At 39.8% G+C, this 144,179-nt stretch overlaps 2 protein-coding genes and 1 long non-coding RNA gene across 5 annotated transcripts; 2 read left to right on the forward strand and 1 right to left on the reverse strand.

Moving 5' to 3' along the window:
* Positions 1 to 46,116: 46,116 nt before the first annotated feature.
* FBXL4 (F-box and leucine rich repeat protein 4) lies at positions 46,117 to 86,760 on the forward strand. Of its 3 annotated transcripts, none has more exons than XM_087718726.1 (8): positions 46,117 to 46,522; positions 55,736 to 56,321; positions 57,554 to 57,902; positions 65,780 to 66,024; positions 68,506 to 68,719; positions 74,071 to 74,142; positions 77,580 to 77,892; positions 84,249 to 86,760. In XM_087718726.1, exons 2-8 carry the CDS (start codon positions 55,813 to 55,815, stop codon positions 84,410 to 84,412), a joined length of 1,866 nt encoding a protein of 621 aa, XP_087574852.1. In that variant the 5' UTR covers positions 46,117 to 46,522; positions 55,736 to 55,812; the 3' UTR covers positions 84,413 to 86,760. The 3 variants fall into 3 exon arrangements, with proteins under 3 accessions (XP_087574852.1, XP_087574851.1, XP_087574853.1); XM_087718725.1 differs by having other exon boundaries at positions 46,117 to 46,358; XM_087718727.1 differs by lacking the exon at positions 46,117 to 46,522 and adding an exon at positions 55,385 to 55,623.
* A 1,414-nt stretch (positions 86,761 to 88,174) lies between these two features.
* LOC148045157 (uncharacterized) lies at positions 88,175 to 92,874 on the forward strand. The gene is made up of 2 exons (XR_015697080.1): positions 88,175 to 90,830; positions 90,894 to 92,874. It is a non-coding gene; the product is annotated as an uncharacterized LOC148045157 (long non-coding RNA).
* A 19,412-nt stretch (positions 92,875 to 112,286) lies between these two features.
* POU3F2 (POU class 3 homeobox 2) lies at positions 112,287 to 132,726 on the reverse strand. The gene is made up of 2 exons (XM_087718728.1): positions 131,404 to 132,726; positions 112,287 to 113,001 (listed from the first exon to the last, which is right to left on the reverse strand). The coding sequence occupies exons 1-2, from the start codon at positions 132,724 to 132,726 to the stop codon at positions 112,927 to 112,929; spliced, it is 1,398 nt and encodes a 465-aa protein (XP_087574854.1). The 3' UTR covers positions 112,287 to 112,926.
* Between the last annotated feature and the right edge of the window lie 11,453 nt (positions 132,727 to 144,179).

Here is a 144,179-nt window from a genome sequence, read left to right on the forward strand (position 1 = left end):
TCTGAGGTCAGTAAAACGAGGACTCAGATTGTAGGGGAAAATATGCTGACGTTGTAAAATGCTCAGAGAGTGCTGTAAAACACTATGGGGTAGTATATACTTAGTAAGTCTAAGTGCTATTGCTAAGAAGTAATTTAAGCCTAGCATAAGGACTGTCAGATGTAGCTAACATGATAAAATCACTCTCAATGATACATAGGTAAATTAAAATTACTAACAACAAACCAAGATCCCATGCACCCAGAAAATGAACAAGTCATGCAGAAAAGCTAGACAAACTAAACTTCTTCCCTCAATGTATTATGTAGAGCACAGGTGTCAAATGTGCCGCATCACATTGCTGTCATGTGATGTTTTGCTACATTTTCCCATTTGCAGAGCGAGGGTGGGTGTGGCCTGCGTATGACACATCTGGCCCATGGGTCGCCAGTTTGACACTCCCGATGTAGAGAGATGAATGACAATATGCACTCTGAATGTGTTTACCATCTTGTTGAGAAATGAAGCCTTCCTTAGAAACTGATTGGAAGTTTGAAGTTTACTGGTGGAGGATTTGGCCAGAGAAATAGAATTAACTGTTGGTATTTTTGATGCTCTTGGATCCAAGATCCAACATGATGCTTTGTGACTGTACATTATGAATTTCAGCCCTATGACTCTAAGTTCCTTGTAGACAAATACTGTTCAATTTAACAAGATGGTATTCCCAAGTAAGCATAGCATATTTTGATACAGTTCATTGAAAAAAAGAAAAAAAATCTTGGTGAAGACGAACGTCCAACTGATACCCATTTGAGATATGCTGGCCATTCATGTAGAGCTTTGTTCAACTTCACTGCTTGGCAATAAAAATGTTTAATTTGTTCACCTTAAGATATGTCACTGGGTAAATGGATGTCAGGGGAAAAGCAAGAAAAAGGAAATCTTCTCTATATAGGGTTGGAGCAGATCTCAAGAAATATTTTTTTACAATACATACAACAGAGAATGTAAAATTGGTACAGAAAATGAAATGAAATTAAAATAAATAAATAAATAAATAAAAATTAAAATTAAATGTATCTGAAGTGGAAATTACCACCAGTGGTGGGCTGCTCTAGGTTTGTCCAGGTTCGGGCAATCCTTTAGCCAAGATTCTGCAAGGTTTGGGGAACCTCCAAATCCCACTCCTGGCTGTCCCTGCCCATCCTGCCCCACCCCTCCCAGGAGTCTCCATGTGGCCTGTTTTGGATGCCAGCTAAGTGCAAGGCCCATGTGGAGGCTTAGGGAGGGTGAAAAACGGGCCTCTTGGAGGCTCTGGAAAGCTGAAAATGGGCCCATTTCTGGCCTCTGGGAAGCCTCTGGAGCATGGGGAAGGCCATTTTTGCCCTGCAGGAGGCTTAATGAAAGTTTCTGCAGTCCGGAGGGTGAAAATGGCCCCCACCTGCTGTGGTGCAGGAGGCCGACTAGGCCACACCCATCATGGCCACGGCCACCCAGCAACTGGGCAGAGACCCATTCCTAAAAAAATTTAAGCCCACCTCTGATTACCACCCCTAAACTCCACCCTACAAATCCATATCAATATATCAAGAGAGTAACTCCACAAACCAGGAATAGCATGCTTTGAATGGGCTAGCCAAATACATATATATTCTTGATATATAACACTGGCCTGTGCAAGACACAAAAAGTAGATTGAGTGGCAAGGACAGCAAAGAATAAATGGGGTTGATTCAGAATTGTATCTGCACCTATGGCAGTAAAACATATCTTCCTGAAAAGAATATACTATAAATTGAAACATTCCCACTGACAATCTATATATTCTCAGGTACGATCAGGGATAGATAAATCCCAGCACAGAAATCATAACATTTAATTATTGTTTGCTTGAATTTTATTCCACCTTTATTACTTTATAAGTAACTTAAGGCAGTGAACATAGCTAGCACTTGTTCCTCCTCCTATACCAACTTTGTGCGTGAAGTGGGCTGAAAAAGGGTGTCTGGCTCAGTCTTCCTTGCCTAAGGTGGGACTAGAACTCACCATCTCCTAGTTTCCAGGTCAGCATCTTAACCAATACAGTAATATCTTGTTCTCTTCCTGTCTTGTCAATTTTAAAATATAGTGGAAGGAAATTCATGGCACTCTTGGTAGGAAACTTGGTACAGACCATGGCCAAGGCTGGTTTACTACAAAAGGTGGAAAGCTATATAACCAAAACTTATTTTTTTTCAGCACTCTTTATCTATGGGCATATTCCAATTATCATTTAAGCTGTTGTTGTCCCCCCCCCCCTTGGTTTGACTCTCAGTTGGCATAATAAAATTCACCTGGATTGAGACAATCCAGCAACTATTTGTGGATTACTCAATCTGGACTGTTGGCTACCAAATATTCCTGTTGGACAGTTCCCCTACTTTTGTGCCCTCCCACTTTTCTGTATCAAGAAAGTCTTTTTCTTTTCACTGTTCTAAGTACATCTTCCTGGATATGTTTGTGTACATGACTACATGTGCATATTTATCTATAAAACATACATGCACACACAGATACACAAAGTTAAGGAAGGCTTATATTTCCAAGATTAAAGCATTACAATGCACATGTATGGAGGCATAAGGAAAAAAAATACTTTAATCTTTTCTCAGGACTATATTTGCTTCTAAGAGTTTTTGAAAAGCTGGTTCTTTCTTTGCAAGGTAACCAATGAATTGCTAAAATTATCCCACAGCCAACCAGCCCAAATAATCAGAAACTGCAGTGTAATTAGAAGTCTACACAGACAAGGAACATGATGGCTCAGTGGCTAAGATGCTGAGCTTGTTGATCAGAAAGGTTGGCAGTTCAGCGGTTTGAATCCCTAGTGCCGCATAATGGAGTGAGCTCCCGTTACTTGTCCCAGATTTTATCAACCTAGCAGTTCGAAAGCATGTAAAAATGCAAGTAGAAAAATAAGGACCAGCTTTGGTGGGAAAGTAACAGTGTTCCTTGCACCTTCAGCATTTAGTCATGCTGGCCACATGACCACGGAGATGTCTTCAGACAGCGCTGGCTCTTCGGCTTTGAAACGGAGATGAACACCTCCCGCTAGAGTCAGGTAGCACATATGTGCATGGGGAACCTTTATCTTTGCCTTACACAGACATTGAGTAAATTCTGGGGCAAATATTACAAAAGGACTTAGCTTTAAAATTGCAACTTTATAGATTTACAACATTGTAGTCATTAATGCATCATTATAGTAAAGACAGCAAGACTTTGGATTAAATATGTAGGATTAAATCATAGTTGGTGGAGTAAGGATTAAGTACTTCCTCTTATTCTTTTGCTCATACCAGTCACTGCCCCTCTCATCAGGTTCATGGTTTGTTTCCCAACCCAGGCAACTTCTCATTAAAAGTAAAGTCTATTGGGACTCCACAGCCTGCATGTGTGTGCAATGCCCTTAAATTGCACTGTCAGTTAACATTAGGGAGAGGCATTTAATTTCTGATCTACTACACCAGAATTAGCAGCACTGTATTATTTTCCTTTCTTTCAGTTCTCGAGATTTTAACAAATTTGTAGCCCACACCGATGCCTTCCTGCTTCAAAGTGCATCTTCACATAATTGCATTTTTTTATCTTTTCCTAAAAACTCACACAAGCCTTATTAGGAGCTGGATGGGAGATCTCCAAATTCTCAAGGAAGTTGGGGGGAAAAAACTTAGAAGGCTGCAATGCAAGTCATTACTGAAAGGAAGGAAAATGACACAGAGGTTCCAAGAAGTAATCAAGAATTGAGCTTCACTTCGAAGATTTGATTTTTCTTTAAGGTGTAGCTGATTATCAAAACTCAGTGTTAAGGGTATCTGTGTTGAAATTCAATACACTGATATCTTACAACCGACATAATCAGAAGCATTTTAATTAGTAAATGATGTGTCCATTCATTATGTTTCTCCTTTCAAATCTTAATAAACCATCCTAGGGATAATTAATGGCACTTTTGTGTTTATAGAAAATCAGCACTTGATAAATATCAAAATGTGCTATTATCTCACAGGTAGGCTAGAGTAATGTTCTGTAAATGCATAAATTTAATAATTACTTACAACTATTTGTTGTAAGGAAGACGCAGATAAATAAGAAAAATGTCAAGTACGATAATTACAACAGTTGTAGCAACAAAACTGTAACCTAAGGAATAGCTTAATAGTTATTTCTTGACATAGTACTGAGATTAAATATGGCAGAATCCTCCAGGGAAGCCCCTTTTACAAAGATAATTTTTCTTTTCTTATAAGAACAATTTATATGGTAAAACGTGAGCCTCTTTGGGTCAGTTGCTTAAGTTTTTCTGAGGTGACATGTAGAGGTACAGTTATATAGACGTCATATAAAATTTGCAGCACTTCAGTCTTCAGAATCAAAATCTTAAAAAGGATAAATTCCAAGTTGAGTCAAAAATTTCTAAGGCCCACTGATTCAAAAGTAAAATGAGGAAAATAATGATAGTTATAATTTTGGGGTTTTAGTTAGCCAGAGAAATCTGGTTCTATATGTACAATGGGTAGTCTTTGGCGCTCTTTCAGTTTGCTGGTTTTCTTGCAGACATTTCATTATCAAACTAGAAAACATCATCAGGGCACATGGATTTTATCTGCAAGAAACCCACAAGAGAGCACCAAAAACCCCACAGTTCAACCTTGACCTACAAATATTCTCTTTTATCGTGATGATGTAATATTGGGTGTCATACTGACAAGTGATAAGAGGTTTTTCCCCCAAGTAAAATGATGGTGCCAGCAATATGATTTTGGCTCAAGAAGGCTTCCTTTGCCTTGCAACTCAGATTCAATTTGGCTATACTAAGAGGGCACATGCTTTATATATACAATCTCTTTGGTTCCACATATTAGCACTAGCACTTAGACTTATATACCACTTCTTAGTGCCTTACAGCCCTCTCTAAGCAGTTTACAGAGTCAGCATATTGCTCCCAAGAAACAAAGGTCCTCATTTTATTGAGTCAACCTTGAGCTAATGAAGATCGAACTGCTGACAGAAGAATTAGCCTGCAATACTGCATTAATCACTGTGCCACCATGGGTCTTTTATTAATACCAGCAATTGCTTTGAGAATTGTGTATACAATGAGAGGAAAAAGCATAGAGCATAGTGTTTTACAGGATATTTCCTGAACAACTTGGTGTGTGTGTGTGTGTGTGTGTGTGTGTGTGTGTGTAAACAGAACAGTATCTTTTTGTCTTCCTGCTCCATCAGTATTTGTGAAACACACAAGTCATATCCTATTTGAAGAACTTTTGTACTACCTGAATTGCCTTTCCAAAGATCTGCATTACTTATAATTAATTCTCAATAATTTTGATTGGAAGAAAAAAATACCTCAGAATATTTGTTATTGAGCTACAATCCCCCAACTATTTCCTTATTAATTCCAGTGCTTGTATTGTTTAATCTTAATCCATTTAGCAACTTTTCTAAACACTTCCAAGAAAACTTTAAAATCATTATCTTTTTATCTCTATCCCATGTTTTTCCTTTTTGGTTACTGTTATATTCTTTTTATCATCAGTAATGCTGATAAAAATCCTCTATTTGTAGTTCACTGCAAACCTGTAATCTCGGGGGGGGGGGGACCCAGTGTGTGTGTGTCTGTGTGTGTGTGTATGTATTCATGTGTACATTTACAAATGTATTAAGGTCATGTTTAAAACAAGTCCACAGAGGAAAGAATCTGGGAGAAAAAAGTAGGCTTTCATTTGACTTTTACATTGGCAATAATCAATAATTTCCAGTTTAAGATTTAAGTGACATCAACTTCTAGAACAATTATTGGAATTAGTTGGAAATTGTTAAGTTATACGTTTGACTTTCCTTGGATCAAGCTAATAAATCCATCCCTATTGGCATTTATGAGGTCAGTAACATTTGTAGGGTGGGATTATCCCCACTGATTGCTGGTGAAAATAGCCACTGAATGAATCAGAGCAAGTGAGCAGGGAGAGTAAAATAAAGAATGTTGTATTTGAATTTAGAGGAAGAGATCAGGGGATTCGATGGTTTGTGCAGAAGATGAAAATTTTGGGGACAAAGTTTATTATCTGAAAAAAGTAATAAATGGTATATTGGAATGGATGAAGAGATAGACCCCATCCCTTTATCCTTAAAATATCTTCTTCTTACATATTAAAAAGAACACCGCGGGAGCAATTTGTGAAGATTTCCATGGAAAAAAAGCTCTCCTAAAAACCAGTCATGATTTATGGACTGCTCAAAAATGGAATGGCCTATGAGCTACAAGCTTCCTACCAGTCATATAAGAGGTTCTTCACTATAGAACACTAGTGTTTTCATATTATTTCCATTGGTGCATTACTCATATAGATTTATTTATAAAAGAGTGTTAGCATTTGGTTTCTGTATCTGGCAGATTTTTCAGTACCTATTTTTATTTCATAGCAAGTCTTTTAGACTGTAAACTTTCTCTTCTTCCTTATTTAATATTCCATTGATTAGTGGAAGTTAGGCAATGAATGAATGAATGAATGAATGAATGCTACTGATTCCGGGTAGATATTTCATATTTTTTCAGTTGGTTCATGCACTTCTTTTATAAGCATTACCATAAATGGGAATTGTCCTACAAAATCCAAGGGATGAAGACTGTTTTCTTTCATGAATAAAAGTGGGTTGCTTATGCCATTTGCTGGTCTTATAAATGGTACTATTCTCTACGTATATGTCTTCTCTGCCCTCATCCCTCCCAAGCATAAGCACACAGGATGGATCATTTATAGCTACTATTTAAAAAAAAGTCGTAGTACGGACTCTATCTATTGAATCCTAACAGAAATAGGTTGAAAAGATTTCGTGCTCCCAGTAACAATATTTTGCAGTCAATTTGACAGTTCTTACCTAAGCCAAGTGACAGCTTTAGGTGATACACAGTATGCTGACAACTTGTTACATAAAGTATCATAGTTGGCTGTCAAAAGCTTTCTTGGAATCCAGAAATATAGTCCAAGCCAATTTTATGGCAGTAGAAATGTGTTCAGTAATTTCTAGCAAAGCAGTTGGTAAGTGATGGAAAGTTATTTGGTAACAGAAGTTGTACACCAGCTAGAAGTCAGGTTTAGCCATATGCTTTTAAAATTCTAGCAGTGACTTAGACATTAGTACTTTGTCTAGCCAGTTCTTGAAGCCTCATGGGGACAAAGTAATGGTATGCTCAAGTGGAAACAGCAAACTCTCGGAAATTAAAAGTTTGTAACAGGAACAAGTTTTCTTAATCATATGAAGCTTTCAATCTCATGTGTCACTAACAGAGACAACACTGCAATTTTGTGGTGGTAATATTGCAGGAAAGCTAATGAGGCAGGGTGGTTTGTTTGTTTTTTACATTACTTGACTTTATTTCGTCAAAACACATTTCATAAGAAATACATTGGACTTTCTGATTTTTTTAAACTCCAAATGGCCAAGTCACAGCCTTAACAACATTTCAGAAATGAAGTAGAATTGAAGTTGGAATGAATATACTGTAACTTGGCTTTTCCATTCTGCAATCCTCCAGCTAAATTGGGATTGTATTCTTTTTTTCCCATAAAAAAACTTTTTATTTTCCATTTTCATAACATATAATCACATGTATACTATTACATAGACAATATCATGTTGTGTTATTAAGTAATTACATCAATTCATCTTACCATCAACTACCGAAAAAATAAAAATAAAAAGAAAGACCAATTATTGGCTCTTCTGCTCTCCATACACCATATTTATACCTTATCCAACACTTTCTTCCACCTCTCTCCTCCCTCTCCCTACCTCCTTTCTTCCCTCTATCATCATTTTCTACTCTACTTCCCCTTCCTTTCTCCTTCTCCTCTCTCCCCTTTCCACTCCTCCTTATACTCCTCATCTTCCCCCCTTTGCCCTCTCTCCTAGCCCTCTCTTCCTATCTTTCTTCTCTCCTCTGCTTCCCACTCTTCCTCTCATTCACTTGGTGTATTTCAGCTTCTGAGCAAGCTCCATTTTGTGTTGATGGTATTTATAATTCCATTTCAATATACATAACATATCTTTGTTTTTTTTAAAAAAACAAGGCATGGCAGTATACATGTACAATCATATTACTTTAAAACCCAACACCCCTCCTCAAGCATAGTATACTTCCCTCCCTCCCACCCTCCTCCCAACCCCCCACCCTCCCCTCCTGACTTCCCAGAACCAATACAAGGTATAGGTTTATAACAAAAACAGTCTAAAATATATTTGAAAAGAGAATAGAAAATTAGTAACGTCTTTAAATTAAGCTTAGCTCCTCCTAAGGATTGCATTCTTAAAACTTCTATTCAGATGAACCTGGAAAATTATGTGAATTTCAGTCCCTACAGATTTGGAACACATAAATATTTACAAATGTGTGAATCAAAGTATTCATGCCTCTCTTAAAATACAAATAATACTGATTCTGAATATCAAAACTAGCTTTCCCTCACAATTTTTCAAGTAGCGTGAATGGCTCATCCATACAAACCACAAGTCATAACCGAGGAAGCTTCTTGGATGAGAAGTGAAACACCTTCAAGGGAAAAAAGAAACAAATAAAGTCCAGTTGCCTTTTGAAAAACACCTTTGGGATAATGATGACCTGGATAACTGAGCATTTCCTTAGAAATGCAATCCACAAGTATCCAGAAGGAGGAGTTGGAAGAATAATGAAGTATTCTGAACAATTTCTCAGTAGCTGAGGGAGAAATGAATTTTCTACCCTTACAACTGCATTCTGATTTTGGAAACAAAATCATAAGCTGTGGAGTTTGCATCATGCCATTATGCTCATAAGATCACCAGCCCTTACATGCCTGCAACCTCTATGATACCATCTTTGATTTATGGAACCATAGTGGTCTCTAAGCTTGGCTGTTTTCTTGCAGATGTTTCATTACCTAACTAGGGAACATCATCAGTGTAGAAAAGTGTGGGTTATGTTCTCTCTTTATATATAAGTAACATGGCCTGGCCATGTTGGTGTTTAATACTAAATCAACAATCAAGCAGCAAACAATACTCCAATCAAGGAACTATCAACTCAGACAAAGAAACATTAAATAACAACTTAATCAAGGAATGAACCACCAAAAATACTCATATCAACACCTAGTTGGGTAATGAAATATCTGCAAGAAAACAACCATGCCCAGAGAGCATCAAGGACCCCACAGTACAACCCTGAGCATTTCTATTGAAATTTTTGACCTCTACTGATTATTTTGACATGGAAAACATTTAACATTACAGAAATAAGACCTCTGCCTTGGAAATCCCAAAGGTGCTTTTTCAGGAGGCAACTGGGCTTTCTTGTTTTTTCTTTTAAAGATGTTTTGCTTCTCATCCAAGAAACATCTTAAGCTCTGACGAGATAGTGGGGAATGGAAGGATTTATATTCCTTGTAGACAGCTGGTCATTTGCATCCTTTTAGAGGGCTGTTGAAGCACTTCGAGGTTTATCTGTGTCCTCAGGGTCACCTACAGACTACAGGAACTGGCAGCATTACTCATGAGACCTTGAGGACTATGACCAGGCCAGGCATGAACAACTGGGTGGGTGTGGTCAAATAGGTGGGCATGGCTAGCTTGAGGCCACTCCCCAAACTGCTGGTATGTTTTCTCTTCACACTGGGTAGACCAGGCCAAAGCCACACTGGCCCGATGTTTCCTCTTTACATTGGTTAGACCGAGCTGAAGCGATGCGGGCCAACCCCTTACATTTTCCAGGATGGGCCCACAGGCCACATCCAACCATATTGTGGGCTAAATCTGACCTGAGGGCCTTGTGTTGGACACCGCTGGGTTAGAGTATACTTACATATAAAGTACAAAAGAGAGAAAGAAACACCAAAAAGAGACATTCAAGGAAAACCCCAATAACATTTCTCAAGCTTTCATGTATGTATCAGGGGTTTCAACCGGTCCCTGCAAACCGGTTGGTCGGCGAACCCGGAAGTAAGTAACTTCCAGGAATGGCAAAGGGTGCGCCCGCCCACCCGCGGTCCTTACCCGGTTTTGACGAGTTCTGCGCTTCCACGCATGCGCAGGACGCATACAGCGCCTGCGCGATCCTCCAGGAGCAGCTGGAGCGTTGCACAGATGCTAGTACGCATGCGTGCACCGCGCGCGTGCACGAGGACACCGCCGACCCCGTTCCAACTGAACCGGTTGGAACGGGGCGAGAAACCCACCCCTGGTATATATGTATGTTCCATAAGCATAGGCTACATGAAGGCTCCCTTGAAAACAGTGGGAAAACGTTTCTGTAAAATTAGGAATTGAAAAAGAGATCTGAAAACCAATATCTATAGAACTAGTATAAAATAATCATAAACAAAAACCCAAGTATATTACACTACAGAACTTTAAAGCATCTTATATTATTTGGCAGTAAAAGTTGAATAAATGGATAATAAAGAAAGAATAAAAGAACTGCCTCACTACTCTACGAATCACCTGCGCCTGTTTTGACCCCACTCCAATAAGTTTTATCTTTGTATTTATTACCATCTATTATGTTTTGTTGTTTCAATTATTTAAAATAACACATTTTGGTAATACAGTTATTTCATAAAATATTTCTATCCTATCTTACCTCTAGGAGCTAGTACAGCATAAATGAGGGTTTGGCCTCATATGATCCTCGTGACAGCCCAGGGAAGAAGCTAATGACTAGCCAAAAGTCACTCAGTGAGATTGGGAGATTTCTAGTTCCAGACCAACAATTATGTCAGCAGTACAGAGGTTCTCTGAGATAAGGCATTTATTTAGAACTTGGAGAATGAAGAACTTAATACTTAATTGACATCTTTGTTGGGGAGCCATTCTGGGGAGCTAGAAGATATTTGAATATTGTGCTTTGTTTGTGCTTATTTAAAAATAAAACATGCTTTCTTATATCTTTTAAAAAATTGCACTTGCTTTATGAAATCTAAAGTTCTAAAATGGTCAAAAAGTCAGTTTCACATATGAATGATTTGCTTCATTTTGTCTCTTTCATGCATATCACCTGCTGTTTGACATATTCCAAAATTTTACTTGCTTTAATTAAGACCAAGAAGTTGGAGAGCTGGCTCTGGCTAAATAGAGATTGAATGGGAGATGTAACTTTAATGACCTGGATGGCATCCAGGAAGTCTGCAAAAGGCTAGCAAGCAGTTCTGACAGAGAATATATTTGATAGGAAAGAGCATTCCAGCCAATTAAACAACTGAGACAGAAATAATGATTTGCCAGTGAACGTGTAACTGAAGCCAATTGGTCCATATTAACCAATGACTTCCAATTTGTAAGTTAATGTAAAGGTAATTATGAACTCCCTCTAATGAGTAAACGATAATGTTAAATTAATTATGGAGACAATATATTTTTTGTATCCTGTATCACACATGGACATGCAACTTAAGATTTGCAAATCACTGAAAATTATATGGAATGAACCAAGCAAATTGCTCTAATAGCTGACTACCATAACTGTAAAATGGCTAAATAAAGATAGGACTAGAAATCAAGTAGGAAATAGATAAATACTTATTTCATTAAAGAAATATAGAAATCTTGTTCTTCTACTCATAATGTCACTATTGATCATGAGATGGACTAATACAAGAAAGATCCTCAGTGATAAATTTACAACTGATGCTGTTACTGCTCAAGAAAACCCAGAACATTAGACAAAAAGTCTATCAGTGAAAGAAAGAGTTTTGTATCATTATTACTCCTCCGCATCTGCTATTCAGAAGTTGACTGGCTTGGCATATGAAAGAGAATTTTAAAACCCATTTCATATACCTTTAAGATTGTTTTAATTATAAAAAAGCAGAACTAAAATCAAATCAAATCAAACCAAATCAATCAATCAAATTCAAGAATGATTTCGTTAATGATTTACTCCATTTTTTTTTCTTTCTGCTTCAATTCCTGTGAAGAACATTTATTCTTTATCCCTGGAAGCTGCACATTACAGGCAATTAGCTGCAGTATCTTTTGATTTCCCTTCTTTTCTATTTTCCTTCTCTCTCTCTTAAAATATATTGACGTTGTAATGCTAGTTCACAATCAATAGACCAATGTGAATGTGTCCTTTCCTATTTTCTTCTAAATTCACTTGTACATTCAACCCAACCCAATTTGGGTTTAACTTTTTATGGACATGCTTACAACAAAAAAATGAATCTCTGTTCACACGTTTGCAATTATGATAGATTATATTTCTGGTGGCTGCTCCTACACCATGTAACTATGATACTACTGATGCTTGCCCTGAAGTCAGAGATGGAAAAGACAGGCAATACTCAAAGGAGATAGGAAAGCCCAGCCCACCACTGAAGCCTCTCCTCTTCTTTGAAGCTTCTTCCCCCAAGGGATATGAATATGGGGGTGGCTCCTTAAAAGCTTCTGAGTCTTTGCCTACCCTCTGAGCAAGAATAAGTCTACCATATTATATGGCAGCAAGAAATACAAAACTCTTTAACTCTTGTTTCCATTTAATAGTAAAGTGGACTTTTCTGATGTGTGTACAAAAGGGACAGAAATAGTTGGCTGTCTGGATGCTCTGAAGTTCAAAGTTTTTTTTTGCCTTTCCCACAACCAATTCATCATAAAGTTCCCACTTCAATTACTCCTTACACCCAAGAGTAGTAACAGAAGAATGGCATACCAGTTTTCAATTATCCCAGAGTACAGGATCCAGAAAAAGTCTTTTAAGTCACAACAAATCCTGATTGAATATTGGCAAAAACACGCCAGTGATAAGCCACCTGACACTGAAATCCATTTTAAAGAAATACCGGGTAGCCCTTCACAGGATGTCTTCAAGCAGAAAATGGGCAGCCATTTGTCAAAGATGTTGGAAACTGCTAATTGTAGATGAGATGACAAGCCTCTATATTCCAATAGGACCAACGGTTGTGATCTAATTACTCTACTGAGTAGATAGGTTTAGTGGGAGCTCATTGAAGTAAACTCTGTTCAAATCCATCCTGGCTGTTATTACTATGAGTGTAATTGTGTAATCAGGTATCACTGAAAGTATTTTTAAAAAAATATACTGTATATAAAAAAGGCATTTTATTGACAAATGTCAATTATTGTTGTTTTGTGATTGTGATCATGATCATTGTCATTGTCTTCATTTAGTTATGGTTGTTTGTTCCAATTTTATATATACTATGAACATTTGTTTGGAAGTGCAAAATATTGGAGAAAAAGGATATTACATACAAGTTGCACCTCCATGCCTGAGCTGACCTCTCTTCTTTGGAGCTTCCCCCCTCTTATTTGTCATTCCATTTCTGCTTCTGGAGGAACCTCGGTCTTATTAAAGGCTGTGCAGTGAGACCGGCTACATCATTACACTCCCTCAGTCTGTTACTTGTGATCACCGGCACTTACACTGCCCATAATAACTGCCATTTAGGATTTGTAGACCTCTCCTTGGCACTGCTGTCAGTTTGTGCGCATGTGAGTGTGTGCCATCCCCTTACTTTTAGAATTTACATGTCTTCAGAGCAACTAAAATTCACAAGAACAAACTAATTAATGGATTGCAGTTTTGACAGCTACAAGAAGACAGATGAGAAAGTAGCATGATTCTGGCAGCATGTTATCAATTGGGAGGCAACAGTGCATCCCCTCTATGTGGTACACTGAGCTGGAACCGACATTGACAGATGACACAGCCCTTGACAGTGAAGGCAGTCCAAACTGACAGCTCTCCTTGCAGTCACTCAAGTCCATATTTTGCACTGGAAGGGAACCAACTTGATGTGCAGAATATGCTTGTCTGTGCCTTATTTTCCCCCCAAGGCCCACTTTAGGGAAAAGAGCACTGTTTTAGCATAATTTGCATTTAGCGCCATATCCTGTGAATGCATGGCACTACTTTTAAATAAAGCCATTAAAGGCATTAAGATATATTTCAAAATAAACACTCTGGATTCTCTAAAAATAAGGCTTGCATTCATCATTTCACCGTTTCACCCCTTCTACCTCAGATGCAATCACATTTTGTCCCTTTTTAAGAAGAGTGGAAAAGGGTTTGTTCTAAAGCCAAGTTTTGTGCAGGAATCCTAAAATAAATTGCATTCTCACCCAGACAGTTGGGTTACATCAATCAAAGACAGATCACTTTCAGAATGAAGGTCAAAAGAACCAGCCCTCAACCCACTCAGTCAGACACCTCTGGCCAAACACATCTTGAAACAAGGCGATGGGCAAGTGTTTGCTACTGTTGCAAACACTGATCAGTCAATCAACCTGACAATCACAGATCAGCATACGGAGAATGGAATACAAACAATAATTTAATAAAAACTAAAAAATAGACAAAACAAATGTTTCACCAGGTTAAAAGTTTTAAAAATACATTTTAAAAATTTTCACAGCACTGTCTTACACCTAAAGATATGTACCCATGTAGTAGGATTGTATTGCTATTATCCTTCTCATCTTCTCATCCTTCTCATCTTCTCATCTTCTCATCTTTCCTGGTACCTTATCCTATTGGTATCTTACGATTTATCACTTGTTGTTTGTATCATATGATTTATGATTGTATCTTATGATTTATGACTTTTAACTTTAACTCAATAGTAGTAACTGTGAGAGGGATCTTGGAATCCTAGTGGACAACCATTTAAATATGAGCCAGCAGTGTGCAGCAGCTGCCAAAAAAACCAACACTGTTCTAGGCTGCATAAACAGAGGGGCAGAATCAAGATCACGTGAAGTGTTAATACCATTTTATAATGCCTTGGTAAGGCCACACTTGGAATACTGCATTCAGTTTGGTCACCACGATGTAGAAAAGATGTGGAGATTCTAGAAAGAGTGCAGAGAAGAGCAACAAAGATGATTAGGAGACGGGAGGCTAAAACATATGAGGAACGGTTGCAGGAACTGGGTATGTCTAGTTTAAAGAAAAGAAGGACTAGGGGAGACATGCTAGCAGTGTTCCAATATCTCAGGGGTTGCCACAAAGAAGAGGGAGTCAAACTATTTTCCAAGGTACCTGAGGGTAGAACAAGAAGCAATGGGTGGAAACTAATCAAGGAGAGAAGCAACTTAGAATTGAGGAGAAATTTCCTGACAGTTAGAAGAATTAATCAGTGGAACAGCTTGCCTCCAGAAGTTGTGAATGCCCCAACACTGGAATTCTTTAAGAAGATGTTGGATAGCCATTTGTCTGAAATAGTATAGGGTTTCCTGCCTAGGCAGGGGGTTGGACTAGAAGACCTCCAAGGTCCCTTCCAACTCTGCTATTGTATTTGTATAACTTATTACTTTATTTTTTGTATGTACACTGAGAGTGTATGCATCAGAGACAAATTCCTTGTGTGTCCAATCACACTTAGCCAGTAAAGAATATTCCATTCCATTCCATTCCATTCCAACCTCTTAGCCTCGGTGATGCAGTGGTTAGAGTGCAGTACTTCAAGCTATGTCTGCTGCCTGCTTCCTGCTTACAATTGTAGTTCAAATCCCACCAGGCTCAAAGTTGACTCAGCCTTCCATCTTTCTGAAGTGGATAAAATGAGGACCCAGATTGTTGGGGGCAATATGGTGATTTGGTGAACAGCTTAGAGAGAGCTGTAAAGCACTGTAAAGTGGTATATAAGTCAAAGTGCTATTGCTATTCCATTCAATTCCATTCTATTCTATAAGCTAAAAGATATATATAAAATAAAGCTCTAAAATTTTATGAGTAAAAATACAAACATTAAATAAATGCACGAGGACATAAAAGTTAATGTGCTTAAGTAATCTATCACAATACAACTAAGGATGTCATGCTGAATGGTTAAATCCTTAGAAGAAAGTATGAAAGCCAAATTGGTTGCTTCTTCTGATTTCAGAATTCTCGAGTTATCTTTTCCAACCCATAATTCTGAACAACACAATCCAAAGAGTTTTTATACATGTGAAAAAAGAAATTGAATGAATTGTATAAACGTTTAGCAACAGTATAAAGTCCCATAAATAATTTGCTCTAAGTTTTATATTCTATTGCTTTGTTCACTGTTGTGCATTGTGTGGTTTCAGCTAGATCCATAATCTCATGTTTTTGGGAAACAACTCCATTGAACACAATGTTGTCTATACTTCTGCAAAAGCTCTAGATCACTTTTCCATAACCAGGTGATTTGTTTGTTACCTATCTGACTTTAATTCCAGATTCTCCAGGCAGCTTGGCCAAAGGGTAAGAAATGTAAAATTAAACTTAGCTCATCTGAAGGACATCAGGTTGAGAAAGCTTGCTCCATACATTGTTTTTATTGTTCCTGCATAAGTGTTTAAATTTTCTGTTCAGGCTGCATCTATGCTGCAGCCATTCTATATAGCACAGATTTTAAGACAGATATAATCAAATAATTTATTAAAAAAATAATTTATTTAAAAATAAATAAAATAAATTTTATTTATTTTTATAATTTGCATGGCATCCTTCAATTTTTTTCAGTGGTTTACAATACGTTAGAGAGCAGATATACATTCTTATTCTTGTTCTTGTTCTTGTTCTTGTTCTTGTTCTTGTTCTTGTTCTTGTTCTTGTTCTTGTTCTTGTTCTTGGTCTTACTCTTACTCTTATTCTTATTCTTATTCTTATTCGGTTAATCTTTGGTGAAATTCACAGCCTTTGGGGCTGGTTGGTAGATCAACGGCTGGAGTCCTAACCAAGGACCTAGGAACTGTTAAGGTAACGTTGGTGGATATAAGTTATTTCAAGTAGGGTGAATTTTGTAGAGTCAGAATGTTCAAGTCAGGTCGATTTAGAATTTTCAAATAGCAAGGTAGCCCTTTAGGTATTGCTCCAAGGGCTCCAATTACAATTGGGACAACACATGATTTCTTTTTCCACAGTTGTTCAACCTCAATTTGCAAGTCCCGATATTTTGCTGTTTATCTTCAATTTGTACATCAACAGGTAATGCAATGTCAATGAACCATATTTTTTTCTTTTCAATTATTGTTATGTCAGGTGTGTTGTAGGCCAAGTGCCTGTCAGTCTGGATTCTGAAGTCCCACAAGATCTTGACTTTCTCATTCTCTAAAACCTTCTCAACCTGATGGTCCCAGTGGTTTTTGCTGTACTCAAATCCAAACTCTTGGCACAATTTCCAGTGAATAATCTTAGCAATGCGGTCATGGCGTTGTAGGTAGTCAGTTTGTGAAATTTTTCTGCACCCACTGATCAAGTGATTGACTGTCTCATCTTTCTAATTACAGAGGTGACATTTGCTGTTGATGGTAACATGTTGAATTTTTGCCTTCATGCAGTTTGTGGCTAAGGCTTGTTCTTGAGCTGCCAAAATAAAGCCTTCTGTTTCTTTTTTCAGTACACCTGATCTTAACCAGTTCTAAGTTAGTTTTTGGTCAGCTTTGCCTTCAATACTTTTCAAGTATTGGCCATGCATAGCTTTGCTTTTCCAATTTTCAGCTCGCTTCTCAATTACTTCTCAATTTGTGCTACTGAATTGTGCCGCAATTTATAATCAGTCTGTGCGATTTTTTTACAGCAGCTGAGTATATGATCAACAGTTTCATCAGCTTCTTTGCAAAGTCTGCATTTGGCATCATCAGAGGATTTTTCAATTTTGGCCTTAATGGCATTTGTGCGGATAGCTTGTTCTTGCGCAGTCAGGATTAGTGACTCTGTTTCTTTCTTTAATGTACCAGTTCACTGTCCACTTTACCTTTTATTTTTTCCAGAAATTGGCCATGCCATGCTTTGTTCTGCCAACTCTCCATTTTTGATTTTATCACATCTTTTCTGTATTCTTGTTTCGTCTGTTGGGCCTTCAGTAGATTTTTGTTCTTTACTTCGATTAATAGATGTTCTTGACTTTCTTTTAAATAATCAGCCAGTGCATGTTTTTCTTCTTCAACTGTTTGCTTCATTTGTAATAATCCTCTGCCACCTGATTTTTGGGGCAGGTATAATCTATCAGTATCACCACGTGGATGTAAACTGTAGTGCATTGTCATTAGTTTCCTGGTTTTTCAGTCCAAAATGTCCAAATCAGCTTGTGTCCAGTTAACTATACCAGCTGTGTATCTTATAACTGGTATTGCTCAGGTATTTATGGCCTTGATTGTATTTCCACCATTCAATTTAGATTTCAAAATTTTCCTAACTCTGTTGGTGTACTCTCGCCTGACAATAGTTTTTACTTCTCCATGCTTGATGTTATCCAACTGCAGAATGCCTAAGTATTTGTAGGCTTCATTTTCATTGCATTTAATTAGTTGGCCATTGGGCAATTCAATTCCCTCACATGCAGTGATTTTGCCCCTTTTTATGGATACAGTGGCGCATTTTTCCATGCCAAACTGCATTGAAATATCGGTGCTGAATACTCGGACTGTGTTTATCAATGATTGGATTTCTATTTCTGACTTTCCATAGAGTTTCAAATCATCCATATATAGTAAACGCGAATTTTTTTCAGCTTCTTTGGCTGTTTGGTAGCCTAATTTCATTTTTTTTAAGATTACTGATAGTGGGATCATTGCGATGATGAAGAGAAAAACCCTCATGCATAGAAATAGGCAACTCCTTATTTCCATATAGGAAACAACCTTGAAGAAGTTTGAAAGCAGTCATGTTAGCAAATTCTCAATTCTGAAAAAGGTTGAGAAAGAAACTCAAAAGTCAACACACATTCCCCCTTAGACAATGACTTAAATTAGAGAAAAGCAAAAGGTGTACAATTGAAACAATGAATATTTAATCCTAAGAAATAGCATTTTGCAAATGTAAATGCCAATCCTATGCACACTTAATTAAGTGTAGATATACAGTACATAGACACATATACATTGATTATAAAGTATTAAGCAAACAGGAATGGATCTATGCTTACTGCTTCTAGATGTAACCAGTCATTCATAGTTGGCTAGTATTGCACATGTGTTTTGTCATATATGGAGATCACTTTCTGAATTAGAGTTCAGAACGTATGAAGGAGCTCCAATTCAGATTCACAGATGAATCTATATTTCAAATGGAGGGGAGAGAGGCAGTAAAAAGAATAGGCAAGAGTTATGACATCCATTGAAGAAAATAGCACAGCCCAGTGGTTAAGCAGCATTAATTGTGCATAGGAGCACACAGTAGTATTCCATGGCAATGCTGTAGGATCAAACCTTATCTTTGTTCTAAGACAATTGCTTAATTATTCTGCGTACACAAACTATACATGCAAAAGAAAGTTCATACTAGACACAACCATTCATTTGGAGAATATCATTTTAATTTTCATTGTAGAGGATGAGTGATACCAAGTTTAAATAAAGCTGCAAGCATTCATTTCATTTCTCCAAATGAGGGCTTGTTCTGTTACCTAATACAATGCCTGATTAATCTCTCAACAACAATAGCACAGGAAGGTTGACAATGTAATTACATAGTTCTTAAGAGAAAACTATATGGGTATGGATTCATTAAGCTGCACACCACACAACCTCCTTCTTCACAATTGATGAAAAATCCCTTGCCGAGCAAGCCAAACTTTATAAGTTAGAAAGAGAGTCCCAATTGTAGGCAAGCCAACACAATACTCCAAAGAACAGCAAACTATCATTCATACAAACTAGCTCTATAGACTAATGTTGGTATTCAGACTGTGCATTTGTGTTTCTCTTAAATTTAGCATCTGGCTTGTATTTAAACTTAACACGTATATCTTTATGTTCTGGCTTGTTTAAGATTAAATTTAAAACATTGTATAAAAGTTTGTACACATTCTGATGGAGTAAAGTGGCAAACTTTCTCCAAGAAAGTTCTATTTGGTGTAATACTAATAAAAAGAACATCATCTCAACTTTTTAATATACAATGTTATGTGAAGTGTTACTTTCCTTGCTACTGTGCAGTCTAATATATTTCTATAACTCACTGGTAACATGCTTTATCAAGAAATTTTCAATGAATACCCAGCCCAGATTTTCTGCTTGTGTAATGTGTAATGCTCCAGTAACTTTAATAGAGTTATGCATTTTTTCACCCAATACTGCCCCTTCTTCTTTTTTGACTTCCTGATCTTTCTGATTATAGAGACTGAAATAAATCTGTTCCTTGCTACTCTGGTAAGGCAAATTAATGGAGCAAGCAGCACAAAGGTTACCATCTTCTTCCTTTAATGTTTTCAGTAATAAACAAAAATATTTAAATTGCTCCCTCAAAGAATTATAAAGAGGCTATTGTGAAATGCAAAATGATGACAAATGTTCAGGCATAGTCATCATGATTTATCATTTTTTTCCTACACAAGGTTGCATCAGTGTTTAATTATAACTATTCTGGTGATCTCCCTCAATGATAATGCATGCTCTGTATGTAGAAAATTTCAAAAAAGTTTTTAGATCCCAAATATGATTGCAGTATCAATAAATGAACTAAACAGATTTTTTTGGGGGGGGGGACCTCTTAAAATAGAATAATGGTATTTTACCTGACTTTGGAAAAATCCTATGCGATTTTAGTGAGATCTCATAAGGATTGTTATGGTAAAAATAAAGACTCTTCCAAGTCAAACTCAATTTCCAATGAGATGTACTTATAACTTTATGGGCAATAATGTGAACGTGATTTATCCTTTTTCATCTTCCAGGTTTTTCTTTTTTTTAAGACAGTCCTGTCTGCAGTGCTATATTATTATTTGATCCATTTCATTTTTGTGTTCTTTCTGATGATTTGGAAGCTATTGTGACATTAAAAAAAAAGAAAGAAAGAAACATTGTGACAATCATGTAAAAATATCATTCTGAGCATTGGGTTTATGCTGCAGGAGTAGAATATCTTTTTGAAAAAAATAGTTCTTTTTAGTCTCTCAGATGTTGCAGAGATTATAAATCAGTTTTGAAAATCCCTGTTAAAATGTAATCTCCTGTTTACATTTGAAAATCAGTTAGTGTAATGTACTTATTAAATAAAGCTTAAATAAACATAATCATATTTCCCTATAGTATCTAAAGAAAGGAAGCATGGACAATCTACTTATGGCACTGAATGATGTTCTGCAAGGAAGGTTTTGTACCTACTAGGTGCAAAATGTGGTCCTTTTAAGGACGTTGAGTTACAGGTGATGGAGTTCTCGTGATGGAGTTCTCGTTGACTTTGGGCATGAGACCTTAAAAAAATAAAACATGAGTATTTGCTTCAATCTGAAAAGTTGGCCTGTCTCCATGACTGCTCCAGACAGTGAGATCATATGCCTTATTGTCTGGATATTCTCCTACATTAATATTATGTTGTTCATTCTCACTATAGTACTTGATTTAGTATGAATTTTAAAGTGTTCTATGCATTAGGCACAACAGAGAATATGCATATTATGGGCTGTAAATTACACATCTGTTAATGGGCATAAGCAAATAAACAGTAATGTGACTTATCCAAAAAAAGAGTTGTGGGAAGATGTAACATACTAATTTATCCGTCTCTCGAGTGAATTTATTAGATTATTTTGTAGGTGGCAATGGTTCCGTTCACAAACTGTATTAAATATGATCTAGGCATTTTCTGATAAAAATTAGCAAGCCAGACTTTTTAGACATATAGCATTCTATTTACATGAAAGCTGGAAACTTTCAGTCTCAACATTTGAGACAGCGTGCTAAATAAAGATGCATTCAAGATCTAAAATCCATTTACAAGCCCTTGAAAGAAGCAAGCAAAGTTTAACATATTGTGGCAGAATTGAACTGCATAGCTACAAGGCAATAAATTGTATTAAGTGAAACATAAATAAAGCCATAGCACATGGCATATGTTGGCTTTCTTCTTAAGAATGGATTTCACCTTGAGTGAGCATTAAATATAGGCAAGGAAGAAATAGAGACAGTTGTATATTCATTGCACTATGTTCCATATTGCAAAATAATGGTACCCAAATGTTCCCATAGGCACTGAAATGTTTACATGTATAATAGAAGATGACCAAACTGTAGAGCACTTTCCACATCTTGAAGTGGCAGGAGGTTCCAGAGACACGACTGCACAGGGTTTCTTTCTTTGGATTAGAAACAGTACATGTAATCCTTGACTTATGACCAGAACTGAGCACAACATTTCTGTAGCTAAGTGAGACATTTGTTAAGTGAGTTTTGCCCCTTTTGTGACCTTTCTTGCCACAGTTGTTAAGTGAATCATTACTGTTCTTAAGTTAGTAACATGGCTATTAAATGAATCTGGCTTCCCCATTTGCTTGTCAGAAGGTTGCAAAAAATCACATGACTCCAGGACACAGCAACTGTTATAAATATGAATCAGTTGCCAAGGGTCTGAATTTTGATCATGTGACCATGGGGATATGCAATGGTTGTAAGTGTGAAAAACAGTCATAAGTCACTTTTTCAGTGACTTATTATTTATTTTAATTTTTTTGCCAGCCAAACAGACATTAATGCCGGCAGCAACCCACCCCTGCTCAGTAGGAACTAGGAGGTCAGAAAGGGACCCTAGCTAGCCATTGTATTTGGAAGCTGAGCAAACTTCTTTTAAAACTTGGTATTAAACTGAGCTAAAATGAAAGTTTTCTGGCATGCTGAAATACAAGTATTTGCATTCTTTCTCAATTAGTTTCTGGAATTCATAAAGCTATGGTTTTCTGAAAGTGCCATGTTCTTACCAAAAATTATGAACCAAGCAAACCAGTGGTGGGATTCAATTTTTTTTACTACCGGTTCTGTGGGCATGGCTTGGTGGCTGTGGCGTGGTGTGGTGTAGCATGGCTTTGTGGGCGTGGCAGGGGAAATATACTGTAAAATCTCCATTCTCATCCCACTCCAGAGAAGGATATTGTAAAATCTCCATTCCTGCCCAATCAGCTGGGACTCGGAAGGCAGAGAATAGATGAGGGCAGGGCCAGTCAGAGGTGGTTTTTACCAGTTCTCCGAATTATTCAAAATTTCCACTACAGGTTCTCCAGAATTGGTCAGAACCTGCTGAATACCACCTCTGAAACAAACCTTCTTCTAGCCTGGCATTATATGTGAATCCAATAATAGTGTTTGGCATAACTTTCTATTTCTTTTCTCTCCTATTTCTTGTAAAAAAATTTCCCGCCAGTTGTATCTGACTATGGGGGGCTGGGCTCATCTGTTTTCTAGCTAAGGGAGCCAGCATTGTTCAAAGATGCTTCTGTGGTCATGTGACCAGCGGGACTATATGCCGAGGAGCATAGAATGCTGTTACCTTCCCAACAAAGTGGTATCTATTTTTCTACTCGCATTTGCATGATTTTGAATGGCTAGGCTGGCAGGAGCTGTGGCCAAAACGGGAGCTCAGCTCATTACACAGTATCAAACTGCCAACCTTCTGGTCCACAAGCCCAGCATCATAACGTCTGGCACTGCTTATAATTTTGTAATAATGTAAGATCAAGGGTTCTGTGGAATCTGTATCCTTCAATGACACACATGTCACACATATTTTCTTGATAAAGAATATGCATTTGATGAACTTTATTTTCTTTTCAGAAATTAATAAATGATTTTGACAGTGTGCACCAAAAATGGCAATAACAGTTCTCAAATACATGTGAACATATTACTAGATATTTTGTTCAGCTAAGTACAAACATTTTATTATCCAGCACTGGAATTTTTATCTGTACTTTCTTTGTGGACTTCAAACTTCTCAAAAGAATGTTTTTTCCATAATGAAAAATAACCAAAAGGGCGTTCATTCATTAAAATATGAGAAGCATCTGAAAGGCTGAAAGATGTAGGAGTAAGGCCCTGTTGTTCTATTTTGCTCTTTGAAACATCCTATTTAACCCATTTTCCTGCTTCTCATATTTTAGTTGAAGAGAAGTATGTTTGGAAAATGTGGGGTCATATTTTGAAGGCTTAACAGATGTTAAAAGATTCAGTGATAACATTAGAGGAATGTGTGTAGGTTATTACACACCAAGCAACCCAAAAAAAATTGTGCTTGCATTTTAATAATTTCATATGTCAGACATTGCCTGGCACAGACCCATTTGGGGTTGATTTCATAATGTGAAATATCGGGAGACAAGATTCAAGACAGAAAGATTTTGAACATATTAAATCAATGGTGACAAGAAATTTGAATAGCATATGTAGCAAACCATTGAACAATGTATTCTCTTCTTTTCAAGCTAACGTGAAAGCCCAGTTGCATCATGGAAACATTGGAGAAGATTATATCCTCATTTTATATTAATTGATTTTATTGCAAACAGTGTATCCAAAGAATAATTGCATTTCCTGAACACTGTTGTCTATATAATTTTATATTCACTGCTAAAATCTTGGCATTGCAGTCAAGAAACGTAGTGTCATGCCACAGAATTTATGACCAGCAATCTTTATTGCTATTGTTTATACCGGAGTAAAAACACCCCCCCCTCCAAAAATGGTTTGTAGTAAATGTATTTTAGAGAGCACAACCTGAATTATCGTTGTTTAGTTTAGCCTAGGGGTATCAAACCTGGTGGCCTGTGGGCTGGATGCGAAACACACAGGCCACGCCGACTGCAGTTCTGTGAAGGAAAAAAAAAGCCTGTTGTGATACATCACGTGATGGCAATGTGGGCTATGTGAGTTTGACACCCCTGATTTAGCTAATGTATAACTCTCTGTGGGGTGAAGCAATGTGAAGGAAAGTGCAAAAACAAATAGGCCAATAAATGAATAAAATGAAAGAAAGAGATAAGAGAAGGGAAGTACAGCTACATCTAATTTACCCCAAACTTGTTTACCATCACTATCTACATCTTTCTATCCTTCCAAAGTGGCTTTGCTTCTACTACCATATGTTCAAATCCTACTTCATGTATTGTCTTTTGAGCCTTAAATTTCTCACCTGTTCCTTTCTGAGAATTTCAATTCTAACCTACCATAAGATTCTGGTGTTCCTCTTTCTCTCAACCCATACATTCCTTTTTTAAAATTTGCTTTACTATTTAGTCCTCATTAATGACCAAACCACATGAACATACATCTTTCATACTTATTCATTTTTGTGTTGAGTTCACATTCATTCAGTCCCCATTCTTCTTAACTCTAGCTCTTGTTTTACCAGATATGTTTCTTTGGTAGCATGTTGCACTTAACTTTTATATTTCTCCTGACACAAACAATTTCTACTTCTCTAAGAAGCAAGGTCATTCAAGGTTCACAAATATTTATTTCATAGAAACCACATGTTTTTCTCTATTATAATTTTAAAATCTCCAGTCCATTTCTCCATATTCTAAAACAGATAATCTACTTGCTCTAGTTTTTTGTGAATTAGGTATAATTTACAATAAATTGCTCGATCTTTTCTATGACATACAACTTTCTTGGTCTTGAATATATTAATTTTCAGATTATTCAAATAATCTAACATTTCTTTCAAGTCATAGGGATTCTAAGGTAATAATATGGCGTTAAATGCATACAAAAATATATTATTCCATGTCCTCAAACAACATACCGCTCACAAACATTCCTTTTTTTCATTTTCTCATTCCATTAATATATAGAAAAGTAGATCAAAAAGAACAAAATGAGTTTGAAATAAAAAAAGAATAAAGGAAAATATATATATTTTCCATTTGTTACATATATAAAAAATAAATTAAATTAATTTTAAAATCACCAACACATAAATAGTTACAAAATTTTAAATGTTAAAAACAGTTGGCTACCAATCTCTGTTTTAAAGTATAAAATAGCTGAAGCAGTATTTACATATGATATCTACTAGAACTGCTATTACATTGTTTGGTTTTAACATTAATAAGTGTGTTAAAATAGTCCTACAAAGATGGAGTACAACAATTATAATATTATTTTAAATTATATATAAAAAATTGGAATCTATAAGTACTTGAATAATTGTGGATTTATAGAGCAGAGGTCACAATAAAATAGATTAGTGGTTATCAATACTTATCTTTTATTATTAGTCTCATTACCTTCAGAAATTAACCTTCAATACTGTATTCACACAAACATTCATAATTTAAGTTTCCTGAATATTCTATTCAATACTCTATTGAATGGGATGAAACTCTGATTTTTACATGTATAGTCTGTACTTCTTTCCAACTAAAAGCACAAATCTGGTTCTTCCTTGTATAAATTCACCCTATGATTAATCAAATTTTGTTCATTTCTATACCCTTTTGTTCAGAATTTGGCCAAATACCTCCCCAAGATTTTAACAAACACAACCCTTTGTAATAATAGTTGCTCTTTTTGTATAGGAGAACAATACCTGCATTATTCCAATCATAAAGCAGAGATTAAGACTTTATATTCAGATAAAACAAATGGCACAAATTCTTTCAGGAAACTGATTGAGTAGTTGATAAAAAATATACGTCATCAAGTCAGGGTCAGCTCTTAGCAAGCAGAAAGATAGATTTTCTTCAGGACAATTTGTCTCTACTCTTGTTGTTTGGATCTTACAATGCCATTGGCATCACCATTGTACTGTAACTGATGGTCATCCTCTCCTTTCTTTCCTTCTACTTGTCCAGCATTATAGATGTCCCAAGAGAGCTGGCCTTTTGCATAAAATGATGTGTGATAATCTGACTGTGGTCATTTGTGCCTCAGCGAGAACTCTGGATTGATCTTTTTAATGATCCATTTGCTTATTTTCTTGAATAACTATGGTATTCTCAGAGTTTTTCCAACACCTATGTACAAAAGTTCAATATTCTTTCAAATCTATGTCCTCAGAATCCAACTTTCCTAAGCCATACATGCCAATTACATTTTTCTCCTTAATATTTCCCACTTTGTTTTCTTCCATTCTAAGGGGAACATCTTGCTTTTGTGTTCTACATCTTTGCATAATACATCCATTAAAGCACCTGCATTTTAAAACATTTTGTTCCATTTTGTATTAACATGTCTAATATAAGTGTTCTCTTTTAAATAATCTTTAGTTTTCTATAGTTCCATCGAGTGCCCACCTTTTTAACATGTTATCCTTCCATCAAATCAAAACAATCACAGCTTCCAATGGGAAACATTATTATATTTAATTACAAATTCTCATTTCAAAACCATCAGAACCCTTAGTCCATTTTTAACTTTAACCCAATTGCAAACATTTCTGATCCTGCAAGCTGCTCACAAGGAGCTACCATAGAGAGTCCACACTGGTTATCTCATCTTCTCTCCTTGCTCCAGAGAGACTTGCTGTCTCTGCCATAGATGCTGTCCTGTTCATACAGGGATGTCTAGTTTGCCAGGGATCCACACTGAAATGACATAACAAACTAACTTCTACGGCATTCTATAGCATAATTTTTTTTACTCTTTTCTATGGAGCTTTCATCTCCTTTTTCCTGGTGCCCATCTTCCTTTCATTCTACTGCGAGATTAAGTAAACATCTAATACTTTTTCCATATACAGCATACTTGTATATTCTACTTTTTATTCTTCACCCATGCCCATTTTTATTCCATCTTTCATACTACTAAATCATGGTCCATCCCATTCATTTATCCTTCTCAGTCTTTCTATTACAAACATGTTTTTTAGATTTAGATTCCTCTTTTACCATTCATTAAAAGTCACAAATCTTCTTCATTCTTGTGTGATCGCATGGTCCAATTACTTATACAGTAATTTTCCATTTCATTTCTACCCATTCTGCCTTATTGTCTAACAAATGATGCTTTCCTGGATTACATTTATTCAAAACCTTTCACAAGTTTTCTTAAACCACACTTTTGATTTTTTTTTATCACTATTCAATACAGCATAATATGTTGTTATCACATGTCTACTTTCATATAAATTCACAACAATCTGGTTGATACTAATTTATACTTTATGACAAACATCTGAACCCCTTCATTCATGATTAAAAATACACCTTCACTTTCCTGCACATATTCATTAGATGAAGCTCTATTTCATATTTTCACTTTCTCTTAGTTCCACAGACACACAACACATTTTCTCTTCTCTCATTTACTTTGCTAATTGATACTCTTTATTCTTCTAACACTCCAAGTCTTCAACATGTCATAATTAGCAGAATTAGTAGATGGGTCAATAGATATGACTTTTGCCTCCCATCATGGCTGTGATTAATTGAGGTTTTCACATAATACCATTTAGTAAGTAAACGGGGTTATCAGTATTATACTACATTGCTTACAAATGGTAAGGACAGCACAGGTCAGTTTGAGAACATTTTGGCCATTATATCATAACCTTAACCAAAGGTCAGCTTTGCCACAAACATTCTCATGCTATTCTATGCAAGATATATCTCCAAATTAGAGACTATCTTGCAAGCCAACATACTATTTCTTATCTCTCACTCAGTGGTAGGTAAATGCACTAAAACAGTGGCACCCAACTTTTTGGGCACCAGGGACCAATTTTGCGGCGAAAGGTTTTTCCACAGACTCGAGGGACCATTGTTTTCCATGCTGCTTACATCCCATGGATGGGGCTTCACTTGTTTGTGTGGCCCAGTTGCTGACATACTGAAAAGCAGCTGAGAGTACAAAGGGTGGGTTAAAAATCTAGTGTTTGAAAATGACAAATCACTAAAATTGTTTAAAAGATCTGGTATGATCCGCATGGAAGGAAACCTCTAAAATATTACATGAAATTCTTTATTTCATTTATTTTTACTGGCTTTCCAATTTGTCTTTAGTTACTACAAGGACAAAGCCCTGTAATATACCAGACACGAACATGGTATGGAGAGTTACACTGCATTCTTTGCACATAGGGATCCAGATATGTGCAAAAGCTTCTATGCATGTGCAGAAGTGTCCAGGCAGGTGGGCGGAGCCTCCGGCCAGTGCTACTACTGCTTTGCCTGATCTGGGATGAACCAGGAGCAACACACCTCTGCTGCTTCTCCTTAAGATCATTTGAATCATTTATACATAGAGAGAAGTTGCTGGCTTTATTTACAGTAAGTGCCATATACTTACCACTTCATGCAATGTATGGGCATGCTATAGTAGAGGGACATACAATAATTTTGGTGCAGTTCTGAGAATCACTCCAACAGTTTATTCCAAACAATCATTCCATGCATGTTTAACAGTTTAACAGAAATAATATCAATTTGTTAACAGCTAATAGTTAATAGTTTCTCAGATTTTAAAATATGTGACTTCATAACAATAATGTTACTTACAGAAATGTCTGATCCAAAAATTATAGAACAAAAAGGATCCATCTTAACTGTATCCATTACCCTAGAATTAAAATGCTATCAATTTCATTTAGAGGGGCTTCAGAACTTGGAATTCCAAACACAATCAAACACAGTAGGATTGTGAAAAAGTGGCAGTCTTTTTTTTTAAAGAAACTTACTGTGCTAAACTAGCACAAGGGAAACATAAATACATACCTTAGTATAATCTTAATAAAAAGGAAAGCAAAAGAAAATCTGGAAAATTAAGTTATAAATAGAACCTCTTCAAAACTCGATGTTGCTTAAAAATCAACATGCCTCTTACTCCCTTGTCAAAAGAAACCTAATTCACTTGTTAACACACAACACATATTGACTACCCTTTGCTATAAATCATATGTACTGTAGTTGTCTTCTTATCTTGTATACTAATAAACTAACTTCTGTGAGTCAGATATACGATTTGTAATAAATTCTAGATAAAATTAAAGGTTCCCCTTTCACATATCTGCTAGTCATTCCCAACTCTAGGGGCGGTGCTCATCTCCATTTCAAAGCAGAAGAGCCAGCACTGTCTGAAGATGTCTGTTTATGTGGCCAGCATGACTAAACACCGAAGGTGCACAGAATGCTGTTACCTTCCCACCAAAGGTGGTCCCTATTTTTTCTACTTACCTTTTTTACGTGCTTTTGAATTGCTAGGTTAGCAGAAGCTGGGACAAGTAATAGGAGCTTACTCTGTTAAGTGGCACTAGGGATTCAAACCGCTGAACTGCCGACCTTTCTGATCAACAAGCTTAGCATCTTAGCCACTGAGCCACCACGTTCCTTGTCTGTGTAGATTTCTAATTACGCTGCAGTTTCTGATTATTTGGGCTGGTTGGCTGTGGGATAATTTTAGCAATTCATTGGTTACCTTGCAAAGAAAGAACCAGCTTTTCAAAAACTCTTAAAAACAAATATAGTCCTGAGAAAGATTATAGATTATAGCCCTACCGCGTCCCTCTAAATTCTAGATACTAGGGCTATAATATGGAACAGAGCAGGAAAGTGGAAGTTTGAGATATGTGTGAACAGGAGGTTCTTCTCTGTTGGGGGGTTAATGAACAAGGTTATGTCACAGAATTTATAAGCAATCATATAGCACTGAATGGAGTCGAGGTGGAGCTCTCGCCTCACAATCAGGAGGCTATGAGTTCGATCCTAGGTAGTGGCAGATATTTCTCTCTCTGGGCACAATGAGAAAATATATGTTGTGAACTCTGCATTGGTGACAGGAAGGGCATCTGGCCAGTAAATACTAAGCTCCATTTAGTTGCTGTGATGCAAGGGATTACAGGGTTATTAAAAGACACACACACACACATTTTTTTTAATTCTTAACCACAACATGGATTAGCACAGGATTTTTTCTGGGATTTTTAAAATTCCCTAGTTTATAATTTGCAGAATAATAATTAAACTGTAGGTCTAATTATTATTCTGCAAATTCAGGCCCTGAGGATATTAAAGTATGTGAATGTATATAACTTGAAATGCCATTTGGAAGTGGTTCTTCACCAGAACCTCCACTTGATCATTCTAATTTAGCCTTCACTTTTCAGGGAATATTTTTTTTCCATGTTACAACTATAACCATGCAGTATATGCACTGGGTGCTAAAGACTTAGTGTTTAATTGTATGTGCTGTATTATGCAACACCTTCATATTACCACGACTAAAGATTTTGAATATTGGTCCTGCATATCTTTGAATGTATGAAGATTTCTGCATTCCCAAATAGCTCACGATGACGATAAGTTTCATCTATTCCTTGTAAAAGACGGAGAAGAAGACAGAATTATTATTACAGCTTCTTCAAACAGGCTGATAGAAAGCAATTGCATCATTGTTTCAGGTACCGTGGCTAATCTGCTAAAGTATTTTCCACAGTACCTTATTGTACGGAATTTGCTTGTTCACTGACAAAATGATCCTGAGCTCCTTCAGATGGCTTTGTATGAAAACCTTGCTTACTTTGAAGCTCTTTATCCTTACTTCTATAGAGAACTGAGAGGCACAGCCAGTTCTGTTTGTCGCATAATTTCATAAACGCCAAATTGGATGAGACATTTAAAATATATATCTGTCAAATCTGAACTATTAATGTTTTTTTTCACCATCTTCTCCTGATGTTGGGTTTGACAAGCCAAAGATTTAAATGAAAAATAGACTTGGCATTGATGAAGAGTTAGAAAAGACAAGTAAAAAATAATAATAAAAAATGGAGAGCACCAGAAAGAGGCTTAAGGGAGAAATATAAGATTAAGTCGATTTCTTTGACACTGGTTAACTGTAAGAAAACGAGTAATGATAACACATTTTCCCATCCTTTATTGGCATTGATTTTTACTTCCCCTGTGGTTGCTTTCTATAAATCCTTCAAATTTTCCTATGACTTTTGGCTAGAGTTCTGTAAGCTGACAGTTTTCTTCCCCGGTGCAGTTGAGGTATGATCATTTGATCAGAAAAATAGTGCATGGGTTATTTATATGGCTTTTACAATTTGACCAGGAAAAGGACAAATAGGTAATTGTAAACAAAAGACTCCCTTGGGTTCAGTACAAATCCTGATGACTATCTTTCTTCAGAGGAGTAGAGGCTTGCTATTTTCCTTGACTTCCTAGTTTGAATTAGAGGCCAGGAATTTCCTAGTGGACTCTTATGCTTTTTCAAGGTCCGCTAAGCATTGCTCCTGGAGAACTATATTATATGATACAAATAGCAGTCAAAATAAGGATAGCCGCTGGTTTTCTAATAAAATTGGGGTTTAATCTGAGTCCTACATTTGTACTTTGGGGTGCAGAATGGCAAATAAATGAGGCTTCTCAATCAGCGTGGTCTCAAAGTCTGCGATGAAGAGAAGCATCCTGTTTTGTACTTTATGAGTAGGATGCTTAAATCCTACCCATGAAGGAGTCTACCCATAAAGAGCCGTGGTGGCGCAGTGGTTACAATGCAGTATTGCAGGCTAACTCTGCTGGCTGCCAGCAGTTTGATTCTCACCGGCTCAGGGTTGACTCAGCCAGATTTTTTGGGGGGGGCGGGGGAGGGACAATATGCTGACTCTGTAAACCACATAGACAGGGCTGTAAAGCACTATGAAGCAATAAATATAAGTTCCAGTGTCATTGCTATTGCTATTGAATACTTCTTTCCCTTTGTTTTGGAAGTATTGCAATCTTATTTTCTTACTAGAGGTTATGGAAATGTAAGTTGACTACACCCATCCTATCAATATACACTGAACTTTGTTCTATTTAAAAACAAAATTAAAGCAAGGCCAAAAATAGAAGAGATAAATTGTTGTCTGGTCTTTGCTTAATGCTTTTTCTCACAGCTGTGAAAGAAATTATCACCACCTCTTTGTTTGTCCCAATTAAGCAGGTCGCCTGGTTTCTTTCAAGTATTTTCACACTTACATTTGCATGCAGGTATAAAGGGTTATCAGAGTTGATGAACACTCATTCTACCCAAAGGAGTCCCAACTCAACAACACTTTTAAAGGTTACATGTGACAGAGTGAATGTTAAAAAGACAGGAACTGCTAACACACAGCTTTCATTCCTCCTGCCTTGCACGACCAAAGATTATAGGAAGATCTAATTGTTGCTTATTCGTTTGTTTGGATTCAAGCAAACTATACCAACAGTAGCTAATTGAATCCCATTCAGAGGAGACATGCATACCCAGTGGTAACTCAGTATAAACAAAGAGCCATCATCTATTACCATGATAGGTGTAAAGAGACAAGGAGCTATTGCTGCTAATTAGCTTGGCATTTCCATGCTCGCAACATCAGAAGCAAATTGAAAATGAAAATTTATTTGGAGCCCAAGCACCACCACTTCCTGGAGCTCCATCTGCTGCATGCCCTCTGGATTACCCAGAATGATTGGCTGCCAGGCTGAAGGACACCATTTGATAGTAGGCCAAGTTGAAAGGTCTCCTGGCGGTAAAACAATGACCATCCTTTTACAAGTGGATCATTGTTGCTGAACAATAAAGCTTTCTGGCTTATTTGAATGTCAACAATTCAGAAAAGTTGATGTTTTGGAGCCATCAAATAAAATGTTTTTTGTGAAACAGTTTATTATTTCAGTGGTAATTATTTGAATCATTCATGGCAAAGGATGTTTACTAATGAGGGCTTGGCGGCCGCAAATTCCAGAGAGACTGAATGCTCTTTGTGCTGACAAAAAGGCCCAAATCACAAGAGAGGAACTGACTGGACAAATCATTCATCTATGCAAATGCCAGCTAAAATGGTCAGATGCATTTATTACCCTCCTCATTATAGTAAACAAGGGAGGAATCGTGACTGGCAGTTATCAACTTGCCCTGAAGTATGATTTGCTCTCCTACTACTATTTAAATGAGAGGGAAAAAGGCATTGCCACTGGGGACTTGTGTTGGTGTATAAAAGAGTAAATGTCACATAGCCCAGTGCTTAAAGGCTCTTGATTGACAAATGTTTTATTTGACATATCAAACAATGATGGTTTTCATATCAAATAGCCCACATTTGTGAAGCAAAAATTAACCCTTGGAAGACTAGTGTAAAACTAAAGCAGGCTCAAGGAGGAAGTCACAGCTCAAAATAGAGATAAGCAATTTGGTTCCCAAGGAACTAAAAATACATTCTGCGGCAGGTAACAAGAATGGCAAAATGTTTTATCACAGCACACACACGGAGACAATCACACAAACTACAGTGTAAAAAGAAGTTCTTACCACTAGCTTCAACTGACCTACTTGCATTCTGTAGTCTTTTTAATGGTGAGAGAATTATAATTCTATGCCTAGCAAAGAATTAGTTAAAAGTACTAGCCAAAACAACCTTGTCAGTTTGGGATTGCCATTCCATTCTCATAAAGGCCAGATTATCTCAAGATGAGGAGAGGACTCTTACATATGTTATCAATATAGGTAATCCTTGACTTACAACAGTTCAGTTAGTGACTGTTTGAAGTTACAATGGCACTGAAAAAATGACTTATGACCATTTTTCATATTTACGACCATTGCAGCATCTCCAGGATCACATGATCAAAATTCAGAGGCTTAGCAACTGGTTCATATTTTTTAACCTGACAAGCAAAGTCAGCGGGGAAGCCAGATTCACCTAACAACCATGTTAATTTAACAACTGCAGTGATTCACTTAACAACTGTGGTAAGAAAACTCATAATGGGGCAAAAACTCAAAAATGGTGCAGAGTCTGCTTTTCAGACCATTGAGTTCCACTTTGCATGGTCAGCTACATCTCCAGGGTACAGGCCTGTGGTTGCATATGATGGTGTCTTGCCATCTTTGTTTTGGATGCCTACGAGGTCATCCGCCATTGACTTCCAATTGGTAGACAGAGTTGGCCATGGTGGAAAGTGCTGCTCTCTGGACATGTCCATACCAGTGGAGTCGGCCTTCTCCCATCTTCTGAAAAGTTAAAAAAAATAAGATGGTGATTTCCTGAGGAAACATGCAGACACTTGAATCTGTGTGGTTGTGCTTCTAAAAAGGTCTTCTAGCCATCAGGCTGCAGTACTTTACCTCCTCGATCAATGGATTTCTTGCTTCCACTACAAACCTGTCTGACTAAACTTTAAATGGTTGAAAGATGCCACTTTGCTTCAAGGCCTCCTTGGTGATTAGTGATAATATGAGTTCTATTCTAGAATACTTGTAAGAAGGAGAAGATAGCCATTCTATTCCATATCTTCCACCAATGTACTCAATTAGTATAATATACTGCTGCTGGTGCCTCTTATCAAGAGAGAGATTTTTTTCCCAACCAAGCTTATTTTCTAAGATAAGATTCTGAAATACTTTAGCAGATCCAAAATGGCTAACACAAATCTATCCTTTCATTTCTTCAACTAAAGAAGAAGCGAAACATAGGAATCACCATGAAGCTAATGAAGTTGCATTAACCCTTACATCAAAAGTATTTCATTCAATGGTTAATAGCCCCAAAGTCAATATTTCTTTTTATCAAAGCCATTTAACTGGATGATATGCTATGAAACTGATGACGTGCCTCATTACACAGCAAACCTTCCTACACACACCCTTGGACACATCTACATACTAACTTGTTTTCATATTACAATAAATGTATCCCAGAAGATATTATAAACTGTGAATGTAACAATGGGTCATAGATTGTACTCTTGAGATCTGCATACTTTATGGATCTTCTGGCATAAAAAACAATTTTACCCTGATGCCTCCTTATTTTGTATCTTTATTCATCTTAGAAACACTCCCTTCATGCCACCTTCTATAAGATCTTTTTGAACAACCATTGTACATTGTACAAATGTATAAGATGTTCTTGCTTTAGGTGGGAACAGTGGCAATTTAACCATCTCTAAAGGGAGACAATTTTACAGCTTCTTTTGCTCCCAGTTATTTGAGGTGGGGGCTTTTTTTTCTCTGGATTTGTCTTGTCATTGCTTAGGGGCAAGTCATAGAAATGGAGGTTTCCGTAATCAGCTGGTGAGGAGGCAGGGTCTTACATCAAGTTGTCAGCTGTGATACAACCTAAATTTATAGACCCTCCCTAATTTCTATAATGCAACTTTTACATTATAAATTCTTCTTCAGTTAAAGAGACATTTTCTTCTGATACAGACAAGTGTTTGGTGATTTTCATTATTAGAAACACCTGACAACTTGATCTTAAGTCTCTTCAAATAATGTTGTACAACTTGATTTCTTTTCATTTTTTCTTTGTCCCTTTGCATAATTTCTTCAAAGTTTAACAAGTGTCTCTTACAAATCAAATTAAGGAAAATTATACAGATTATTCCCTTGGTATATACTTTTTATTTATTTAGACAATTTCTTTTGTATGTCTAGTGTAGGATTTCCCCACCCCCTTTTCTATAGCCTGTCATTTTTAAGCCCACTTTCAGATCATTCAGTCTTGTCCATTAAAGTTCGTTCCTCTTGCATAGCACCTTTAAACACAATCTACTATAGAGGCAGACAGTTTTAATGTCTGTTTCTATGTCTAGTTACATTGTTCAAAAATATCTTACAGAAAAACAACACACATGTAAAAGCCAAAGCAATTTCCCATGGGAAGGAGTCTTATAATTAATTATAATTTTATAATTAATTCCAAAATCTTATTTCAAATCCAACTAAACACCTAGTTTGTTTGTAACTTTACAAAATCAAAATTCTAATCAGCCTTTTGCTGTTTTTTAAATGTTTTTTTAATCCTTAAACTTGTATTTAAAATTTACTTCACTAAGCATTAAAGGAAACGTAATCTGACGTTTTCAGACTTTCAATCCAAAGGTTCCTAATAACTGAAAAATGATCAATAAGCAATTTTCAAAAGTGATTAGAAAAAGAAACATGTGAACCCAGTGTCCTTTTGAAAATATCAAGCATGGTTTGAGCAAGATGGTTATTATCTTCTCTCCCTGAACTCTAACCCTGTTGGATACTTGTAGTCTTCTTGCAAGGAGCAACTGTGTGGAGCACTTGTGAGCAATCTCAAGTCCTCTCCTTACCCAAAGAGCAACTAATTAAAGAGTTACAAAGAATTAATTGATTAAAAAAAACAAATTCCATCTTCATTTTATCATTGAAAATATCTATGGTTTGGCTGATCCAAGGATATTAATATTAAATGTTATTTTTCTAAACTATTCCAAAAACAACATCCAAATTTCCATAGTCATTTATTTCTTCTTGATGTTGATTGTACATTAATTCCTAGGATGAATAATTGAGGTATCAACATTTCAAAAATAAAAACAAAAAAAGCCATATCACCTTAAGTCTTATTTAGAACTGAAAGTAACAAGTTCTAAGTCATGAGTTAATCAAGGAATCTATACATAGGTCTTCATTAGCATACCAGGAATCAATCCACAAATGATAAAATCACTAAACATGCAGTCTTAATACTGCTTAATTCAGTCATGCTTAAAACATTTTAAACACACCAGTATCTTTCTTAATTTATGGAAATTATAATTTTATAGATAAATTAACACAATCAACAACCTCGAGGAAAACATTCAGTACTATTTTTTGAAATTTGTTTAATTTTTCTTAATATTTATAGGATATGTTTGGGTGAGTAAAATGTGGAAAGGATATTGAATAAACATTCTGCCAAAGTATAACAAAGTCCAGTTACACAGGAAAAAAAAAGGAAGATTTTCTTTTCAGTGTTGGGCAAACATTTTTTAGGAAAATTAGGGAATAAATTTAAATGTTAAAAAAAACTTATAAAAATCAGTCTCAAACTTTCCTTACAAAAGGCAGAATAGCAATATAAATATTGCAGTATAAAACATTGCAAAAATCAAGTAGATATTTTTTTAATTGATTTATAACCTGAAAGCTTGACATCTTGCTATAATCACAGGAAAAAGGAAAGTTATCCTTTGTTAGTAATAAACTGGCAATTATTTGGCTATTATAACCAGAGAATTTTACTAGTACTCAAGAACTTCAGTCATTGCATGATCTACACTCTATTTTATAACTTTACAAATATTGAAAGATCGCATATATATATTTCGTGTTATAACTTGCTTCCTTTTATTTACCTTTTAGAGATCAAATTGTTAATTGTTTTATATTTTATTTAATTTTATTAATAACTTGACTTTCTCATAGAAGTTGAAATTTTAAAGATAAGCTTGCAGGATGGCCTCCCATCCAGATATTAATCAATTCTACTAAAATGGTAACTTTTCCTTTGAATTGATTTCAACTTCTCATGATGTCTATATAACTTTCTCAGCAGCATCGCAGAACTGCTTTGTCATTTCCCGCATCCAGAATATTTTCTGACTTCCCAGTCCACCATATAGCTCCAGGGTATCGTGATTATGATTCATCTTAAACCTTTTGCGTCGGCTTAATTCTTTTAAGTTGGTGAGGACAGTTAGGTGTTTAATTTCAATTGAACTCTTGTATCAAGCCTTAGTTCAGGGATCCCCAAACTCTGGGATGCGGCCCAATACTAGGCCACAGCCTCTTCAGAACCATCCTATCTCCCCCTCCCACCGGTCCACAAAGTTGGAAAGGTGGTGAAACACGGCCTTAGACCATGCCTCTGAGATTGGTTCAATACTTCTGTTATGAAAATAACAAAGTGAGCAAGTCACGCTGAGCTGAGGCCATGCTGGTAAAAGGGCATAGCAAAAGTCCTAATCTTAAAAAAAAAGATTTAAGGAATGGCATCTATCATTTCTGGAGAGCATGATGAGAATTCTCACTTGATGCAAACCTTGCTATAGAATCAAAAACAATTTTATGAACTTTACTTGAGCTGTCTAAGTTTATGAGTAAAGTCTTCAGTGTAATTCATGATGTATATATTGGAAGGAACTTCTTTGTACCTTTTCTTTTTCTTTTCCTTCTTCCTTACATTGTTTTATTCTTTGATGTTTTTCTTCTTTCTTCTTAGTATTAGTGTTTTTAAAAAGAAAACTTAATAAAATCATTAAAATGAATGTAATCAAATTATTTGTTTAAAACATATTTGCATTCATTTTTATTATACTCAACTTGTTTTGCATTTGTTTATAGATGGAAGATTGGGTATCAATACTTTAGAAAGATGAATAAATATGACTGTTATAAAGGTGAAAAATCATTTCTGTTGCAAAGCATATTGCTTTTCTATCTGACAGATTATAATAGATCTGCTGAAATCTGATTCTTGCTTGTAATGCCTATGGCCTTTTAAGAGAACAGAGCCATGCCAGATCAATTGAACATAAGGTCACAGAGAACATGTGGGTGGACGCCACCTCCAAAGGTTCAGGGTCATTTTTACTTACATGCTGTTTGACTGCATACTTACCTTCAGGAAGGTTTCACAGCTCTAAAAGTATTGGCCTTGAATATATTTCACACCAAAATGTATTAGCTACCAATCATACCTTAGAAGTAGCAGGATTTCATTGAGAGAGGGGAGACAACACTGAAACTTACAGTTCTCAGCTATAAAGCACCCCACCTCTGGTTACCATGTTTTCAAAGCCCGTAATGAATTTGCTAATATGCCAGGCATATAGGCTATGACATAGCATCAGTATGGTTGCTTAGGAAAGAGCTTCTAAAGTTGCTGCTACCTGTCCTCTAGGGTTTCTGCTCCCAAACTCTCCCAAATTCTTGGAAGCTATTTTGCAAATCATCTTCAGTTCTGCAAACCTGAGAACAAGCCAAGAATTCCCCAAGCCAGTCAATACTTTCTCCTAAAGGAATGTGCAAAAATGTCGTTCAATCAATCCTCTGACCTATCGTAACCCAGGGTTTGTCAAATCCAGTTCCATGACAACAAGAAGGAATTTAACAAGCGACAAAGTAGAAATTTTAAAAAATCACTTGAATGCAGCCAGAGACATGTATAGCAATTTTACAAAGGTAACTGTGGGAAAGAGGCCTTGTCAGATACCATTGAGCAGGTCATAGATTAGAGGCCTTTTGCTCATGACAACTCTTTGCTTTGTCTGTTGGTCGGAGATATTGGGGATTATTCTTTTTAGTTCTCAAGTCTGTGGTCTTTGGAAATCCGTGCCCTAATCAGTTGATGGTCCTGGAGTAACACATAGCACCATTGCACATAAATTCCATCAGTCCAATTCAGCAAGATGGCAAGTTCAGGAGACAAATCCTTTTGACAGATGATGGTCCCTCTATTTGTGGTGTATGCTAGTAATCTACCTTTAAGAAATGGGTTGTAGTTATTACCTGTACCTAGAGGTTCCATCTTGCAATAGTAACTCAAACAACAAGGTTGTCCTTGTCTGTATAAAATAATTAATAATTTAAGTTCCTATAGGTTAGGATTATATAGGTATTCTTTGATTTATGACCACAACTGAGCCCAAAATTTCTGTTTCTAAGTGAAACATTTGTTAGGTAAGATTTGCCCCATTTTACAACTTGCCTTGCCACAGTTGTTAAATGAATCATTGAAGTTCTTAAGTTAGTAACACAATGAATCTGGTTTCCCCATTAACCGTGCTTGGGATATACTCTGGGATGTAATCTGTCAGGTCCCAGTGAAGAAAGTTAGCACCCATCTCTCTTAGAAGAATGAAATATTTTAGGAAATATCAAAAAGGCAGAATAATATATTTTCCCTAAAGGAGAAACATGTTTCTAAAGATAGAAACTCAGCATCAACTCCCTGCCCCAGCAGATATTTTGGTGCCAGTTCATCTACAAGACAAAAAACTGGGCCATCTTATCTACAAAACAAAAGATCTCAGCTCCAGGATGATGACGTTATCCTTCAGGGCAAAGCCACTCGGGCCCTTGTGACCTCTAGGCTGGAATACTGCAATGTGCTCTACATGGGGCTGCCCTTGAGGAGCATCCGGCGACTTCAGCTAGTGCAGAACGCAGCCGCGCGAGTGATTGCGGGTGCACCTCGATTCACCCGCATTACACCTATCCTCCGCGAGCTGCGCTGGCTACCTGTCGATCTCCGGATGTGCTTCAAGGTGCTACTAATCACCCATAAAGCCCTACATGGCAGTGGATCTGGATACTTGAGAGACCGCCTTCTGCCAATTACCTCCCTACGACCTATAAGATCACACAGACTAGGCCTCCTCCGCATCCCATCGGCCAGCCAGTGTCGGCTGGCAACTACAAGGAGGAGGGCCTTCTCAGCAGTAGCCCCGACCCTTTGGAACGAGCTCCCCGTGGAGATTCGTACCCTCTCCACCGTCCCGGCCTTCCGCACAGCCCTGAAGAACTGGCTCGCCCGTCAGGCCTGGGGATAAGGATTCCTACCCCGCCCGAATGATGAATGCATGTTGTTTGCTATTTCATTATATGTTGTAATCTTAACGTTGTATTTTCCCCTCCCTGGTTTTTTGTGAGCCGCCCTGAGTCCCCTTAGGGAAAAGGGCGGCCTATAAATGTTAATAAAACCAAAAACCAAACCAAACCATTCAACCACAATGGGAAATTGCCCTTCATTGCATCACCCAGCAAGGATTCAATTACGCCCATGCCTCACATATGGCTGCATAGCCCCATGGGAGTCTGAAGCAGCCAATAAGATGCCTGCCCTTGCCACAGGAACAGGAAGCTCAAAGGTGGGGCCCAAGAGTGTGTGTGTGTGTGTGTGTGTGTGTGTGTGTGTGTGTGTGTGTGTGTGTGTATATATATATATATATATATATATATATATATATATATATATATATATATATATATATATATATATATATATATATATATATATATATATATATATTTGCAGAGAAGAAAGTGCTAAGATAACAAGAATTAAATGTATTACCTTTCTCACTGGCCATTCCCAGTTCATCAAATGCTCAATATGTGCACATTCAAACAAGGGCAACTTCTTGCTGAAAGATTGTGGATTATTATATCTAAAAAGGAGCATCATGTTTCTTTCTACCATCAAACCCCCAATATATTTTATACTGTTAGAGAACAACACAACTTCATTTGTGTCAACTCTTCATTATCATCTAGGTGTACCATTTCTGAGCTGCAAAAATCTAGTTAATCACTACATGAGAGAGAGAAAAAAACCTACAAAACCATCAGTTCTGAGAATGAATTTAAATGCAATGTGGAAAAAATATTTTCATTGGGAATATGGGCAATCTAGTTCTTATTTAGGAGCTGCATTATCACCATGAATGACACAGTTGAATTTTACCTTGAAAATTATATTTATATTAATATTAATTTTATATTAAATTACACACACATACATATAATTAAAATTATATTAATATTAGATTATATGGTTTCATTATACAATTCTGAAAAATGTAATGCCTTCATAGATATCTTAAGATTTGTCATACAGTATATTTATTCTTCTTCATTCTGAACTAATGAAAGAAAAATAGATATATTGCGTGACTGTGATACTAAAAAAAGGAGAAATTTGTAATAGATCCAAATAATCTTGGTCTGAACTTCTAAAGTCCAGTTGATGAATATATGCAGAGAGGCAAGTGTGTAATTTTTATTACAAGTGAAAACAGTCAGGTGTATGTCAGAAAATATGAATTGATATCATCCAAACTCTTATCTGTTTAAAAGTCAGAATCCATAGATTGGTGATAATTACATATTGTTACATATATTATTACATAATCAGTGAATGGCAATAGTGGAAGAATCAGTGATGCATCTTGAGGAAAAATATAAAACATTTTGAATAGATGGGAAAATAAGATGGTTCTGTTAAAAATAGTAAGTGATTAAGTTGCATTGAAACTCAATGAATTAATATAGTGAATGTTTGTTGAATATCTAATTAGAAAAGTTCTAGAGGTAGACCTTTGCTTATGACTACAATTGAGCTCAAAATTTCTGTTGCTAAGTAAGACATTTATTCTTACCATTTACCAGTTGTTAAGTGAATCACAGCAGTTGTTAACTTACTAACACGGCTGTTAAGTGAATCTGGCTTGCCCATTGTCAGAAGGTTACAAAAGGTGATGACCTTGGAACACTGCAGTCATCATAAATATGAGTCTATTGCCAAGTGTCTGAATTTTGTTCATGTGACCATGGAGATGCTGCAGGGGTCATAAGTGTGAAAAATGGCCATCAGTCACTTTTTTCAGTGTCATTGTCACTTCAGTCACTAAATGAACTGTTGTAAGTCAAGGACTACCTGTATTTGGTTTCTCTTTCTTTGTTCACTGACCTTTTTCCAGAAATATGCAGTAAGCATTGTTTTGAACCTTTACTTTTGACATTTTTTTCCCCTATTGCTGTACCTTATACCAAGTCTTATTAAAGCCAGGGCCCAATTTGAACTCTTGGTGTTAATGCTGAAGGCCTTGTAGCTCGCCCCAGCAAATGTACCTGCCCCAGCAAATATGTTGGCATGAGTCTATTTATCCAACATAATCACTAGGACGTAGCTTTGCTCCATTTCTTCCTGTTGCTTCCTGTTTCTTTTCATGTATATGCATCCCGATTATATAGCTTTCTTCTCTCCTTATTCTTCACAGATCCTAGAATGTATTTAAGAAAGACTTGAAAAGGTACTTAATGAGGATTGATGAAAGTGATTGTGGGTAGATAATGGGAATGGCTGTGGGTTTAGAGTAGTTTTATTGTTAGACTTAGTAGCAAAGATAGACAACAGAGCTATCAGATTATAGATTAAGGATTTCATAATTGTGAGTTGTTTCTACTGCAAATGTAAATCAATTATGCTGTTTGTTGGTTTTATTGCTTTTGCATGATTTTAACTATTATTTTTTAATGTTGGTGGTGGTTGACTAGTTATAAATAAAAATGTTAATTGGTTTGAATATACGGTTATAAGCATAAACATTCATCATATTTGCATGACAGGGATGAATATAAATGTAAAAGCCTTTTTAATAATTATTTATGATTAGTCAATAAGAATATAACCATGTAGGGAAATTCTCTGTGTGGGACAGAGCATTTACTGTATTTGGCAGTGTCAGGAACGATCTGGGGTAAAAGGAAACTGGATAAGAATGAAGATTTGTGCATTGCTTGGAACAGAGTAAAAAGAATTATGTTGCAGGGTGCCAGAAAACTGTGCAGGATATGCTGATAGAAAGTGTGAAAATTGATGCTTGGAATGATAAAGTGAAAGTCTGTGGATGAGAAAATTGCATATAAGAGAATGATTGGTACAAAAATGAGAAATGATATTGTATAATGTATATAAGGAGAAACATAATTGCAAAAGAACATAGTGAAAGAGAAGGAACAGTTCAGATTAAAAGGCAAAGAAAATGCGAAATGATCTTGATTGGAATAGATTGTTTTGAAAGTCAGGGAAGAGAACTAAACATGAGGACTCTAACATAGTGATTGGAATTAAAAATTATGAAATGATTTGCGGTGAAACAGAAATGAGGAAAATATGGAAGCAATATTTTAGAAATATGTATTGGAAAGATAATGATATATTAAGGGAAGAACTGTAACAAATGGTCAAAATTCGGAATTAAGAATGAATTGGTACTGAACGTATGCAGAGTGAATACAAAAGAGAGTGGCCAATATAAAAGTACATTTAGGTGATTTGGTTACAGAGGAAATGAATGAGAACTGAATAAAACAAAATTATTCTTTGTGAAAGAAGCATAATGGGTCAAGAGGAAGGAGAAATCCAATAATATTGGTTAGATGGGATTGAGGAAATCTTCAAAAAGAGCTTCAACTTCAAAGGAGAGACATACAGAAACAGTGTTGATATATGGACATATCTATGGAGATTCTCAGTCATCCAGTCATGATTGTCCCAAAGGTACTTTTTCAAAAGGCAACTGTGGACTTTGTTTTTCTATGAACATGGTTGAAAGTTGTGCTGGTGTTAGCTAGGTTTACCCTGTTTCATTTTTGAGCTCTTTAATTTCCTTGGCTTACTATTTCTTATTTCCGTATCTCTGGTCTGAAATAATGTCCAAAAAGAAATACAGATAGCCCTCGATTTATGACCATAATGAAGCCTAAAGTTTCTGTTGTAAAGTGAGCCATTTGTTAATGAGATTTACCCCATTTTATGTCCTTTCTTGCCACAGTTGTTAAGTGAATCTGGCTTTGCCATTGACTTTGCTTGTCAAAAGGTCACAAAAGGTGATCATATGACCTTGAAACACAGAAACGGTCGTAAGTATGAACTAGTTCAGGGGTGTCAAACCTCATTATATCTCAGCCCATATTGTGATGTATCGAAGTTTTGCCCTTGCAGAGCCGGGGTGGGTGTGACCTACTCAGGCCATGTTTGACACCCTGAACTAGGTGCCAAGCATCTGAATTGTGATCACATGATCATGGGGCTGCTACAAAGGTTGTGAGTGTGAAGAAAGGTCATAAGTCACTTTTTTCAGTGCCACTGCAACTTGGAATGGTCATTAAATGAACTGTTGTTAAGTCTTTGTCTACCTATATTGTCAAATGTGAAAAAGCAAAAAACAAAACAAAACAAAACCCTTGAGGACCCAGATTATTGGGGACAATATGCTGACTCTGTAAACCTCTTAAGAGAGGGCTATAAAGCACTGTGAAGAAGCATATAAATCTAACTGCTATTGCTATTCACATCTTCTATTTATTTTTTAAATTTTATTATGTTTTTCACCCCTTTTGCTTTATCTTTGGTAATACATGCTCCATTTGGGCATGCATTCGTGCTTTCACTGTAGCTGCTTGGTGACTTGCCTAGATTTCTTTTATAAGGGTTACTGCCCTTTGCCATCAAAGTATGTGGCTTGCAATCTATCCCGCTAATCGCCAGGCAGAAAGAAAACCCAACCATCCAGATCATGGCTTCTCACCCATCCGGATCATGGTTGTCCCAAAGGTGCTTTATCAGGAGGCAACTGGACTTTGTTTTTTTTTCTTTTGAAGACGTTTTGCTTCTCATCCAAGAAGCTTCTTCAGCTCTGACAGGACATTGGAGAATAGAAGGATTTATATTCCTTGCAGACACTTGATAATTTGAATCATTTTAGAGGGTCGTTGAACCACTTGGAGGTTGATCTGTGTCCTCAGTGTCACCTGCAAACTGCAAGAACTAACGGCACTACTCAAGTGACCCTGAAGACACAGATCAACCTCCAAGTACTTCAACGACCCTCTTAAAAGAATGCAAATGACCAGGTGCCTGCCAGCAATATAAATCCTTCCATTCCTCAATGTCCTGTCAGAGCTGAAAAAGCTTCTTGGATGAGAAGCGAAACGTCTTCAAAAGAAAAAAAAATACCAAGAAAGTCCAGTTGTCCACAAAACACCTTTGGGAGAGCCCTTCGTTCCTCTCTCCCCGCCCAGCTCTTCCTTATTAACCACGCCACGTAGACAGCGGCTTCTTCCTGTTCGAAGCTCCGCCTTCGATCATCGCGGGGAACGGGGAAACCTCCGCGCGCGAGAGAAGCCGTGCACAAGTCTCGGCCGGGCCGCGCGGTGCTTGAGGCAGGCCCCGGGCTCTTGAGTCTCGCTCCCCGCCTCGATTCCATGGCGCGTCCTGCAAATTGGCGCGGAGATGGGGGGTGGCGAGAAAGGCAAGGAGGAAATGGTGTAGCTAGTATGCGGGAGTGATCGCCCGCCGCGCGCTGGTCGGTGGCTGCAGCTTGTGAGCACCTCTCCGTGTATGTATGCGTGCGCGCGCTCTCTCAACTCGCCTCCTCTTGTAAACAACGCTGCCCGGGCAGAGCAGTTTCCTGCGGCTCTTGCTTGAGGATCGCTTTATTATTTTGAGCACCTGCCTGGCTCGCATTCTCTTGAAGTTGAAGTCGAGCAAAGTGCTTGTCAGGTGTGTGAAGCAGGGTGCTTGCACCTTGACAGTCTCCCCCCCCCCTCCCCGCATCAGTAACAACCTTCGGGTCGCCGTCATTTCCAGATAAAATAGGTCCGTCATGGTGACATCACTTTCAGAAAGATCCTGTACTTCCTTTAGCAAATCATTCTGCATATTTTTTTTTTTAAATGAGGGGGCAAGTGTTGTTGCTCTATATTACTTAAGGACGTTTGAACTCTGACACTTCCTTGTGAATTATCTGTGCACCCTGCTCCTCTTACAAGAATAGTTATTGAAGATATTTGAATGTTGTTTTAAGAAATCAAGTGAGGAAATAATAAAACATATAGTAATTACAACGTAAGTCACAGCAAAATAATAAAAAAAACCTAGCCTAAAAGCAGACCTACTAAAAACACTTCAAAATGATAAATGAAAGCAAGATTTTATTGTGGTCAATTATAGCTGGGAACCAATTGTAGCTGCAAAGAGAAACTGGGAACAACTTTTAAACCTTCTTGGTTGGAGTTTGGTTTGTGTGTTTCTTCAGGTTGGTCTTTTGGGTGTCCACCAGGACAGGTTTCTGTAGTTTTCCTGGTAAAATTTGGAAAGTGGTATGTCATTGCCTGCCTCCTAGGTCTGAAAGAGAATGACTATAGGGGCAGGTCAAATCTTAAAGCAGCAGCTCCCAGTATTAATTTATTTATTTCAGAGACAACTATTATATGCAATTGCAAATTGGTCAGTTTTACATCATCTACATTGGGCCACCTGAATGGCAGCGGAGATTGTTATTGTGCAAAGTAGGGAAGACTGGCATATATCACTTGAAGCCAGAATGTCATGAAAAATGTTGATTTGACTAACAGTGTCAACCTCGCATTCTGGCCTACTCTAAGATTTAGCTAATTGCCATCAATATTTAATTGAAACTCCTTTTAATGCCCATATGCTAATAATGCCCATATAACTACAAGTTTATTTATTAAATAAAAATGAAGAGGTATTCATTTACCTTTGCCTGCTAAGTTCTGTTTATTTAAAATATTTATAATTATGTTTATTTTTCACAAAAAAAGATTCCACTTTTTTCTTACTTTCCTACTTATATTTCTATTCCCCTTTCTTACTCTTGAAAGTACCATATTTTTCAAAGTATAAGACACACCCTTTTCCCTCAAAAAAGGGTGAAAATCTGGGTGCATCTTATACATTGAATACAGCATTTTTTGCCTCCCAAAACCCTGCTCCCTTTGCAAAAATGGCCATGTATAGCCTTTAGGAGGCTTCCAGAGTGCTCCTGGGAGCTGGGGAGGGCAAAAATGAATGAAACATGGGCCACTTTTTACTAGTTTTTGCCCCCCCCCCAGCTCTCAGAAGCACTCTATAAGCCGCCTAAAGGCTATGCATGCCATTTTTTAAAGCAAAAACAGGTCTGTTTTTGCAAAAAAGGGCCGTTTTTGGGAAGTCTGCAGAGTGCAAAAACTTTTTTTTAAATTTGCCTCTTCAAAATCTTGGTGCATCTTATACTCCCAAAAATACTATAAGTTATAGTTTCCCTTTCTTCAACATGGAGTATTTAATTTAATATTGAAGTTCCCTTCCCAACAACCATTTTAGTTGATTTAGACCAGGGGTGTCAAACTCACGATGGCATCATGTGACGTATCAGGACTTTCCCCCCATTTGCTAAAATGGGCATGGGCATAGGCAGCGCATGACGCATCCAGCGGGAGTTTGACAGCCCTGACTTAGATTATGTGACTTCATTCAGTGAGCTTCTGTAATTAAGGGTACTTGAACCTGGATGCCCTCTAATCTAGTCTAAGATTTTAATATATCACATTGTTCCCCTATTTTCAGATTTACAAAATTAAAAAAAGAAAAAAAAAAGAATTTAAACATGGGTTTTATTGGTGGTAATAAATACGTGGCATGTTCAGTGAGTGCCAGGTCTTTGTAAGCTCCTTGCCAGACTCATAGTTTGGTTGCTAATAGGATCTAATAACTCCTCTCTGACTGCTTCTTTCAAATGTGCCTTGTCTTGTCAGTAATTAGTCTGATTATAGAACTATTATTTTTACTGCCTTGTGACTGTTCAATATACATTTGAAAGGTTACTGTTTCTGATGCTGTAGAGTAGTTTGACTTAAACATTGTTTCTGTTGGTATACTAAATCCTTTTACTCCCTATCCTGGCAAGTATATATGGCTAAATATATTTCCTTTGAGTTTCAGACCTTTTCCTATTTGATTTCTGGATAGTTTAATCCAACATAATAACTCCTATTAAGGTAAATTATACTCCAGTCTGACATATGTGACCCATGCAGCATTGAACAGTTATCATTTATTATTTCTAAATTTTTGTTTCACTCATAGTTACTACTATTACTGTTGTATCTTCCAAAAGACAATTCAGGTGGATTTTTATTTTTTTTGTATTCTTTTGCTATATAAAGAAGAATATACGCTTGGAGAAGTACAGTATTTATTTTCCAAATTATACTCAAGGAAAATGAGAACACAGTCATTGTAGTGAAGTGCCATAAAAAATTGCAAACAGTTCTGTGAAAATGAAATATGCTCGGTAGCCACAGAAATTCAATGGAAAACCAACAGAATAGCATCCGGGAGGGAAAAATGCTTTGTTTTAACAGGGAGGATACATTGGAAGTTTTCATTGAAGATTCCACTAAATGAGAATTCGATTTAGTAGCTATCAATCTGCTGAGAAGTAAAGCAATGTCATAAAAATAAGTGGTTCCACATACTTGAGGTGGTATCTAGAAATGGAAAAGTATAGATCTAAATTAAAAACACATATTATTAAGAAACAAAGCCTGAAAACAATCCAGTGAATTTCTAGAATATATAACATTTGAGATAAAATAAATAAGACATTTCAGACTAAATCACAGAGTTTTCTGGACAAGTTCATCCAAATTCAAGTATCCAAATTCATAACGAATGCTTATAGTTTGCTATTGCGGTGTTAGGGAAGGTTGAATGCGCAGAACAAACACTGGTTTCTAATTAATGGCACTACATTATTAGAATCTTAGATCTCTGCCCTTTCCATCGTTCTCTGTGGGCTCCTCTTCTTCCAGAGAAATAGATACGTTGTCAGCCAACTCTCGTTTTTTATGTTTTAAATGGTCTTATCTGTATTTTGGGGGATCAAAGGGGTACTAGGTATCTTGTTATTTCGCATTTTACAACATTGTTTTTTCTTACTCAGTGTGGAAATTGCTGCTACAGTCTTTTTCCTTTTGTCAGTTCTTCCCTGCTTTCCTCCTTGCTATGCAAAATGGTGATTAGAGGCAGCAGTAGCCACATCTGTAGAGAAGTCTAATCTTCCTGTTCTGTGTTAGACAGGCAAAAGGCCATATCTTTTTCTCCCATGTGCTTTAATGATGGGACTATCTCCTTTTGCTGCCATGGTAAGGTCTCTTCAGTGAGTGGTGAAGCAAAAGAAGCTTCTCCCAGAGCCAGGCATGGGTTCCTTACTGTCCCAGCTGTCCTCAGTTCTGTGGGGAGCCATTTATATGTGGATATGAGAAGAGGTTAATCATACATCATACATACATATAGCAAAAGTTTTGGAACTAGTTATACCTCCTTAATGCTTTTGGGAGCATTATACATTTCTTTTTAAACTGGCTTTACTGAATTGGTTTCATATATCCCTAGTTTGTTTGCTTTTTAAATTTATTGCTGTGGTGGCCCAAGTGCTCTGCCAGCAAAAATGGGCACCGAGTTCTGTTTTCTGCTGTGACGGCCTCCTACCATCCTCCGCCAGTGAAAACGGAGCTTGGAAGGGTCGCCTGCAGCCCTTGCGCATTCAATTTTCACTTGCACTCACCACCTGCAACCCTTTGTAGCCTTCCCGAGCTCCGTTTTCACTGGCACAGGCATTGTGGGCCAGTCCTTCGCTGTTTCCAGGGCAACCCTGCGGGCCAGATCCAGCCCTTGGGCCTTGAGTTTGACACCCCTGTACTAGGTGGTTGGTTTGTTTGTTTGTAAAAGTTATTATCTGCCCATCTTACCATATGATAACTTTGGGAAGCTAACAATATTAAAAGATAAAACTTTATAAAAACTATATAGTTATATAATGTGCTTGTGCCCAACATGAATACTATAACATATGTTATCAAAAGTCTAATAAATATCCCTGTACTAAACTCAGCAGTTGTGAATACCACTGGCAGAGGACATTTACTTAAGTCCTAGAATTTAAATTTAGATTCTTAAGCAACAAAAATTAGCTAAAATAGCTTTCTTTAAAGAACTTTTTTCACTTTTCAGCTAGATAGGCAATTTGAGTGGATGAGAAAGAAATGAAATGGGAAATGATTTTAGGACTTTTATCTTCAAACAAAGCAACAGAACAGCTTTTAAGTTTGCCAGTTTGTAGTTCACAAATATTTAGTTTGGAGAAAAAGTGATCATTATTTAAAATTCCTTAGACAGGTTAAAAAGAAACCTAATGTTTTATTTTTTGAAAGTGTTAAACATTACCAACACAATAGGTATAACTAGGAAAATTTGTGGGTAGCAGCTTTTCTCTAAATTATTTAGTACTTATCCATAGCAGTCTAAAATTAATTATAGAGTCCATATTCTATTGTGTCAAGTATTAAAGAGTAGCTATTTATTTCCACAGGGACAAATGTTGATGTAAAGCTAACACTTCCTTCTAATTACCTTGCCATTAGATGTGAATACAGCCTAAACTTGGAGAGTCATAATTTCAAAATAGTTTTTATAAATGGTTTTGTTCCCTATTGAAGTTTAATTTCTGCATTTTACTAATTCAGGTAGTCTTCGCTTAACAGCCATTTTTTTCAGTGACCTTTTGAAGTTATGGCGGTGTTGAATGAATGGTATTAATGCCCAATCTCTGAAGTTATGGCTGATGCAGTGTCCCTACAGTCATGTGATCAATATTCAGGTGCTTGGCAGCCCTTCTGAATTTACGACCACAAGTGCACTTCAATTCCCCCCATGCTATCACCCAACAGTGCTGCTTCAAGCCGTGTGCTACAGCCAGCAACAACAGTTCAACTCTCCAGCTGCCTCCATTGCCCTACAGTTTTCAGGCCCTGGGCGCCCGCTGGGCGTTTACCGTCTTCCTCTTACAACCCGGCCTGGCCCATTGGAGGTAGCTGCTGGCCACACCAGGCCTTCTTCCCATGGCTGCTTGCATCGCTCTCCCATGGAGTGTGCAGTGTTCAGCGCAGAAAGCCTTCTGAGGTCTTATGAAACTTTGAAAGAAAGCCATGCCTACCATTCTGCATATTACGCACAATGTTCTTGTGATGCTTCAGAAGCTTGTGAAGACTTTCTGATTCATCACAAGAATAGTGCATATGACTTTGAGAATGGTAGCCTTCTTGTGAGGTTTCAGAAGGCCTCTGAAGCTTTCCAAAAGCAGGGGTTTTGTAACGCTGGGGTGGCTGGCCAGGGCATGGGGCTTGAGGTGGCAGTTCTTGGTGTCAGCAGTGCTGTGGCAGAAGTAGAGACTGCAGTGTGTGTGTATGTGTGATTGGCTGAAACTGCTATAGGCTCTACTTCAGACCCAGCACTGCCACAACTGAAGAGCACTACTGTCCAGAATGGCCAAAAGATTAGAAATGAATGGTGGGAGATAGGTGAGAGGAGGAGTTGAAGAGGAGTCAAAGGAAGCAGTTCCTTACCAAGGCTTGGGATTGAATGGAACCAAGCCAGGAATGGCTTGGATTGGCATGAGTCCTTGCCTGCATTTAGCATTTAGACAAAACTAGTTAGTGTAAGTTGTTTTTCTCCCTAATAAATTTTAAGGGAAAATATATAAATGAATAAATAGCATACATTACAATGGAAATAGTTATTTGGGAAGATTCTTTGAAATTTCCTTGAAGAAATATCCTTTCATCATTATTAAGCGTGATGTGCAAATGTCAAATCATCATGCAGTTTCTTTTAAAATAATTCTAAATTTATTCTGAAAATTACACTGTTGAAGCATAGATGAATCTCAGTCCTGTTTTTGAGTGGATGTTGGTAAGAAATGATACATCAGAACAATGTGGGGCTATTTGTCTTTTCAAATAACTCCTAATTAAAAAAATGCAGAAAGAGAAAATTGGGCTTGCCAAAATAAAATAATTCTGCTTTTAACTACTTTGAACAGGGCTAAAATTTTGCCTGTACATTTCTTTGCACAGACATGCATGGAATTGCACTGTCTGTTCTTTAGATGTTTTAATATCAAAATGATGAAGAGAATTATTAACATATCTTGACTTTATTTTTAGAGACAATAAATAGAGTGTCTTTGAAATGCAGACAATGTTTAGTAAAATATAGCTCATGTTCTGGTAAATGCCTCTTACAAAAATCCTGCATCTATTTTAAGATGTATTCTGTCATCATCTTTGCAAACTCCCAATAGGTTATGAGCATTACTTTTCTTTGCCATTGAACATAAAAAGCTATGAGCAAAGCCAAAAAGGTTAACTGAGGGAGTTCATAAATCTATACAAAAATATATTTTCCAAGGTTAATTTAATTCTCACATTTGTAAGCCTTTTTGAACATGCACCTTGCATTTTTGTCATTTTGTGAAAATGACTTTTTAAACCATGCCTATGCATGTACATACATGTAAAGATGTTCATGATAATTTTTTTATATGGTTAATAATTTTTTAAAACTGATATGCAAAAAGTACATAAAATTATGATTGCACAGTATATTATGTTTTTAAATTGTTGTTTATTTATATCCCACCATTATTATTCTTATAAATAATAGAAGGTAGCAAATACTTCCGCCTTCTATTTCCCCATAATAACAGCTTTGAGAGGCAAATAGGTTTGGCAGAGAGTGACTGTCCAATTTTAGGCATGAAAATCAAGTACCATATTTTTTGGAGTATAAGACGCACCCGAGCATAAGACGCACCCAGGTTTTGAAGAGCAATTTTTTAAAAAAAGTAGGTAAGTAGATAAAGGGATAGAGAAGGAGAGAAAGGGAGAGAAATACAATAGGTAGGTAGATAGGGAGAGTGTAGATAGGTAGGTAGGTAGGTAGGTAGAGGGATAGAGAGAGAGAAATAGAGAGAAATACAATAGATGGGTAGGGAGAGAGAGAGAGAGAGTAGGTAGGTAGATGGGTAGGGAGAGGGATAGAGAGAGAGAAATAGAGAAATACAGTAGATAGGTAGGGGGAGAGAGAGTAAGTAGGTAGGCATATAAGTAGATGGAGATATTTATGGATTTTTTTCTTTCAGTTTTACAATCTCTCTCTCTCTCTCTCCCTCTCCCTCTCTCTCTCTCTCTCTCTCTCTCTCTCTCACACACACACACACACACACACACACACAAACACACTATATGGAACAGGACTTGCCTTTCAAGGATTAGGCCAAATTTGCCATATGAGTAATTTACAAGTCTGCTAGTAGTTAGAAATTTGGGGGAAATATAGGTTTTTTTTCAAGTTTTCTCAGCTTACCTCTGGATATTTTCATTTTTTCTGTATTCAGATTTTGGTTCACTTATTATATCCTTCATATTTATGAGCAATGAACTTGTTTATTTCCATCAAGAATTTGTTTGAAATAGGTATTACTGGATTTGAATCCAAAAGGCTCAAACAGATTTTTATTATTGGAGTTGTGCAGAGCACTACAATTATATTTCTTAAAAAGCATGTAAGTGGAAGTGAAGCAACCCTGTTTGAAGTATTAAAGAAACTATCTGCTCTAAAAGGCTTAGCCTGTTCAGTACAAGTAGTCAAACAAGGACCGTCTTTGAAGCACCCGTATGATCTTCTAAAGGATGTTGCTTCTTTAATACTCTTTGCACAATTTTACTTACTAAAAGTGTTTGTGATTTCGGCACACATGCTCTTGTACTATTTATTGTCAAGTCTTGTGACCAAAGTAATTGTTAGTTCATACAAAGTGTGGGATGTATGTTGTAGCGCAGCAGCAGTTACTTTGTACTATGCCCAGTTGTAGGACCTGTTTCCTAATTTCCATTTTGATTCTTCAGTTCGTTTGAGATTAAGTTTTGTTTTATTGTTGTTACAAGATACCATAAATATTATAATCAATTATTATCTTTTGGTGGGGAGAGTGCCTTTGACTTTGGTAATTGCCTGAACTAGTTCCTGAGGGTTTTTTTTGTTTTGTTTTTTGGAAATATGTTGGAAGTGGTTTGCCGTTGCCTCCTTCTTAAAGATGAGAGAGAATATGGTAACTAGCCTAAGGTCACCCAGCTGCCTTTGTGCCTAACTAGAACTCTGCAGGACTAAAACTCACAGTCTCGCAGTTTTCTAGCCCAGTCCCTTAACCGCTGAGCCAAAGTGGCTCAGAATAAAATATAATTAATAATTAACTAATTGATTATCAAGTCTTATTAGCAATGTTTATTTTTAATATAACATTTTTATTAGATGCTGATACTCCGGATCGGGTATTTTAGTAACCGTTTTTATGTTGTACAAGGTAGTCCTTGACTTAGAACTACAATTGAGCCCAAAATGTCTCTTGCTAAATGAGACACTGTTGAGTTTTGCCCCATTTTATTTTATTAATTTATTTTTATTATTAATTAGACTTATATACCGTTTCATAGGGCTTTCAGCCCTCTCTAAGCGGTTTACAGATTTTTAGCAAATTGTCCCCACAGTCTGGGTCCTCATTTTACCCACCTCAGAAGGATGGAAGGCTGAGCCAACCTTGAGCCGGTGAGATTTGAACCGCTGAACTGCAGATAACAGTCAGCTGAAGTGGCCTGCAGTACTGCACCCTAACCACTGCGCCACCTCGGCTCCTATATTATTTATTACCTTTATTATCTTTAGTTAAATGAATCACTGTAGTTGTTAAGTTAGTAACACAGTTGTTAAGTGAATCTGGCTTCCCCCTTAACTTTGCTTGTCAAAAGGTTGCAAAAGATGATCACATGACCCTAGGACACTGCAACAGTCATAAATTTGAACTAGTTGCCAAGCATCTGATCACGTGACCATGGAGATTCTGCAGAGGTCATAAGTGTGAAAAACAGCAATAAGTCAGTTTTTTTCAGTGCTGTTGTAACTTGGTCATTGGATGAACTTTTGTAAGTTGAGGACTACCTACATTGCATTTTTATCTGCTTCAAATAAATTAAAGGTTCCTTGAATTCTTGAGCCTGTTTTAGATTGACAATTAATTGTTTGTCTTTTATTCAGGATCTCTTCTATTTTAAACTTCTCACAAAGAAGTCTTGAAGATACTGACTTTCAGGAGGATTTTACTACCTGTCCGGATGTCACCAGCATTTCCTATGTTAACAGTTCTGAGCATGTTTTACTATATTTGCCTTCGGCGCCGAGCCAGGACAGCCACAAGGGGAGATTTGATGAACAACAGGAGAGCCATAGAATCAAATAGATCCCTACCTATCAATGTTCAATTGGTCCAGTATGCCAAAGAAGTGTTGGACTTCAGCTCCCATTATGGCAGTGAAAATAGCATGTCGTATACCATGTGGAATTTGGCTGGAACGCCTAATGTGTATCCTAGCTCAGGTGATTTTACACAAACCGCTGTGTTTAGGACCTATGGAAAATGGTGGGATATGTGCCCTAGTGCACGAATACCATTTACGAGGACCCCACCCAGTTTCCAAAGTCAGGACTATGTAGAACTTGCATTTGAGGAACAAGTATATCCTACAGCCATACATATTTTGGAAACATATAATCCCGGTGCTGTGGTTAGGATTTTGGCATGTTCTGCAAGTCCTTATTCACAAAATCAGCCAAATGAAGTAAGGTAATTCATTTTATTAATATTCTCTGTCTGTCTTTGATGTGGTATGTTCAAATATTTAAAGTAACATTTTTCTTAGAAAATTCTACATACTTAGAAAATTCTACATACCCTCCTCTCTCCCAAAAACGTCTTTGCTACCTACAAACTGTTTGGACTTAGCAAGGTAGCAAGCAAAGGGATTCTTGCTTTCCATGGTCTGATCTTTGCAAGTGAAAGCTGCTTGCCCCCATTTGTTTGCTTTTTATATTCACAGTATTCAGTATTTTGCAGTGCTTTGATTTAAGAAAGGCTACTGTAAGGTATTTGGGCAACAGAGCTCTTGAAAATGCTTCAGAAACCTAACCTGTAGATCCATCTTAATAGAAAAGGTAATCCTCGACTTACGGTCACAAATGAGCTGAAAATTTTTGTTGCTAAGTGAGACATTTGCTGTGAGATATTTTTGAAGTAAATTTTGCCCCATTTTATGACCATTCTTGCCACAATTTTTAAGCAAATCACTGCAGTTGATAAGTTAGTAACAAAGTTGTGAAGTGAATCTGGCTTTCCCATTGATTTTGCTTGTCAAAGGGTCGCAAAAGTCATGATCTTGACCTTGAGACATGACCTTGAGGCGCAGCAACGGTCATAAATCTGAATCTGAATCAGACAAGAATCTGAATCAGACACTTGGCACATTATCATGGGGCTGCTACAAAGGTTGTAAGTGTGAAAAATGGTCATGTCCCTTTTTTCAGTGCCATTGTATCTTTGAATAGTCATTGAATGAACTGTTGTAAGTCGAGGACTACCCATACATTAAAATTTCATTGGTTTCCAAATGCTAAATAGCCTGAATATAGGTTCGGGATCAAATTTCTAAGTTCTTGTCCTACTGAATAAGTTGTGGTTTTAATTTCAGAGTTAACCAAAGGGTCTCTTTAACTATTTTGTTATTGAAGTTCATCTCCACTTTAGCTTACTCTCTTTGTTTTCTTCACAATGCAGTGATAGGTTAAAAAAGAATTAACACTAAAATGTTGTTGAATAATGTTAACGTTATTTAATCTTTGGGAGTTAAGATATTTATCATATATTGTAGAGTTATTATGAGTCCTTTACACAGGCCACGGTTTGATGTTCTTTATATTAGTTGTGGATTTCCCCCCCAAATTGAAACTTATTAAAAAAAATTAAGATTGTAATATTTACATTAACTGCCCTGTGATATTAATGTACTTTTCTTTTGGTAGGTGGGAAATCCTTTGGTCAGATCTACCTTCCAAGGTGATTTTGCCTCAGGCACGTCAGTTTGCACCTGTTATTAAACAAATAAATTTTCCTACAAATTTAATCCGTTTGGAAATAAACAGTTCACTTCTGGATTATTATACTGAGTTGGATGCTGTAGTGCTACATGGTTTAAGAGAGAGACCTGTGCATTTACTCAGTACTCCAATTATTGATATGAATGATCTAGATGACGATGAAGAAGGAGAGAGAGAAAGTTACAGCAGCGTGGACAGTCTCAACAAGCAATTTAGCACTGCTGCCTTCAAAGACTGGACAACTAATGGATACTTTGATAAATTGCCTTATGAGGTAAAAGCCTGGAAATTTTTACAGGGTTAAGAAAAATGTCATAATTACTTAGGCTGTAGAGATTTATTATATCTTGAGATAGATAAGTAGTTATAGCTTCATATACAGATTTGTGAACCTGTTTTTTAGTTCTATTAGCTTCCTGAATTTTAGTTAGTGTAGCTTTTTTTTTCTTAAAATGGTTGAAACTGATTCAAGTAGATTCTTAAAAATAGAAGAATCTGATATTGGCCCTAGCTGATCTCCCCATGCAAATTCATTTTTACTTCTGCGTCAAGTGCTTATGAAAATGAAGTTTCTTGATGCGGGAAGATAATACTCCAGTTTTTTTAATTTAGCTATTTTAAGTATCTGTTAATCAAATTATTTAAAATAGGAATATTTTCTTCTTTTGAACAGAAAATATATTATAAATACAAATCTTAACTGTTAAGTCTGTAAAATATTTATTTCATAAATGTTATATTCCTACCCCTTTTTAAATGTAAGTCCTAAGATTTCATAACGCCAGCTGAATTCCAGATGTCATATTTTTATGCCATAAACTGCATTCTGGGAATTTTATGAACTCCTCACATACAGTATAATCTTAAATTACGCTTTATACTGGGCCAAATAAGGAATTAAATTTTAGCAAGATACTAAATTTTAAACTAACTATGAGTAATGATTACTAGATAGGCTTGAAATTTGTTTTCTTTATTTAATTAGAAGCAAAATATATTTTATACTACAGTTACATTTTAGTGTCATCATAATGGTGACATTTGTTTATATCCTTTTCATTTCAGGTATTAAGATTTAATTTTAGTGTAAAGTGGGATTACCTTTTCTGGTGGTGATAGATACTGACATGTTAGGAGTTGTTTATCTCTGATGCTGCTGTTGTGTTATTACCTATATAGCATATAATTATTATCAGATAATGAAATTAGTTAAAAGGGATCTTAAGAGTTTTTTCCCTTTACACTTTTTGCTGTATTTGGTCATTATTATTAATCAGAAATTACACTTTGTGTTTTGACTCATTGATGGGTGTCATGGTTTAGAGTGTAAACATCTTTGTTTTATATCTTTAAAATTAAAATTAAAAATGCTAAATATGATCTTAAAAGTCAGTCAGCTTAGAGTATTTGATCAAAACTAATCAAGGAGAGAATCAAATTAGAAATAAGGAGACATTTCCTGTCAATTAGAACAATTAATCAGTTGAATTTCTTGCCTCTAAAAATTGTGGGTGCTCCAATACTGAAGATTTTTAAGAAGAGATTGGACAATTATTTGTCTGAAATGGTATAGGGTTTCCTGCTTAAGCAGGGAGTTGGACTAGAACAGTGGTTCCATAACTTTTTCAGTCCACCGCCCCCTTGGTGCTACAAACTGATCCTCAGTGCCCCCCACCCAAAATTCTTTTTTTACTACCGGTTCTGTGGGAGTGGCTTGGTGGGCATGTCTGGGGAGGGGGGGTCATGTGACTGGGCGGTTTGTACGATGGAAGGCAGATAGTAACAGTAAAATTCAAAACTGTAACAATTAATTGCACATTTATTCAAAGTCCAATTTAAAAACCTTTTTAATTAATGTTAATTCAACAAAATTGTTGAACATGATCCAGTGATACCAGGTTTTCAAAGTCTGATAGTCATTTATCAAGAACCTCAGTAACTAGTAACTTAGTAAACTCAGTAAAATTTAATAACTACTTCACTGTTCAGTAAATTCTTAATGTGATGGATGGGCTTGATGAAGTGATACCAGTTTCCCAATGTCTGGTTTTAAGTCACTTAGCAGGAGTTTTAAATCACCATATTCAGTAATTTGAGTCGATTTCTTTTCTTGGAGAGAAGTTGGATGACCACATTGAAGCCACATTCCACCAAATATGATGCTGGAAATGCAACAAGGAGCTTCTTAACCACTGTCCATAGTGCAGGATAGCGATCAGAAATTTCTTTCTGGGGAAGGGGCCAATGTCGCTATGAGACGGACATGCGATCTCAATGCTCTGAGATCGCTGCCAAAACTTTTATTGCTGGGTGGTCCAATCGGACCTAAACTGTTCCGCAGAGATGGCAAATGGGAAGAATAAGTCCTGCTGATCTTGGGGACACTGCAAAGTCCCTGATCGATCCAGGAGAAGTTCCTCTAGCTGGCAATAAAAGCACAGCCCCTAGGCTGATGAAGTTGGGACGGCTCCAAACAGAAGGAAACGGAAAGAGAAAGTGTTTACAGCTGGTGAGGAATTTTTACCATTTTAAAAGAGACAGCCTACAAAAACCTTAAAATTAATTTAAATCTGAGAACAGAAGAAATAAGTGGTGGAATTAAGCTTTGAAAGGTTTTGGTCAGTGTGTTATCTTGCTCTTAAATGCTATTTTTATGGATGGAATTTATGCAAGCCTTTTAAAATGAATGGATTAAGTTTTCTTCTACCTTTTTTAAATTATCTTTGCAACCTATGGACTAAAATTCTTCTTCCACATTACTACGTGTTTTCCTATTTTTCTACTCTATTTTATTCAAGAATTTGATTTTTATTTTTTTACCTTGGAATATAAAAAAAGAAAAGAAGGAAACAAAGAGAATTCTAACAACAGAGGGAAAGTTAGTGCTGCTGCTCGAAGGCTGAAGGCTTGTATATTGGTAACAAAGCACTTTCACTTTCCTCACTGAACAGTCTGGCTTGGCAATTCAAAGTCTCATAGTTTGTTTATAGAGAGTGATAAGAACCAAAGGACAAATTGTTTGCACAGGTGTCCTTTTGAACTATGTCTCTAACCAGAGAAAGTGAAAAGAAGATTTTACTGTGAATTTATGTTTAACCTTGTAGAAATCCTTCAAGCCAGAGCAGCAGTATTTGTCAGCTAGAAATTATGGCACAACTTCAACAGCAGAAAGAAGCTTTAAGTTTGCAAAAGATAATGTTTGAAATTCAGAAATTATCAAATACACTTGAGAGGACGGAGAAGATGTTGGAAAATCTAGAGCATCTAACAGTAACATATGATGAAGAAGTTGGAGATGTTTATCAAGTGGAAAAAAATGGAGGTTAGAGTCCTAAAAACCGAAGAGAAAAATGAACACAAAGAAATCAAATCTGCTGATATCTATGGTGATTGGTTTGTGTCTGAAAATGGAAAGAGTGGAATACGCAAAGAGGAATTAAATAAAGGGGAACTCTACCCTAGATGGCAAGATACAGAAGAAGAAAAAACAAAATAATTTATGGATTTAAAGAGAGAAATTTTATTAGCAACATCATTGATAACACCACTGACAATTAAAGATAAGCTGATCAAGGAAACAGAAGAAGGGCATCAAAATTACATGAGAGACTCAATAAGCAATGAGTTGCAAAGAGGAATCCATGCAAATTTGATTAAGGAGATGATTAAATGACTGATACCACAAATAGCAGAAGACATGAGATTGTTTTGCTAGTGGAAAGATACAGGTTGATAGATGAAAGTGTATAATCTAAAACTAGTTAAATTTAGTGAAATTTAGTGACAATAGATATGGTTAAATAAACAACTGATAATGATACTAATGTATACATAAGTATTGGTATGACAAGTAGTAATTGGATATGAATATTGAATGGTACCTATGAAAGGAAGATTAGAAATTATTTGATTATATATAAAGGTTAATAAAAAAGAACTAAGTTAAATTTAGCTAAGTTTTGATTATTAGGGGAGAAAAATGCTATGATAATGGATAGAGTTAAATGAAGGAGGGCTAATGATAACAATGTATATATATGTATGGGTACAACATAAGGAAATTGGATGTAAATTGTAAACAGTGATTTGGAAAGGAGGATTAGAAAATTTTGTTACTAAATATTATTGATGTTTAGTCAGAATAGGCCATAAGTATATAGTGTTATTGGAGGATATTAGAAATAACAAATGAAATGCCAGTATGTGTCAGGTTTTAAATCTTGGTACATTTTATGATGAAGGACGTTTAAACAATTATAGTCAAATGAAAATGGAGGTATGATGATGGTAATATATATAAAAATATCTGATTTAAAATACTTGAGTTAATACGAATTTTGTGACGACAATGGAAGAGACGCACAAAAGCTTTTTGTAACCAACTGATACACTTTCTACAGTATGTAAAGAAGGAGGATTTTTTGTGTTGTATTTGTTTTGAAAATTTAAAATAAAAAAGACTTTTAATTAAAAAAAAGAAATTTCTTTTTGTAACCAAAACTCTTGGTACAATTTCTTAAACTTTGGTTTCAGCTCAATGTCATTTTGCAGCTCTATGAGTTGTTCCTCCACTACCCCATCTTCCTCAGTATCTGAAAATGGATTTATCATCCAAATCTCCTTTCCACTCTCCTTTCTTACTCTCCTCTCTCTCCATCTTTCTTCCTCTCACTTTCTTTCTCCCTTCTCTCTCACACTTCTTTCCTCTTTCCCTCTGACTTCCTCCTTTTCTTTCTCTCTCTTTCTGACTTCCTCCATTCCTTTCACCTTCTCTTTCTCTCCCTCCCTCTCTGCCTCCCTTCCTCTCCTCTTTGTGAAAAAAGGAATAGCTTGCCAAAAAAGAAAAGCTTCTTTCCCTCCTCCTGGCTGCTCTGTTGCCCCCCCTCCCTTGCCCTGGATTTTAAACTGAATGCTAGGCTCAGCTCTGCAAGGGAGAGCCAAGGCGGAGGGAAATAGCTTGAGAAAAGAATAGATACCTTGGCTGGAGCATGAGGGAGAGATCTGCTGGGCTGTGTGGTTGAGATAAACGAAGGAACCAGGGAGCAGCAACAGCAGCATCTAGGCAGGCGAGGTACAAAAAGAAGTGAGTGGGAGGGGTGGGAGGTGAGGGTGGAGCCAGTCAGTGGTGCATTTTACCGGTTCTCCGGACTGCCCATAATTCACTCCTGCTGGAAGTGCTCAGCTGACTGGCGACCAACAGAGCCCCAGGCATAATTGTGCCCTGCGAGAGGGCCACTTCCAGCACTCCTCTGCCACCTCCCTTGCCTCTTAGCGCCCCCCTGCCTCTTAACGCCCCCCCTTGCCTCTTAGTGCCCCCCTTGCCTCTTAGTGCCCCCCCTAAGTAATCCCACCGCCCCCCAGGGGGCAGTACCGCCCACTTTGGGAACCACTGGACTAGAAGACTTCCAAGTTCTCTTCCAATTCTGTTATTTTATTGTTCTGTTAATTAGGCTGATCATTCTGGCACAATAAAAATAAGATAACTTGTCCTTCTCACAACTTTTACTTGATGCAGTTTTGTCATCATTATATATAAAATAAGCCACTCTGTAGCCTGTATTTCTTGGGATAATATTTGTTTATCCCATTGCCAAGACAGTTTGTAGACTTTTGATATTTTCTTGGCTATAATGTTACTTTGTGAACTTTTTATCTGCCATATCTTAAATGCCAAACTTGATTTATCAAATGATAGACATCATAGTTCTGTGTTCTTCAGATTCAGATTATAATGGTTGCAGTGTTCCTTAGTCTTGTAATCATCATTTGCCACTTTGCCTGACTGTTTCTCAGAAGCAAAATCAATCAGGAAGCCAGCAGGAAAGTTGCAAGTGGATTCTTTAAGTTGATCCCACTTCCACTACTTTTTCTTCTAGGTATCTCATATTCTGTAGTACATACCTATCCTCAGTGACTCCCACCCCCACTCCATTTGTGCTTGTATAGTGCTGTGGCAGCTGCCTGCACAGCCTCCCACACGTGGTAGTGGCCATCCCTTCCTCGACCAGATTTGCGCCACAGCAATCACTTGCACAGCCTCCCATACACAGCAGCAACCACTCCTACCTAGGTGTGCTCATGTTGTGCTGTATTATCTACTTACCCACCTACTGGCTTGCTTAAAATCTGCCAAGGACTTCTGACTTCCTGCCAGCTTCCCCATTGACTTTGCCTGTTGGAAGCCATCAGGAAGTTGTGAAAAGGAGATCCTTGCTTAATGATTTATGATCCTTATTTAACAGCAACAATGGAGTTTGTATGGATTACTGTTGTTAAGCAACATGTCCTGCAGTATTACACTTTAAAATCTCATTGCTTAGCAATAGAAATTCCAGTCCTGATTGTGATTGTTGGCACTAATGTATAATCTGAAGCATATTTATACCTTTGAATCCAAAAAGCACATCGCTCATAAGCGTTTCTCTAAAATACAGACCCAACTTACATTATTGAAATATAATATGAAATATAGTTTAAGCTATATGGAAAAAAAACCCAGGTAGGGATTGGCTTCAGTTGAGATATTGATAACATGAATCTTTGTATTTTGTATATTCAAATCCTATATAATAGATGAGATAATGATAATGATATGCATTTTATTTTTAATAGATATATTCAAATCCCATTTAATTCAGAAAAAGTGAAGAAAACCTAAGTGTTACTGTCCATTGAAAATAAAAGGACTTTAACGGTATTTCAGCTGAGCTATGCACAATAATGGTCATAATAAACATGACATTAAAAAAATCCTGATTTTAGTATATATGCAGAAGAACTCTACTCAGAACTAGAAGTGAAACTTTAAATTTTCAAATACATTAAAAAATACTTCATATAAAGAGAGCCAGTATGGTGGAATGGTGAAGGAATCGGACCAGAAAACAAGGGATTGTGAGTTCTATTCCTGCCTTAGGCATAAAGACAGCTAGTGAACCACTTCTGAAAAACTTTATCAAGAAAACTGCTGGGACTCATCAGGAATCAAGAACAAAGGAACCGCCACTTCCCCAAAAATCTCTTCCTCTATTCTATGCCCATTTGCATTATCGGATTGTGATTTTTAATAACTCTTAATGACCAGAATTGGGACCAGAGGTGGTATTCAGCCGGTTTGGACGGGTTCGGATAAACCGGTAGCAGAAATTTTGAGTAGTTCAGAGAACTGGCAAATACCACCTCTGGTTGCCCCTGGTCTCCCACCTCCGTTGTTCCCTGTCCTATATTCCCTTGTTTTTTAGCTCAGCTGATTCACATGGCAGAGCGGATTGCCACGCCTCAGCTGAGCTAAAAAACAGCTCAGCTCACCAGCGCTGACAACGAGGGCGGTTTTTGTGTGCTGCGCATGTGTGCAAAGTGCTCTTTCATAGAACCAGTAGGAAAAGATTTGGAATCCCACCACTGATTGGGACTAGCAACTCTGTCATTAAATGACATGATTGCTAAGCAAAACAACACATGATTGGCATGGATTTATGGCACTTTCCATTCAGTTTTTAAGTGAGTCACTGCAGATCTTTAAGCAAGATATGTGGGTGACTTGTATTTTACTGCTGGCTTCTCCATTGACTTTGCTTGCCAGAAGCCAGCTGTAAAGCATACAAATGGAAATTGTGGGGCTGTGACAATGGTAAATGCCCCACCAGTTGAGAAACCCCAAAATTTCAATCATGTGATGCGGGGATGCTACAATGGTTGTAAGTTCAAAGACCAGTTATAAAATTACTTTTTCAGTGCTGTTGTAACTTTAAACAGCCTCTAAACAGGACAGTTGTTAATCAGGGACTACCTGTATATGACTGGATTGTAAACATACATAATTTTAAGTACATTTGATTGAAATTGTATCAGATTTCAACTCTTGTTCTCCTCTTTAGGGTGTAGCTATTAGTATGCAGTTTAAGGCTAAATGCAGCCCAGGTTAAATCTGAAAGTTGAGGTTGAAAACAAGCACAAAATAGAAATGTATATACCACCGTAGAAAATGTATCCTGCATTTATTTATTTATTTTGGCTTAAAATAAAATAAAAAGTAAAATAATAGAAATGAAATTGGGGAGATTAATTTAATTAGAATAAAAAATTATTTACTTAGCATGAAAATACGATTCTGATAGAGTAATGTACTTTTATTGTTGTTTTTCAATTCAGCTCATCCAGTTGATTTTGAGTCACCTTACCGTTCCGGATCTATGTAGACTCTCACAGACATGTAAGCTACTATATCAACATTGTTGTGATCCACTACAATATATTCATCTCAGTTTGCAACCATATTGGGCAAGGATTAATGACACAGCTTTAGAATATCTGCAGTCTCGTTGTATCCTGGTCCAGTGGCTTAATTTATCTTGGACTGGGAACAGAGGAACAATTTCATTTTCTGCTTTTAGCAGGTCAGTATTCTGAAGAGGTATATAACGTATTCTGTAAAATAGAATCATAGAATCATAAACTCATCCCTTTATCTCAATCACCTAGCAGTTAGAATGAAAGTTACTAACATGATTCTAGTCCAGTGTTTCTCAACCTTGGCAACTTGAAGATGTCTGGACTTCAACTCTCAGAATTCCCCAGCCAGCATTCGCTGGCTAGGGAATTCTGGGAGTTGAAATCCAGACATCTTCAAGTAGCCAAGGTTGAGAAACACTGCTCTAGTCAGTCCATAATACCTTAAGGTCAGAAGCATATGTTTAGTCATGTGTTTGCAGCATCAAAGACATAAAATCCAGTGGCAGAGAGAGAACCTGGCAGGCAAGTTTAACAACTTTTTTTTTTTCATGTACTTGATTTTGTTCTGACACTTTTTCAAGAGTAGGAGTTGAAAAGTTCAAATTTTCTTTTGGTTGTCTTTTGTATTCCTACTCATTTTTTTCCCCACCTACCAAACATTTGGCTGGTTTTGAAATTTGAAGTTGTATGTAAACATGGCAAGAAAGAAAATGCTTCCTGGAACGGTTTTGTGAATTCCTCCTGCTGCAGGGAAAAATGGAAATGTTGATAATGGAAAGAGTACTAACCTCTATATATGTTATAATACTTTTACACTGTGCATAAATCTATGATATATTTTGTTGAAGTTTATAGACACTGAGTAAATTATCCTTCAGTGAGCATCATTTAGTGTTAATATACACTTTTAGTGTATACACGCTAAAACATGTTTATGTTTCTGAAAATGTAAATATTAGTAGAGTATGTATTAATAATAAGAAATAGAACAAATTAGAATAGTAATCTAGGATAGCTGACAAGCTAACAAAATATTACCATGAGAGGACAGAATGCTTCAGGCATTTCAATATCCTGAGGCAAGGCTGAAGGTAATTTAACTTATTGATAGTGTCCACCTCCGTAGGGCTATGGAAGGATATTGTAATGTTTCACTTGTAAAAATTGCTAAATGTACTAAACTTCTTTGCTTGAGCTAGACAGAGAGTTTGAGAAATATTAAATGGGACTATAAATCATGTATAATCAAATGATGTTAATGTGATATAGCTGAATAACTATAGTGCTCTATCAGTAGTCTTTAGGCACTTTAATAAGTGAGATATATTATCACGTACAAATTTTTTATATAATAAATTAAATTGAGAGGGTTTTTTTTGACAACAGCAGACTAGTAAATGTCTTTGATACTGCTTGAAATATCAGTAGTGAGAGGCTGTTGTTTCTTCTGTAACAGAAGAACATTTAATTCTGTTTAAATGCTTTGGCAACATGAAATGTCTACATTAAAGCAATATTCCTCCTTTAAAAATTAAAAAAACTTCTTTACGGATGGTGACATTTTAAACAATGAATGAATCAATACAAATTAATTTATTCTCATTTTTTAAAAATCTAACTACTTAGCCATGTAATTTGACGGCTGCGTGAATTGATTTTATTTTTTTGCTCTGCTATTTTCTTGCTTTGCTTGAACTGTTTCAGTTGAATATAAGCAGGTTGGTTTACATAGACCATAGTTTCTGTTCTCAAAAAATAATTCTTTCTCAGGATCAACCTCCTCTTGTTTCCTTGGGCTTTTTCCATCTGATTTGCCCCGGACACTGACAAGCATATCTGAGAATTCCAATTCAGGGGACGAGTTGTGTAGGACATACAAAAACTCTAATATGAAGTTGAACTGTACCTCTATGCAACATCAAGAAATATGATAAAGGTTTCAAAACGCAAAATGTATGGAAGCCAGATAGCGTCATGGTCCGGATGTATTGAGACCCATGTTCAAGTCTATTACAAAACATCTGAGTGACTTTGAACTAAATCATTGTCTCCCAACCCAATCTATCTCTTAGGATTTATATTATAAGGATAAAATTGCAGGGGTGCCTTTATGTATGTGAATTCAAGCTCTCATGGGAAACACTGAATAGAGATGCAGTAAATGAATACAAATAATGTTTATATTAATTATTATGAAACTCAGCTGCCAGCTATAGTTTATAATTACAGGAGAGTTTCGAGGGGCATTGTTTTTGTTTGTGCAGATATAATGGGATACTGCATTTTGATCTCCAATACATTCCAATGCATCACATTATTTTTGGATAGTAAATTGTAACAGTTGTAAATGGATTTAAATACATTTGAAAGCTTCCATGTTGGAATTTGACCTATTGCAATGTCACACAGAATCCTTGGCTACGTAGATGGTCTTGGATATTGGAGTTGATTGTGATTACCTTCCAATTATCTCAGAAGAAGTTGTTGCTCTGCTCAAATAGTTCCTTGTTAGGCATGCATAATTTTGTTCCTGATCTATTATGACATGGCATTGGAAAGTCTGGGAATTTACCCAGTTTTTACAATGAATTAAAAGTAAATGCATTACTTTTCTTGGTGAATTGATTCATATATGCTTCTTACAGGTTCCTGAAAGTTTGTGGTTCAGAACTAGTACGCCTGGAATTGTCTTGTGGCCATTTCCTCAATGAGGCTTGTTTGGAAGTTATTGCTGACACATGTTTAAATTTGCAGGAATTAAATCTCTCCTCCTGTGATAAAATTTCACCTCAGGCTTTCAACCACATTGCCAAATTGTGCAACCTTACACGTTTAATTCTTTATCGAACAAAAATAGAGGTATGAAAATCATTTTTCTTTCACCCTTACGTGTTAAAGCGCTCTTTGTAAGGTTACAGAGAAAACATAGTAAACTATTTTAAACATATAGTAAATATCAGAGGAAGAGAAACTTCAGAATGTAATGTTTGAAAGGCTCAGTAATGATTAATTATGGTTTGTTTGTTTACAATTTAAAATATTTGTATAGCCACTCTTAATGAATTCTGAGCAGTGACCAGATTTTAATAACATAAAAACCATATTAAAATGATTAAACATTAAAAACAAAAACCTGGCACAAGTCAAGCTTCCGATATGTAGTCAGTAGCGAATTAAGGCTCAGTGGTAGCTTAAGCACTGACAAATCTTGGTGCCCCCTCATTTGTACATACTGTACAAATCTTCATTGGTTTTTTCTTTCTTTCTCAACTTTGTGGTACTGCCTTAGGCCTGGTGTCCTAAGCACATGCTTAGTCTGCTTAATGGTTAATACACCACTGTATGTACTCACCTCAATTGTCATAGCTCTTGGGGGGGGGAAAGGTCTTCGGTGCTTTACAGAAGGCTAGGAGGCTAGAGGTCTATCGAACTTTAGGGAGAAGAATGTTCCACAAGACAGGGTCTGCCACAGAAAAAGCATCCTCCAATATGGTGGCAATGTTTAAGGAAAGAGACTAAGAGTAAGCCCACCCTATATAACCTGGCGGTTAGATGTTGTTAGCCAATCTGCAAACCTGCAGATTAGTGTCTGGACACCAGACACTAATTTTATATATTTGTAGTAGTGATAATTATAGGGGTATATTTAATTTTTCCACATGAGAAATTTGCACTGGTGTTTATTTAAATTACAGAATGGATTACAAATTGTAAGTAGTGCATGATAATCATTGTACTATATCCCCTTTATCAGGATTGTTGAAATAAAAATCAAATATAGGTATATTGAAAAAATAAATTTCAATGGGGTATACTTAACATTTTCACGTGACTGTATATCACCGGGTAAGATTTATTTTCTACATTATTATTGCATGTGTGATTTGATATGCTTTCTGGTGTTTGTCATGTTGATTGCTGGGTTGAACGTCGCCCTGAAATTCATTTATCAGCCCTTTTTTTCAGAAATTCATAGTAATTTAGTATGCCACTATTCATACTAAAATGCCAGTATTTTATCAGTTATTATAGCATCATAAGACATTTGTTGTTTCCAAGATCATGAAAACATATTTTTTGCTTATTTCTTCTTTTTTATCACTTATAGAACTTGCTAGTAGTACAGATAGAAACCACCTATTGAACAAAAAGCTTGTAGACCAATTTTCACCGCTAGTTATTTATACATACATATGCAGTCAGCATTCTGCAAGAATGAATTTTAATTGCTGCCAATGGAGAAAATGTTCCTTTTTAATACAAGGAAATATAAGAAGAAAATACATACATAATAGCATGCATGATTTTCAATTTTCAATTACTTCCTCTGACTGCAGCTTAATTGCCACATATTTCATTTTGCCCTTTGTCTCTCACTTTTGAATGTATATGGCCAGAATGTTCCAATTTTCAACTTTAGAGTACTTTTTAAAAGATAGAAAGGCCTCTTTTTACCCAATCTAGCTATCACATTCTTTCATAAAATGTAGTGAACTGTTTCCAGAATCAGAACTCAATATGCAATTCATCTCCTAATTGTAAATAATTGTTAAAAGCTTCTTAACTTTAGAGAGTACTTAACATAATTTATAATTTTGTTTCAATCAGCCTATTGGCTTAACTCTATTCAATTACAATCTTGCTTGCAATTATTATACACAGAATATTTTTGTGCTAATGGTCTCACCATTTGCTAATACATGACTTTAATCTTTATTCATTTAATTTATTCATTAAATATGCATTCATAACATGCATTCAGAATGTATTGTCTTGAATGTGTTTAAGGTGCACAATGGACAATAACAGCATATTGTCAATTTCTTATGAACTGTGTAATAATTCTGTGTAGGTGTGTATATACTTGATTGGATATATATATCTTAATTTTTGTTTGCACATTTGTTTTGAAGCCAGAGTTTGTTTCTCTTTGAAAAATGTCAGTTATATACCTCTAACATTTGGGATAAGCATTGAGTTGTGGATAGAATGAAATGGCATTGTTTATATTGAAAAGAAGACCTATTAAGTGTAGTAAAGGTTTCAGGTTCTACCCAGAACTGCTAGGATAAATATCCAGTCAATGTTGTATACATATACAAGATTTCATTCCATCCTTGATAAGTAAAAGGCTTAAGAAGAAACCATCTGCCTAGTAATGCCATGTCGGGCGGGGGGTTGTGGGGAGTTGGTACAAGAAGTTTTAGGTTTTTGAGAGCCCAAACACCACTATGAGAAGACTAGTGATGTCAGTTGAGTGGAAAATGGATTTGAGGGAGGGTCTTTGGAAAACATTTTAACTTTTAAACTACATTAAGCCATATGATTTGTGGTTCAGAATGTGTTGCCATGTGTTTCATGGCTTAGAATCGGGTTACATGTTTTGTGACTCAATGATGGCAGCTGATGTTATCAGGCTTTATTATATGTGTATGGTATAGGTATAAAGTCTGCCATCTCCCATCAAGTCACGTTGGATAGCGGAGACTATAAATACAGGCAGTCCTTGACTTACAAAAGTTCATTTAGTGACCATTTCAAGTTACAATAGCACTGAAAAAAGGGAGTTATCATTTTTCACACTTACGACCATTGCAGCATCCCCATGGTCATGTGATCAAAATTCAGACTCTTGACAACTGACTCATATTTATGATGGTTGCAGAGTCCTAAGGTCATGTGATCACATTTTGCGACCTTCTGATAAGTGAACCTTATCATTGAGTTTGCTTAACAACCATGTTACAAACTTAACCACTGCAGGAATTTACTCAACAACTATGGAAAGAAAGGTCATAAAATAGGGCCAAATTCACTTAACAACTGTCTCACTTAGCAAAAGAAATTTTGCAGTCTATTCTGGTTTTAAGTCTAGGACTACCTGTAAATCAGTGAAATAATAAAATAATAAATAGAATACACTTGACAGCAAAAGTAAAAGCTCTGAAGACAATCAGTCAGCAACAAATTTGTTCAATTTGTCGGTCCTGATCTTCACTCTTGAGAAAAAAAACTCAGGTCTCAAAAGCCTTCAAAAGGCTAGCGGTGTTGTGGTTAATCTAATCATAGGAGGAATACCATTCCAGAGGGCAGGTGCTGCTACCAAAAAGTTTTGCTTTGTGCTATTGTACAAGTGTGGACAGCACAAAGAAGAATTTGGGGACTGTACAATATCCTTTTGTTTTTTCCCCATGGTAGTGTTTTTTTTAAAGATTCTTATATCCAACATTAGATTGTTTTATAACAACATACAAACCAATACTTTCATAATTGTATTTTATATATATGTTTAGTCCAATGGTGACATTGTAGATATTTAATGGAATGTGTCCTTTCTTTTTATAAAGAAAAAGTATGAATGGACTTACCTGGACTTGAATTCATACTAGCAGAAGTATGAATGATTAGAGGCCCATCTTTTCACTGTATATAAATTCATTGACAGTGAAATTCATTCACAGTATATAAATGCATTGAATTATCATTTCTGTACTTATTACAAATATTTTAATGTTAGCTTCTGAAATTTCTATTACCATCCATTTTATTTATGATTATAGTATTATGGAATTAACATGTATAACATTCATAGTTTTTCTAATGTTATGTACCCTTTAGCAGAATCTAGTGTGTCCCCCCCCCCTTTAATATATATAAAGCAAATGTCTGATAACCCAATATTATAGAGCAGGGGTATCAAACTCGCAGCCCAAGGGTCATGCACTGGCTATACCCCGTTTAACGGAGGGGAAATAAGTCACAATACATCACATGATGACGCCATGACGACACAAATTTTACACCCCTGTTATAGAGCAACATTATACTTTCCATTAAAGATGTTATTGTGCATCCTTTTAATCGTTGGATTTTACCTTTGCTGCTCTTTTTTCTTTTTCCATTATAATTTTGTAGAAATCTTTGCTAGAGATTAAATCTATTTACTCATCCAATTTAGTATTACAGCAAATCCAATTATGTAATAATAATTTATAAAGGTCTGAAAAAGACTGAAAATTATACTTGACTACAAAAATATAGTATGTGCTTTAGAAATAGCAAATGGCTAAAAACATTTAACAAGATGTCTACTTAATGATAAAGATGCCTATTTATGTTTGTGTGTGTTAAATATTGTATTTACATTGCATCAGGTAGTTTAAAACACTTGCACTCAAGTGTTTAAAACTGGAATACCAGATAAAGTTATAAAGCTTAAATCAGTTTTTTTAACAGAAGTCTTTCATGTAATATTTTATTCAGTAAAAATACTGAAAGGGCATAGTTGAGTTTTGGAAACACTTAAATGAATACATACAACTTGTGAAATTACATTGAAAGATTACAGGTTTGAATTTTTTACTGCACGATAAGAAATTCATAATTGTCTTTCTGTTACTCTTTTCCTGTCAGTTTTTGTCAGTTAAGAATGATAAAATCTGAAAAGCAATTGGAAACAAAGAAAAGTGTTTGGGAAAAGATGAATTACTAATTTGAGTTTGAGCAATATGCGTGCCTGTGTGTAAAAATTATCCATAAATTTGAAAGAATAGCCATTTTTCAAAGTACATCTAATATTCTGTTAGTGTCTTTTTCATTTTTTTTAATGAGGTGGCACTTTACTGTGAACATGCTTAAAATGGCAACAACACGAGTGTAAAGTGCACGTTATATTTGTTTCCATCTGCATGTTGCTTGTGACAGGTGCTCAATGATTGTCAGCATCCTTGTCAGCAAGACCATCCTGTGACATTAAAGTCACCAACTCGATCCTGATGCTGTGTGACTCTATTGGCAGTTCCATCAGGCTGTAGCTGATCACTGAATGTCAAGAGATGCTCTCCTTTTTCAGGATGTCACCTGCCCTCTGCGTTTTTGGTTTGGCCTTGCTTGTTGTTTGAACTTACCAGTCTTCTAAGAGTTCTCCTGAGGGAAAAGAGCTGATAGGTCATGGGAATAAAGGTGTCTTCAGGGCATGCAAAACCACATCCACAATGACTTATTATATAAAGGGTTGTAATGATTACCTTGACTATAAGCCAATCAATGGTTAGAGCAGCTGGGGACTCATTAAATGGTATTTGTGGTGTCTGTTTCCTAGGTTTTGAGCTGGATTTCAGGGAAAGTGGTGACAGCCTTTAATGTCTAATTGACCCTTCCTCTTTATGTTTGCTTTCTATATTTGCTTCTGATGTGTTCCCTAATGACAGCAAACAGCACTGCTCAGCATTCTGAACTTCTGTACAGAACTTCAGCACCTCAGCCTGGGAAGCTGTGTAATGGTAAGTTCTTAAACGTTTTGACTTGTGGAGATGCTGCCCAAGTTTACTAGCTTGGTTCCTCTTCCCCCCTTCTAATTAAACAAATAAATTTTAAAAAATTAAATTAAAAATAAACCACTTTTTAAACATTATTCCAACCCAAATATAAATACACCTGATTAAGGGTCTAAATATGTGCTTGAACATTACTCTTTATTTACATCTATTATCTTGGGCTGATCATTTTACTTGCACAAATTTATCATTGCACAAATTATTGAAATTAGGAATTCAACCCTGTTCCCCATTTTCCCGTGCGCTGCTTGGCGAGTCCAAGCAATGGGTTAAATCCTGTCCTTCTGCCCAATGGATGGAATTGAATTTCTGGCCACGCCTCCTCGTCTCCTCACATATCCAGTTTTCAATTCAGTCCATTGCCCATTCGGATGTATTTTTTGTGTCTCTTGATTATTGCATTTAGATTTTATTTTTATTGGTGTGACTGTTGTTTTTCTCCAAAGTGTTGATTTTTTCTCCTTTCCCTTTGTTTGAATGGCTAGATTAGGTTAGCTTTCCTTTTACCTATCAGCAATCGAATTGCAGACAGGCAGCACAGCTCTACCGCATCAGTGGACTTCGGTCCGGGTGCGGGGGCAACTTTTGCCTTAAGCGGATCTTCACCGCTGGGATTATCCGTTCATTGGCGACCTGCGCAGCTTGTCACTTTCTCATCGCCTGCCTTCATTAGCGTTGTTCGGCTCTTGCAGCTTGTTGAGGTTTGGAGCGGCGGCTCCTAATCGACGAAACCGACAGCGTGGTCTTCACTGGGTTCTGCCATTTTGGATTCCCCTACTTCTGGTGGCCATTTTGGACGTGAATTTTTCTTGCCACTTTCCAGCAGCGCTCTAGCAGCGATAGTTTTTCTCACTGAGCGTTGAAAGCAGCTAGGCAGCATTTTTTCGGAGTTTTTAGCTGCAGCCATCCTCCACGAAACTCCCTCTTCTGCCTTACCTTTCCTTGGCAATCACCTTTTCAGCCCCGGGTGTGTCGTGACCGATATTGGTGCGCACTTGCCCAAACCCTCAGTAAAGATTTTCTCTGCGACCCTACCTTTCGGAAAAATTGAGGTTTGGAGATCGCGCAGCCCCGTTACCATGGCCGAAGACATCGTGGAAGCCACGGAACCAGCAGGCCAGTCTATCAACGTTCAGGCCAGAACCTGAACGTGAGGCCATCAGAGGGGCCAGATCAGGCAAACCCTATGCCGACAGACCAACTAGAGGTCAGGATAAGGGACTCCCTTTTGGCGATTGCGCCAAAAAGCAATCGAAAAACAGATTGCCGAGGCCCAAAGACAAGTGGTGGCCCAGGTTCATCAACTGGCCCAGCCAGAACCCCTAGCTAATCAGGGACCGTCTCACTCCACCAGATCCCATTCGGACAGTGAAGGAGCCTCTCAGGCCTTGTCTCCTGAGCTTGCCAGAGCAAGATCTAGATCCCCTTCTCCTTCCCTTGGGGGTAATGCTGATCTTTTTGATTGTGAGCTTGGTTCGGACAGGGAGGACCTCCCCTCCTCTCCCCTGGACAGTGACCCTACTCCCAGACCCACAGCAGCAGGGACCCGCCCGAAAAAAGGACCAGGACCCAAACCTTTCAGCGGAGATGCGCAAAGTGGGAGGCTCAAGGTCCCGTCCCCCAACCTGATAAACAAGCTCCCCAATTTTGCAAGGATAAGATCCTCCACAGAGACCTTCATCCCCTGATCCCTCATTGGCAACTGCGGAATCAGTGTGGGAGGATGAGGAGTTGGGGGAGCAAGACTTGTCTGAGGATGAAGGATTGATAGCGGACAAACCGGCCTGTGCCGGTTTGTTCAAACCAAACTTATTTAAGTCCATCCTATTCAAGGCAAAAATTGCTACCCATGTGGAATCAGAAACCCCTCCTGCTCAGGGTACCTCTGACCCCACCCCCCCGATCACAGTAAGGGTTTGTTTGATGAACAACTACCAGCTCAAGAAATAGTGCCGTCACCCAACCTATTTAAGGATGTAGTCCAATGGCAATGGGTGCAATGCCTCTATTCGGTCGATCCCAACATGGAGGAGTTCTTGAAGCTTCCCACAATCGACCCCCCGGTTGCTGCCCTTACCTGTACATCAGTTTTGCCTCCTGATCTTGTAGAGGGCCTAAAAGTGGAAGATAAATGCGCTGAACGAGCTTGTCATAAGACACATCAGGCTGCAGCGTGGGCCATTAAAGCAGCCACTTCCGCTTCCTTTTTCAATCGGGCCTCCATTGCCTGACTTCGCCAATTAATTACCAGATTCCAGGCTGCGCCAAAATGTTAATAAGATTGTGGCTGCAGTGGAATATTCCGCTGACGCTACATTAAATGCCGCAAAGTTCACCTTGCGGGCTATGGCTCCAATGTTACCTTGCACCGCCTCGTGTGTCTCTGTCATTGGAACGCCGACATGAGGTCAAAATGGAAGCTGGCTTCAGCTCCTTTCAAGGGCGGCAAGTTATTTGGAGAAGCCCTAGATTCTGTACTAGTAGAAAATAAAGATAAGTGAAAGGTCATGCCATCAGTGTCTCACAAACCAGACCCTTCCTCCTATTTTTGCCAGGGCCCCATGCCAGGCTGACCCTCAGTCCTCTACTTCCTCTTACCAGAGGCAGTACTAACAACCTCAGGATCGAGCACACGATAGGCAGTCCTTTTGGGACAGGAACCGTTTCCAGTCCTTTTCCCGATGCCCCTTTCAAGGAGGATCTGGCAACAGATCCTTCAAACGTAATAAGTGACCATCATCCCGACCCTCCCATAGGGGGGTGACTTCACCTATTTGCCACACGCTGGGAGGAGATCACGCCGGATGCTTGGGCCCTCCAAACTATCCAATTAGGTCTGATGTTGGAGTTTCTCTCACCCCCCCCCCACTTCATCCGTTGCCCAACTCCACAGTGTCCCATCAAATTTAACTCTGGCCAGCATGCTTGTGACTACATTTAAAATGCTTTTGATGATGATGTAAGAAACAACATTTTTACAGATATTGTTCCTATTTTGGAATTGTTCTTCAAATCCAATGATCACTAAAAATATGAGGATCAAGACATGAAGCACAACTTTTTCAGCAGACGAACTATAGAGCAACATTTAAGGAAGATCCATCGGAATTGTTATTTTATTTTATTTTCCATTTCTGAAGTCACAGAGGCTTAAAAACATCATGGTATGTTAGATGTTAGATTGAATTGTGTGCCAAAAATAGTTACTTACCTTGTGCATTGATCAGAAATGGTCTTGAAGACCAAAAGGTCTTGAAGACCAATTCAATAACTGATACAGACCTTTAAGGGTCTATAGGCTGGACAAAGTATAGACCTTATTAGATATCTACAATGAGAGTAGATAACCCCATTTGGTTTTAAAAATATTTTTAATTTGACAGATTGAGGACTATGACACAATAGCTAGTATGATGGGAGCCAAATGCAAAAAACTTCGAACATTGGATTTATGGCGATGTAAAAACATTTCTGAAAATGGATTAGCAGAGCTGGCTGCGGGCTGTTCACTGTTGGAGGAGCTTGATCTTGGCTGGTGCCCGACCCTTCAGAGCAGTACGGGATGCTTTGCAAAACTTGCCCGAAAACTACCAAATTTGCAAAAGCTTTTTCTGACAGCTAACCGATCTGTGTGTGATTCTGACATTGAAGAACTTGCTGCAAATTGTACAAATCTTCGACAGCTTGATATTTTAGGTAAGTACTCATAAGAACACTTAATTCTTCTGTAAATTAATTAATTGTTATCTGAATCAGAAGAGAAAATTAGAGGTTGGATAAAGGTGTGATTTTGAAATACTATGTGTGGGGCCATTGGTGTTCTCTGAGTTTGGTTGTTTTCTTGCAAGACAACAACCAAGCTCAGATACCACCAGGGACCCCACAGTCCAACTCTAAGCTACAAATCTTCTCTTCTGTTGGAAATACTGTGTTCAGGCAACTTCTATTTCCTGATGGCAGATTGCTGCGTAAAAACAATTAATACCAGATACATGCATGGCTTTAACAAAACATTGGTAGTGAGATAAATCATTCCAAATTCTTTGATTAAGAATATTGGGAACATTTGCCTAATTACTTATTCTTTGCTGCTACTTTTTATTTTTAAAAAAAATCTAGTTTTTTTAAATGAATTCCTGAAATTCATTCAAGAACTTTTGCCAGCTTTGAGAACTTGGAATTATAATAGTGCATGACAGGATATATTTATAAAGTGGGACCTTATCATAAAAGAGTTTCCTGAAAAGCAAAAACAAAACTACTTCTTTTAAAAATATATTTAAATGCTAATTTAAAAATTAATAAATCAATTTAAGTTTTCAATTGTGTTGCAGTAGACCCAAAACTCTTTCTCAACATACTTCAAACTATATTTATGTATTTTAATGCATTTTGTATTTATTTATGTATTTTGCCACTAATCTGGATATGTTTCGATTTTTCCAATCTATTTTAACAGTCCTGAAATTCCCTGATAGTATTTCCAATCAAGTACGAATCTCACTTAGCTTCTGAGCCCTTTGATGGGAAAATTCTGTCCCAGTACTCATCATTTGTTGGCATGCAACACACACAAACTAGAACTTGTCTATGTTGGCTGCCTTGTGACTCACTACATTATTCCTTATGGGAAAAATTTGTTTGGTACTCATTGTGCCTCCCGGAACCAATTAACAATGAGTACCAAGGTACCCCTGTATAGGAAAAAAACATTATATGCAATAAAATTTAATTTAATTGTACTGTATACAAGCTGCGTTATCTACCAAAATTAGAAGTTTAATTTTCTTTTATTGTGTTTGATCCATCTGCTGACAATATTCTTCTATATTATTTTGCATACAATCTTTATCATAAGCTAGAATTCACAAATCATGGAGCCATAGCCTTCAGGCAAAAGACACACACCTTGTAAAAACGCATGCACCCCCATACCAGGCGTGGGTTGCTACCGGCATTACTGCCGGTTCAGCGCACAAAAAATGTGACCATGCGCATTTACACCTAAAAAGATCTGCACAGGTGCAGAACATTAGAAAGGGGAAAAAATTACATTTCTGCAATGAAGATTGTTCTGCCCATGCATAGTATCAAAAAGAAAGATAGTGCCGCCAATAAGAGAACCGGTTTGAGTGAGTGGGTGGCCGAGTTACTGCCTACTTGGTCGAACCGGTAGGAACCCACTTCTGCCCCATACATTATCAAAAAAATGTAATCAAACGACATGCTGTATGTGATGATGGGTTTTTTTTGTGTGTGTGTCTGTTTTTTTTGTTTTGTTTAGTTTTTTTATTGTTGTGTGTATGTGTTGTCTATGTAATAAAAATAAAAAAAAATTATAAAAAAAAAAGTAAAGTATATAAAAGACACTTCACAGGCAAAGCATTGTCCTTGCTGTGTTTCTCTGAAATTTCCAGAATCTGTCCACCATCTCCCAATTTATACTTTGTTGGTGTTGCCTGGAATAATAGTATATTTCAAAAGTAAGTGCTGGGATGCTATTCTCTACCCATTTTATTTTCTAAGGTTGCTTGGGATGTCCTGACAAGCAGGATGGGGCTAGAAGTCAGAACTTTACTTTGAAACATGAAAAATCTTCAGCTTCATTTAAAAAAATCAAATAAAAATAAAAACAGGTGGGATACTAACCTTAGTGTGAAGGTACAGGTGACAGTTTTAGCCAGCTTTTCCCCCTCATTTCAGGATGCTTATCAAGGCCTTCATTTTTGGAGGAAAGTGGTTTTTTGGACTTATCATTGTAGTCTTTTTAAGTGATAGATTTCTTTATGTGCTTTGCGTTAATTCATTGTACAAAGTATCTTGAAAATTACCACTGCAGAGTGTTTGTGGAATGATTATAGCTAAACATAAAATAAGTTATTGTTTCTTTTTAAATATTTATGTCAGAGTTCTCCAATGCTCAAGGTTTTATTACAACAATAAATAGATAACAAAAAGACAAGAAAAATGTACATCTGCTGCTGTTAAATGCACTAGTACACATCCTCTCCTGACCCAGCACAAAAATATGCTACCTTGCTAAGTTAAATTTCAGCCATGTGAAACATTAAAATCTCTTCCATAGAGAAAAATAAACATGTTTTAAACATCTCTTTAGACAACAAGCTAGTTTTATCCTTTTTAGGTCTCCCTTTCCTGTTGTCAATGATAGTGTGGATTTAATAGCCAGTTAAATGTTCTGCAGTGAAATGTTGAATTCTCATGACAATAGATGTCTGTTCAAAAATAACTTAAGAGATATTTATTTCTTTGTTACATTTATACCATGTCTTTCATTCAGGAGTTCAAAGCAGAGTACTGTAGTAGGTAGGAGTTCCTCCACTTCTATGCAGTAGTTTGGGTCAAGAGTGAATGAGTGATCCAAATGAGTTTCTGAAGCTGAGAATGGGCTTGAACCTGGATTTCCTCATCCTGCTCTCATACCGTGAGCTATGGTGGCACACTGGAGAAGAGCCTAATGCTGGGAAAGATTGAGGGCAAAAGAAGAATGGGACGACAGAGAATGAGATGGCTGGATGGAGTCACTGAAGCAGTAGGCATGAACTTAAATGGACCAGAGGATGGTAGAGGACAGGAAGGCCTGGAGGAACATTGTCCATGGATCAGACGCGACTTCGCAACTAAAAACAACCATGGTGGCATAATGGTTAGAATGCAGCACAGGTAGTTCTTGACTTACAACAGTTCATTCAGTGACCGTTCGAAATTACCACAGCACTGAAAAAAGTGACTTATGACCATTTATCACACTTATGATCATTGCAGCATCCCCAGGGTCACGTGATTTACATTCAAATGCTTGACAAGTGGGTCACATTTATGACAGTTGCATTGTCCCCTTTTGCAATTTAATGATAAGCAAAGTCAGTGGGGAAGAACTTGCACTGATTCATTCAACAAATGTGAGAAAAGTCATAAAATGGGGCAAAACAAATCAACAAATTTCTCACTTAACACAAATTTTGGGCTCAATTGGGTTCATAAGTTGAGGATAAAGCCCTACATGGCATCGGACCTGGGTACCTGAGAGACCGCCTCCTGCCAATTACCTCCCATAGACCGATCAGATCGCACAGACTAGGCCTCCTCCGGATCCCATCTGCCAGCCAATGTCGGCTGGCGACTCCCCGGGGGAGAGCCTTCTCTGTTGCAGCTCCAGCCCTCTGGAACGAGTTCCCCGTGGAGATCCGGATCCTTACTACTCTCCGGGCCTTCCGCAAAGCCACTAAGATCTGGCTGCTCCGGCAGGCTGGGGGGCTGTTGAAATAGCCAGCCCCACTGTAACTATGAATGTTGTGTATTTTAAATTGTTGTTTGTCTATTTATCCCCTTCCTTTGTTTATTGTAAGCCGCCCGGAGTCCTTCGGGAGTGGGCAGCATACAAGACCAATGAAATGAAATGAAATGAAATGAAATGAAATGAAATGGACTACCTATACTGTAGGCTAACTCACTTCTCACTCCAGGAATTCAATCCTGAATGGCTCAAGGTTGACTCTGTCTTCCACCTTCCGAAGTCGGTAAAATGAGGACCCAAATTGTTGGAGGCGATATGCTAATTCTGTAAAACTGCTTAGAGCTGTAAAATACTGTGAAGCGGTATATAAATCTAAGTGCTATACCTGCCACTCAGCCAGTAGATACAAATAAAGGAGTAGATGCTGGGCTTGTCAACTGGAAGGTTTGAGACCTAAGTACCATGTGATGGAGTGAGCTTCCTTTACTTGCCCCAGCTCCTGCCAACCTAGCAATTGAAAGCATGTAAATGGAAGTAGAGAAATAGGTACCACTTCGGTGGGAAAGTAACTGTTCCATACACCTTTGATGTATAGTCATGCTGGTCACATGATCATGGATAATACTGGCTCTTCGGCTGTGAATCGGAGATGACTAACGCCCCCTAGAGTCGGATATGACTGGCAAAGGAAACCTTTACCTTTTTTACAAGTATGCAAGTTAACGTCCTTTGGAAATATCACCTCCCCTTTCAGAAAGTGCTCAGATATAGTTTACTTTCACCCCTGCTCTTCTCCTCTTTCTTTGTGGTTGCTAATACTAAGATGCTTGTTAATACTGAAGTTTGAAAACGGGCAATATGTGAAAAGGGTATAGTTCTGTTCTTTGCTTGCAGAGCAACATATGCAGAGCCATTATGTGATCACATAAATTGCAACATATGTTTGGATTATGCTTAAATAAGGCATAAAACATGCTCCAGAAAAATAAACTTCCACTTGATATTTTGACTGCAGCCAGGCAGCATAAAGTACAGCTTAGGAGAATATGGTGGGTTTAACCATCTGTATGCACCCTACCTAAATTGCTATCTCAGTTCATTGAATGAAAAACAGTAATTCTAGCAAAGTTCACACATATTTAAAAGGCCTAATATGTAAAACCATTCAGGCACGGAAGGAGGAATAACAATGCATTCTTCTTTTGACGGCTTCTTAGATGCTATAAACTGTATATATATATATGCCTCCCACATTTTCTTAGAATGCCAAAAGTTCCAACTGTCCCCTTGTGCTTGTCAAAACCATCAGTTTACTTGACAGTTTCAGAATGCAGTTACTCAGTTTCTGTACAGAAATAAGCACATTAAAAACATCAACCCTCCACTAGAGAAAGGCAATAACATGCCTACCTGTGTTTTCCGGAGCTTTCATTATGAGGATTTCTTCAACGGTCTTTCCCATCTAACTTAAAAACTGGGACACGTGAATATTGGCCTGTTTTAAATGCCTTCTGTATGCAGCCATCATATTCAGGTTGTTGGGAAGGAGGCAGCCTATTTGCATTTTTGTCGGTGCCCTCCTCATTGTGCTGGTTTCCACCCATTAGTCCGAAGTATTATTTATTTATTTTTCTTTCCTTTATTATTTCTATAAATAGGCCAAGGTGGCAAACATGCCCAGTATTCTTTCCTTCTCCTATTTTCCATGCAACAATGGCCCTATGAGATGGGTTGGGTTGAAAGTCAAAGTCACCCAAAGAACTTTCATGCCTAAGGCAGAACTAGAACTCATGGTTCCAGGTTTCTAGCCTGGAATCTTCACCCCTAGACCAAACCGGTACCTTATTAGTGCTGTTGCTATTTTATTTATTAAGGGTATAATCCCCGGTATGCAGGGAACATAATAAAGTCTAACAGTGTTCATATTATACAACAAATATAATTTGTTTTTTATTCAAAGACTCTTAAATTAATAAGGACTGCGCACTCCAGAAGTATGTTTGTGATATATAGTTTATCCTTAAATGAAATCAGTGCCAAACAGATCATTTTGAATTGTGTATTAGCTAAGATCACAATTTGTGCTCATGTTAAGTAAGATAGGTTTGTAATTGCATTGCAAATACGCCACAGATTACAATCCACCTATGCTATTTTGGCCATTGCTTTTCACCACTTGGCCTCAAGCACCGATACCACATTATTAACTAAGTAAGGCACATTTTACGACATTTTTGTGTTGCACTTTCTGGGGTGACTCTGATTTTAATGGGTCCACATAATTGATAAGATGGAGTCAATACTACACAGGTTCATGGAACAAATTCTCTAGTTGACCTGGAAAAGGGAAAGATTACTTAGTGAAGAAGAGAATAAAAGGGGTCCTTTTGTTTGTAATAAAAAGTTCATGGTTTAAATGTTGTGGTTTGCCAAACCATTGTCGAGTTGTAGAGTAAACCACAGTAAATTGTAGAGTTGAATGAAAATCCTATTCTTTTGTCTCCATTCCATGTTGACTCAATATTATCTAATTTATATTCCACCTTTCTATTTATACCAGCATTCAAAGTGACTTATAAGAAATGCAGAATATAAAACAAAAAATAATATTTGAAAGGATTAAAAATGCTTTGATTTTGACAATGGGTTACAGTAGAAAAAAAGGTTTTAAAATGAAAGCTTTATATTATTTAGGAACACTGTTGCTTTCCTTAAAGAACCCTGTGGATTTTTTTTTCTTTAAGTATAACTGCCCCCCCCCCCCCTTTTAACATTTTGTTCTCTTCTTTTCCAGGGACAAGAATGGTAAGCCCGGCTTCTTTAAGGAAATTGCTGGAGTCTTGTAAAGAATTGTCCTTACTTGATGTGTCCTTCTGTTCACAAATTGATCACCGAATTGTCCTAGAACTGAATGCCAGCTTCCCTAATGTGCTGATCAAAAAGAGCTTCACTCAGTGACTCAATTCATATGTTGCTCTATAGAACTGATCTGATGATTCTGCTTCCTGGAAATTTATAATGATTTTTTTCCCCAAAGAGAAAATATATATTTTTTGTGAGGCATGGGGGAAAAGCTAATTCTTAATATGAAGGTAAAATATGAAAAAATTAAATAATGGCCAACCATTTGTTCCTGATACAATACTTGTCAAATGATTATTGTTGAAAGCATCTTGTAAATGTTAGAAGACATACACATAAATGTTCATTAATCATTTAATCTTACTAGGATATTATTATTAAAATAAGGCAGTTGAGAAGTGGAAGATAAAATCAATTTTAAGTTCTGACATTCACTTTTAAGATATAAATATTGGAAGAACTTAGAACCTGAATGTCTTGAAGTATGAAACCTATTTTATTTAATAGTTTCATCAATCCATTCAGACTTGGCGTTTCTAGTAAATGCAATATATTGAGTTTGTAGAAATTCTCAGTCATCCAGCTTTGTCAGGAGGCAACTGGACCTTCTTGTTTTTTCTTCTGAAGACATTTCGCTTCTCATCCAAGAAGCTTCTTCAGATCTGACAGGATAGTGGGAAAGAATTTATATTCCTTTCAGACAGCTGGTCATTTGCATCCTTTTAGAGGGTCATTGGAGCACTTGGAAGTTTATCTGTGTCCTCAGGGTCACCTGAGTATTGCTCCTGGTTTCTGTATTCTGCAATTTTTCCTCTGGAAATCCATTCCTACTTCCACACCATTCAGAGGCTGTTCATCCCAAATTGTATAGCTAAAATGACCTGGATGACTGAGAAGCTTTCTAGACTTTTGCCTCCTGAAAAAAGGACCTTTGGGAGAATATAATGAGTTGTTTATCTTAGAATTTATTTACCATCTAATGTTTTATTTATATATTTATTTTTAAGGGGCTGTTTCGCTAGACTGAAGGAACAGCCACTTAAGTTTCCTGACAGTCTCTGATGGAGCTAGGAATTTCTCCACCAATTTCATTTGGGGAGCTCCAATCCTTTCTTTTCTGCTGTCATATTATCAGTCATGAAAAAAAGGAGGAAAAAAGCATGCCGCCATTAGGAGTGTTTTCCATTTGCCTCTCTTTGCCCACTGTTAGAATTCCAATACAAATGTAACATTAAGGGATTTCATTATTTTGGAACATTAGCAAATATGTTTAGAATTTAGAACTGCATCTCTGTGATAAGAATTACCAACTTTAATCAAACAAATCATTTTTGGGGATAAATGATTAGCCAATTGATTAGGGGGATTTGAAAACAAATTTAAATCATTAACATTACTAATATAGCAATTTGGTTAGAGCTATTTTCTACACATACCAGTGAAATATCCAAATTATAAAAGACTTCACATCCTTTTTTAATCTTTCTCTCGGTCAAATACTAATAGTATTTATATAATGATAATTATTTGAGCTTTGTCTAAAATAACTTTGAGTTGTATGTAATTGTGTCCATTTTCTGAACAAGTTACATTTCTAGCAGGATGAGCTAGAATTTCCTTGCTCTCCAAGTTTCTCCATATGTTTGGGAGATTCACATGGACTATTTGTGGATTTTGGGAGAAAAGAGGGGACACCAACTTGATCAATAATATTCATTTGTGTAACACTGGATGTTGTGTTTTAACTTTTTATCAGTAGTGCTAATACTGAATCTTATACTTCACTATTGAACAGTCGAGTAGGCATAAGTGAGCCCACTTATAATGCATTCAATATTTTTATTTTAAAAAACATGCTGAAATTGTAATTTCTGTTTGTTCCAACACAGATTATTAAGTCAGCTTTTATAGAAACAAACATTTCAGTTGACTTCGGGATTCCACTGCAGCTCAAAAGCATTATTCTTGTAGTTTTCATTTCCCCCCAGCTCTATGAGGTCAACGAGAAACATTTGAAAAATAGAATCTGGCTTTTTGGCAGCAATGGTTGTTTCTGATCAGACCTAGTAAATTAAGCATTTGCTAGGTGTTGCCAACCTTCCTCACTGCTGTCACCTCTTTTCTTTCCTATCTCAAGTTAAGTTTTGGCCAGTGATAATAGAAAAACTTCAGTGAGAAAGCTGCTATTTTCCTAACTAATCATGAAACAAGCCAAGTAAAATCACTATTACATTGTCAATCTTGTTTTGAAATATTTGTTTTCATATGAACTATCATGATACTTATTGATTTTAAATTTTGTGTCAGAATTTATAGATAGCTGTACCCCTTTCATTTCTCTGGGACTTAAACCAGCATACCTATTTTTTTGGCATTGTTTCTGGTCTCTGCTGATGCTATTTCATAGCCAATAGTAAAAAAGGAATAAAGAGTTCTCTTCTACATTCTTAACAAAGATATTTCTGTGCTGAATATAGTATACTAAATTTTAAATTGGATAAGGAGGATTTTCTGAATAAAAGGGAATCCAAAGTATTAATTTATTTGCCCCTTTTCGGGTTTTATAAAATTTTTTCACATTTTTAAAATGAATTTTACCAAGCTTAAGATGGAGTCGGCAAATAGAAAAGGAATCCAAGTGAATAAATAGCAATAAGGTTTAGTGCTTGTTTCAATTATTAATTAAAAAATGTGATCCAATCTTTACCACTTTAGATTGAGTAACTATATGTACCATTTTTAGTTGCAACAACTAAATTCTTTCTGTAATTGGCTAGTTACTGTATTTTTGGGTTTATACGATGCACCTTTTTTCCTCAATAAAGAGGCTGAAAATCTGGGTGCATCTTATACATAGAATACAACATTTTTTGCTTCCTGAAGCCCCACCCCCTTCACCAAAATGGCCATGCATACCCTTATGGAGTCTTTCAGAGAGCTTCCAGGGGCTGGGGAGGGCAGAAATGACGAAAAAACAGGCTGTTTTTTGCCCCCCCCAGCCCCCATTGGCACTCCATAAGCCTCCATAAGGGATATATGCACTTTTTTTGACAAAAAACTTTCGCAAAAAGTGGGTCGTTTTTTGCTCCACCCCCGGGAGCACTTTGCAAGCCCCCCCCCCGGCTATTCATGCCTTTAAAAAAAAGGGGGGGGTTGTGAAAAACAGGCCATTTTGGGGAGGTTTGCAGAGTGCAAAAACTTTTTTTCCCTTTTGGAAAGGGATTTGATTTCCCTTTTGGAAAGGGATTTGATTGATGAGAATTACATTGATCAAGTGCTGTGCCAGCAGAAACAAAGTCTTAAATGCTGCAGATTGTCAGCAATTTCCTTTTCTAGTACATGGATAAATACACCTGGAAACATCTACCTACCTTCTCTCTCTCTCTCTCTCTGTGTCTCTCTCTTTCCCTCTCTCTCTCTCCCTCTACCTACCTACCTAGCTACTCTCTACCTACTTCTCTACTGTATTTCTCCCACCCTCTATCTACCTACCTACGTACCTACCTACTCTCTCTCTCTCCCTACCTATGTACTGTATTTCTCTCTATTTCTCTCTCTAACCTTCTACATACCAGCCTACCTACTCTCTCTCTCCCTACCTATCTACTGTATCTCTCCCTCTCTCTCTATTTCTCTCTCTCTTTCTACCTACCCACATACACACTCTCTTCCTCCCTATCTACTGTATTTCTGTCCCACCCTCTATCTACCTACCTACATAGCTACCTACTCTCTCTCTCCCCTACCTATCTACTGTATTTCTCTCCCTCTCTCTCTATTTCTCTCTCTCTATCCTTCTACCTACCTACCTATACACACACACACACACTCCCTACCTATCTACTGTATTTCTCTCTCTCTCCCCCTCTTTTTCTACCTACCTACCTACTCTCTCTCTCTCCCTACCTACTGTAGGCTTATCAGCTGGAGCTGGGAGACCCATTTGGGGGGGCAGCAGCTCGAGCCTTAGTAAGGATAGCCCTGAACATGGAGGGCCTAAAGAGGCCGGAGCTCGCAGGTGGTTCAGGTGTGGGATTTTCGTCGTCTGAGAGGTCCGGAGCATCCTGCTCCGCCTCCTCTCTGTCTGACACCTCATTGATCCCAGTGGGAGTCGGGGAAGCCTACCTAGCCGGAGGTTCCTGGGGTCTTACAGTACAACTCTTGCTGGGGTTGGTATTGGCAATGGGCAATTTAGAGGTCAACTGCTGAATGCCATCAGAAATGCCCTGAGAGATCGCACGTGCTACCACATCTTGCATGGCCTTAGACAATTGTGGCTCCTGTCTCTGAGGGGGGGGGCAGGTCCGGCCTCAGAAGGGGCCAGAGATTCCTGCTCAGCCAAGAAGTCCATCTCATCAGCTAGGATTCCCAAGAGAAGTCCTGGATGGGTTGGGAGAAAAACTGAAGTCCTCCTCAGCAGACAGAGAGGGGGATTCCTCTCGCTAGGGGGTGGGCAGGGAAGGGCCAACCCCCTCCTCCCCGAGAGTGGGGCCTACTGGCTGTTGATGCTGCGCTGCCTGGGCCTTCTGGAACTGTTTTTTCCCAGGGCCTTCTGGCGTCTTACAGCCATCCTTTTATCTGCCTTAGAGGCCTTCCTAACCCTGGGTGTTTCCCTTTAGCTGGGCATCCCAGCCCATCATCTTTGGCAGCAGGATTGGGCCTGCTGCGCTTACTAACGGTGGGACTACCCTGAAGATCCACTTGCTTCTCCATTGTGCTGCTGAAGAGTGTCTGCGATGATCTGCAGAAGCGTGTGTGACTGAGGGAGAAGATAGAGCCTCTGGTGGTGGTAATAGGCCCAGGATCTCTTTGCAAGTGGTGGCTGGGGATTGGTGCCGGCTGAGGAGGGCCGGGCACCTGAAGATCTGCGCCAGAAATGGCAGATAGAATGGCCTGATGTTGGCCAAAGGTCCCTGCAGCCGCTTTGGAAAGATCTGGAGGGAAGGGAGCCTGCTGGCCACCCAGAGCGAGACCCGAGTTTAAGGCAGCCCTCCGCGGCGATCTGCTGCTAGAAACAGGCTGTGCGGCAAGACAGAAGCCCGAGAGAAAAAGCATGCCAAATCTAGAATCCAAAATGGCAGCCGTATGTGCGTGTGTGCCTAGAGCGACACCGGGGGAAGCCTGGGGAGCCTAATGCTCCCTGTGATGGGGACCCTAACTCCCTACCTGTCCCTTCACACTCACCAGCGGCCGCTGAGCAAGTCCCTAGCATTGTGGCTGCAATCGCGATCAGTGAGAGCCAGCAGCGCTCCAAGAAGCCTGTTTGGTGTGTTCCGGTGCCGTAGGGATCAAACGGAGTCAACCGAAGAGAAAAAAAAAGACACTACAAGGAACTAATTAAAACACTCACAAAGTAAATTTTAAGGAGCTACACTAGACTATCTGACAAGGGGTCCAGCTTGCTGCACAAGGACTGTATCCTCCCAAAAAACGTCCTGTAGGGCGACTAAGTTTTTTGAAACTGAACCTCTGAGGCAAGCAAGAGGCGGAGCTACAATAATCTTAAACTCAGTCCTTGGGCAGCAAGCTGAAGTTAACCCGTGCTTGGACACTACAAGCAGTGCCTCGGAGAATGTATAGTTTCTTCAGTGATAGCAAGATATCTAATTCCCCAACCATGACACTACCATCTCCATCTTTAATGGCATGTTGGTATCTCATTGTTTATACTTAATAATACCCATATAAACCCCAAAAGGTCTATTTTAAACTAGTATTTCTTTGGAACATTCTTCTAGACATCTGGAATTTACTTAGGTGCTTTTTAGCAAATTTGAAATTATCTGTTTAATAAATTTGAGAGTACATCTTTGTTAATTAGCCATGATTCTTTTCTTGTTATTCTCATTTGAATCTCATTTTTAATCCAGTATTTTTCTGACGCTGAATTATTAGCTTTGGTCAAAGTGATAGAGACTGCATATTCTTGAATATTTTTCTATGGTTCTTTGTAACATTTTGAATTGTTTTACGCTCTGCTATTGGAATGATTTTGACAGGATGGCAATTCTTAGAAAATGGTAACACTTCATTCCTATTTCTAACTGGGTCTGGTTTGATGTAGCCTCAGAAATTTAGGAATAGTTTTATAGCCTTTTGCAGGTTGATAGAAATATTTTTTTACAATAATTTTCAAAAAAGATTTTTTTAATATGGCATAATGTGCATTGAGGATCTTTGTGGTAAAAACTCTATTATAAAGAGGGTAACAAGGATTTATGGCAAATTCTGATTATTTAAAATACTTGCAACTGGACATAGTTATTTATCCCTTGGATTAAATCAAGTGAAGCAATTCAGTCTTTTTCCCACTATTGTTTTTTCCATCCTGTTGGATGCTTTGTTTTAATCAAATAAAGAAGTGTTTAACTTTCTTAATTGTTGTTCCCTCAGCTCCCTTACTTTATCAGAAGAATGCAAATAAAACTCTGAAAACATTTAGGGGTAAAGATTTTTAAAAATGGAAAATGAGGAAAATATTTTATACAAAACTGTAAATTGTCACTTGATCCTGGTTGTTTTTCTTCAAAAACCTCAGAAAACACAACATCTGCTTTACTTGAGTGTATGTTTATAGATTTCTTTCTCATTCTGCAGAAGATTCAAGATCTGAAAAGATGTGTTGATCTTCATTCTATTTTGAGAGATGCTGCCATATAGCATCATTCCAGTTTCATTTAGTAATTTTTTCGTTGAATTGAAGAGGGGGTTAGTGAAAAGGGATTAGGTATAAGGTTACATTACTGTATTTATTTGAGTTTAGACAAGTATTACTGACCACTGAAAACATATAAAGAGATTGCTGCAACATTTTTTCCATGATGGCAATGATGACTAGCAATATTCTCACACTGTCCTGTTCAATTTAAGAGTCTTCTATATATCTGCTTATTAGCCTATGTGTTCCCATAGATAAAGTGTGTATGTGTTGGTCTACTGTTAAAATGTTTAAATCGTTCTATTTTGCTGACAAACACTAAATGTGCTATTTTTGTTTTACGTTTTGAAATATATTTTGAAATATAAATTCCAGACAATTACGTATTATATTTATACATATTATATTTATACATATATCTATTAACAAGAAGATTGCTTATTTGGGTTATGCATATTTACAAATATTAATATTTTAAAATGAAGTATTCTATGTAGCTCATGATGAGCATGTTTTATTTTTAAACAAACACATGGATATATGTAACTTAAATAATATTAAGACTATACTGGTTAAAAGTTGTGCCTTCCATTTTTACAACCAACAGAACATAGGATTCTTAAGAGGAAAGCAAATATCAGTGATATCACTAGAAAAATGGCTTTGTTTAGGATGCAACAGCTCCTTTGTTTACATCCCAGACTTACTATGCTTCATAAAAACTAGACTAGATCCATAATGTTTGTCCAGAAATGAATTAAACTCTGTCGAGATTGTATATTTGCTCTTCATTATCCTAATATACTCTGCACTAATATCACTCAAAGCTCTTTGAAAGAAATACGAAGACACGGAGGTGAGAATGTGATTGGATTTTGAAGTGACTGGACCTAATCTTTGAAGAAAGGCCTTGGAAAGTGAAAAGTGGCCTTTCAAATACAGGTAACTCTGGACTTACAACAGTACATTTAGTGACCTTTCAAAGTTACAACGGCACTGACAAATGTATGACCGTTTTTCATAGTTATGACATGTGATCATGTGATCAAAATTCAGATGCTTGGAAACTGGCTCATATTTATGACCATTCCTGTGTCCCAAGATCATGTGAACCTTCTGAAAAGCAAAGTCAATGGGGAAGCCAGATCTACTTAACAACCGGGCTGCTAACTTATTAATTGCAGTGATTCACTTAACAGGTGTAGCAAGAAAGGTCGTAAAATAGGGCAAAACTCGCTTAACAATATAAATTTTGGGCTCAAATTGTGGTTGTAAGTCGAGGACTACCTGTATCCTATAGACATAGTGCTTCCTGATTCTGGGCTGCAGTAAGGAAGTCTGCAAATTTCTAAAGAGTTGAACTGTACTTAACCAGAATAATCAAGTGTTGCACAAATTAGCGCTTTCAAGCTAACATTGGTTTCTGCCACCTTCTCACCCAGACTTAGAGGAGCAACGCTAATGATGTTCAAAATGGCCAACATTGCCTTCAAAATGGCAGGCACAATCAGGTAAGCAAAGCTCTGCCCATTTTTATGTGCAGTCAATGTGTTGTGAGTTAGCAGAAGTTTGCTGTGAGTTGAGTTGGGATGCAGAAATAACAATGCAGCTGGGGCTCGTTAGTGTGGTCTTCTGGAGATAAAAGGACTGATGGTGCCACACCCTGGTTGCAGAAGTCAACGTTCATCATTCATCGGTCGTGGTTTGTTTGTGAGAGATACTTGGATAAGTGCTTTGCTTTCTGTAACCCTGATTCAAGGAGACACTTGGAGAAGTGATTTGTTTTGTAAGAGAACTTTGTTTTTGCAATCTGTTATCTTCTTGCCAGAGACTTTATTTATGTTTATTTTTGGGCTTGCAGCCAGCGTGAGCCGAGGCTGATAAAGTTCTTTCCTTTTAAGTCTGTCTGACTGTCATCTGTTAACGAGCGGAGAAGAGGGGTCAGAACACAATGTATGGCAAAAATAAGAGATACACCTGATAAGGTCAAAATAAAAGAAAAACTGTCCTTCACTTTTTACTAATGTGAAGAAAACAAGATGTTTGAGCACTTACTGCATGAACTCTAACCGCCCTCTATAGATACTGTCCCCAGGAATATGGAAGGGTTACATTTCTCTGCATTTTGGAAATTTTGCCTCATAGTTTATTTTTTAATTTAAGTTTTTTTCATGGAATAAAAGAAAAAAAAGGAAAGTACAAGATAAGAAAAAAGTAAAGAAATATATTTATCTTGCAAATTGATTGTTCTATACCTCTCCCTTCTTATTCTGCAGTGAGATACAGAGGTGAATGTCTATTATACAAATGAAATAGGCTTTACTCGGCGTCCCCTGGCAGTGGATCTTGTGGATCTCCATCAAGTTCATATTTCTTACTTTCTACAGATTTGATTATTTACTTCCTCTAAAAGAAGTTGCTGATTCCAAACAATAGCAATAGCACTTAGACTTACATACCGCTTCACAGTGATTTGGAGCCCTCTCTAAGCGGTTTACAGAGTCAATATATTGCCCTTAATAATCTGGATCCTCATTTTACCGAACTCAGAAGAATAGAAGACTGAGTCAACCTTGAGAATTGAACTATCGAACAGTGGCAGTTGGCAGTCAACAGAACTAGCCTACAGTACTGCATTCTAACCCAGGGATGTGTAACTGGTGGCCCGCAGGCCAGATGCATCACACACAGGACACGCCCAGCTGTGCAAAGGGGAAAATGTCACGAAATGTCACATGACGGCAACGTGATGCCACAAGTTTGACACCTGTGTTCTAAATACTGCGCCACAAAGGCTTTCTTCAGAAGCAAGACTAGTTATTGTAACGATAACTAGCGATTTAGGTTTTAGGCCTGGCACATGGTCAAAAAGAAAACCATGTGATCTAACCTTTTCTTTTACATGCACTAATTGTGATTGAATGTGGATTCCTGGTAGGGCAGGAGTGCATTCTAGAATAGTAAGAGCCAACTCAGCCAGTGAAAGAAAGGGTGAAGACAATCCCTCCCTAATAGTTCACAGAGTATATTGTGGTTGAACATGATAAGAGTTTTCAGTTTGGCAAGATTTTATATCTAGGTCTGAAAGAACCCAGATTGGAAGAATTACCGTGTGTTATTCTTCATTTCATTTTTTTCATTTATTTCATTTGTATGCCGCCCTTTTCACCCGAGGGGGACTCAGGGCGGCTCACAACTTGAACAAGGGAAAGGGGATACAGACAGTTTGATAACAACACAAAACAATACATAATTTAAAAGCCCAACAATCATACCATTCGAGATAGGGGCAGCGATTCTTTAGCCCCAGGCCTGTCGGAACAGCCAGGTTTTAAGGGCTTTGCGGAAGGCCTGGAGGGTGGTGAGGGTGCGAATCTCCACGGGGAGTTCGTTCCAGAGGGTCGGAGCAGCCACAGAGAAGGCCCTCTTCCGGGTAGTCGCCAGTCGACACTGGCCGGCGGATGGAATTCGGAGGAGGCCTAGTCTGTGGGATCTAATCGGTCTAGTGGAGGTAATTTCTTGATTTGGGGCCTGACATTAATGCAATTGTTTGCCACCACAATTGACTCTTTTTTAAAAAAATAATTTTTGTTGAATGTTTTAATCTTTAAAAACAGTAAAAAAAACACAAGGAAAAAAACCAAAACAAAACACAGAACATACATAACAATATACAGTAATTTTACAGCTTTCTATATCGGCTTTCCTGCTTAGCTTTTATAATTCTCCCTTCTGCATTGCCTTCCTATTACTATAACCTTGTCCTATAATGTAGCAAACATAATATTAACACTTATAATAATATACATTATTGTGTCACCATATATTTGTATTCTCTATTTTCTGTTTTGGCTTCTGATTTCTAGCCACTTGTACATTTAATTCAATATTTATAGAAGTCCTTCTCTTCTATTTCTTTTAGTTCTTTTGTCATTTTCTCCATTTCTGCGCATTTGAGTATTTTCCTGATTGTAGTTTCATCTGAGGGTGTATTGATTTTTTTCCAGTTTTGTGCGAAAGCAATCCTGGCTGCAGTGAGTATGTGTATGATTATGTATTGAGATGGTTTGTCCATTTTTTGGTCTAGCAGTCCTAATAAGAATGCTTCTGGTTTGACTTCTATTTTTTGCTCAGTAATTTCTTCCAATCATTTCCAGATTTTTCACCATTCCTTGTGATGGGCATGTCCACCATATGTGATAGAATGTTCCAGGCTTGTGGCTGCATCTTCAATGGAGATGCAATGGGGGATAAATTTGGGTACATTTTGGCCAATCTCACTGGAGGCAAATGCCATCTATAAAATACTTTATAGTGATTTTCTTTGTAAGCTATTGCCATCATAAATTTATAATTTCTTTCCCATACTTTATCCCATTTTTCTAACTCTATATTGTGGCCAAAATTTATCCCCAAGATAATCATTGTCTCCTTTACTGTCTCTTCCTCCATTTGATATTTAAAAGAAAATTATGTAATCTAGTGATCATTTTTCCTCCTGTTCCTAGTAATATTTTATCTAATTCCATTTGTTTCTCGTATATTCCGTATTGTTCCTGATCCTTTTTAAATCTTGTTTTAATTTGTAGATTGGGCCACCATTCCATATTTATTCCTTGTGTTTTCAGATCTTGTACTGATTTTAGTTCTCCTTTTTCATCTAAGATCTCTGTGTCAGGCCTGCAGTTATATTCCTTTTAGGATCTTTGGCCTGCCACACTCTCTATTATTTTTCATTAGTGTAGTAATTGAGATGGGGAATAGTAAGGAATGGAATTGTAGAATCTGTTGTTGTCATAATACAACATTCCTTTCTAGAAGCCCAAGGTCATTCTTTGTCTCTGCACCTCTGCATCTGACCGGAACTAGATGGGTGGAAATGCCAGCGTGGCAGAGGAAGATTGCACCATATGATGGACTTGTGGGTGTGGGGACAAGATCATGAACTTTCAACTGGGTGGAAACCCCGGAAGCTTTTAGATTCGGGTTTCCACAGTTTGTGCCAACATGTCTGTCTTATTAAATTGGAACTTTAAGGATAGCTCTGCCTTGGACTCTGATTTAATTCTGAATGATATTTAGAACACTGACATTCTGCATATCTTACCATTTTACTGAGATCTGTAGTATATGACTATGTCATTGCCTTCATGGTTGATAACCAGATTGGGATTTTCAGGTAGTGTCCCCCCCCCCCAAGATCCTAAGTAGGGCCTCCCCTACTATGTGTCTCTGAAAGTAGGAATGAAATTTATTCTTTCCCTCCCAGAGGAAGTCGTGCCAGCCTAGTTGGAGATCGTGTCCTTCTAGCATAAGGATTCTTTTATTTTTTAGTTGGATCCAGTCCTTTATCCATGTTAGGGCTGCTGCCTGATACACCACTATTGACTCTTGGCATCACACAACTCTGAACACCATTTCCTTAGCTTTATCATACTAGAAATAAAAAGGATTGAAATTAAGTTGCTTGTAGAGGCTTGTTACAACATCCAAATGATTTGTTGCTACTTTCATTTCTTGTTCAAAGTTTAGAAAACATTACTTTGTGAGAGAAAGTGTTTTGATGAAGGGCTAAAGGAAGGCAACTTCTCAAAAGACCCTGAAGAATAAGTTCTACACATAATTCTCCTTTTATTAAAAACCTGTAATAGAAAAAATGTATAACAATTGCTACTTCATCAAAGTTGCATTTTTCTTATTTTATATCATAGTTTCTTCACAATGAAAGCCTCTACAAACACTTTGTGTGAAAGAACATAATTTAAACGATCAATGTTGTTTTGCTCAAATCAATTGAAAAAATGAACTTGAATTTTAAGTATTCAACATTTACATTGTTTATGAATATGTTGCTTTGGAGGAGAGGTAAATTTGCTATATTCATGAAAAGATGTTTAGTATCCTCGCCTTTTCCCTACCATTGAATTGCACTTAACAGATGATTAATTTTTTTGGGCTGCTAGTGATGGAATAATACTTGAAGTGATGTCAAACAGGGAAGAGCATGTACAAAAAAAATATATGGGTCATTTCCCCCACTATATTGCAAGGGAGAGAAAGGGTAGACTCTGATATGTCACTTTTAAAAGAGATTTTATTGGCTTAAATCTTTAGGGAAACCAATGTGAAGTCAATTTTTGCTCTCTCAGATAACTTTAAAACTTTACTAATAATATGAAAATAAGATTTAGACAGTTTCTAACTCTTAAGATATGTGATCTTTGTCATAACCACGTCTGAAAATAGTGGGGAAGAGATGTGGGAGAAGAGAAGGATAATAATTTCAGGATGAAGAGACATTGGTGGAACCTAGAAAAGTTTCTTGCTGCTCAGAACAGTCACTCACGCCCTTGTGACCTCAAGACTGGACTACTGTAATGCGCTCTACATGGGGCAGCCCTTGAAGAGCATTTGGAGACTTCAGCTTATCCAGAATGCAGCTGCGCAAGCGATTGTGGGTGCACCTCGGTACACTCACGTTACACCTATCCTCCGCGAGCTGCACTGGCTGCCTGTTGGACTCTGGACGCGCTTCAAGGTGCTAGTCGTTACTTTTAAAGCCCTACATGGTATCGGACCTGGGTACTTGAGAGACCGCCTCCTGCAAATTACCTCCCTACGACCAATTAGATCCCACAGATTAGGCCTCCTCCAAATACCATCAGCTAGCCAATGTCGACTGTCGACCCCTCGCGGGAGGGCCTTCTCTGTGGCTGCTCCGGCCCTCTGGAACGATCTCCCCATGGAGATTCGGACCCTCACCACCCTTCAGGCTTTCCGCAAAGCTGTCAAGACCTGGCTGTTCCGGCAGGCCTGGGGCTGATGAGTTCCCAGCCCCACTTGAATTGCTGTGATTGTTGTGTTGCTTTATATGTGTTATGTGTATCTTGTTTTTGGCTTTTTGTGTGTGTGTGTATCTCCCCCTTCCCCACTTGTGTGTTAGCCGCCCTGAGTCCCTCGGGAATAGGGCGGCATACAAGTATAATAAACATACAACATACATACATACATGTTCTTATCATCTCTTAGATATGAGAAGACCACACTGCAGATAACATAAACTATAATATAATTAAATAACCCCAGATGTTTATTTTTTTCCATAATGTTGAGCCATTTTGCATATCAGATCAAACATGATTTAAGTTATTTTCTCACCTATACTATAGATATAGCCCAGGGGCGAAATCTACTTACCTTCGCTACTGGTTCGCAAATGTGAGCATGTGAGTAGGGGCAGGGTTTGACATCCCTGTGATACAGACCCAGAGGAACAGGTCTCCCTGTTCCCTATGCTGAATTCTTCATGTTCGGGCGTTTGGGAGAGAGCCTAAGCCACCCTGAAGGGGAGGTGAAGTAAAGGGGGCACCCTGTTAGGTCAGGGAGAAACACAGCTCTCCTGTATGGCCCAGGATTTTTCTTTCCCTTAGCCATAGCAAGAAGAAGCAGCAGCCTAAAGATGGTAGCTACAAAGCAGGAATAAACTGAAAATAACAGCTAAGACTGGTGCTGGAGAGAAAAAGGTGAGCCATGGTGGAACTGGGGGAGAATTGAATTGAATTGAATTGAATGGGTTTATTTATAGGCCGCCCTTTTCCCTGAGGGGACTCAGGGCGGCTAACAGCTCATAGGAAGGGGGATACAGACAATGACATATAACATTACATATAATTAAAAAGTAAACAACATTCATCCAACATTCGGGTGGGGGCAGATCAGTCTCTACCCCCAGGCCTGGCAGGATAGCCAGTTCTTGAGGGCTGTGCGGAAGGTCTGAAGGGTGGTGAGGGTACGGATCCCCACGGGGAGCTCGTTCCAGAGGGTCGGAGCTACCACTGAAAAGGCTCTCCTCCGCGTAGTGGCCAGCCGGCACTGGCTGGCAGATGGCACTCGGAGGAGGCCTAATCTATGAGATCTAATCGGTCTCGAGGAGGTAATCGGCAGGAGGCGGTCTCCCAAGTACCCAGATCCACTACCATGGATCTTTCTTCAGATATCTCGGGAAAGCACACCAACAATTACAATGAATGAACACTTACACAATATGCTTGGCAGTCCTATATAAATAATAAAGCCAAAACCAAGTTAACCAAGGAGCATCTAAAAGATGGTGAAGGAACTTCTTGGGTAACCTTTCTGCCATGTTTCAAAATTGCTTTGATTAAAAGACAATTAACATTTTACTTTTAGCAAAAGACAAAGAGAATGAATTACAGTCCCAATTCTTACAGATTTTTAAAAACTTTTAAATGCAAAGGGTTTAGATTAGATAAACTGTTCATAAGCATCTACAGCATAATGAAATCATTGTTCCATTATGAAGTTAGTTTGATTTAGTATTAGTTTTGATTATGCTACACTAGTGTAATTAACTTAATTCAGAAACTCAGTTGCCTAAGAACTCAGTTTCCCCAAAGTTTTGAGATCAGAACAGCAGCCATGTTAAAAAAAAAAAAAGTGGAATCACTAAACTTGTAAAAAATGCCAATAATGGAGTCAAGATGAGATTCTCAAGAAGAGTCCAGAAGTATTTTTATAGATTTAAGTATTTTCTATTGATATATCTTAATTAAAAACTTGGATGAAGAAGTAAATGATGCTCTTACTAAATTTGTAGAAGATGCACATTAACAACCAAATTAAGCATAAGACAGGTTAAAAAGAAAGCAATGCTTTCTCAACTGCTCAGTTACATTCTATTGTTCATCTTGAACTGATTAAATAAAAGGATTAAATTTAGTCTTAACTGATAAAGAATTAACTAGCATAGTTTATGTTATCAGTTTTGAAATATAAACTGTTTGCTAATAATAACAAAGGTGAACAATTTTCATTTAAAGCATAAGTGTTTAGATTTTGTGCTATTTTAGATAGTATTTGAATAAGAAATCAGTCATATGAAATTGAAGTAATAGAAATAGTTTTTCTAATAACAGAGTATTGAAGTACTAGATTCAGCTTTTGAACCACTATTCCAGAAAGCTGTTGACATATTTCTAGAAATCAATGCAAAATTAAAAGAATTAAAGTTACTTAAAAAGTTAATCATGATACACAAATTAGAAATACTCAGACTATTAACTACTACTTAGCAAATCAAATATAACTTGCTTTGCATTTTAAAAGATGTATAGTTTAGGCTCCTCTCCTTGCTACCACTAGTCTTAGTTCACATTTTTAAAATAAATTTAGTTAAAAACAACGGGAAGCGGACATATTGCAAAGCCAAATGATAGCCTCAAGATCAACCTGAGTTCCAAAAATGCCTCTATGGTGAATGAAAGTAGCATCGTGCTTAGTTGGAAAGTATTATCTCAGAAGTAAAGCAGAATTAGGAGAGAACATACTAGCGGTATAAAAGAATGACTTGACATATAGCTATTAACTGTGGTATAAATTGGTGCTGTATAGCTGACTACAACTGGAATCAATGAGTGAATGGGCATTGCCAGGAATTCTTGTGTAGATGCTCCCCCAATTACCCATATTACAAATGTACCCACCCGTTTAAAACTCTTGGGATCTTCTGAGTAAAAGAACCCTTCAGTTTAAAGACTGGTGAAGAGAAGTCCACACAGATTAAAAAGATGCGGATAAATGTTGACCTCTCACCTTTCCTCCCAGGTTTTAAGCTTTAGGCATCTTAAGGAGGCCTGTAAAAGAATGCTGCCTTGAATGAATGAATGAATGAATGAATGAATGAATGAATGAATGAATGAATGAATGAATGAATGAATGAATGAATAAGTGAATGAATGCTCAACTACCTTAGTTTACATTTTAATATTTTTTCAACAAAAATGTCACAAGTGACATAAATGCTTTGATAAATGCTTTATCAAAATTGTCTGATTTGTTACAGTGGTACTCCCATAATTTATTATTAGTTTAGTAATTATACAGGTATATGTCCATGTGTGTTTTAAAATAATACAAGATCTGGCATTTACAAACACTTGTTGGTTGTAGTAATGCATTATTTTCTAGATGTTCTTAGATTACAGTATTTTTTGTAAACTAGAACTTCCGACTATTAAATCATTTCCTGGCTACCAGACTTGATGAGCTGTGACTTTCAAATATTAGGCTGCAGCTCGCAGTATCCTCAGTCTTCAACGCAAAATTACAAACATTGTGTTAAATTTATTCATTTTATATATGCAGTGAAAAGACACAAATGAAAAAACACACATTTGAAATCTCACTGAGGAGTTTCTATTTAAAGTAACAAGCATCTGTTTAAATAATTTTTATCTGGACAAGTTCAAATCTGTGTGTTGTAATGGAAGCTGTCAAAAGTTTTGTTTGCCAATTAAAAAAAAAAGTCTAGTGGTTTCAACATTTTTCTCACCAACGAGTAGGATTGTTTCCTGCTTAATACATCTGGAAAAAATTCTCTTCACCAAAAATTTAAAATACTTTCTTCTTTCTGTGTTACTCTCAACTTCACTCATGATTATTTTGTAGACAAAGTGCAATGTTTTCATATTTTATTGTGTAAAATATGAAATATGTAAATGATCCCACTGACTACAAATCTTTTGTCATCGTAGAATAGATTGAAGGGCAAATGAGTCTATACTGATATGCAGTTAGTACTATGCTTGACATCATGTAGTTGATGCTTTTGTTATGCTCAAGCACAAAATATATTAATCTGGTTTTATTAAGATTAATTCATTTTAGAAGCAAATGTTGCAAATACAACTCCAGAAGCATTGATTCACCATTATCCTAATGGCCACAAGGAACATTAGGAGAAGGAATAACAGGCAAGATACTTTTTTAAAAAAATCCTCTTTGTCTTTGCTCTGCTTTCTCCAAAGGCAAATTTTAGACTCTCCTCTTCAGACTGTTTCCTGGGAAATCTACTCCTTCCTTCTCCTTTTCTCCAATTCTGAGAAATGGAAGGTCAACACGCAGGCTTCCAGTCATAATATGTAGCTTATACCCTTTGCTGTCCTTTAGCTGTTCTTGATGGATTTTTTTTTTTAAGTGTTCTTGTATATTTGTTCAGGTGCTTCTACCTCTTAGAGTGTCACTTTTTCTTTTACTTCATCATTTTTCATGCTATGTACTGCACTTAAGTTAAACAAATAAAGCAACAATATACATGCTTGGCCTATTCCTTTTCAATCTTGATCTTGGTTGAGCCATAGCCCATTCTAATTGTTGCTTTCTGATAATCACATATGTTCTTCAATATAGATGAATTGAATTGACAATTTGTCAGCAAGCCTTAGTGTAAACAAGAAAGCAAAAACAAACATTGTTTTGGAACTCCCTTGCCTTTTCTATCATTCATCAAATCTTAGAAATATTACCAAAATATCTTGATAGAGCTGTGGTATGAAATAAAGTTTTCTACATGCTTAAGATGGACTAGGACAGTCACTCCTCCTTTGGAAGTCGGGGGGACCTACCAAATCTGCATTGAACCTTATCAGGTCATAGTAAAGAATGTAATTTCCTCCAATAGGGCAAAATAAAATATATTTGGTGCAAAATTTCTGCTCTTTACAATTCCCTTTCCTCACGGCAGTCCTACCAGACATAGGCTCTGTTCTTTCAAGATCCTTAATGGAGTCAATGAGAAGGTTAATGGTATAGAGACATTCAGGAAGAATCAATTTTATTAAATTTTAATTGTGCTATACTAGTGTAATTAGTATAGCACAATTAGTAATTGAGATCCTAGTTGACCAAGAACTTTTTCTCCTAAAAATTTTGATTGTTGAGATCAGAATAACAGCTATGTTAAAAAATTAAAATTAATTAGTTAAATAATTAAATCTGTAAAATGCCAATAATGGAGTCAAGATAAGATTCCCACGAAGAATCCAGAAATATATTTATAGATTTAAGTATTCTCTATTGCTAGTTGAACTAGTCAACTAATACCCCAAATGAATTCAAAGCAGATTTAGTCATATACACTTTATTTATTTGTTTTATTAAAGAATTCATAGTCATAAATGAAAGGAAGCAGAAAAAAGAAGAGGAAGGAAACTATGTTAAAGTACAAGATAACTAGACTAAAAGCCTATCCACAGCAGATATGAAGCAAGCATGCCTGTATTATGTCCTATTAAGCAATCTATGCCACAAAGTCTGAAGGATACAGACTTCTGCCTCCATCCTACAGACTTTGTGGCACACATTCTTTAATTGGAAGAACACAATTGCCTGTTGAGACTGGTCCAAATAATTTGTAATTACCAGATGTATAAATGTTGTCCTGCAATAGTGATAGATACACCATTTCAAAAGTGCGTGCCTAACCATCCCGAGCATTGTGGATAGGGAACATTATTGAATTTCCTAGTCAGTATTACTTAGGGCAAAAGGGTGTAAATCTTCAATCTATTTCTCTGAACATCAAGATCAAAAATTCTCACTCCAGACTTTTTAAAAAAAAGCTTAGCACAGATAGGTACTGGGGAGAAAACCCACAGTGACCCAGATCAGATGTTATTTGTTCCTTCCATAGGAAATTCTACCACTCTACTAATAGTACTTTCTCAGACCCTATTATACATGTTTCACAGTGGTGGGGATAAGGTGTGTTCCTGGGAGGGCTAAGCAAAAAATGGCAGGAGTTTATACCAAGGGTATATATTCCATAGAATTAAGGTTATCGAGCTGCTCAGCTAAAACCACTAGATGCCCACATCAGTCAAGAGAGATTTAGGAAGGCATTGAAGAGGAAGATCATCACTTTAGTGATAATGTCCAAAAGCATAATTTCATACTGCATGAGAAAAAGCAATGGTAAAATACTCTTTTTTTTATTACCATGAAAGCTCTTTGGATAGATTATATTAATTGATTAATGCTGTGCCTTCTCTGTTGCAATGCCTGCCCTCTGGAATAGCTTTCTTCCAGAGATTCCAACGTCATGGTGTTCCAAAATATTTTCTGGCTTTACTCCCAGGCCTGGAGGTCGGGCAGCTGTTGAGCCACTATAGACAGCCATGGAGTTGACCTTGGAGAAACTAAGCAGAGGTACCAATGATTACACTTACGTAATTTAAATCTAGGCAATAGTGAACGTACATACATATGACAAATAAACTCAGATTGACTCCTCCCTAATTCACTCTAGTATAGTGATTATAGGAAGCTCACTTTCTGTCATTCAGGATACTGCTTATAAGGGCTTTGTGCTTAGAGCTCAAGGTATTGTTAGAGACTCCACACATTCACTTCACAGTCTGTTTCTGTCACTCTCCTCTGGGAGTAGGTTTCAAAGTATTTCTAGCCGTGACCCGCCAAAACCGCGCTCGACTAAGCCGCGCCCGATTAAAGCGCGTCGCTGACGTCATCAACAGGGCGACAACAGCGAGCGCGGAGAAAGAAGGGCGCTTTAAATAGCGTTTTGAAAGCAAGCCGATTCAACTTAAGGTAAGGGTTAGCTTTAGGGTTAGGTTTAGGGTTAGGTTTAGGGTTAGGTTAAGGGTTAGGTTTAGGGTTAGGTTAAGGGTTAGGGTTAGGGTTAGGTTAAGGGTTAGGGTTAGGTTTAGGGTTAGGTTAAAGGTTAGGGTTAGGTTTAGGATTAGGTTTAGGGGGGTTAGGTTTAGGTTTAGGGGTTAATTTTAGGTTTAGCGTTTACAGCGTGCTTCTGTCTCCGTGCTGTTGTCGCCCTGTTGATGACGTCAGCTACACGGTTTAGTCGAGCGCGGTTTTGTGGTGGAACCATTTCTAGCAGGACTACCCGCTTCTGTAATAGCTTTGTTCCCTATGCCATCCATTTGGCAAATTCGCAAGATTCATTTCTCTCGCCTTCCACATGTATACATCTAAACTAGACTGTTGTTTCTCTGTGTCATATATGTGGGTATATGCATAATTTTGTATTAATTTATTTTATCATGTTTATGTCATGTATATTAAAGGTGGAGACCCTTTGAAAGCTCTATGCAGCACAATTTCATTTTATGTATGCCAATTAGTGTACATTCAAAGTGACAGTAAAGTTATTTTAAGTTCTAAAAATCAAACTACCTATGTTACTAGAAGGAGATATAAGAGATCTCTTATAACAGCAAAGAATGCCATGGGCTATCTGTGGAAAAGATCATGAGCTGTTTATGTGCAAGTTTCAAATTCAATTTCCAAAGAGGAAGAACAAGTCTAACCAGTTTTCATGATATAATCCTGAACACAAAGCCATCATTTTCAAGAACATTGGGAATTACTCTCAGATCTGGAATCTTATTAAAATGGAACCAGGGGAACCAGGGGAAATAAAATCAAAGACATTGGTATGGATAAATAGGAAAAGAGACTGCCAAAGAACAAGAAAGAGAAGAAAGCAAACTGGATGTTGTAACAGACGGTAAAAATTGCACCAAACTGAAAGAAGAGAAACCAAAGCCAAGAAAGATTTTAAAAAATTGAAAAGAAGGATGTTAACAAGGAATTTCAAAGATCTATTTGAAGGAACAAGAAGATATTGGAGGTGGAAATGAACATGAACAAAAAACAAGGAAAACCTTCCAAGAGATTAGTAAACTCAGGAGGTGGTTCCAATTTTGAACTGGTATGCTAAAAGATGCCAATGGAGAAATATTAACTGATTCACAGATATTAAAAAAAGGTGGACAGAGTATACTGAGATTCCACATAAAGAAATGTCACATCCAAGATAGCTTAGAAGATATTCCCTATTTACAAGAATTTCTAGTACTAGACAATGAAGTGAGATTAGCACTTTGATCATTACCAAATAAAAAAGGCTACAGGAAATGATTAATTGAACTTAGACACCACTCAACTTCAACACTGAGCCAAGGTGGCACAGTGGTTAAATGCAGCACTGCAGGCTACTGCTAGATCAGCAGGTCAGCGGTTCAAATCTCACCGGCTCAGGGTTGACTCAGCCTTCCATCCTTCCGAGGTGGGTAAAAAGAGCACCCAGATTGTTGGGGGCAATATGCTGACTCTCTGTAAACCGCTTAGAGAGGCCTGAAAGGCCTATGAAGCGGTATATAAGTCTACTGCTATTGCTATTGCTATTGCTATAACTAACTCTGAGCAATTCACAAATAGAGATTCAGTTTGATCTAATGGCTAAGGCACCTGATTAGAAACCAGAAGACTGTGAGCTCTAGTCCTACTTTAGACATAAAGGTGAGCTGAGTGACCTTGGGCCAGTTACTGTCTCTCAGTAACTGGCCCAAGTTACCTCATAGGGCTGTTGTTGTGAGGAAAATAGGAGGAGAAAGGTGTGAGGGATATGTTTGCCCCTTCAGTCTTTTTGTAGAAATAATAAAGAAGAAATAAATAAATAAATAAATAAATAATAAATAAATAATGTATCAGCACAGCCTAAAAAAGATAGTATCCAGGCAAAATGAATGGGACAAGATTGTATACTCTTTTCTGATTTATTCAGTCTATTTTCTGAATATATATTGAGGCTAGATTGATTGGAAGAAATGAGTTATGGTTTGATTTTCTGGATTATTATTTTTCCCTGTAACTGTTTCGCCAGACCCATTTTCAAGCTTCTTTTTTCTATTGCTGGCTTCTACTCCCACATCAAATTTGAACTTGTTCTGCCATGTTTTCAGAGAGTTGTCATATTGACAAAGTCCCAATCACTTTTATATATTTTATTTCCAGTATTATATAGTCCATTGGTTGGAAAAAGTCTGTCCATCGATCTGTTCATCTGGCCATCCATCCATCCCAGTCTTACATAGTTAAGATAAACAATGCAAGAGGGGCAGGATGATAGAAAAAGTAAAAGGTAAAGGGGTCCCCGTGGGTTTTACTCCACTAGTTGTTGCCAATTATAGTGGGTAGTGCTCATTTCTGTTTCAAGGTTATTGAGCCAGTGCTGTCCAAAGACATTTCCACAGTCATGTAGCCAGCATGATGTCACAGAGCACTGTTACTGTACCTTCCCACAGAAGTGGTACCTATTTATCTACTTGCATTTGCATGCTTTTGAACTGCTAGGTGCCCGGAGCTGGGGCGAGGATGAGAGCTCACCCCATCATGTAGCACTTAGGTGTTGAACCTGGTCTGCTGGCTGGCCACTGAGCCATTATTTGTAAGAAGAATACCAAATATCCACATTAGATCTTGAAACCTGATTTTTCTGAACATCAATGCTTCTCCAGTTCTTGAACAAATCTGAGAGTCTCAGAAAATAAGGCAATGGGAGTGATACTTAAGAGTTGTTATTCAGCAATCTTTGAACAATACCTAGCTAATGGTGGTGCATGGATTGGGGGACCAAAGTTACTTAGATGTATGAATGCATGGTTCTCATTTTATTTACGAATGAAAGCAAAGGATGAAATAATAATTTATTTCTAATTTGTTAATGACACCTTTGTGTAGGTTCTTTAGATAGAATTCCATATGCACACACTGTGCTAATCAAATTACATAAATAACTAGATGTATCCAGCTAATTTACTTTACCAAGTTATTATTATTTGTAGCACTATTGGTTACAGTAGTAATTCTAAAATTACTTTCCTATAATAAATGTTCAGATGAACTTTCAGATAAGAGCCGAGGTGGCGCAGTGGTTAGGGTGCAGTACTGCAGGCCACTTCAGCTGACTGTTATCTGCAGTTCGGCGGTTCTAATTTCACCGGCTCAAGGTTGACTCAGCCTTCCATCCTTCCGAGGTGGGTGAAATGAGGACCCAGACTGTGGGGGCGATATGCTGACTCTGTAAACCGCTTAGAGAGGGCTGAAAGCCCTATGAAGCGGTATATAAGTCTAACTGCTATTGCTATTGCTAAAACAATCAAGGCATTTATGAGCTAAGGAGTTTGGGGATCCTGCTCTATAGGATCATCAGCACTATGATGCTGTGCCCCATGTTAAATGCTGTTGTTTTCCAAAAAATATTAATAGTTGTTGATAGCCACAGTTTCCACTACATAGTTTAAAAAATAACTTTTAATGTCTCCTCCCAAGTTCTCATGTTCCTTGTACTAAGGAAATCCAATATGTTTTACAAGTATCTAATAAGATCTAAAGCAGGGATGTTAAACTTGCTTCATCACAATGTTGTCACATGACATATTGTGACTTCCCCCTCTTCGCTAAACTGGGTGTGGCCGTGGCCAGTGCATGACGCATCTGGCTTGAGGGCTGTGAGTTTGACACCCCTGATCTAAACTACTGAATCACTTTCTTTAATTATTACTTTAATTATTCAACTGATTGCTTTGCACCATTTTCCTGGGTTTCAAAGAACAGATTTTAAAACATGATCTTAAAAGCTAACTTGCTGTAATCATGCTGGGGTAGTTTGTATGTGTGTGTGTTTTCTCTCTTGTAACTTGTCATCAGTCCAATATTTTCCCAATGACCTAGAACTTGTCTGAATGTCTGATACTTCCAACAAACAAACCTAAGTATTGATGACAGCAAACTGTTCTTGTTTGGAAGTTAGACTGTATTGCTTGTATCTTATCAGGGTGATATAGGAATATTAATATTTTTTCAAGCAATACTCCTTCACTCACATACCCACAGGCACACCATTTTTTGCTAAAATATACCTGCCTCTAAAATCTACTTGCTTACATTGTGTAAGTTTTTGAAATTTGGCAAATATATTTATTGGAAAGGAATATTAAAAATTATACCTTAGTTAACATTTACCTGTATATGGAAGAAAAAAAGAATGTACATGTACAATCTGTTTTTTTGTCAAAGATGTTGTTCAAAGTGGCTGATTCACACAGAACTCAGAAGAATCATCTAAAATGTTTCCATCTGTTTTTTTTTTAACAATGGGTTTTTGCAAAGATGTGGGACTGGATGGAACAAATGTTCTGACTGAATGGTAGGGAATGGAAGGATTTATGATCCTTCCATTCGCCACCATCCAGTCAAAGCTGAAGAAACTTCTTTGATGAGAAGCAAAATGTCTTCAAAGAAGAACCAGAAAGTCCAGTTGCCTCTTATAAAAAGCACCTTTGGGACAACCAAAAGCACCTTTGGGACCTGAATGACTAACAATCTCCATAGACACTTAATGGGTTTAATGCTGCAGTAAAGGTAAAGCTACTTCACTGATGCAGTTCCATTAATGACACTGGAAAAGCCCACAGGGTCCAGAATCCATCGTCTCTGTGCCTCAGTTAGGAAAGCTAGCAGCAACTGATTTACCTTGATGATTCTAGCATCATTTCTATTTGAAGGGAGGGGGAACAGGATTCTGTCCAGTTCCTTGAAAGCATAAACAGCACAGAAAAGTGGGAGGGGGCTGCAGCTTGGATTGGAGAATTGACAGTGCAAGAACAGCCCATTCTTCATAAACCAAAAGATAGTTAGAATAGCCACCAATGACAGCACGTTCTGTCAATGATTTCTTTGAATAAGTTGTTTTCTGAGTTTTGTTTGTGCTGACTTTTTTAGAATTGCTGCTCCCAGTTGTAATCATTAGGCGAGGATTACCTGTACTGCTCTATGGCTTGAGATCAACAAAAGAGCTACTTCTTCCACATCATGCCTAGATACTCAGATGAGGATCAGTGGAGGCCTCATTATAACCAAGGTTGCCAGTATCATGCTTACCCTTGTTTGGTGCAAGCGAGCTAAATAATTCTGTGGGGAGAAGCTTAGACAGGCAGCTGGAAGGAGAGGGAGGCAGCAATTTCCAAAGCTGACCTATATTTCTTCACTTGTCATGCCATATCCTTCCCACCTTAAAAGTGAGACTTCCTGGGTGTCTTCTTGTATCCCCTGGAAAGGCAGCTTTTATAATATCCGAGGGCCTCAAGGATATTCCTGTCTGCTTTTTATGCCAAATGATTTTTTTTTCTTTTTAAGGGTTTTTTTAGCTTGTTGTTTTTACAGCTAGAAATTGACTGACTGATTGATTGATTGACTGATTTTGAAACCTGGCACATGTTAGCATGCTTTATTCATTGGATTTATATCCTGCCTGTCCATTCTGGAAAGTATGCAAGAAGGTAATGAATATTTTTTAAAAAAATAAGATATAAAGAATTGAAAGCACACATGACAACTAGCACTTGACTTGACATTAATTAACAATTTTAAACCTGGCAGAACAGTAGTGTTTTACACATTTTCTAAGTGCCAAGAGTGTAACTCCCATGCAACAAAATTATGTAAACTGGAGATATTTAACCCTGCTTACTATTTCTAAAATAGTGTTTCTCAACATTGACTTTTAAGATGTATGGACTTCAACTCTCGGAATTCTCCAGCCACCACGAATTGAAGTCCACATATCTTAAAACAGTCAAGGTTGAAGAAAATACTTTTCTAGGACTTGAGGGAAGAAGATGTTCTGCTTTATTATTTTTCACATGGTCAGTGGTAATCATCATCATCATCTTCATCATCTAATTAGTCTAATTAAATTTATTTTGAGCAATTCGGTTTCCAGTTGCAGAATTTCAAGAGGTTTGCTTTAGATAGGTTTAAAGGTGAGATTATTCATTTTGTGTGTCACACAATGTCAGCCACGTTGGTTAATATTGAAAAAAGACCAAGCAGGGTCCATTGTGGCTAGTACTTGCAGGGAAAACTACCAGAAAAACCCAGAGCAGCAAAGTAGTGAGAATTTTTAAAAAGTCGAGTTAAATACAGCCAAGACAAACCATGTTGCAAAGTAGCCAAGACAAGTTCATGAAGTCATCAGTTCAGCTTTGTGGAGTTCAACCTGACAGGAGGGAGTCTTGCCTTGATATTTTGAGAATCCATCTCTACTTCAGGGCATCACAAAATAACATAACCAGAAAGGGACATTATCATCTTTGCATTTTTTTTCCTATCATCGTTCATTACGTTTCCATGATTTGAAGGTTTTCTTTTATGGAACATAGCCATTTAATGTAGACCCATAAATATTATCCATGTATGTGAAGGTGTGGGTGATGTAACAGATATAATAATAAGTACACACATTTGGCATTGAGCTTTTTTATTGACTTGGGGAAAAGGGAAAAAAAAAGCCATTTCAGGTCTTTTCTAAAAGAGCAAATTCTTGATAGCGCACAATGAATGCAGGGACATTTGAGACAAACCTTATTTCCACCTTTTAGTTGGGCAAAGGCTTGGGCTGCAATGCTATTGTGTTTGGAAAGTTGTTGGTCCTCCTTCATCTTCAAATGTTCAGGGATCTGGAGTGTTGTAAAGCAACTGAGACACAAGTATGATGATATTGCTTACTGTGCTGTGAGTTAACTACTGCTCACCTCTAGTCTGTATGAATAACATAACACCACACCCCTCCACCCCAGATTGTAGGGGAATCAAGAGATTGCTTTGGGCAGGAAATGTTATAATGGATAGGAGACGAGTGCTCGCTTGTGAAAATGTTCTTGATTTACATGTTGTGATTTTTGTATGACTGGTTTCAAATAGAAGGTACCGAAAGATTATGGGCTGATTATATTATAGACCAAGGATATTCTATAGCAACTTCTGCAACCATGCTACAGAATTACCTCCCCCATTTGAACTTAAAAACTGTGGTAAGGTAAGAACTCAAAGAGTCTATCTATTCTATGCTGACGTCATAACCAAGGTTTATGCATGTCGCAGCACTGCATACCAGAGCACTAACTTTTATATTGGTTCTCTGTGTAAATAAACCCACCACGCATAATATTACCTCCGTATCAACTGTGTCTTCTTTTCAGGGGAAGATGAATTAGGACAGGGCTGTCAACTTGCGGCCCATCAGCTGGATGCATCACGCGCAGGCCAGGCCCACTCCTGGTTTAGCAAAGGGGAAAAAAGTCCCAATATGTCATGCAACGCCGTCGTGACGGCACGAGTTTAACACCCCGGATTTTGGAAAATGGAGGGTTACACCCTTATCTGCCTCTGTAGATTCCCTTTCATGTGTGCAAAGTGGAACACTGATTCATATTAAAATAAGTGAATCAAAAGGTAATGTGACATTTTTTTTATTGGACAATTTCTGAAGTTCAAATTAGGGTCCCAAAAATCTTCACCTATTTTGTCTTTATACATTTCATATTTTCTGATACCTCCTGCAGGACAGATGATACTGTTTGAAAAACTTAACACTAGTTCATTGAGAGCGGTTTCAGAGCATACCATACATTTTTATGGAGATTTGCCCCTTAAGAAATTGTCATCTGTCCTCAGCTGCAGGTAGACCACAGTTAGCTTCTAGTGAATTACCCCTCTGGATTGGTGACAAATGGGCACCTGCCTCTTGTCACAGCAACCAGGCAATAAATTATAATTTTGCACGCATACAGCTCCAAATTACCTTTGTGGTCATTTTAAAAAAAATCACTTGAAGAATGAAAAAAAAAACCCTGCACCCTTTGACCAATTACTCTTGAATACCTCCACTGAATATAGTGAGGTGAGATTCAGAATGGTTTGAAGCATGATGATAAGCTTTTCTTGTCTAGGTGTCACCCGAAATGTGATTGTTCAAGTAAACATGTAATATATTTCATGATTTAGGCATATGCTGGTAGATAGCGCTGTTCTCCACCAAAGATTTCTTAAGGGGTTGGTTTTGCACGTTTAAAATTGTTCCAACTTGTGAGGCAAAGTTCTCAGTGGAGGAGCTTTGGAAAAGAAAAGGAAAAAAAAAAAAAGCAATCCTGCAAAAATGAGTAGCTTTCTTCTGACTGTGTCTTAAGCAGAAACAAGAGACTCCATGAAGAAAACCATATTATCACCACCAGTAGCAATAATCAAAGGCAGGGAGAGATTTTAAAAAAACGTGATGTGGTGAGCGAGGACAGCGTGTCTTCCGAAGCCCCCCCCCAAACATAATAATAATAATAATAATAATAATAATAATAATAATAATAATAATAATAGAACCTTAATAATTATAATAAACGCCCATTAGGGCCCATGGAATAGCTAGGGAGCGTGTTGAATTTAGATGCCTTGTGAAGGGAAGGCCGCAATCTTCTAGCCGACTATCAAGCCAGTGGTTCCATAATTAAAGGCAGCTTTGAAGCAACGTTGTCAAGGGGTGGCTTGAAGAGAGGGGGAGAGCTTCTCCCCAGTCTTGTTCCTGTAATAAGAAGGAAGAAACAAATGCTGCCTCTGAACCTTCATAGGTAGCCAAAGACGTTCCAATAAGAATAGACTTGGGGAAAGGGCTTTTAAAAAATGAATAGGGGGAAAGAAAAAAAAAGCAAAATGTGATTTCTGTACCCAGAGAACAACAGACAAACATGCCAGCTGGCTAGGAATGCAACTATCCATATATGATAGAGCTCTCTGAAGGCTGAGATACTGCAGTTACCCCTAGGTTGAGATAGATGTGCCCATTCTGAGGCTGTAGATATGGAGAGGTGGCACACAAAATAGTAGAAATAATAGTATAATAATAATGATGATGACCCTAATTGCAAACTTCCCTACTATCTTAGATGGCAGAAATGGAAGCCTAATATCAGATACATATTAGATACATGTTAGGTATGTCGGGATATCCCACAACAATATAAACATAAATAAAATGAAATAAAATATACTGTTTTCCTAATGACCATAATATATTATGATTCCATAGTTTCTGTGCATGCATAAAATGCATGTGCAGTGTGAGGCCACTGATAAACAACATTTAGACCATCACGTTTATATATTAGATGCCCAAAGTACTCATGGACATCATGTAAACCTGAAAAACAAAAATCCTTGAGTTGCAAGTAAAAGCTAACCTGAAATATTAAGTCATGCAATTGCTGGCATAGACTACTCCCTCTTTTATAGTATAGAAGTATGTGAGTAACTTCCCAGGGCTGCATGTTGAGATATTTTGCAAATCAACTAAAAGAATGGGTAAAAGTTAAAAAAAAAGTATGCTTCTATTGGCATGATTGTCCAAGATACCGGTATATTCAAATTTAGATGGTCTGAAGTCAGCAGCTTTACTATTTTGCTGGGAACAGAAAACATTGTAAAGATGTGTACTTTCTTTTCCTAGAGAAAGGGGCTCATATCACTTTAAAATTTTATTCGCCCTTTCTAGAAATTTGCATTTCAATATATCCATATGTGTACGATGAACAAAGAATAATGTATAGGAAAACTATTCTGCAACATTTGTAACACGTTCATCAGTTTCTTAATAGATATTATAACTGTGTATCTGACTCCTAAGTTCTTTGGATATCTGCCCATCAGCCCACCTGTATTCTTAGCATGTATCTTTATAATAACAGAGAAATTGTCATAATTGGAAAATGGGAGGCTTGGTTAAATTTCTAATAAAGTATGTTTTCAAAAACCTGAAACTGTTTCAGATGTAAATCTGCACCTATATCCATATGTAGCCTTTGTTACAGAGATCTGGGAGGTTTAATTTCTAATATTATATTAACTTTTCAATTGTGACTACTTTTGAATTGTCACTAATATTATGTTCACTTTTGACCACTAGATTCACTTTTGGCTACTTGATTATGTTTCACTGTTGAATTAATGTTATAAAAGCTAGCCCATATCAGGGCTCATGGAATTAGAAAAAACACATACGTTACCATTAACAGAACAAAGAGGTCATCAACAAAATTACTAAAAACTTTTTTTAAAAAAGTTGGCAGTATTTCATCTTTCTCATATGAGGATTTTCCGCTTGAAAAGTCTTGCTTAACCTGAAATATAGACATCTGCTACTATATCAACCTGCCTAAAGCATTTAGATTATTCTAAGAGCCACAAACATTTTATGTACTATAAACTGCACCCAGAAAGATAGACAGACACTTCTATTGGTATATGAGAATCAGATAGGATCCCAAGATGTAAAAAAGGGGCAATAGCTATAATAGCAATAACATGGCTTATTTTGGAGACAGGAGTTAATTGTTTCAAGCATAGCGCTCCGTTTATCCCCAAGTTTGATATGCAGCTATCAAGGAGCTTGGATGCTTCAGTTAGAAGACTAGAAGTTATCAGAGGCTGACACAAAAGGGAAGGACCTACAGACCAGGCCATGGGTCCAATGCACACATATTTATGATTCAAGAGTAATTCAGCATTGGCATTTGGTCTCTGGACAGCAGATTCACCAATCTTATTCAGCAAAGATCTATGTACTTTACAATACTCATCTTTTTTCCAATTCCTGGAGAGGGAACTGAGAACAAATTGCCTGATAAAGATAACAATGAGATAAGGAGAATCCTACAGCAGCCTTCATTGTGCTAATTGATGATTATGCTCCTGTGCAAATAGATTTAGAGGATCATATGTCTGTCCATTTAATTCCAGGGGAAAAGCCCTCTGCTACAAATGTGCCTTCCGTTAGCTATGCTGCGTACACACTACACAAGCATGGCTTTCACAGTTGAAATGCATCTGAAGGCCACATCAACACATTTAGCCCTTTGGGCTAAACAGGACGGGGTAGGAAATGTAGAAATAAATATATAAACCAGTCACAAAATTGCTCCAAGATTGGATCGTAACATATTTAAATGTATGTAAGTGAGTAGGACTTTGTGAGCTTTCATTTTGGGGACATAAGCAGAAGGGCAATGAAACTTTGGCTTCTTATACAACACAAACATCACACCCTGTAATGTTGACATGAGATTTCTATAATTGCTAGTCCTTACATATCACTGCAGGCATTTGTTAAGGTCCTGAGGTAGTGGTCTACCAAAAGGATAATGTTATGGAGCTCATGAGTTTCTTTCCTTGCAGTTGATGCACAGAGTGATAAAACTAACAGCTCTGTTATGTACTCCTATGCACGTTCCCTCTAAGGCAAGACTTTTCATGTTTAGTGAGACTTATTCCCAGGAATAAAATGAACATCAGGCTGGAACTTTAAGACAGCTGGTAAAAAATGAGTGGTCATATGCTGCCAAACCCACCATGATTTAATTTGTGCCAAGGTATTCTTCTGGGAAATATTGAGTAAAATAAATAATAGAAATCCTCTAGAAAAGAAGCCGAGTCGCATTTTATATCTTATTGTGTCCTTATCTCTCTTTCTTCCCAAAATGCACAATTCACACACAGCATAATCCTACGCTGCACAAGATGTAGCACCAGCCACTAGCTGAGATGGCTTTCAAGGCAGATCCAGCACTCCTGGAAGACAAAACGATCACATCTAGGCATGACAAGGAAAGGAAGAGACATATCGAGACAGGAAGCTCCCTAAGGATTAATCTCAAGCCCTTTAGCAACTTTAGCAACTGCCCTGTTGCAGTCAGGGAAACTGAAACTAGTTCTGAAATCACTCCTTTTTCAATAACTAGATTCACTCTGCTCCTCAAGGCTCTTTTTCACCTGGACTGCTGTGTAATCACAGACATAATCCTTCAGGTCTTTCTTTCCAAGCATAGTGTCACCTAATATTTAAGAAGAACATTTCATCTTCTTTTTTTCATGGCACTCAGGCACACATACAAACACGCAATTCCAATGGAGCCCATTCAGAACAAATCAAACCAATGTTCTGCTCCAGCATCAGCAATTCGATAGTTTCTAAACGTTTTGAGTTAAAACAGCTCGTTATATAGTGAGTTAAGGCATCAGGCAAGGAACTGGGAGACAGTGAGTTCTAGTCTTGTCTTGGGCACAAAGCCAACTGGATGACTCTCAGCCAGTCACTCTTTCGCAGCTCTAGGACATGGGCAATGGCAAAGCATTTCTGAACAAAACTTGCAAAGAACATTGCAGGGACTTAATCCAGGCCACCTCTGGAAATCGAGGAAGAAAAAAATTGTTTTCAAGCACAGCTTTTTGTCATGGGCCAGGTGGGCAAAGTGGGAGCTAAAACATCTGGAAGCCAACAGGCCGCTTTTCTGTTAGGCCTCATGCACACAGATGAGGTCTAACAGCGCATTACAGTACATTTGAATTACAGATGCCAGGCAACACAAAAAGAGCTCCACCACTCCAAGATGAAGTGCCCAAGATCTCTTTCCTGCCCCCAAAACTTTGTGGCACAACCTTGTTTAAAAAAAAAAGTGGCAGAGGGCAAGGTCACATAATTGTTTTAATCATTGGTTCACCGAGGAGCTCCGGGAGAGGAAGCGCCGGAGGAGACGCCTAGAGCACTTGTGGAGGTCTGATAAATCCGAACCGAACCGAGCACTCTTAACAACCTGCACCAAGGATTACATCAGGGCACTTAGGGCAGCAAAGAGATCTTATATTGCCACCTTGGTTGCGTCCGCCGAGTCTCGTCCAGCCGCCCTGTTTAGGATAACCCGCTCCCTCTTAAATAAGAGGGACACGGGGGACCCCTTGCAGGGTAGGGCTGAGGATTATGCCCAGTTCTTGGCGGACAAAGTTGCTCGGTTTCGGTCGGATTTGGACTCCACCTTTGCAGAGCCAGCAGAGGCACGAGAGGATGATTTGGTTGACCATCGCTGGGTTGAGTTTCAGGATGTTACTTCCGGGGACGTGGACAAGGCCATGAGGGCTGTGAGTGCCTCCACCTGCGTACTGGACCCGTGTCCCTCCTGGCTGGTTGCTAACAGCAGGGAGGTGACACGGAGCTGGATCCAAGCGGTTATTACCGCCTCGCTTCGGGAGGGGCACTTCCCCGCCGCACTTAAAACGGCGGTGGTGAGACCCCTCCTGAAGAAACCATCTTTGGATCCAGCCGTACTTAACAACTATCGTCCAGTCTCCAACCTCCCCTTTATTGGGAAGGTTGTTGAGAAGGTGGTGGCCTACCAGCTCCAGCGGTCCTTGGAGGAAGCCGATTACCTGGACCCCTTCCAGTCCGGCTTCAGACCTGGTTACAGCACAGAAACCGCTTTGGTCGCATTGACCGATGATCTCTGGAGAGCCAGGGATGGAGGCCATGCCTCCATCTTGGTTCTCCTCGACCTCTCGGCGGCTTTCGATACCATCGACCATGGTATCCTTCTGCGACGACTGCGGGAGGTGGGGGTGGGAGGCACTGTTTTACAGTGGTTCTCCTCCTACCTCTCGGACAGGTCGCAGTCGGTGTTGGTCGGGGGTCAGAGATCGACCACGAGGCCCCTATCATATGGGGTGCCGCAGGGGTCGGTCCTGTCCCCCGTACTATTTAACATCTACATGAAACCGCTGGGCGAGATCATTCGGAGGCACGGGATAAGATACCACCAATATGCGGACGATACGCAGCTGTATCTGTCCGCCCCGTGCCAACTCAATGAAGCGGTGGACGTGATGAACCGGGGTCTTGAAGCCGTTAGGGACTGGATGCGGGCTAACAAGCTTGTACTCAACCCAGAAAAGACCGAGTGGCTGTTGTGTTTCCCTCCCAAAAATTTGGCTAGTGTTCCATCGATCAGGCTGGGGGGTCAAAATTTACACCCCTCAGACAGGGTTCGCAACTTGGGAGTCCTCCTGGATCCACAGCTGACTTTTGATCACCACCTGTCGGCTGTGACCAGGGGGGCATTTGCCCAGGTTCGCCTGGTGCGCCAGTTGCGACCCTACCTGAATCGGGAGGCTCTCACAACAGTCACTCGCGCCCTCGTGACCTCTAGGCTGGAATACTGCAACGTGCTCTACATGGGGCTGCCCTTGAAGAGCATTCGGCGGCTTCAGCTAGTCCAGAATGCGGCCGCGCGAGTGATCGTGGGTGCACCTCGGTTCGCCCACATAACACCTATCCTCCGCGAGCTGCACTGGCTACCTGTTGGCCTCCGTGTGCACTTCAAGGTGCTTCTTACTACCTATAAAGCCCTTCATGGTAGTGGATCTGCGTACTTGGGAGACCGCCTTCTGCCAATTACCTCCTCCCGACCCATAAGATCCCACAGATTAGGCCTCCTCCGAGTGCCATCTGCCAGCCAGTGTCGGCTGGCAACTACGCGGAGGAGAGCCTTTTCTGTAGCAGCTCCGACCCTCTGGAACGATCTCCCCGTGGGGATTCGTACCCTCACCACCCTTCAGACCTTCCGCACAGCCCTCAAGATCTGGCTATCCCGCCAGGCCTGGGGGTAAAGATCATAGTTTGCCCCCGCCCGAATGTTGAATGAATGTTGTTTGATCTTAACTACACACTGTATTTTTATGTTATTGTATGTCTTCCCCTCCCATAAGTTGTTAGCCGCCCTGAGTCCCCCCAGGGAAAAGGGCGGCCTATAAATAAACACAACAACAAAATCATGGCCCAGGAAAATCAGGCTTGGGCCTGGTGCATCTTTCTGTTCCTCCTATTTATGGAAGCGATTTCCCTCCAGAATCCTAATTTTCTTCCAGCTGCGAAGCAAAGCCAGAAGCGGACAAGAGAGAATCTGGAGAAGACGCTCTTCTTCTCTCGCTCTCCCCCCTCCCTCCTTTGCTCCTTAACCTTTCTGCCCTTCCAAACCGGGTCAAACGCCCACGAACTCGCCTTCCGAAGCGAGCAGGAAGCCGAAGCTTCCCTACTTTCTTTTCGCAAGAGCACAATGGGGGGGGGGGGTCGCCCGCTTTGCTTTTTTTTTTTTTTTTTTTTTTGCTTTTTTTGGCCCGTCTCTTCCTCTCTCTCCTCCCCCCCCCCACCACCTTTTTTTATTTTTCCGAGCTTAACTTCGCCTCGGGGCCGCTGCGGGGCGCTCAAGTTCTATTTTGGCTTCTTTCGCGCGGCTCGGAAGCAGCGCCTCTCTAGAGCAGCTGCTGCATGGACGAGGGGATCAAAGGGAGGGGGGGTGTGGGGAGGAGGGAAAGGGGAGGGAGGCTTTATTCTCTTAATACCCACGCCGGGGAGACTTTGTTACAAAACAGATTCATGCGAGAAGGGCAGCCAGGCTGTGTAGTACAATGAACTCTCGGGGGAAGGATAAATCCTGTGGCACAGAGGATCTTTATGGCAGAGGGGCATTTGGCTGGTTCTAACCCCCCCCCCCGCTCGCGGATTCTCTCCCCCCCCCTTCCTTTTCAGACTGCCAGCTCAAGTCCTGCTTGAGAATGTTTGATCTCTCCCGGTTGGGAGACCCGCAGCTCCAGGCCTGATCCCAATGCCGTTGCCTGCTGGGACTTCTGCCAAAGCGGCTGAGCGCTGCGGCGGTTGTTTCCCCCCTCCGGGACGCCCCTCGGATCCTTTCCAAAACCCTTTGGCCTTTTCCCTCCCCTGACTCGGATCCGTGACAAAGGATCTGGAGGCGGGAGAAGAGGGAAAGGGCAGGCAGGAGGCGTGCGCCCTGCCTGCCGAAGCCCCGGGGATCCGGGAGGATCTGCGAGGATCCCTCCCAAAACAAACCCGGCCGGATGGGACGGGCCGCCCCCTACCCCAAAACATCGCAAAAGGTGGCTCGGGTGCATCCTTGGTGGAGCACGCAAAAGCACAAACTCAGCTGCACCTCGACTTCGGACCCGAGCGGGGAGAGAAAGGGGCAGCGAGTGCGCCCCCATTCAAGGCACTTCAGGAGCGGGGCGAGCAGCAACTCTGCCTTTGCTCCCAGCCATTGACGGAGGAGGATAGGATTGTGACCTGGGATGCGGCTAGAAGGAAACCAGTGGCTCCTCGGGGAAAGACCGACGGTAGCATCTATGAAAGAAAAGGCGTGGGTGGGTGGGAGCTGATGGTTTCTTTCACCGAGGAGTTGGCCGAGGCTGGAAAGGGGACTCTTAACATTTAGCAGCTGGACTTGCTTCCAGAAAGGGAGGGAAAGAAGGAAGGAAGGAGAGAGGGAGGGGGGGGGGGAGAAGGAATAATATTTTGTAAATGGGAGCAATTGCTACAATTCGAGAGTGAGCAAAGGAGTAATAGTTCTCCTTTTCAGACAGTATCGATACTATATTTGATTTCAAAGAGGGAGAAATAAAAATATCTGTATTATTTTTGGAGAGGAGGGAAGGGGAGAAAGAACTAGCCCAAAATAAATCAGTTATTCAATTTTATGCCATAAGAAAGCAACCTCTTTGATTAACGGAGAGCAGGGGAAATGGTTGCCTTCATTTTACTTTTAAGAAAACAAACTTTCCCACAATAATCTTCGCGCAATTGTCCGGGGGGGGGGGCGACAAGTATCACTGACAATACCGATGGATAGACAGGAGGGGAACTTCCTTCCAAGTAAAGCAGTAAAAAGCAGACGATTGCTCTGTTTAAAGACTTCGCTCACCCTAACCTAGACCATTCCTAAAAGGAATTCCCTTTGGATGGAAAAAGAAAAGGTTAAATCTTATTCGTTTGAATGTTAGTTTCCCGTTTAAATTTTAAACATTAAACAAAAAAATATTGCTGGAGTGGTGGTGGTGGGGGGGACACACCTTCAGGAGCATCCCAAACCCACCACCCCAAACCTCTCTTTCGCAACCAAGGCGTAAATCGCCCGCTTTTAATCAAGAGTGATAGTTGCCGGCACTTTTATGTCTTTGGAAGGGAGGGGGGCAATGTGACAACTTCAAGGCAGCGAATTATATCCTCCCCCTCCTAAAAAGGACCAGCGCGGAGCCAAGTCTCTCTAGATCAAACAGAAGCCATTGCAAGGCCCTAATTAGAGTAATTAGAATAATAAGTCTGCCTATATGTGGTAAGACAATGTGTACAAACAACTTTATTTAATGTATACTGCTAATCAGTGGTGCGTGCGTGCTTGAATGCTTTAGCGTAATAAAACTCACCCCTCGTCCGCCCAAACAATCAAATACAAATTAGTGTAATGATTGTGCCTGCCTGAACGTCTTCGCAAGCCACAGGCAGAGGGAAATAAATAGCGCCCTCCTTCTTGGCACACCTCGCTGACTGACCGTGGAGCTGGAGCCTACCCAGAGTTGGCGCTGAGCGCCTGGAGGCTTGGAGGAGAGCAGAAGGGGCGGTCAAGTCGCCCCAAACTTTACTCTGGGGCTGCTCGGAGTCTGGGCTGGGCTTTGGGGAGAGGCTGGACTGCACCGAGGCAGATATCTCCTTTGGGGGCACCTGCCGATGGAAATTGGGAACTTGGGGCTTGGTTGGCGGAGCCGAAGCTCCGGCTGGGACAGATGGCTCTCTGGGCAGGCAGGATTGTCCTAGGAACTGGAAGGGCCCGCTGGGCTTTTAAGAAAATCCAGCTTAACTACCGGGAAGGCTTCCGCGAATTTAAGGCAGTTTCAGGCCTTTTCAGATCATCAAAGCCTATGAAAATGGGTGGGTGGAAATGAGTGGAGAAGACAACTGCACGTCCACGTCCACTGGGAGTGGTTTCAAGAATGGAAATGCTCTGCCCCGAAACGCGTCGCAAACTTTCCTTTTACTCTTATATTACTATTTGTTTTGCCTCCCATAAAAGTTTGGTGACGGGGAGAGGAGGGAGAACGACATTCACCCTCTGAAGTTTACGGAGCAAGGTATATACAAGTTCTCTTCCCCTGCCTGCTCCGGTTCATCTCCTAACTTTTTGCTTGACTGTTTACATTCCCAACTATTTGTACTGAAGGGTCTAGAAACTCAAAGGTTCTAGAAAACCTCATTTTTAAATACGATTATTTTGGGGGGGGATGGGAGAAGCACCACACAGAAACAAGGGCAAATAGCACAGAGGTAAGAGAGATTATTTCCACTAAAATCAGGAGGAAGTCGGTAGCACTTTCAAATTTTACTAGCTATGAGTCTGCAATTTTTTTTTTAAAAAAACCAGCACTATAGTCACTCTTCTTTTTTGGCAGAACAAGGGATAGTTCCCCTTCCCACCCTCAGCACCACTTTTGATGTGGTTCGTCTCTGCCTTCTGTCTTAACTTTTCGCGCTTAGCAAACAAAACACAAAGGAAAAGTCACCCTCGACAGCAAGGCGGCAGATGGCCTCGAGCCTGGGTTACCCAAGGAAGGTCTCCTTCAGCACCCTTTGCAAATCAATGGAGCTTCTTCGGACAGAAACCCCAATGGATGGACGTGGCCTTAGTGATTCTTTTTGTCCGGAACACCACAAGGACAGACCAAGAAGCAAAAAAAGATTTCCTATATATTATTCTTTCTGCGTTCCAAGAGATCCACGAGGCATTCTAGATTTGCTGATTGAGAAAGTTACGAATAAAAAGGCCAATAATTTCAATAGTTGCATCAATAGTTTATCCCAGCACCCAAAACCTCACTGGCAAGGTTGTTTAATAAGAAAATGTTGGGAAATCTTGTTCATTTCCTCTCTGGTTGCAATCTAAACGCGAATTTATTTTACAGCAATAGGATTACTTCTTAGCAAAATAAAACTCTTTGTAGCCCCAGTGATTATTATTATTATTATTAAAATCGACATTCTTTGCTACATCTTGACACTCTTGGCCGTCAGGCAGTAATAAAACCGGGTTATAACGACTACGTTTCAAAAACAAACCGGTACCATTAATGAAACACATATAAGGCACCCTTGCTTTTTTACACATGTTCTACTCGCATTACACTAGCTGACGTCTGTTCACAACTCAAGTCCTGCAACCAAGTCACAACTCCAACAACGTTAATGTAACTTTAGAAGTGGCCTCGCTGGCTTCTTTCTGCTAAGAACCCGGTGGCTCTCTTTAAATAAAAACGGGCTAAAGTAGTTTACTAACCTGGGATAGGGTTAGGGATTTCCTAGATTGATACAACCCACTATAGTAAAACACGCTACAGCCTTGCTTCCCTGGAAACACATTTCATCCCATTTCCTAGAACTTTGCTCTCCGTTTATAACAGAATTGGGCTGCTGCTATGCTGTAATATCACAGGGCGATCCTGAGGTTAATGCTTTCTACTGAGCCTAGAGAGGCCTGTTCTGAACGGGGTTCCGATTTGGCGGGCCAGCCATCTAACTCCTAGACACCCAGCCCTTCCCTCTTCTACGCCCGTTGCCCAGAAGTTACTTCGCACTGTGTTTAATGGGGCTTTCTTCGTGGAAGAAAGACGAAGCGGAGGCTAGAGTTCAAGTTCCAGGTAACCGTAACTGCAATCTAGGGATGGGCAGCCGGATGAAAAATGCATTCTTTGTAAGCTAGCCAGGGATGAAAAGGCGCCCCTTCCCACCAGCAATTGCTCATCTGCCCCTGAAGATCGCCCTGCTTTCTCTACCCTGGGGAGAATTTTACAGAGCCTAGTACGGAAGCCGGTTCTTCGTTTTCAGAGTTCAAATCTGCTTTCCTTAACCCGGCTGCTCTTTTGCCTTCAGCAGAAGCAGGAGATGCGCACAGGGTAACAAACGGGCTAGCGACTGCTTTGGCCTGGTATAGCTGCCCCAATTACGAAGCTACACCTTGGGCGCTCTCCTTTCCGCACCCCCCCCCCCAATGTCAGAATCTGCATCTCTAACTCGCTTCAAGGGCGAAAGGTGAAATGCACACGAAAGGGATACAGACAGTGGCCCTAGGTTTTACTTCCACGTACAGATGTTTACCCACCACTTTGTTGCTTGTCTGTACATTGAGAGCTTATGCACGGGAGACAAATTCCTTGTCTGTCCAGTCACACTTGGGCAATAAAGAATTCTATTGAGATCCATGCGGAGGAGTATACCGGCTATCCTAGAGAGGCACTGACTAAAACCCCACTAAAATTAAGTTGCCACCCATACCGAAGCATGCAGATGGGGGACTCCGAGTCAGCCTAATTTGATGCACGGAGACTCGTCGCTTCCCCCTATAATTGATAAGTCGTCCACCTAAAAGACGCAGGGCAAATTAAACTGCAAAAACTGCTTTCTATTCTGGCTCACCTCTCCCCTTCTTCGAACCGAATCGGAAGGGTAGTCGAGAAAGGGCCCCGAACATTAACCGTGGCAAGGGAAGGCTCAGATTCGGACAGATGAAAACGGTACCAAGTTAAAAACAAAGAAATAAAAAGCAGCGGAAAGCGCCCGGGTTGTGTCCCTGCCCTAGATCGTAAAGGTACATTTGGGGGGAGTGGGGGGGGGCGGTGGAGGAAGCTGCGGTCCTCCTGGAATGACAACGACACCAACGAGCACAATCGCTTTGCGAATCGAGATTGTGGATAGCTAGAAAGCTGCTCTCTTCTCATGCAAAGCCCGTCGCCCTGTGCCATTAAAAAACCCACCGTATTTACATATTCATTTATCACTTGGCCCAGAAATGTAAACATGAACCCCGACAACTTAGGATGGGAAGAAGGCGATTTATAAAGGGAAGAGAAGCGATTCCTATTTGAACTGGTCAAAACAAAACAAAACAAAACCCCACACGTTAAAATAGATGAACACATACATTCAATTGTTCCCAATAGCTTATAATTGGGAGGGGGAGAGATTCCCACCTAATATTGGTTCAGGTCTGCCTCAATTACTAACTATTCTTTGGCAAAATAACTGGTGGTGAGGATGATAATACAATAACATTGCGCATCCACTGTTCCTCTTGTCTTCCTCAAACTTCTCCAAACCTCTCTTTTTATTCCGATTACTCTTTGCTTTTCTTCCTCAAGCCCCCCTTTAAGCTCGGGACACATTCCCAGATAAATAAGCGACCTTCTCTACGACTTTCAGCTTCAACTTCCCAACTTTTGGCTGTCGACGTCGCCCCCCCCCCAAAAAAAAGGCGAGAGGTGAATTAAGCTCTGGCAACCAAGACAGCCGCCTGCTTTGCTCTTCCAGCATCCTATTCTAAAGTTTAACCCCACCGTTTTTTTTAAACACCCCACCTTTCGCCCAGCTCACTTTGATTATTTACTGCCGTTGGCTGAGAGAGGCAGGTTTCCCACAAAATCGACACTGCTGTCAAAAGATGTGAAAACGGGAAGGAGGGGGGGGGGATCGCAAAAACCGAAAGGACCTCGCTTGTCCAGTTGACGGAGGGAAAGGGGGAGGACCCTCCGTTTTGCCTGGGCAAGCCCCCCCCCCCGTTGTGTTTCTCCAGAGAGCTCTCGGGATACAGCGCTAAAGAGAAAGACAGATGAAGATGGAGATAAAGGCCCTTTCCTGGCTTAAGCCAAAGAAGTTCCTGAGAGACTTCAGACTGTGGCGGCTGCCTTTGGACAAGGGGGATGGGGGTGCGGGTGAAAGGAGGCCTTTTCAGAAGAAGCTCTCCTCCCCCTACTCTCCCTGCAGCCCGACCCCTTTCTCTGCAGGGAGTCGCCGCTGCTCTGTTTCCCCAACAGGCAACAGGCGGGGACTGTCCTGCTGAGACTTAGCGGGGGAATACACGCGTGCACAGGCCGGCGTGCGCGCAGGATAGTGGAGCGCGTGTGTTTCAAGCAAACTCGCCTTTTTTCCCCTCTACAAGCCTGCAAACCAGAGCCCAAAGGGGCGCGGGATCTGCGGAGGCCTTCCTGGAATGAGATTCAGCGTTCTCCCGCTCCCTCCCGTTCCCCTCCCCCCTCCCCCTCGTCCGGTTGGCCTTTGGGAAGAAGAAGAAGAAGAAGCGCTGCAGAGAGGCCGCTCGGGTGTCCTGCAGAGGGCAGAGGCTGCCCAGTTTTCACTGCTTCAGACGCCCGCCCGCCCTCGCTCCCTCGCCGCTGTTTTTTAAAAAATGCAAACAACTCAGCGAGCTATTGACCAAAAGGACTTTCAATCCATACCCAGCTTAAACATTTTACCCATCAGCATATTTGCGGTCGCAGAACACTCCTTCTTGCTGTCACTTCGCTTCCAGACTATTGATAAGATCATTTAACTGAATCTGTTTGGGACGCGTGTAATATTGACTAGGGGTTAGAAAAGATGATTAAATCTAATAAGCCTGGAAACTACCGCTAAAGGAGGGTGGGGGGGGGAGTGACAGTGGGTGGGTGGGTCTGGAGGAAGGAAGGAAGGGAGGGAGGGAGGGAGGGAGGGAGGAAGGAAGGAAGGAAGGAAGGAAGGAAGGAAGGAAGGAAGGAAGAAGGACCAAAGATCCGCGAAACTCATACATTCCCAGGTATACCCGCAAAACTGGGCCTGCTCCTTTGGAGACCCTCGACCCCAAAACCAGCCAGCGGGATTCTCCCAGCTTCTTCTGCCTCTTTGCAAGCGGGGCCTTTGTGCTCACAAGGTTACCACACCAGCCCTCGAAGGCGCACCCGGTCGCAACGGCCGGGCCTGATTCTGTGCTTCGCCTTGAGAAGAAGAAGAAAAAAAAAAGTCCTACCCCTTGTATACTCAGGTCCTCGAGACACCGAGGACGCATTCCCACTGCTGGGAAAGGAAATCGTCTCGCCCCGAAAGGGCAGCTCCAAAGTGGCGTCAAACCCCAGGGTTCTGCCGCACCTTGGAAATCCTCCTGTATATTGTAGTCTCAAAAAGAGAGGAAGCCGGCGAAAGGATTGCAACAGCACAACAGATTTGCTGTGTTCCCCCCTCCCCCTCAAGGAAGACAGATAGACAGAAAGAACAGCTTAGGGTTTTGGAAATCTAAAAAAGAAAAAGACTGCGTGCAATCGCTTTTGACATAAGTTTTCGGTCTCCTGAGAGAGAATAAGAACTTCTCCCACCTAAACTGGATCTGAGTGAGGACTCCCAGCTAAAGGCAAACATTTCTGTGACTGAAACCGTTTATTTAAAAATAGCATGTATGCAGATAACCTCTAGAGAAAGAGTGAGAGACAGAGATACAGAGAGAGAGACACACACACACACAGAGAGAAACAGAGAGAGACAGAGAGGTAAGTTGCACTGTATCTGTTATGAAAAAGACCACCAATCGTACTATTGTGAGCTCTCTCCAAAACCTGCATCTCTAAAGATTTCCACCATCTATCTGAGGAGTGATTCAAAAGCCACTAAGCTCCTGTCCCAAATGGCGCAACATCTGAATATCAAGAGACATTACCCCCCCCCCCCTTGAGAATTACTGCTTGCCATATATGCTAGATCTGTGCAATCTTCAAACAGATGCCCAAATTCCCCATCTCTCTGGTTCCTGAGAAATGTTCAGGGCATGCAATCACACACATTGTGCTGGCTATGGAACGCTGGCAGGCCCAAGCTACAAAATCAACTTAAATCTCCCATTAAATTTGCAGGCCTATATTCTTGCTGCATTATACCAACTAGCATCATTACACTACCAAAACGAGAAAAATCTGCCTTACCCATTAGGCAGAGTTTATTCCAAAATGTCATGAAAATAAAAGGGTTGGGGATAGGAGTCCATTTCAACAGAAATAACTAATTTCTGTTCCCCTTGAAAGAAGGAAGTACACATACACACACACACACACACAATTTTGTCACTCAATATCCCCTCCTCGACAGCAAAAAAAAATAAAGGACATGCCAATAAGTCGAAGAAACTATAAAGATCTTGTGTATTTCTGTTTTATGTAGATAATAAAATATTACTTTAACATAAATATATAAGGATCTCTGCGCTTTTATTTTTCCCCACGAGCACATCCAAATGTACCAAAAAACAAAGTTTTTCTTTAAAGAGACTGAACCAAAAAAAATATACATCCCATATAGAATTTTTGTTTGTTTGTTTACCTACTCATTTAAAGCTACAGAAAAAGAACTCCCACAGTTTCCAGAACCTGTTTGCTTTAGAAGAAATAAATATACATTGAGGCAGGCCACTTAAAAATGATATGAAAATATTTCCCTGGGTAGCATTTAAAAAGAAAAAGAAAAAAAAATAGACAAAGGAAACATTTCAACTATTTCTGCATTTCAAAGGACAAATATTAAACATATATACAGAGTGGTAAGGTTTGCTTGGTAACTTTTTTTAAAAATTATCTTTAGGTAAATCTTGGAGGTCTACCTTCTCCAAACTCCTTCTTTTGACCTTACCCATAAGTGTCACTGTCCCCCTGTTGCCCCTTCTTCCTCCCTGACCTGAATATCAACAGATAAGGAGTTTGTCTCCATCTTATAATCAACAGCAGCCACAATAGTCTCAAAAAGAAATCAGTACCCACATTGTTTGGATTGGGGGGGGGGATCCCTACAATGTGAACATAGAATAAAGACTGCCTAGAAAGCTACATTTGTCTTCTGAGGAAACGGGGGAGATTAAAATCCAGTGCCAGGCTGAGGTTTAGAGCAATTCTTGGAGATCAGATTATTCTGAAATTCCAATTGACCTAAACCAACGTTTTTCTCTGTGAAGTTCTCCAAGAGAAGATTCAGCTGGCCTCAGGATTTTCAATAATTTCATCAGGCAAACTTGTTTTTGTTTTTTTTTTGTAAAAATTATTAGAAAACAAAGTTACACAGACACCCCGTTTTGTGCTGAGTAGATGTTTCAGAATGAATTACGATCACAGTTTCAGTGGTTAACCCATAATATAGAATATAATACACAATTTCAAGGCCCTCCCTCCATTCCCTTTTCTCTTAAACCTTCTGCCTTGTTTTGGTTTGTTTGGGGGAAAGTGAACCATTTCCATCAAGTCAATGTACCCATTAAAACCATGAATCCCAGAGGAGCAGGAAAAGGAGGAATTGAAAAACGTCATTTAGATTGGTTTTTATTCCCACTCCACTTAAATCTCTTCAAAAAATAAATAAATAAAAGAAAAAAAAGGACTGGTAGAGTTAAAAGCTGGTCTTTTCCATCTCATCTACATTAAGCTGATATGTCAGGCAGCATTTGGGATGCTAAACCCTAGAGGGAAATTTTCCCACCTGCACAAGACCTCAACAACGTTAAGCTCGGGACCGCCTCCTTAACTATGCCCTTGACTTTGAAAGCAAACCTTCACAGTCATTTTTGATTTGGAAATCAGATTCCCAGGAATGAACATCTGACTTCCTTTATCAGCCTGAATGCCTCCTTATTTCAATGGGGTGAATTCTATCCAAAGGAAGCACTCTTTTGATAGAACCACTCTCTCCTTCCCTTGAAGTCAAACCTCCCCTTGAGATGAATGAATCTAGGGTGAGTTTTCTTTTCTTCTCTTTCTTTTCTTTTTGCCATGGATGCAATTCTTCCATCTTGAAACTCAATAGTGGAAGCTCAGGAGGTGGAAGCAAGCCAGCCCCAATTTAAAGTGGGCATCCCTTAGGTTTTTAATCTTTGATAAAGCAAATCAAAGGGAAATGCTCTACCTTAGGATCACAGAGCTGCTCCTCTGAGCTTTGTTACTTTGATCAGCGAGGTTTTCCCTTTCCCCAGAATGAAGGGTTTTGCCTTCAGGGGATCCCACCCCTCTTCCTTTCACAGTGAAAAGCAGATGCCACTTTCACTGTCCTAAGGTTCATGTAGTGCTGGGCATGCAAGGCATATAGAGGGACCTTTCTCAAGTGAAACAATCCCCCCTCCCATCTCTCTTCTTCTATCCCATTGTTAGAATCCTCTCCCCAAAAGCGCCTCTTTCTGGTGGAAAAAACTGCCAGAGTTTTCTGCGGTCCACTCCATTCCCCCCTCTTTTGGATCAATTAATTGGGGCTTGCCCAAATGCTTCAGCTTTTCCCCCAGTCGACATTCAGAGAGGTTGCATGAGGACACCAAGGGCATGCTGGCTGGGATTAAGGGTTTTTTAGCTGAAGAACCTTATCAACATGGGAGAAGGGTAAAAGTCTTCATTCTCCATCTTTCTTTCCCAAATCTCACATACCAACTATGGGTGATCTCCGCTGCTGAATAATTTCAGAACCACATTTCTGGGAAGAAGCTGTTACTTATCCCCTCCCCACCTTTCCTGTTCTTCTTTCTACTGGTTTTCACACAGGGTTAAAGAGCTCCACCCCATCTCCCTAAAGGCAGGCTAAAGGCGGCAGAAAGAGCAAACTAAACTTGACTTCCACCAAAGGTGGTCCTCAAACTTCAAGACACCCACACCAGAAGGAAAGGCCACATCCACAGGGATGCCTACCCTGGGCCAGGTAGAAAATGCAGATCATTCCTCCTCCTCCCCCTCCCCACCTGCAAATGAGAAAGAGATAAATAATGGGCAAACATCCATTTCCAGCAGCATAAATTTGCCAGCTTGGCCTTTCTAAGCCCTCATTCTTACCTACACGTTTGCCCGCATCCCTCCCCCCCCCAAACCGAGACCAAAAAGTGTTGGAGGTGCACCTGGCTTAAATCCCTCAAGGATTGGGTTGCTAAGTCAAGCCCAACGTTCCTTTTCACTCCTCTCTGATTTAAGAACCTCTTGGGGGGGGAGGGCTGTGCCTGGCTGCCGAGAAGAAAGAGAGAGAAAAAGGGAGGGAGGGAGGGAGGGAAAGGGGGAGAGGGAAAAAGAGAGGAAGGGAGAGAGGAAAAGAGAGAAGGAGAGAGCGGGAAGGAAAGAGGGGAGAGAGGAAAAAAGAGAGGGAGTGTGAGAGAGAAAGAGATCGAGCTGTGAGGCAGCGGGTGGAAGTAAGAGTCAGGCACCGTCTCGCCCCTCACACATCCCTCCGTATACTCACTGCACTCCATTGCCAGGTTACTCGCCTGTAAAGGTCAAAACACACCCTCATTCATTTACCCACTTCGCTACCGTTTCAAGCATAGTTCAGTGCGGTCGCCTTCCTTCCTTCCTGTTTTGTTTTTGTCTGCTTTTGCTTTGTTTTAAAGGGGAGGGAAACAATCAAAAAAGGATCGGAGGAGTCGGGTCAGAGGGAAGAGGCCTGGTGGGCTCGGCCCCCTCGACCCCCACCCCCCTCCTCCTCCTCCTCCTCCGCCCCGGGCGGAGTTCACTGCACGGGAGTCTGTACCCCATGGTGCGGCGGCGGCGTGTCCCTGCTGGCCCCATACACGTCCTCGGCTCCCGGCAGAGCCCCTCCCGGGGGAGTCATGCGTTTCTCTTTCTGTCTCCTGTTACAAAACCACACGCGGACCACCTCCTTCTCGAGCTGGAGGCTGTCCGCCAGTGAGGTGATCTCCTGGGCGGAGGGCTTGGGGCACTTGAGGAAATGGCTCTCGAGGGCGCCCTTGACGCTCACCTCGATGGAGGTGCGCTTTTTCCGCTTGCGCCCCTGCGCTGCGATCTTGTCTATGCTGGTGGGGCTGCCGGACGAGGAGTCCGCCTCCTCCAGCCACTTGTTCAACAAAGGCTTCAACTTGCACATGTTCTTGAAGCTCAGCTGCAGCGCCTCGAACCTGCAGATGGTGGTCTGCGAGAAGACGTTGCCGTAGAGGGTGCCCAGGGCCAAGCCCACGTCCGCTTGGGTAAATCCCAGTTTGATCCGCCGCTGCTTGAACTGCTTGGCGAACTGCTCCAGGTCGTCCGAGGTCGGCGTGTCCTCGTCCGAGTGCGCCTCGTGGTGGTGGTGGTGCGGAGGCGGCGGCGGCGGCGGGCCCCCGTGCGGGTGGTGGTGCGGGTGCTGTTGCTGCTGCTGCTGCTGCTGCTGCGCGAGGTGATCCGGGTGGTGAGGGGGCGGCTGCTGCTGTTGCTGCTGCTGCTGCGGAGGCGGCGGGGGCTCCTCGTGGGCATCCCGCAGGCTGTGGTGGTGCATGCCCGGCTGGCCCGAGCCCAGCATTCCGTTGACCGTGAAGCCCGGGGGCTGAGCGTAGAGCAGCCCGCCTTGGCCGCCGCCGTTAGCCGCGGCCATGCCGGGCGGCAAGTGAGCCGAGCCGCCGGTCCTCCAAGCCACGGCGGCGGCCACGGCGGCGTGGTGGCTCCCGGCGTGGTGGACCAAGTGCGGGGGTCTGCCTTGCTGCTGCGACTGCTGGTGATGCTGCTGCTGCTGCTGGAGCTCGTCGCCCCGGCCGCCGGCCTGCACCACCGAGGGCTTGATGTCCTGCTGGCCCAGCGGGCTGGGGGACCATGGCGAGTCCCCGCCGTTGCCTCCTCCTCCTCCGCCGCCGCCGCCGCCGCCTCCCCCGCCGCCGCCACCGCCGCCGTGGGACAGCGCCGTGATCCACTGGTGAGCGTGGCTGAGCGGATGCCCGTTGCTCTGCAGCGCGTAGTCCGCCTGCACCAGAGCCTGGGCGTCTCTGTAGCCGGCGCCGGGCTGCATGCTCCCGGGCGGCTCGGCGTGCACCATGGGCGAGCTGGAGGTAAGCAGGCTGTAGTGGTTAGACGCTGTGGTCGCCATGACTCTCCGAGCCGGACTGAGGGCTCCGCTTAAAGGAGCCGCGCATTTGACAGCTACTTTTTCGCCTCGGGCTCCTCTCGCCGCTCGCTTCCCCCGCAAGTCCGCTTGGCAGAGCCCACTGCAAAGGCACGCGTCCCTTCTCCTCCCTCCCTCCGGCCCCCATTGGCTCCCTGCGCTTTGATTTACGTGGAGACCTCTAGCAACCGGCTCAGGGGGAGCCTCCCATTGGCCCCGGCCCTGGTGCTGACACCACGCCTCCTACACAGCGTCTCTCTCTCTCTCTCTCTCTTTCTCCCCCCCCATCTCTTTGTAATCAAACTCTAAGGAGGGAAGAAGGAAGGAGCGCACGCAGGTGGGGGGGGGAGGGAGGAAAAGGCAAAGAAAGGAGGGTGGGGGGAAACAGATGAACAAGCACCGAGAAAGCAGAAGGAGCCGCTCAGTCGCTTCTGGCCACCTGCGCTGCGCCCGGTGGGTAGGGGAGCCAGATGAGGCTCACCCCTCTTTTCAGTGCCGTTCAAAACTCAGCCGCCTCTCCCTTGCAGAGAACAGCAAACAGCACGCAAAGTGTTCGGGAGAGCCGGAGGAGGGGAGCCCCCGGTTTGCTAATGGCCAACTTTGATTGAATTCTTCCCTCCAACCTCGTTCCTCTAATGGCCCCCCTTCCCCGCCGGCAAGACACGGAGGGCTAAGGAACAGCGGGAGAGAAGGGCTAACCCACTCGATGGAAAGCAAGGTCTGCAGGCTGGACTAGGATCCCTTGCCTGCCGGGGTCTCTCCCCACGCTTTCCTTTGGGGTCTTTCCCTCTGACGGAGCCACCTTCCCGGTTTGTTCACTTTTGAGTGAGACTTTCTCTCGCCAACTTTGCACCGCGTTTTTCAGGAGCGAGGTTCGCCCTGTCAGCGCTCCTAGCAATATAGATAAGGCTCTCCCCGCTGGCTTGAAAGCGAGGCTCCTTACTATCAGTGGGACCCGCTATTCTCCAAAGGAGTGTCTGAAGTGGCAATGCAGTCCCCTCCCCCCCTCCAAGCACGTCTCTATGGGTCTTGGGCGCCCCATAATCCAAGAGAAACCTGCTCCTCATTGTCCGCAATGGAAGGATAAGAAAGATGGGATGGGAGAGGAGGGGGGGGAGAAGGGTCTGCAAAGTGTCCCAGCAGCAGGTGCTGCTGGAGAACAAAACTTAGAATTTGAAGGCTTAGCCCTGCGCTTAAGCGCAGAGGCGAACCTAAAGGGCGACGATTGTGTGCGGAGGTTCTCGCTCCCGGGAGACCACCGGCGAGTTTACAGTTCAGCCACTTTTCTTTCTTTCACAAAGAAGACGTGTTGTTCCTGCGGGAGCTTAGGAGCAGGGAAAGCGAAGCAGCCTGATCTAATGCTATCCCCTCCCCATCCTTGATTAAACCCATTTATGACTTAAGTCCCTCATCCGGGGAAGAGGAGTGTGTGTGTGTATGTGTGAAGGCGGCCAATCGCTGGGTCCGGCTGCTTAATAGATCCTCCAAACCAACCCTCTTAAAAGGAAGGTGTCTCTCATCAACGCTTCGCTTTCCAACAGGGCGCTTCTGGCCTTGCGGAGGTCAAGCGGGCGCTTAACTCGAAGGGATCCATCCATTGTTCTGGGAAATCTGCTCCAGACACTTCCAATCAAGGCTCCCTCCGCGTTTCACCCACTGTCCTATCTCCTGCTCCCAGCCAAGGAGAAACGCTGCTTTGTTGTGCTAACCACATACTGGCTCCGGGTCAGGCTATGGACACGGCAATACACTCCAGTATTCCCTTGCATGAAAGGCCCTGCCAAGACAGGCGGGAGAATTTACGAGCATCACAAGCTAGGAGCAGCTTCCTTTCAGCCAGCCCTCCACAGTTTATCACTCAAAGGAAGGTTATTTGGATAGTAAGATTTCTCTCCGTGATGTGTCTGTGTGTCTGTGTGGTGTCTACACATAGCTTTTATATTACATTTGCATAGGCAAACGTTGAAGGAGACGCGGGGATAGTAGGAAGAAAGAGACGCCACCTCTTTGGCTCCGGAGAGCTCGTAAGGACCTTTCAGGTTGAACATAAAAGCGTTTGCCAACCGAGAGCTCGGAGCCTTGAAATCCCTTGCTTGAAGGCGGTGGTGCCTTGGGGTTGGCAAGGATCTCGAGTCTCGACCGACCTCCAGGGCGCTGGGTGATGTGCCTGTCCTTCTCTTCGTTGCGCTTGGTTAAACTGAACTGGCTGTAAAGGTATGCGGGTGCGGTTGTGCCTGTGGATCATCCCAGTAAAATGACGTCGGTGAATTCTCAAAGAAAGTGGCCATTAGTTTGAAAAGTGTCCAAGAAGTATATTGATTGGGGCTCTTTATGAGTTCTTTTTCAGAACTAATGTACAATGGTAAACATAATCACAAAAAATGGCCTCTTGACTGTCAAACCGGGAGTTATTAAGAGCATTCCGGTTAACAGCTAATTTTCTCAAAAGTTTTGAAACTACCTCTCTCTCTCTCTCCCTCTCTCTCTCTCTATCTCTCTCTCCCCTCCCTCTCTCTCTCACTCTCCCTCCCTTCTTCCCTCCCTCTTTATTCGCTAGTCTAGTAGCGAATTCATCCAGAATGGTTCGATTTACTCTCTTTCAATATAAAGTTCTAAGTAGACGCGCCATCTCGCCTGTGTTTTACTTTGCCGGATTAATAACCACTTCTCTCTACTTTATTCGCAGCTCAAGTCAACAGCCCGTAGTTTCGCAGAGAAGGAATAGGTAACCAGGCCAGGGAACTCTTCCAACGTCTACTAGAAGGGCTTCAAGCAGGGAGGGTGCGTGCGCAGTGAAAACAACAACAGGGGAGAGTCATAAAGGATGCCCACAAAGGAAGCGGCTGGGGTCTTTCTCCTCTTAATTCTGGTGGTCTCAATGGCTGATCGAAAGCCATTAAAAGTTTCCCGAGAACTCTGAATAAAGAGATCCACTAAGAGGCCTCGGGCAGAGATTTGGGGGGGGAGGGAGTGAGAGGGCGAGGTTTGCATTCTCTATCCAGTCTTCGCTTTGGCCACCTGCAATCAGGACTTCCCATCCGTTTCGGAGCTCCTGCGCCTTGGATCTGCCTTGGGAGAAAAACCGCAGCTCTCCAACCAATCCGGCAAGGTTGTCCTAAGGTCGGCTTGGACCCAAGGCCCGGAAACAAACCTACCCCGCTTCTCTTGCTGGGAGACGCAGCTGCAGATCCCGGGAGTCAGTCCTTAGGCGCCCCGCGGGGGAGAAACGACCGCGGGGCGCCTATAGAATGACTCCATCAAACAAACAAAAAAGCTGAACAAAACAACTCAAAGCAAAGCAAGAGGTCCTTCCTCGCAGCCGTTTCCTCCTTTCCATGAGCCGTCTCCTCCTCCGCCACCCCCCCTCCCGGCTAAAATTAATCTTCCCGGGTCTTCCCCTGCCGAGAAGCGCGGGAGATGCTGGAGGCCAAGCCCCGCCTCTCCGCCCCCCCTCCCCCGGCCCCATTTCGGCGCATCCCGATCAGGAATAAGCTTCTTCCAGCGTTGCTTTGCGGCCGGGAGGAAAGCTTAGCCTTGGGTGCTGGGGTCCTGCAGGCTAGAGGAGAGGGCGAGTAAGACATGTGCTATATATCCCTTTCACCGGTCCCTCTCCCGCCTCCGCTGTCTTCCTTCCAAAGTAATAGGTAACAAACCTCCTAGATTATATATCCCTCGAGGCTCCCTTTGAGCGACGGTGGAATAAAGGCATGCGAGAAGTGGGGGAGGGGGTGTTGGAAACTACTTTTAAGACTGCTACATCTACTAAGCCGTATGGAACCTGCGTCGCTCACGGGCTAGGGACGAATTAAGGCAAAATCATGGAAACACTGCAGAAAGAAAGAAAAAATGTTACCAAAGCATGGTTGTGTTGTCCAGCCAGCTTTAGTTGAAGCAAAGCTCATACTCATTCCTAATATGTTAGGGTAACAACGCTTGGTAGACATTAAGAAATGTTAGTCATTCTTTAATTCTGACCCACCGCACCTCTTAAAGTCATTGCGTCAAAATAAAGGTAAAGGTAATAAGGGCGGGTTTTACAGCGCTTCAACGCGGATGTTATGTGTAGTTACTATACTATATTGGAAGTGGCCAATAAATGGGGATCCTTGGAGATAGGAAAGATACAACCATCCAAAGCCAGAAGGGCTTCCTTGCTGTCTACTTCCTTTACTCTTCCTAGCATCAGCAGTTCGTGGCTAACTATTGGACTCATCTGAAAACCATAAAATCATTACCTGTTGTGATAGCAAATAAGACCTATCTGTGTGAGTGGATGGGGGCTTGCGCATACACCTGCAACCATCTCTAGATTTCAATCCAGTGTCTTCACTGTATTTTGCAAGCAATAAATAAGAATGATTTAGTAGAGGGAGTAATATATTGTTATAATCTCCACATTAGCAAACTGTTTCGTTCCCATATTACGCACAATTCATTCTTCTATACAAAGAAAAAAATGGGTTTATCATTCTGTCCTTTTGAAAGAGGCCTTTTGCAACATCTTTGCAACCCCAATCTATACTAGCTGGCGGAATTAATCCTAGTGAATTCAGTGGCACTAAATCTGCATAGGAGAATTCCAACCCTCCTTCCATACCTACTCCCACAACTTGTCTTGGTTCCATCACTTTCACACCTTGATCCAAGTCAAGTCCAAGCAAAACACTGAGATCGCTCCCCCCCCCGCCCACTCCATGTCTTGCCCCGCATGGAAAGGCCAAGCTCAGAGCTGGGCGCGCGCACGTGCTCTTGCCCAGGATGAGTTTAATGTAATTATTGTGAGCTTGGGGCTCTTTTGATCTTGTTCCCTTTCAACCTTTCGGAACTGAGGACGAATCATTCAATCTTGGGTTTTGGTGCAGCTTTTTATTTTCCTCCACTGAGGCTAGTAGGAGCCCCGACGTATTGGAGAGAGCGAGAGCGAGGGGGAGAGAGAGAGAGAAAGCCCAAATGCACACATGAATGGAACTTCAACTTTTAAGGGCCTGTACACAGAAGGGCCAGGAGGGGGTGGGAAGTCCCTCCGAAGCCGAGGCTTCACAAGTGATGGCTTGAAGAATCTGCTCTGGCACAAAGAGGCAGCTGGGCTGCTTTAATGAAATCTGCCTTCCAGTCGCCAGAACGGCAGCCTCGGGGATGCATTTATAAGATGACTGAAAAGCTACACTTTCAAGTCGGGGCTCCTCCCGGTGGCTTTCACAAACAGTTTCTTTTCGGAAAGAAAAACGAAAATAAGAATGGGTAAAAATGGGGTAATTGGGGCTGTTCCTTGAAATTAAAGCGGCCCATTAAAGTGGCCTTCTCCCTTCTTTGGAGTAAGGCTAATCAGCAGAGACGGTTGTTTTTATTTTATTTCATTTCAAACCATTCAAGCCCCGGGAAGATCCAACAGGAGATGATTTCCCTTTCCGAGTCTCTCATATAGTTGGTTGGAAATTACTGCACATTTTTCTCCAGCCAGACTTCCACTGACAATTCGTAAACCTACTGGCAAGTTTAAGAGGCCTTGCAAATTTCAGCAAAGGCAGGAGTGGAAATTTCAGGACTTGAAATTACAACGCGTTGAATGCCTGGATCTCAATCTGCGCCCCCCCCCCCGCTTCTTTTCATCCTCTGCTTTTGAATTGTGTCATTAAACATGAACCCAAGCTGCTTAAAGCAGGCAAGATACTGCTTTTGAACACTGCTAATGGGACGTGAGTCAGTCTTTGGCAGTTTCTTCGGACTTCTTGGGTACTTACTGCAAAGTACCAAAAAGAAAACAGTTTAATTTGGAGTGCTGAATGTGAGACCTGTAGGGAAAAGGGAGAGGGAGAGAATGAAAGGCAATCATTTTTTATCAGGATGAAAGACGACATTCTGAATTCGGACTGGAGTTGATTTATACCGAGATGTTGGAGAGAAGCAAGATCCAGTTATAAATCAGTTTATTTATTGATAGCTTCCAAAGGATGCATTCTAATTTTAAAAGATGTACCCATACTTAAGCACCCACTTAAAATGGCCCTTAAAAGGGATTTAAAAGTTACTTAAGTAAGTGAATTAGGAGTAGATGTGATCCATGGATACTGACAGTATATATAAAACCTTTCTCCCACTCTACTCCAAGTTTTAAATCTTTTTTTTAAAAGACAAGAATATCTAGGATGGTCACCCAAAATCCTTCCCCAGAATTCCATTTAAGTGATCTTTATTTTTTCAGTTCAATCACCCGGTCCTTTACAAAGTCTCTCTAAACAAGCTACTTGCAACCTGCACAAACTCCAGATGTGCTAGATTTGAATACATAGTAAATCTCAGTTGCAAAGCCAAAGTCTGATGATAATGAGGAATTGCACTCATTATCACATAGGAAAGAACACAGGTTGAGAAACACTATTTGGGGTTGGGAAATGTAGAAATCTAGCTTTTCAGCATGCCATGTTTACCCAGGAAAAGTTTAGAGGGTGTTCTCTTTACAAAGTGTGTGTAGATTTATTATTGTATGAACCTATTTCTTCTCTCTCCCTCTCCCCCCTCTCCCTCCCTCTCCCTCCCTCTCTCCCCGAGAAACATGTCCCATCATAATATCTACTGCCCGATAATTTAAAAAGTTGCTATTTTCTTCTGAATCACAAAAGGTTAAGGGTGGGGGAGAGAAATGCCTGAAACTCTGGAAGGATTTTACTCTGACTTTACTTGTCTCGGGGACTTTTTTGAACAGGTACACCAGCCTTCCTAAACCGGTGTCCCTAGAGGTACTGGATCACAAGCTGCTTGGTAATGCATTGTCTCTGTGTTAGTTCTGGTTTTGGATTTGTATGAGAGAGAGGGAGAGCGAGAGGGGAAGGGAGCTGGAGAGAGGTGGAGTGGGAGAGGGACAGGAATGGGCAATGTCATGCAACATTGGACGGTGCTACATTTAGGAAGGCTGTGCATAAACTGCTCTGAATGATTAGAAGTGGGGAAGACTGGTTGGAGAGAGGAGAGAGAGAAAAAGGGACGCAGCACTGCATTTACTCTGATGCTTCCTCCACCTTCAACTACTGTAATATTTGGGGATGTATTCTCTCCCTGCAGATCCTGAAGATGAAACTCAAATACTTTGGCCACCTAATGAGAAGCTGCATTTACTCTGATGCTTCCTCCACCTTCAACTACTGTAATATTTGGGGATGTATTCTCTCCCTGCAGATCCTGAAGATGAAACTCAAATACTTTGGCCACCTAATGAGAAGGAAGGTCTCACTGGAGAAGAGCCTAATGCTTGGAAAGATTGAGGGGAAAAGAAGAAGAGGGTGGCCGAGAATGAGGTGGCTGGATGGAATCACTAAAGCAGTCAGCATGAGCTTAAATGGATTCCAGAGGATGGTAGAGGACAAGAAGGCCTGGAGGAATGTTGTCCATGGGATCGGACACGACTTCACAACTAACAACAACATTCCCTCCCTGAAAAGAATCCAGAGAATTGGGTGCCATTATTTCCACTTAAGAAGAGGAAAGAGGGATGGGTGTAAAAGACCCCATATTTTACCTATCTCTAGCTGTAAGACTATAACAGAAAGAAGTGAGGGAAAGGAAAAGCTATTGGGGGAGGGAGAGGGGGAGAGGAAGTGGAGAAAAACACTCAACTAGAACTGCTGTTTAGTGAAACTTTATCCTGATAGCCCGCCATCAGTCGAATAGAAAAGACTGCTTAAAACAGTGTTTCTCAACCTTGGCCACTTGAAGATGTCCGGACTTCAACTCCCAGAATTCCCCAGCCAGCATTCGCTGGCTGGGGAATTCTGGGAGTTGAAGTCCGGACATCTTCAAGTGGCCAAGATTGAGAAACACTGGCTTAAAACAATTGGCGGGAGGTGGACAAACCCTGTGGGAAGGCCTCAGTCACTCCTCAATGAACTGGCTGCAGTTAAAATAACTCACTTCTGCTTTCTGGGCGGGCAACTGCTACTCCCTACCACACCCCGTGGTCTTTTTTTATGAGTCCAATAAAGCCGAGAGGAGGACTAAGCCCACCCGTGCGATTGCCCCGACGACGTCCCTCTAAGGTTAGGTGACAAAGCCTAACAGATTTTACTTCCTGCAAGGCTGGCGATGGCGGTACATTAGACTGCCTCACAGGGCTGTGGTGAAGACTAAATAAAGGTAACCCAAAGTAGAAAAGGGAAGGTGGGTTGTTGTTTTTTTGCCTGGTTAGGCGCTGGTAGGAGAGGTCCCAAGGCCAGCTCAAGGAATTCCACCATTAAGATTCAGACCATCAGCTGAACTGCGGGGCAAACCCGAGTTAGTGGCTCAGTGGACAGACGGTGAGGAAACCCAGGCTTTTAAGTCATCTCTCAATCCCATTTCTCCCCCTTCCTCCTCCCAGTCCGTAGCTGGACGATGAAGGGCGTTTAGCTGGTCATGGGGGCGGGAGAAGCGTTTGACGAGGTACACCCCCCCCTTCCTCTCGCCGGCAGGGCTGGGATGGAGGTCGCTAGGGCGGCTGGCGAGGGGGAAGGGAGGGAGGGGTGGGTGTGTCCCCCCTCCCTTTGCTAGGCTTCTCCAAGAGGAGAAGGAGGGAAGCAAACAGCGAGGCCGGGCTCATTGTCCAGCCAGGGTGCATTTTTGTCAGCCCACTGCTGGTTGCTATAGCGAGGACGCCAAACCAAACAGAAGACAGAGCACGCATAGTTCGCCCCGCTCAGCTCTCCCGGGCTCCTGCCAGAGGCCGTCCCCTCCCTCCCTCCCCAAGTAAAATAAAAGCCACAATCCCGACCCAAGGGAGCCGTCTGGCCTCAAACGGAGGGATGGAGGTGAGGGCGCAGGTCAGGATTAGGGAGAGGCGGGAGCGGAGTCCGCGGGGGCAAAGGACAGATCACCCACCCGACTGTTGAGAACCTGAATCGCTTACACACACAACGAATCCGGCGAAAACCGGAGCCCTGCCATTTAAGCCGATTGGGGTCCCACTGGGGGAGCCCGGCCCGCGTTGCTTGTGAGCGTTTGGCTTCACGCGGGCTCTGTCCAGCTGGCAGTAAAAGAAGCGGGCCGTTGGCCCGGGCCTTTTCTTTCAGCCAGCGAAGAAAATGCAGAAATATCAGCTGCCACTTGGAAGAGATGTCGCTCTCCGAGTCTGCCGGAGTTCTCTGCAACTCAAGCAGCCAGCAAGCTTCGCTGGGTTGGGGGAGACAGCCGTAAACTCCGAGCTCCGCGGGCTCTTCCCCCCCCCCACCCGGCTCGCCGCGTCCGGAAGCCTCTTTTGTCTTTTGATTATCTAATTAAAGACGAACAACAACCAAACCAACAAACCCACTTCTCTCCACCCCCCATCAGTAAAGGGGTTCCATTAAGGAGGAGAAGGGGGGGGGAGAAGAGGAGCGGGCTCAGGTCCTTTCATATTTTGCAGCAGTGAATTCTTCCATTTCGGTCGGACACACACACACACACACACACAGGGAGGGAGGGAGAGGGAGGGAGGGAGGGAGGGAGGGAGGGAGGGAGGGAGGGAGAGAGAGAGAGAGAGAGAGAGAGAGAGAGAGAGAGAGAGAGAGAGAGAGAGAGAGAGAGAGAGAGAGAGAGAGAGAGAGAGAGAGTGAGTGAGTGTCTAATTTTGGCTGGCGGGCTCTTCAGCTTCGAAAACACAGAAAGCCAGATCACGATGGCTTTTAGGTCAAATAGGAGGGAAGAGCGCGCCTCGAAATGGCACGGGAGAAAATATGCTGTGCGCTCCCGAAGGGGAGCCCCACGGAGTCCAATGGGAGCTTCTTCCCATAAGAAAAAGGCACAGAGCAGCAGCTTTGAAAAGCGAAACAGGAATTAGTCGCTCGAGAATAAAGCTTTGTTAAGGGAAGCGGGTGAATTTTTGTTTAATTATTTTTTCCCCTTGCAGAGACCCTACACACGCACCTCACACCCGGATAATTTATATTCCAGTTGAAGAAAAGGGGTAAACATCCGCGCAACACATTCAGACATGGTTAAGTGAACCCTGATTTATTAAGTAACCCAGGTGCCAGGGCTCAGGTAACAAATCCAACGTCTGAGTAATTAGCCAGTCACATTTTAATTTAGTGCACTGTGCAAACCTATCCTGTTTGACTCTCTGATTCTGTCGTTGCTAGCCTCCTCTACGAAAGGAAATGAGGGATGTGGGTTTTTGGTGTTTTTGTCTTCTTCCCATTCCTTCTGGCTGAATTACAGCAGGCAAGATCTAGAATAATTTTGAAACTTCGCTGCTACAGTGGGAGGCATTTAAAATGAAAACTTTTTGTAAAGGTCGCATCCTATGACTTTGGCGACAATTTTGTTCCGCTCCTGCTAAAGTTTCTACTTTGCCAGTTTCAACTACTTTGTCTTCTTTGGGAATGGTAGCTGGCAAATATTATTGCCACGGGGGTGGGGGTGGGACTCTACAGGCGGCCATTTAGTGCATTATTCAAATTTTAATAAAAATGCTTGAAAGAAATCATCTTAATGAAGAGAACATTTGTAGTCACTTGGTGATAATTATCAGAATCACCCAACATTCGCAGAGGCTGTATCATTACGTGTTAGAAGAAAAGCAAAGCGCATTATTTTAATAGTCTGATATGCAAACTATGGACCATTCAATTACACGGCTTAATAATGCATACCTGATGGGATCTGATTATTGGGATAGGGAGGTCTGAAGTAATTCACGCCGCAGATCAAGTTGTGCTGTTACATCCAGTGAAATCCATTGTTATGGATCAGGGGCCCCTGCCAAACTACATTTAAGGGAATAAAAATTAATGGCTGAGAATCTGAGCGTTAAATTAACATTAATTATATGACCTGCTTGCTGGCAAGATGAAGTCTCTTACGTTCTAATTAGATAACATCTCGTAGTACATCAAACAATTTCCTTTTCCAGATTAGGACACGGCGGAAGGAAAAAAAAAACATCCCTGTAGATTAGAGAAAAGAACCGCAGAGAAGCTGTTTGTATGAACGCTGCTCCGTCTCCCTCCCTCCCACCCTGGAACAACCTTAACAAGCTCCACAAACTGGCGTCTCCTCCGAAGGCCAGTCAGGGACGGGGTGTAGAGGGCCCAGGAACCCAGGAAGAGGCGCTCAGGTTAAGGCGCTTTCTTTAATTCACGGCTTTCTTTATTGAGTAATTCCGCCGCAAACTCTGAACAATTTAGCGCGGCCAAGCCAGCCCAGACAGCTCTAGCATCTACTGCACCTCACTCCAGCAGTACCGCATCCCTCCGCTAGGGGCTAGAAGAGCGGGAGCGCCTCCCCCGCGCTCTCAGTGCGTGTTTCCCCCCCCCTCTTCGGCGGCTCCTCCTCCAAGGGAGCGAGTTGCCTGACAGAGACTGACGCGCGGCCGTTTCTTCCCCCTTATTTCTGAGCCGCGGCATTTGGAGTCTTTCATGGCGGCTTTTCAAGGGCAGAGCGAGGCGCTTCCTTTGCCCGGCCCCTGAAGGGCGCTCGCCTTTCGCAGCGCC

This window comes from Thamnophis sirtalis, unplaced genomic scaffold, assembly GCF_051295495.1.
Source record: "Thamnophis sirtalis isolate CommonGarterSnake01/CBP01778 unplaced genomic scaffold, rThaSir2_p1.2 scaffold_6, whole genome shotgun sequence".
Classification (NCBI taxonomy): domain Eukaryota; kingdom Metazoa; phylum Chordata; class Lepidosauria; order Squamata; family Natricidae; genus Thamnophis; species Thamnophis sirtalis.

Bases quoted from the DNA above. Each gene is read 5' to 3' on its own strand.
- FBXL4 (XM_087718726.1), top strand. From the start codon at position 55,813: ATGTCACCAGCATTTCCTATGTTAACAGTTCTGAGCATGTTTTACTAT. The intron at 66,025-68,505 runs GTCAGTATTCTG...TGCTTCTTACAG, and splicing joins TCATTTTCTGCTTTTAGCAG to GTTCCTGAAAGTTTGTGGTT. The intron at 77,893-84,248 runs GTAAGTACTCAT...CTTCTTTTCCAG, and splicing joins TCGACAGCTTGATATTTTAG to GGACAAGAATGGTAAGCCCG.
- POU3F2 (XM_087718728.1), bottom strand. From the start codon at position 132,726: ATGGCGACCACAGCGTCTAACCACTACAGCCTGCTTACCTCCAGCTCG. The intron at 113,002-131,403 runs GTACAGACTCCC...TTCTTATTACAG, and splicing joins CGCCGCCGCCGCACCATGGG to GAACAAGACTGGGGAGAAGC.